Source organism: Chanodichthys erythropterus, chromosome 13, assembly GCF_024489055.1.
Source record: "Chanodichthys erythropterus isolate Z2021 chromosome 13, ASM2448905v1, whole genome shotgun sequence".
NCBI lineage: Eukaryota > Metazoa > Chordata > Actinopteri > Cypriniformes > Xenocyprididae > Chanodichthys > Chanodichthys erythropterus.
This window is the reverse complement of record NC_090233.1, coordinates 21,621,538-21,743,433: the sequence shown is the minus strand read 5'-3', so window position 1 is coordinate 21,743,433 and position 121,896 is coordinate 21,621,538. Positions and strand designations below refer to the sequence as shown.

The 121,896-nt window shown below is 38.0% G+C and overlaps 4 protein-coding genes across 5 annotated transcripts; 2 read left to right on the top strand and 2 right to left on the bottom strand.

The window, feature by feature from the left end:
• Positions 1-6,231: 6,231 nt before the first annotated feature.
• neff1 (neuronal intermediate filament family member 1) lies at positions 6,232-11,792 on the top strand. Its single transcript, XM_067408046.1, has 4 exons — positions 6,232-6,975; positions 9,184-9,501; positions 11,062-11,186; positions 11,270-11,792. The coding sequence occupies exons 1-4, from the start codon at positions 6,232-6,234 to the stop codon at positions 11,790-11,792; spliced, it is 1,710 nt and encodes a 569-aa protein (XP_067264147.1).
• Positions 11,793-23,108: 11,316 nt separating this feature from the next.
• Positions 23,109-25,598, bottom strand: h2az2a (H2A.Z variant histone 2a). Its single transcript, XM_067406936.1, has 5 exons — positions 25,463-25,598; positions 24,139-24,216; positions 23,847-23,960; positions 23,630-23,759; positions 23,109-23,541 (listed from the first exon to the last, which is right to left on the bottom strand). Exons 1-5 carry the CDS (start codon positions 25,463-25,465, stop codon positions 23,480-23,482), a joined length of 387 nt encoding a protein of 128 aa, XP_067263037.1. The 5' UTR covers positions 25,466-25,598; the 3' UTR covers positions 23,109-23,479.
• A 1,798-nt stretch (positions 25,599-27,396) lies between these two features.
• purba (purine-rich element binding protein Ba) lies at positions 27,397-30,080 on the top strand. Its single transcript, XM_067406120.1, has one exon. The coding sequence runs from the start codon at positions 27,412-27,414 to the stop codon at positions 28,363-28,365; it is 954 nt and encodes a 317-aa protein (XP_067262221.1). The 5' UTR covers positions 27,397-27,411; the 3' UTR covers positions 28,366-30,080.
• Positions 30,081-35,692: 5,612 nt separating this feature from the next.
• Positions 35,693-47,652, bottom strand: LOC137034770 (uncharacterized). 2 transcript variants are annotated; one of them, XM_067407945.1, is made up of 7 exons: positions 47,537-47,652; positions 42,259-42,409; positions 40,741-40,871; positions 40,415-40,619; positions 40,185-40,268; positions 37,771-37,896; positions 35,693-37,364 (listed from the first exon to the last, which is right to left on the bottom strand). In XM_067407945.1, exons 2-7 carry the CDS (start codon positions 42,389-42,391, stop codon positions 37,321-37,323), a joined length of 723 nt encoding a protein of 240 aa, XP_067264046.1. In that variant the 5' UTR covers positions 42,392-42,409; positions 47,537-47,652; the 3' UTR covers positions 35,693-37,320. The 2 variants fall into 2 exon arrangements, with proteins under 2 accessions (XP_067264046.1, XP_067264045.1); XM_067407944.1 differs by lacking the exon at positions 47,537-47,652 and adding an exon at positions 43,866-43,940.
• Between the last annotated feature and the right edge of the window lie 74,244 nt (positions 47,653-121,896).

The following is a 121,896-nucleotide window of genomic DNA, read 5'->3' as shown; positions in this document are numbered from 1 at the left end:
TTTACTTGAATATGTCTAGGCCTAAATTTTTTTTTTTATTCTTAATTTTGCTAAGGCATTTTTATTTTATATACTTAAGGTACGACATTTTTGCTCTGTATCCATATGCTGATTCTAATTTTCTGACTACTTTTTACAGCGGTGGTCTTATGTTATGTAGCTAAAAACCTTTTGATTTCATTGCAGATCAGCCTGCTTAAAGATTATGGAGACTGACCCAACTGGACACCATCCCTCCCTACATTAAGGCCACATCAGCATTAAACACAGGCTGTGTCTCAATCAGCTCCCTAGTTCAGTAGTTAGGGCACTGATCAGGAGAGCTCAGAGATGATTGAGATGCACACACAGACACTAAGTAATAGTTTCCAATAAATATGCAATAAATTAACGTTTAAGAATTTTAAGCAGCGACGATTGTCAACTTACAACATTTTTCACAGTCGATCAAAATAGGCAAGTATTGTTTGATGGCTGTGAATGTCCAATGTAGTGTGATTAACAAGGCTATTGAATACGGATGTCCGAATGTGCGAATATAAAACCAACTTTACCCAAGTCAGTCAGCTGACACTATGGTCCATCAGGCTGGAGAAAGTGATCATCTTCACACTGAGAAGATGCAGGAGGCTGGAGGAGATGGTGATCTGCATGAGGAGATGGTGATCTGCATGTGCAGAAGTAAACCGACTTGATATGTACAGGATGTCTGATGTTTGTTTTGGAGATGATGATGTTAATGTGCTATACGTGTCTGCCAAACCTGGGAACCTTTATGGCGTTATTACAAATTTTTTTTTTTTTTTTGGTGCCTCTGATTCCAGACGCAGCAAATACAAATTTCAAATGCTTCTGTGAACCTTAATGTCCCTCAGATTTGATCTGCCTGCACAACACTTCTCATGTTTCCCCTGAGACAGTATACAGAACATTCAATGAAACTTTCATATCTATATGCAAACCTGAAGCTTTCAGCTGTATGGGCAGACAGAGATGATTTGCACAGAAATATGTCTCCTTTGTTTAAATACAGAGTAGCAGAGAATATTGACCGTTTTGAGATTTTCACAGAGAAACCATCCAATCTGACAGCGCATGTTTGAATCTTTTGTAGAATTGTAGTGTAAAAATGTACTTATGCTTTATCCAGTCTTGCATGAACAATAAAGCATGTATAATTACATTTTTCATGGTGATTTGAAGATTTATTTTATGAGTTCACAGGTATATGCACTTATAGTATTAACAGGATAATTAATAATATACACAATCTGTAAACCAGATATTTAACTTGCACGTCATATCTTTGTTTTTATTATTATGAAGGCCTTTTGAAAAAAGAAAAAAAGACCCATAATATCACAGAGGTAGATGGAGGACAATAATTTACAAATTATTTTGGCTCTAAAAGGTATACTATATCAGAATGTACTATAATAAAATACGATTAAATTCTACATACATCTCTGATGATGCCTTGTTTATTGGAACAATGTTTATCGTGTTAAATACTGGTTTATGTACTTAATGCAATAAAGAAAAAAAATGCATGAGAAAGGGGTAGTATTAGTTCAAAATTCTTCCTGATGACAACACTAAACCATCCTTAATCAGGCACTTATGATATACAGTTAACACAACATCATCATCATTATCGTTTACTACTGTGTTATCGCAGTCCTTCCTTCAGAATGTAAATAAATCCTGCACCCAGCGATTAGTGAAATGTTGTGGGTTTCGAGATATTTATAGTTTTTAAATTGTTCACGTATATGCGTTTATACCATAAACAAGATAGTTTACAATATTTAAGTATGATGATTTAGGTAGCAATGCGGGGTTAGCAGCAGTCCAACTTACTGCAGTCAGTTCGTACTGATCTGTTATGAATGGATGACGATTTCTCCAAATAACGGTCCCTGGCATCTTTGGTGAGTTTATCGCGATATGACATTTTAACATTTTTCTTGTGCTTCTTCATTTTTGCGAGTTATTTGCTTGTTATCTCAACTCGCGTAATCTCTTTCATTATCACAGTCAGCAGGGATACCACAAATATGGCGCCGCGGTGACGTCACACACAACAAAATCACGTGTCTGACAAAGACCGATTGTCATCGTGTTATACCCGCCAATAGTGAGCAAGGTGGATAAGCCAGTCTGTGATTGGTTCCCGCAAAAGTGTAACAGAAGCTGTAGAACTAAATGTAGCCGGGCGAAATCAAATCGCCGGCAGATCAGGGGTGCGTTTCCCAAAATCATCGTTAGCCAACTAACAACGCAATTTACATAGTTGAACAATTTGGTGTTTCCCGAAACCATCGTTTAAGTGAACATTCGCAAACTGCATCACAAACTTGTGTGGTTGGAGCGCAAGCTCTCGAGCTGTGGTTAGAAGTGTAGTTTCCTGTTTTTATGACATGTTGACTTAATAAATCATTGTCTTGAGCAAAATAAGCAAGCTGACATTAAGTACAATGTATATCTTTTATTTCGAATATATACAAATGTCATTTATATACTTAAGTTTGTCAAGAGATTTAAGGTACCGGTTTTGGAGAGTGCGCATGTGTGTACGTGCTCTGGTACGTAAGAACAAGCATTTGATTTAATCTGGAAATAAAGCAAAATAACTGAGAAAAATGAGAATTACTCCTCTAAATCCATGTCTGTAATTTATAGCAAAAAATCTGGAATGAATTCGATCTCAAACGGATTAATTTAAAGAAGTTATAAGCCTCAGGGATGGCGCATTTTTGTAGGCAAAACCCGGAAGCGAGTTAGCATTTTAGGACTTCCGGTTCCAACGCCGTATGTCTATGGGTTTTTTGAATGGGTTTTTGCTAAATCGCCTGAAATAAGGTCTGTGGTTAACAAAGCCTCTAAATATTTTCACGTTTTCATCTATGACATAAAACACACCAGTTATAACCCTTGTGATTTTTTAAACTTTTACTGTGTCTTAAAAACGGCGGTTGCTAACAAATTGCTAAAACGGACTACTTCCTTTGGTGGGGACTTTAGACGTCATCATGAAAAACGGGACATTTGGACAGCATTTCTCATGAAAAAGTGGATAAGTATTCATAGACAGTGCAGATCATATTTAGCGAGCATGTTTTTAAATAGAGTTGTTTTTTAAATAAAGTTTGAGGAAGCTTGGTGGTGACGACGTTGATTCGCGACCATGGTGTGCTGTAGTGCGTTTATAGCATACTGTTAGCTTTTTATATCTGACGACTTTATTTAGGCTTCAAAATGGATAAATGTTGTGTTAACTTGTAAAGATTATCTTGATAGACAAAACGTGTTAAGTGTCATAACCCTTTGTTAAACACAGAGCTTATTTTCTGCGATTTTCCAAAAGTCTATGGGAAAAATGAATAGGCTTTCAGTCGAGGGAACCCGTGCGCCGCTAACTTCCGGGTTGGCCTACAAAAACACATCATCCCTGAGGTACTCCATTACTCCACCACCTGCGTGACGTCATTCACCAACCTGGTTGAACGACAGGTTTGCAACAGTACGGTTTCGGGAAACAGTCGTGACTAGCTAGTTGATTTTTTCAACGATGCATCGTACTATGGTAGTTCAGCAGCGAGTTACATCGTTGTTTGGGACACGCACCCCTGGCTGGGTTTACCTAGTCTAGTAAATTGAGTCAAAATTGAGAATCAACTTAAAATATAAAAATGGGTTAAAAACAACCCAAGTTGGGTTGAAAATGGACAAACCCAGCGGTTGGGTTAAATGTTTGCCCAATGTGCTGGGTAGTTTTATTTATTCCAACTTTTGTTTAAAAATTACTGTATGACTGGCTTAAAATGAACCCAAAATAGATTGGAAATTAAAAATCAGACATAATTATAGAGGCAACAAAACAACCCAAGTTGGGTTAAATATGGACAAACCCAGCAGGTTGGGTTAAAGGGCACCTATTATGCCCTCTTTCACAAGATGTAATATAAGTCTCTGGTCTGGTCAAGTTTCAGCTTAAAATACCCCACAAATTTTTTACTATATTACTATATTGCTGGCTAAAAGAAAAAATAAATCCAAAATTGGTTTAAAAAAAATGGCTGGGTGAAACAACCCAATCCTTGGGTTTTGTCCATATTTAACCCAGTATTTTTTAGAGTGCAATCGAGTAAATGTTTGCTGTTTAATTATTATTCATTAAACTTATTAATAAATTTTTATTTATTAAACACATTAATAAATGTTAATTTCCAACATATTGTAGGTTCATTTTCAGCAAACAATACAGTAATTTTTAAACACTATATGAAATCAATAAAACTACCCAGCAGGTTGGTTAAAACAACCCAATCACTGAGGTTATCCATTTTCAACCCAACTTGGGTTGTTTTTAACCAAGCATTTTTTAGAGTGCATATTTCACTAAAAATATTAAACTCATTGTGTCTTAGACTAAATAATTTAAGAGATTTTACATGATTTATTCAGGTAGATTACATCAAAGAAATCAAGCTCTAAAAACTACTAAAAAAATTATGGCAACAATATTACACATAATTTTAAGTAGATAGCACAGAATTTTTACAATCTATCTATTTATCTATCATCTGTCTGTCATTCTGTCTGTCTGTCTCTCAGTTTACATCTACATCTGTCTGTCTCTCAGATCTACATTTGAGTATTTTATTATTATTCATCAAACTGGTCCAGCCCTGAAACATCAAAGTAGTTTTAGTTCTGGTACCTCCATCTGGTTAAGTTAGTACATTCCACATTGGGCCAGTTTCTGTTTCACTGCAGTGGTCTAGAGCCTGTCATCCTTAAACAGAGAAAATGCTCCTTCTCAGGTCTTTTTCATCTCTCTATAATAGTAGAATGAAACATCAGCCTCAGAAACTGCTGACTGAAGACAGCGAGACCTGCGGCATGTCTCCAGGGGTTTGCTGGTGTGATCATGCTAAAGCTCGTCCTGAGGCGTGGCTCCTGCCTTTGGCCTCAACCCAAGTCTGTGTGGTGCGACAGTCCTGCACTCAAAACAGCCTCCCACACCGCTCCCCCACAGCCAATACTGATGACTCATCAGGAAAAAGTGTGATGGGATGCAGCTTCCTAAAAAATACTGACTTTAACAGCGCTCAGATGCATTTTGTCAACATGTCTTCTCTAACCCATTTTAGATGCACAATATGTTTGAGATGAATGCAAATTTCCAGCTGATTTTGAGTCCGCACAGGATTCTGCATCAAGGAGGGTCATCGGGGTAAGACCTCTTGTGTCTCATTCAGTATTCAGACACTGCAGAGGCACAGCCTGCCACCCGCATTACAACACACTGAGTTAGACACTCCCTTCTCACTGCAACATGCTTCAGTTCCATGCAGACATGCAGCACCTCTGCTTACACACATGATTCCATACGGTATACAGTAACAAGGATTTTATTTCTTGTTTTATTTATTTTGCTTTGCCATATTAAGAATTGGTGCTTAATTTCTGTTTCCAAAAATTATTCGTAATGGTCTCAAAAAGACTTTTTTTTTTCTTATAAATGCATGAATGATAAGGTAATATGCATGCAATACATTCACAAAATCAGTTTGACTGCTTAATGTTGGTTGCCACATTACTTTTGTACTGAATTTAATAAAGAATATTATAAAGATCCTTATTATGACAAATAGTAAAGTAACAATTTCAGCTACGCTGCAAAAGAAACTCTAGGCAATATTTATTTTCCTCTGAACCTTCTGGAAATCCAGAAATGAGTGCCTTTCAATTTGTGGAACTACAATATATATTTCAAGTGCTTTAAAACCTTCCTTTGAACCAATGACTGCCTTTAAAGTTATTGCAAGAACTTTCAGGCTCAGTTTTGACTTTTGAAAAGGTGCTCATAGTTTCTTCAAAGGTCATCCGAGGAACCCCAAATGTAGCTTTTAATTTTTACATCTATTGACCTTTATTTATCCTCAGTTCTCTGCATGATGACAATCTCCATCGCATGGAAAAGGATGAGTGGCCACAAATGCAAAGGCAGTGAATGAATGAGCTCTCTCCAGGGACTCTGTCTTTTTGCTCAGGGTTGCAGGTTTCCCCCTCCACCACCGCCCCTGCGTCAGATGATGCTCGCGCTCTGTGCCTATAAAAGATGCCGGTGTGACATCCAGACTGGCACTCTCTCTCTCTCTTTCTCTGTCTTCCCACATCCACTCACTTCACTCACTCGGTCTGTGTGATCTTGAGCATTCCAGTATGAGTTATTCCGGCGACATGTACTCGAGCAGCTCATACAGGAAGATTTTTGGTGATGCGCCACGGCGCGTCCCCGTGGGCAGCAGCCCGTCCCGGGTGACGGTGAGCTACCGCTCCGTACCCCAGCAGCAGCAGCACCACCGCACCTACGGCTCTCCATCCCCCATGATCACATCCTCAAGTTACCGGACCAAACTCGGATCAAGCCGCGGCTTCCAGCCGGACACCGTGGACCTGACGCAGACCACCGCCATCACCAACGAGCTGAAGATCATCCGCACCAACGAGAAGGAGCAGCTGCAGGGCCTGAACGACCGCTTCGTGACGTTCATCGAGAAGGTGCATAACCTCGAGCAGCACAACAAAGTTCTGGAGGCGGAGGTCGCGCTTCTGCGCCAGCGCCACAACGAGCCGTCGCGCCTGCACGATCTCTACGAGCAAGAGGTCCGCGAGCTGCGTGCTCGCGTCGAGGAGCTGACGCACGAGAAGAGCCAGATGCACCTGGACTGCGTGCAGATGAACGAGGCGTTGGAGCGCGTCAAGGAGAAGCTGGACGAGGAGACCCGGCTGCGGGAGGAGGCCGAGAACAGCCTCAAGGGATACCGCAAGGACGTGGATGATGCCACCCTGTCACGCCTGGAGCTGGAGAAGAAAGTTGAGTCCCTGCTGGATGAGATCGCGTTCCTCAGGAAAGTGCACGAGGAAGAACTGCAGGAGTTACAGGCGTCACTTCAGGCCACCCAGGTATGAAAAAGTTATGAATTATATATCTGTTGTCTGGTTTTAGAGGGGTATGGTCAGGCTGGGATACCAAACCTGGCTGGGAGATCATCTTTAAACAGCTAAGACCAGCTTGCCATGCTGGAGACCAGCCTGGGATGCTATTTTTTTTTTTTTTTTGGTGGCAAATGAGCAATGTTCTTAGATTTACATTACAATACATCGCATGCAATAGTTGCAAAGGCATATATCATATTTTTTTAATCCCAGTAAGATAAAAACTAATCAGTTAAGCCGAATATTACATATGCTTTAGATGTTATTGAAATCATTACACTAAAATATTTTGTGAAATGTGAAATTTACATAACTGCGCTAGTGCAAGATTTACAGTGTGAGACCTTATTTGATCAGATACAATTATGAAAAGCATACAAATTCTTTGTTCTCAGAAATGTTTTGATGTTCATTATTATCTCATGTCATGTCATAGTTTTGCAGGGTCAATGATGCAGAACTATTCATCAATGTCCAGGACAAATAAAAGTTGCGGTTAAGCCAAATATTTCATATTTTTTTGATTAGAAAATGTTTTGTCAAGAAAACAAACATGTCCCTCATGTGCAAATATTTAAATGAATTATATTTTACTTGCATATACAACCAATTTAAGCGAATTAACCTGACTACATAGCTTTACATCAAAGTCATTTTAAAGGTCTAATCATGTAGAAAAATACATTTGAGAAGATCAGATGAAGCAGATAAAGCCTAAAAATACTATGTAATGATTAATGCTTTGAAATTCTCTGTTTATTAATAACTCATAGTGTGGGCATGCGTATCATGACTGTGCAGTGTCATTGAGGGCGGTGTGCGTCTGGGAGAATTTACAGCACTGCAGCTCTCAGACACTCGCATCTGACGCTGCACTGCACCAGGACCTCAGTCAAAATGTGCATTTATAATGCCAGTCCCTTCTCTAATGCACCTTTACCATCTAGAAACAGAATATTTAATCAGACAAAGACAAGGACAATCCCTGGAGAGGGAGAAATGTATTAAAAGTTGAAAGAAGATTATTGATGATGGGATGTTTAAACTTCCTTACCTCCTGGTACTGAGGAGATGATGCAGTAGCGCAGGATTTTAGGTGTGGCTGCAGAGTGCAGCGGGACCCCTCCGGTGCAGCGTCCTTGAGAGGGACTGCATCACTTTAGACTAGCTCAGAGTATTTCTACACTATATTACATTTTCATTTCATGTTTCATTCAAAATGGTGTTGGATAAAAGTGATAAAATGAAAACCCTGAGTATACAATTAGTGTGAATGTAACTGATTATAGATGGATTGCTGTTCTCTGTGTGTTGATGATGTGGTGGATGAATTGCATCTTCATGAAATCGTTCAGCATAATCTTTCTTTGAGCATTAAAACCCCTGAGTCTGCACTCCATCCCGCAGCCTCAAGGGCCCAAAACTTCATTACCACAAATCACATTCAAAGACTGATTAAACATGCCATGGCCAACATTAGCACTGCATATATCAGATATATTGCATTTTCAATAACCTTACTACCTGATGGACAGTGGTTTGTTGATTACATTCACTGGAAAACTGCTTATTTATTAGTAAAGATAGCAACTTCTTATATATGTACAGAATGTCTCATATTTGTGGCAATACTCAAGTAGTATCTATATATAGTATCGATATACTCTCCTTTTAGCTCACATGTAAATGCATGCTTTGGGGTATTAATTATTTATTAGAAATCAATAATGAATCAGCAACTAAACTGCAGTTCCACCACAAATTAATTTTTACAGACTTATTTGTGGCTATAATTCATTATGCTCATTTATATTATCAAAAATTTTAAAAGCAGCAATATTGTGAAATGTTATCACAGTTTAAAATAAAATGTAATTTATTTCTGTGATGACAAAGCAGAATTTACAGCAGCCATTACTCCAGTCTTCAGTGTCACGTGATCCTTCAGAAATCATTCTATGCTAATTTGGTGCTCAAGAAAAAATTCTTAATATTATCACTGTTGAATACACTTGTGCTGCTTAATGTGGAAACCTGTCTTTTTTTCAGGATACTTTGATGAATGTAATGTTCAAATAACAGCATTTTTTTAAAAATAGAATGACTTGATATTAGATATATAGTTATATAATAAACTTATTAACAATTAGTTTGTCAACTGTTTTCCATGCTCAGGTGTCTGTTGAGATGGATGTCAGTAAGCCTGATCTTGCTGTGGCCCTGAAGGACATTCGTGCCCAGTACGAGTCTCTCTCTTCCCGTAACCAGCAGCAGGCAGAGGAATGGTACCGCTCCAAGTTCGTCTCCGTGACTGAGGCGGCGGCACGCAACAACGATGCTCTGAAGCAGACCAAGGATGAGCTGTCCGAGTACCGTCGACAGCTGCAGGCCCGCACCCTGGAGATCGAGTCCCTGAAAGCCCATAACGAGTCTTTAGAGAGACAGCTGGCTGAGATGGAGGACCGCAACAACAACGAGATCGGCGAGCTGCAGGTGAGTGCGTTTCAGTGAATGCTTTTTACATTCAAATTATGCATACAGTAGGGGCCACAAATCTGAGGGCACAAGTACAACTTTTCCTATTTGCATTTTTCTAATTTAATTAACAAAAAAGAAAAAGGGTAAATCACTTAAGATCCAAACAGAATCCAAAGAACAACTGTCTGTGCAATGGAAGGAGTCATATGATAAATGTCACAAATACGAAGTTCTATCATGAAACTCTAGATGGCACAGGCTGATAGGTCCTTAACTCAATCTGCTTTCAGTCATATCATTCTCCATAGGGCACAGCTGGTTCCTACTGTATCAGTAGCCAATGAGCTCGCTGCTCAACCTTCAAATGTTCTCTGAACTTTCTGAAACAAGTAGCAACATTTTTAAAAAAAGACGAACATCCAATCAAAATGTTTCAGAAGAAAAGTTCCATGAGTGACGTATAAATAACATTTTGAGAACATTATTAAAGGTGCCCTAGAACCAGTTTTTGCAAGATGTAATATAAGTTCATATATATAATTCAGCTCAAAATACCCCATAGATTTTTTTTAATTAATTTTTTTAACTGCCTATTTTGGGGCATCATTAACTATGTACCGATTCAGGCTGCTGCCCCTTTAAATCGCACACTCCCTGCCCCCGAGCTTGTGACTATAATACAGTGCATTTGCAGAGTTCACACAGCTAATATAACCCTCAAATGGATCTTTACAAGATGTCCGTCATGCATGCTGCATGCATGCGTCAGATTCCTGTGAGTATAGTATTTATTAGGATGTTTACATTTGATTCTGAATGAGTTTACGGTTTTGCTCCATGGCTAAAGCTAACATTACACACTGTTGGAGAGATTTATAAAGAATGAAGTTGTGTTTATGAATTATACAGACTGCAAGTGTTTAATAATGAAAATAGCGACGACTCTCTTGTCTCAGTGAATACAGTAAGAAATGATGGTAACTTTAACCACATTTAACAGTACATTAGCAACATGCTAACGAAACATTTAGAAAGACAATTTACAAATGTCACTAAAAATAACATGTGATCATGGATCATGTCAGTTATTATTGCTCCATCTGCCATTTTTCGCTATGGTCCTTGCTTGCTTACCTTGTCTGATGATTCAGCTGTGCACATCCAGACGTTAATACTGGCTTGTCTAATGCCTTGAACATGGGCTGGCATATGCAAATATTGTGGCCGTACATATTAATGAACCCGACTGTTACGTAACAGTCGGTGTTATGTTGAGATTCGCCTGTTCTTTGGAGGTCATTTAAACAAATCTGATTTACATAAGAGGAGGAAACAATGGTGTTTGAGACTCACTGTATGTCATTTCCATATACTGAACTCTTGTTATTCAACTATACCAAGGTAAATTAAATTTTTGATTCTAGCGCACCTTTAAAGAACAGATACCTTTAAATGAACATTGTATTAACTTGTTAACTTGTTTACCAAAGTTCTGAGATCGTTCCCTGGTAGCTGGGTAAGATTTCCTGTCAGAGAAGTTTTTGGAGACATAAATGTCTTATTTTGTGGTGACAGGACACAATTCAGCAACTGGAATCTGCTCTTCGGAGCACAAAAGGTGAGATGTCCCGCCACCTGCGCGAATACCAGGACCTGCTGAATGTCAAGATGGCACTGGACATTGAGATCGCAGCCTACAGGTCAGACTCAGAGCTAATTTCATTTGATGTCATTAGTTGATGCATTTATTAATCCTTATCCATATTATGGACGTTCCCAACAGGAAGCTGCTGGAAGGTGAGGAATGCCGTCTGAGCTCTGTGAGCGGAGCCATGATGCAGTCCACCTACTCTTATCCATCAAGCCGCACTTATGCCTTAAGCTCCTACAGGAGGGGTGTAGCCAAACCTGAGACAGAAGAAGAGGAAGAGCAGGAAGAGGAGGTGGAGGAGGAGGAGGAAGAGAAAGAGGAGGAGAAGGAAGAAGTAGAGGAGGAGGAGGGAGGAGAGGAAGGAGAGGAGGCCGAGGAAGGAGAAGAACAGGAAGAAGGAGGCGATGAGCAGGAGGAGGAAGAGGAGGAGGAAGAAAAGGAGGATAAGAAGGAAAAGGAGGATGAGAAGAAGGAAAAAGAAGAAAAGAAGAGTCCAAAGGAGCTGAAGGAGAGCGAGAAGGAGAAAGAGAAAGAAAAGGAGAAAGAGAAGGAGAAGAAGAGCGATAGCAAGGCAGATAGCAATAAGGCAGATAGCAAGAGTGAAAAGGGGGACAATAACAAAGGCGAAAAGGCCGCTGCGGTCAAGAGCAAGTAAAGCTGCATACCATCACCGCTTCCGCCACATCCGTCTGGACCCCTCCATGTCCTCTTTATCTCTCTGTCACTCTGCCACACACAACACCACCAAACAAACCTCATCTTCTCATCTTCACTTTCATTTCATTAGGTATGGCTGATTTCATCTCCTGATGTATCAGGATCTCTGCGGGAAAGCATCGAGTCAGTAATGAAAGCACTAAAACGGTTTTCTGTATAGCACTCAAGAGATTAAACACGGTCTATGCAGAAAGTGTATGGAGTAGTTCACCCAAAAATGACAATTTTCTAATCATTTACTTTCTTTCAATAGGAGATATTAGGCACAATGTATTAGTTTCTGTTTTTTATACAATGGAAGTGGATGCTGAGTAAACTTGCAGCCTCCAAAAGGACAAAAAATATTGACCACTGTTATTTTGCCAAGTAAGACATGTTCATGGATCAACATATTTTGTTGATCCTGGATCAACATTTCAGTCCTAAAATCTTAACCCTAACCTAACCCTAAAATAATAAGTATATCCCTAAAATCAGAGGAAAATGATAGGTGAATAACACTGATGTAGAAGCACCTAACCCTGGTTGTAAGCCTAAACTTGACAATAACTGTAAACCTGTCCCTCAAATCTGATTGATTGGTTGATTGGAATGTTGTTCCAGGATCAACAAAGATGTTGATCCAGGAACGTGGTACTTGGTGAAATCACATTCACAGCGATTCTGTATTCCAAGTCTTCAAAAGTCACATGATTTATGGAACAAAAATACTGAAATTCAAATTATTAGTCTCGATAGGTTACGTAATGACAAAGCGGAACAGTGCGCCATTTTGTTTTTATTTAACAGAAGTGCAAATGAGATTTGTGACCTCATATGGACCACTTTTAGGCACCATTCACACAGCATGTTTTTCCATTCCACTTCACTGATTTTTACATCATTTTTCGATGTAAACAAGCCTTAGATAGACGTGTTGGACCATTGCGCTCGCGCCTTGCATCCTATGCAGCGTTTCATGCATGAAGCAGTGCCCTAAATATGTTAAAAGAAGTTTAAATTTGACAAATTAGACCTTTTTTTTAATTTATTCCCACTACCCTTCATCTGGCTTTTTTACATACCTTATTGGCTGTATAAATCACCATCCACTTCTTTCGTATGGAAAAGAGAAACTGTTAGTCTACGCTACAACAACATTTAGTCGCCAGAGGAGTCCAGACTCGGTCCTGGAGAGTTTAGCTCCAACTTGCCTCAACACACCTGCCTGAAAGTTTCTAGTATGCGTAGTAAGACCTTGATTAGCTGGTTCAGGTGTTTAATTGGGGTTGGAGCTGATCTCTACATGGACAGTAAATGCTCCATACTCCAATCCAGTAGGTGGCGGAAAATGCACCTTATAGTTTGTTTGCCAACCGTCAATTAAACAACAGAAGAAGAAGAAGACGACAGTGGCCCTGCAGGAGCAGGATTGGACACCCCTGGTCTAAGCTATTCTTTATGTCACAATAAAGACAACAATACAGGGTCAGAACGACATTAGGAAGATTAAATGATGACAAATATTCATTTTCGTGTCAAGATAGCAATGTAAGTGAAGATCAGACAGCAAAGACCCCATTCATACCTGGTGTTCACGTGCCATTAGTAGTGCAGGACAGCACAAAAGAAGGTGATGCCATGCAAGGCAAAATGAACTGGTTCCAACCTCTCGGTGCTATTTGATTTAAAAAATAAGTGAGTTTGGACTTTGGAAGAGGTAATTATTCAGAGCAACAGCATATCCATTATATAGAGCGTCACTTGAGTCCTGAATGTATGTCATGAGCCAAGCACAGGGACAGGCCACATCTATTTTTCCAGCGATATTAGGGCATCTATACCCACATGAATGAAATTGTCCAAGCTCATTTCATTAAGTTCACTCACAGGGGAAAGAATGTTTCATTCACATTCTCATGCAAAGCATGCATCATTTTAGAACTTTAATATATGCATCTGTCCATTCGTTCACAGTTTCCTTAATTGCAATGGTCACAGCACGGCAAACGTGGTGGCATGGAGTTCAACGAGGTTGGTGAGATTAAAGATTAAACATTCATGGATTTCTTGGGGAGGGTTTCAACGTTTAGATTTTGGAGAGAAGAGTGCATCTGTAGTGTGGGAAAATCCTAATGCAATTTAGATTCTGACGCTTTAGAGACGATTGCTGCTAAATATCCCTCTATTCCTTCCTGTGTTCAAAATTGACCTCCTCTTGATTGATTCATTTGTGAAGGAGCAGATTTCACTGTTTCTGAAGTTAACCTTCCTCTCTCTTATTTGCTCTTTCTCCCAATTTCTCTTTCTAATCTGTGGCATGGCTTCCTTCTGAAACTAGACGAGGTTCCAGCCTTTTTCTTTAGTGTTTCTGCTGAGAACATGTCTGGGTCACCCCTGAAATCAAAAGAAAAAACTGTTTTGCATGATGAAAATGAAGACTACTTTGAGGACAATTAAGATTTGTTGCCTCCGCTCCCAATGCCCAGCTAATGGGGAATGTTCTCAGAACTTAAGCTAACGTTCATGGCTAACGCATAACCAAAAAAATGTAAAATGTTTTGAATGTTAAGAGAACTTTAAGAAATTACATTTTCATAACCTAATGGGAACGTTAGCAAAATGTTCTTAAAACATATTTGTTAGCTGGGTTCTCATTACCATAATGTATCTGGATGTTTTCTTTGTTTTATTTCTCATTACTTTTCTTATAATTCTGATCATTTTTACTGTATTATAGTAAAATTACTACTGTATTGCAGTAAAAATTCTGTAATACAATGATTTTAATTAATGGCCCCTTTTCAGGGTTGTCAGAAGCAGAATTCTTCATAGTTGGGTAACCTTCTATAGTGCTGAATGGTAGATGACAGCAAATATAATTTTTGTATTTCCATTTTCTCCAATAGCAAAAGAAAAAATCTGTGATAGAGTTTCCACGGCTTTCCAAAAGAGAGAGATTGGTCAGAAGAAGATGTCAGATTTGCTGTCACTCCCTCAAATGTTTTATTAGAAACATCGTAGCAGTGTTATTTAGTTGTTGTTGTTTTTTTTTTTGTAATTTAACACAATATATAGCCTTATAAATAAGTATTACATTTTTTAAAAGTGAAAATATAAAAAAATTCACCAGATTTGCGATTTAGTCAGTGAAAAGGGTCCATAAGCATAGGTCATTATCGGCAGCACAACAAATGCTACCATGATGCATAAATATTTTACCTTTTATATACAGATTTGTTTATATATATCACTTTATAGTAGTGGAAATTGGGAGGGATTTAATTTTCATGAAATCTTAATCATCCTTCATTTCCTTTGTGCAAAATATTTTCTTTGTCCTTCTTTTGGTTTTGGGGTTAAATACAACTCGGACATGTTCTTGACCCAATGGAAGACATAAAGCATTAGTCTTTGTACATTAATTTGTTTTGTTTGTGTATATTTGTTGTGTTTTTTCTTCCTGTGTGTGTGAGAGTGTGTAGAAGAGCTTTCAGGCTTCAGGAAGCAGTGTAAACACTCATGTTTTCTGCGACACTGCAGCTGGTCGTGACAGGTCCAGCTCTCTTCTCACTCTGCAGGTGACAGACTGGCCATAGAGAGGGCAGAGGGGTCACAGACAGTCACACCTACAGCCATAGAGAAGGGCTATTAACTGCCACATTATTACTCCAGAAAAACAGCCAATATAGACAGCTATGTGAAACCCTTCACAATGCAGGCCTGCTTGATTGAATGTTTAAGGGATGCACATTCTGTGACATTATGATCAATTTAGATTTATTTACAGCTGTGCGAAAGTATCGAGATTGTTTCTAAAATGCGATCTGATCTTCATCTGTCACAATAAATAATCTTATGAAGCCAACGACACTCAATACCTGGCTAAATCTTTATTTAACAAATGGTTGAAAATATCAACATCATGGATGGAAAAATGCCCAATGAATCCAGTATTTTGGCACATTGGAATCAAAAATCTTCTGGTTAATGTATCTTAAATGGGTGTTTCGGATCACATCACGCCATCTCAGTTGGTCTGACTTCACCATTATTTCTTCTTGCATAAACCTTTGTGCAAATAAAGAGTTAAATGTCTGCCCACAGAATATTGTTCTGGTAGTAGTGTTATCCAGGTAGTGTTTAGCAAACTTGGGTATTTGAATCAATGTGGACAAATCTCTTGATTTTGGGAAGGCAGTGCAAATCGGCACACACCTGACTGGAGATGCACCCTCATTATCCTTGATTTTAACTTTTTCCATCAATGGTCTTGATTTTTTAAAACAATTTCATCAATAAATATATGACAATTGAAAATGTTACCTGTTGTTTGTTAAATAAGACTTCAGTCTACACTCTAAGAAAAGTCTGTAAAAATACAGCCCAATACTATGTTTAAGGTAGGGTAGGCAATTTCAGAGAAGCTAGCAATAAGTTAGCTTTGAAAGCATGAGATCCCACCCTTTCTAAAGCCACGCCTCCTCCAAAACACGTGAACGCACACAGAAGAGTCTGCACAGCATCACGAGAGACGGCGTTAAATTACCTCATGTCTCAAAGCACATAACATTACAATAATAATCAATGTAAACAACGTAGCTCTTACTTGTACCACCTGACTGCTGCAGATTCATTTCGGCGTTGATAGTGTTGACATAGAAACACATAAATCCGAGTTTGAGGACGTGAACAGCTCCAGGTAGAACGTCAAGGGTTGGCTTATCGTGATTACGGTTATGACATGGCATGAACACAATGTTGTTTTTGTTCAGGAGGAACTGTAAAAGACGGCAGCTGTTTGTTTGCTGCGCTCGGTGTCCGCAACTCTGCACAGACTTACGGAGCACGCTGATGGCGTGTGATGTCTGCGCGAGCAGAGGTATGGAAATACATATGTTTACAGGCTGGTAGGACATCGTATCATTGCATTCGGACCGAATTATATATGTATGTTTTAATATTTAGACCACTTCTATTATTGATTGCTATCAGGATGTGAAGAGAGTTTCAACCAGAATAACAAAAAGTGTTTATGAAAAAAACTGCCTACCCTACCTTTGATATGAAGGACTTTCTTTTCAAATTTTGAATTACTCATAACATTGTATTGTTTTAGAGTTAGGAAATGTCCTCGCAGAAAATTAATGGTATACTTTTCTTAGAGTGTAAAGAAAGTGTGGTGACAGTGATGTTAAAGCGAGTTTCCTATTCAGCAACCCTTAGGACTTATTATAATCCAAAAGAGTAGAAGAGGATGGTAGAGCCAAGAGCAAGATTTCTAATAAATGTAGCAATTATTCATGAAATGAATAAATCAAGAGGAGTTTCAATCTGCATGGCTTGATTCACTTGGAGCTTGACAATATGAGGGGATGGGATAGATTTGCTTGATGTGTGTAAAAATGTACGTAAATGCCTTAATCATGAATCTAAACTGCTTAAAAGAGTCCTCACCTTTTCTGCATCTCGACACTGTTTTAGAGATGGTTCAGGAGTGCTGACACTTTAACTGTATGGCTGCTAACTGATACAGTATGTTCCCCTAAAGCCAAATAAAGCCATTTATCAACCAAACATACCATACGTGATCTCTTTGTCTCTGTTGTGTTATATCAAGCAAACACACTTACTCACCAGAGTCAAACAGTTGTTTTACTTAAAGACTTGATCTACTATAGTACATGAACATGGCTACATAGGTTTCCAAAATGATTGTTTCACAGCAATGCTATAGATAGAAGAACCATTTTGGGTTCTACCAAGAACCTTTCAGTGAACCGTTCTTTTTTTCTAAATGTGAACATTTTAATAATCAAAAGAACTTTTTCCCACTATAAAGAACATTTTGTGGAATGGAAAGGTTCCATTGATGTTAAAAGGTTCTTCATGGAATTATCAATGCTAATAAAGAACGTTTATTTTTAAAAATCATTCAGTACCATGGTTTATACTATTAATACATGCCATTTAGTGAAAACATAAACAGAGTTTCAAGGAGGGCAGTTAGCATGTCAAAAAAGGCTTTAGTCTGACCGAAATGCATAGTTTAATTACTGCATGTCCTCTGAGGGAGACTAGACAGAACGCATAAATTATGCATCTAGCAAATAACCATTGTGCTGATGGCACATGTCCTGTTCTTGGCTAGACGAATACAGAACAACTCCAAAATGTAATGCCCTCAGCTCTTTGGGAATCAATCGCAACTAAATCTGAGCCAGTGGGTGATTGTCATCCTTTGTTTTCTCCTATATGAGATATTCCTCTCATTTACAACTGAGAGAGCTTTGAATGAATGACCTTGAATCTTCAGTGTGCTGCTGCTGCTGTTGGGTGTCGTTTTTTTTGTATTGTGTACTTAACATATTGATATACAGTACACAAACAGCATACACTATTGTTCACAAATTTTTTTATTTATTTTTTTGCTTTACATTAATCAAAAGTGACAGTGAAGACTGTTATAATGTTAAAGATTTCTGTTTCAAATAAATGCTGTTCTTTTGAACTTTCTATTCATCAAAGAATCCTGAAAAATGTATCATGATTTTCATTAAAAAAATTTCATAAAAATCTTAAGCAGCACAATGATTTCAACATTAATAATGATAAGTAATGTTTCTTGAGCGCCAAATAGAATGATTTCTGAAGAATCATGTGACACTGAAGACTGGAGTAATGTTGCTGAAAAATTCAGCTTCGCATCACATTAATAAATTATATTTTATTAGATATTTTGTTATTTTGAATTGTAATATTATTACTTTTTTCTGTATTTTTGATCAAATAAATGCAGCCTTGGTGAGACTTCTTTCAAAAAAATCTTACTGACTTCAAAGATTTGGAATGGGAGAGTAAATAAGGGATATTATACAGATTATTTTGTGATAATGATAGATAGACTGCACATTATCTGTCTTACTATATGGCTATTTTCAAAAAAATAAATAAATGGAAATATTGATTTGTTTAAAATGCAATAAAAACTAAAACCAACTGTGGAAATTGTTTGCCTGGCATAACTCATAAATACAGTTCAGTGGTCGATACTAACATATCTTTACCACAGAATGATGATTTAACAATTTTGTAGACTCAAATGTAAAGTACTCTTAAGCATATCAGAGTCCTGAAATATTTAATCAGATAAATTATTAAAAGACAGCAGTTTCTTCTCAGCAATGATTAAGCGTCAGAAATAATCTCAAAAATATGAACAGAGAACATTAATGGTTATGATTACACTGTCAGCTGTAGAGCAGAATAATGATTAGAGATATTTATCCATGGCTATGATGTAATGCCAGCACAAAAAACATGAGACCTATGAGAGAATAATTTAAAAATACTATTATATAGGCCTACATTTTTTAAATTAATACATTTAGATATTTATATGATTTAATCAGCCACTTATTTGAAATACATCATGCATTAATACCATACAAAAATATCTCTGTCAGTGCAGCACGTCCTGATATTGCTGAGTTAGATGCGTTCCTGGGTCAACATATTTTGTTGATCCTGGAACAACATTCTAGTCTGAAAATTTTGTCTTAACCCTATTCCTACCCCTAAACCTAACCCTACCCATAAGTTATCCCAAAAATCAGAGGGAAAAGATAGATGGATAACACTGATGTAGAAGCACCAATTCATGATTTTAAGCCTATGGCGATGTTAAAGAGTGCAATGATTCTGGACATAATTAAATGTTTAGATTTAAAACAATAGTTTGACTAGGCTAGAGGCTACTAAAATCTCCAAAGAAGCAATAAAAGCCTGCAGTACTGAATTATATTTGTGGGAATGGCAACTTTTCCATTGATATTATTGTATCTTGTCTTCAGCCCCCTCCCTCCATTACTCTCTCTCTCTGTCTCTCTGCTATATATAGGCTTCTGCATTGCAGATGTCCCATAACTCAAAGCCTGCAGTTGTATGTGAGATCTTGTTTTAATTCCCAGGTTAAAGCTGTTCAATCTTACACACACACACATACACACACGGACAGTGAGGTGCAACATCTACAAACACACTGCATGGTCGGTACAATATGCCAAAGCAACAATAATCACTTTGCTGCAGTTGTCTAGGACATTTGAAAGGCTTTTGCATTTGGCATTAATGTTTTTTAGGTTTGTTAATCTACAAAGGCTTCTTTTAGACTATTTTGATACCTATAGGGTTAATGTGGACACATTAAATAGTGTTTGTGTAGCCACCAGTTCACTAGAACACAACATACTAGGCCCACTCAAGGCAAGGTCAAGCAGAAACCCAGACAGACACCATTTACACTAGAGGATTTACTGTTAAATGCGGCACTGCATTTCTGAGTTCAAATGCTTTAAACAGCTTAACTGACACAAGCGCATGATATGACAGACAGACACCGTCTATTCAAACTTACCTGCAGCACATATGAATACTTATTCCGACGATACGCCTGTGAACTGAACACGCGAGAGACTGTCATCAAACATGTTTGTTTATTTGTTTGTTTGTTTGTTTGGTTTTTGTTTTTTAATGAATGCTTATCAGTCGGAAACGGTAATAGGAATTAAACAGTTTTGTAATTTTGTATTGAATCACACGAATGTGAATATGTGGTCTTTACCGCCACCTAATGTCCACCCTTTGCAACGACATTTAATTACCCAGATGACTGAAAATTTGCCTGAAAACGAATTAAATGTTCAACATTTAGTAATTTGATTTAATTTAATGTTGGGCTCTTTGATTTCATGATCGGTGAAATCATATTACTATTATGAAACGCAGTTTAAACTCATACCTTTTAACCCTGACATGACTAGCCTAATCATCCTCGTATGAAGCAGATTTATAACAGCCGCGTTCATTCTGTACCTATTAATTAATGTACTCGGTGGCAAATCAGACAGCTTACAGGAACTATTACTGGATGGATGAATATTTAATAAATGAAATGAATAAAATTAACTCCTAAATAAGAATGAAATTTTATTTACCAGGGAATAAATAATATGCACTGCTGCGCATCTATTACTATAATCACCACCCAAAATTATAAATGCACATTAAACAACAGTTTACTTTAGTAGACTGATATTTAAAACAAACACACACACACACACACACACACACACATATATATATATATATATAATGCCCATACAATGCCCTTCTGAAAGAAAGTGTGCTCAATTGTAGGAAAGTTGCACTTTAACCATATTTCAGACAACAGAAATATGAAATTTCATAAAAAGATGTAGCTTAAGTCCTCAAGTGGGCCAAAAAGCACTCAAGTTCAACTAATTGCATTTAACATAAATTTTGAAAATAACTTGATTAGCTGTCCGAAAACATTAAATTCAATTCAGTACTGTGGCGGTAAAGACCACATTATTTCTGTAATAAGTTTACATTTTTTAAAGTGTACTTTTTTTTCTAAAGGGTGTATGTGTCATTCATATATATTATATATATATATATATATATATATATATATATATATATATATATATATATATATATATATATATACACACACACACATAAATGAGTACACCCCCTCTGAAACTTCTGAAAGTCAGCAATTACTCAATAACTTAGAAGACATGTTAGGGTTCTTTAGAGATATAATGTTCCAGCAAGTCTGCTTAATCAATTACCAAAGAAGCATGTCAAAATTATTCAGCAAAATAAGATTTTCTTATCAAGGTGATAAAATGTTGTGTAGCAAAAATGAGTAAACCCTCTTAAAAGTTACGAAATAAAATGAAATAAAAATGTTCTGGTGTTTGATCAATGGCAATGTTTGATCAACAGGTAAGTGTGTTGAACCAAAACATTTAAAGAGAAGTCATTTCTTGACAATTAAAAGTGTTATATAGCCCACTGAATCATTCTCAGACTTAATGCTAACAACAATGGAAGCACTTGGGAGAGAACCTTCTGTCAGGAGCACAAAAGAGGACAGTGCTACAAGAGGATTACCAAAGCATTGTTTTAAGTGTGAAAATACAACAAAAGTAACAGAGAAATTCAAAAACAATGGACCTGTGACAAGGCCCCTGAAATAATCAGGCCTTCATTTAGTGATGAGGGATTTTTTTTGCTAGACAAAGAGCAGGAGAAATACCAAGCGAGTGTCTCAGAGCCAGCAAAAGCTATGAAAAGAGTGACTGTTTATCTCACAGAGTAAGAAGCAGCCTGCAGAAATAACATGCATGGTTGTTGTTCTCACTGGAACTACCTATTGTAGCTAAATCACAATAAATAAATAAAGTCAGTTAGCCATTTCCAAAGCCCATATTTACAAAATATAGATTCTGGGAATCAATACTCCGGTCTCATGTGCCCAAATCAATCATTATGGATCTAACAGCATCCAAAATGTTATGGTGTTGCTATAGTACAGTGAGAAGAGCCTGGTTCCCACAGTACAGTTCAGTGGTAGTAAAGCTCTTATATAGGGATGTATGATTGCTGAAGGTGTGAGGGAGTTGTGCTTTATCAATGATGTCATGAATTCCCACAACACTGTGTAATTTATACACAAACTTGAAACAGAAGATGCTATTTTTTCCTCATTCCCTGCATTGTTGGGCATTTTTACAACATGACAATGAGGATATGCATTCTCCCAAGGTGAAAAACCTTCTGTGGACACGTGTTGCACTCAGTCTTAACACTCTTGAGCGCCTGTGTGGGATTCCTCTCCCCATTAAAGATCAAGGCATTTAAGGAGCTCATCATCCAGGAGTTAAACAGGACACATGTGACAATTTGTCGTGAACCTGTACACTCTGTGCCAAGAAGGGTTAGAGCAGTATATCCAACATTATGGAGGCCAAACTAAGTACTAGAATATTATACATTTGTTGAATTAAATCTAGGGTTTACTCATTTCCGCAATCCTTAATTTAAACAAAACTGGCTAATTTACTTATTTTATGGCTATTAGTGACATATTTCTGAGTTTTTAATACGTATATGTTTAATACATTTTAATTTTGCCATCTTTCTATGAATTGTATTAGTGATGATAAAGAATACATCTTTTGTATGTTCAGAAGGGGTGTACTCATTTATGCTGTGCACTGTGTAAATATATATAATTTATACACACACACACACACACACACACTTCTGTATCAACCCTGATTAAAACTCATTGGTATCACACTGCACATAACAATTGTGGCTTCCCTTTTGGCCCAAAAAAGTTGAGTAATGTTTAAAAGAATGTCAAAAGACCATGGCAGACAACGTAAAACAAGAACAAACATTTTGGTTTTGTATAAAATGTTTTTATCATTTCCATTTTTCAGTATAAAACAGCTCCATAGCTCTGGCCAATTCAACAAACAATTCCACAGTCACAGGAGGATAGATCAGACACTTCCTGTTTGTCTCTCTCTAAAATACCTGACATTTGGGTTGGGGTGGAGGGAGGGGGAGGCTTATTTGCCATTCTAGTTTTGGCGATATAACATTAACACAAAACTAACAAATCACTTGTGGTTAGCTAGTATAACATTAATATTAACTTAAAAAAAAAAAAGAGAATGGATGAATGGATGAACAAGCCGATCTGGTCACACATCCCAAATGCAAGTCCTTGAGTCCATGTCAGCATAGCGACCCCAACAGGAACTATGCAGTCTTCTGCTGGCCCTTCTTACCGATCAGAGACTTATGGATGTGTGGAATCACACCTGTGAGAAGACACCAAACACGCAAGTGCTTAACATCTGTCAAGACATCAGTATGTATGCAACATACACAAAATAAACTAAAACTTACCACCACCAGCAATGGTTGCCTTGATGAGGGAGTCCAACTCCTCGTCTCCACGAATGGCTAGCTGTAGATGGCGAGGAGTGATACGCTTCACCTTCAGATCTTTTGAAGCATTTCCTGCCAACTCCAAAACCTACAACAAGAATTAAACATGATTAATAGCTTGCCACACATCAGCACATATCTGATTTGTAACATGCAAGTTAACGCCGAGTCTTACTTCAGCTGTGAGATATTCAAGGATGGCTGCGCTGTACACGGCTGCTGTTGCTCCCACACGACCATGGCTTGTAGTGCGGGTCTTCAAGTGCCTGTGGATACGACCCACCGGGAACTACAAATTTCAGATATGCATTGATTACAAATTACTGACATTTTTTATTTGACTAAATATTGTGACCCAAAAAATTTCACATCTACATCAATTCATCTGAAGGAAATTTAACAAACGGATCATTTATTTCATGAACAGAAAACCAGCAGCAGAGCAAATAATAAAAACAGAAGCTTACCTGAAGTCCAGCCCTTTGTGAGCGAGACACTGCTTTCGCCTTGGCCTTGCCACTGTCTTTACCAGCCTTTCCTCCTGCCTAGAAAAGAATATACGGACTCAGATCCAATGCAGACTAACATATTCAAGCATTTCAGTGCACAAAACAAGAAATTAGCATAATAACAGTATGAAAAAAAATTATAGGGGTTCAAGTCAATCATACATCCTACAGCATATTAGCGGTGCAAAGAAATTTAAAGCATACTTAAAAAGTAAAATATATTATTTTTTACATTAAATTTTTTACAATGTAATATACATAAAAACCATTTTATACATGTCTCAATGAATACAAATAATACATGTAATAATTTTATGTAATGTTTTACATAATTTAATAATTAAATTACATATAATTTAAAATACATGTTATGTAAAATATTTGACACGGTTACACATATATATATATATATATATATATATATATATATATATATATATATGTATTTTTTTTTACATTAAAAATTATATACAATATTTATTTTATATAAAAATTATGTAACAAGTAAGCTAATGTGTCAAATATTTTACAAATCATCAAAATAAGTATTTTTAATGCATTACTCATTAAAATTAATAATTACCGGTGTACAACAATAAAAACTAAAACGGTTGAGAACATACTCCACTTCTCTTGGCAATTTGCACCGTTTCCCATCCAGAGGGTATGGGTAAAACTGTTCCTTCAAATGAATTAAAGGTTCCCTAAAAACTTGAAGCAATGCCATCTGCCACTTAACCGAATGCCAATGAATCAATTAACAGCCTGTTAAAGCAGGTAAATCTCCCGCTCATATGACTTACACACTAAACTGACAATATAGTTTGTCCGTGTTTCTGACAAACATGCACATGCAAAAAAGACGCATAGAGCAATTCTTAGGACTCTGGTCTCTGAACAACTACACAATAAATTAAGTTTATATAAACTGATCAGCACGAGCTCTCCACTGCCGTTTACGGATAGTGTTTAGCTTAGCTATACTGCTTGGAGAAATTCCACAACAGCTGCGATGTATATCAACAAAACCTTTCAAATATATACGATAGTTAGGTTTAAGACGCAAATCATTTACAATGGGACAACATACGTCGTGATTAATTACAAAAAGACTATTAGCACGCGCTACTCTCGCGGGCTAACAGCGCAAAATCCAACCAGCGTTAGCTCGGTGCTAGCCGCAGAATATTTAAAAAGACGACAAATGAGCAGTATTACACGCGGATGGACATTTCGAGTTACAGAAAATAATTATACAGAGCAAGATTGAAAAATTTCATACCATTTCAGCGAAGTATTACTTTGAATGGGATCCGAGGAGGTCTGGCTAAAATCTATTTCGCCTCTTGACTCGGAGGAACAATAAACCCCGTTCAGCAGAGAACGCTCGAGGCATACAGAGCGGTGCAATCAGCCAATCAGAATCTCTGTTGTTTGTTCGAATTTCGGGAAGGCCAATGAGATTGCAGCATGTATCTGCTTCTACCATCCCCCATTGATGAATGATGTTTGTACGGATAACATGTAGGCGGGACTTACAACTGCCTGAAATTTACTTATTTAGAAGTGGTAAATGATCATCTGACATTACAAAAACACATGATTTCATGTGAACAACAATGTTCAAGACTAAGAGTAAGATATATTATAAAACCACATAAAAACAAATAACACATTTTTATTTTTCTAATTATTCTCATATTTAATATCGATCATAATTATGTCACATGAGGCGAAATCATATATTAAAACATTTTCTGTTGATAATAATAAATTGTTTGGCTTTTTAAAATATCAATTTAGGCTACCGGTACTAAAATGTCAAAATGAAACTCTGACATTGATATGCAAAAAGAAAGGGAGCTCTAAAACTCTATTTTTGATTTAACATTTTTCCTTAATACAGCTTGCTGAACTTATGGATTAATATTTACACTTAATAGTCAGACGTTTTGATGTCAAGGACCCACTTTCCGAGGCAGAGGCACCCGATAATATATGAACGTGACTAGTAGCCTATATTTGTTTGCATAAAAGCATGTATACAAAAAGGCACAGGTGCTAGTAAGCATGAAATGATAAAAATAACATGCTGTATGGTAAATAAATGATTGTCTTCATACTGTAATATTAAAATAAAAATAAAATAACTGTAAAATATTTACTTTGCGTTCCCAGGTTAAAACAAATGTTTCTATAATGTATTTAAAGTGCTCTATTTTCGTTCACTAATTTTGATTTTGTACTTAATATACTAAAAATTGTTCTTTAGTTCTTCTTAAAGTAATCTTAAGATCACCTAAGTGTACTCAACTGTGCTATTTTGAGACAGCATGAAATATGAACTAAAATGTGCTTTTAATACTATCTCAGTATTTAAAAATTATATTTAGTTACCACTTGTAGTACACTATGGGTTCAAATGTACTATAATTTGCATCTAAATACATTTTTTAAATACAGAGATAGTATATTAAAAGCACATTTTAGGTCATATTTCATGCTTTCTCAAAATAGCACAGTTAAGTACACTTAGATGTTCTTTTATTAGCCTATTAAGTACAAAATTAGTGCACGAAAACAGAGCACTTTAAATGTACTTTTTTTCACCTGCGTTATGTTGGCAGTGTATCTTTTTTCAGGCTATACTATTAATGAAGGTAAACATTTCCAGTTCTTTTTTAATTCGTATCAATAGTCTCCGAATTAAACGTAATTAATCTTCTGCCTTTGCCTAATTATTTGTATAAATGACATACATCAACATTATAATAGTAAAAATGTATTTTAAACTATTTGTCAAAACTTTATTTAGAAGTTCTTATTTGTATATTTAAAGGGCTTGAAAATTGTGACTGGGGAATGATTCTGTATGTACCGTAAGTGTTATCAGCAATAAAGTGCTTGCTTTTTGCACGTTATCGACACCACTGTACACCAATCGCCCATGGTACTGTCAAAACAATAAGGCGGGACCTACACTTTGATAGACAGTCCAAGTCAGCCAAAGAAAATGGGGATGCGGTATTTACTCGCACAACGGACAGGTTGCGGTCCAATTAGAGAAGCGAATGTATGACAGACACGTCAAACGGCCAATCACAAGATGTTCTAAGACAGTGACGTTCCCAGAGCTATTGGCCATTCACACGACGTTCTCCTGCCTCTGAACAGGTCAGAAGGCGGGACCTGACGACATACGGGTGGGAAAAAATAACGCAGCTCTGGGTGATGGTGAAGATGGCGGATGGGGATAGTGGGAGTGAGCGCGGTGGAAGCAGCGGCGGCGGCGGTGGTGGTGGCGGTGGCGGAGGAGGGGGTGGAAGTAGCGGATTCCAGCCTTTCCAGAGGGATCAAGAGACACAGGAGCTGGCGTCCAAACGCCTTGACATCCAAAATAAGCGGTTCTATCTGGATGTGAAGCAGAACTCGAAGGGCAGGTTCATCAAGATCGCCGAGGTCGGCGCTGGTGGCTCCAAAAGTCGCTTGACACTTTCCATGTCAGTCGCGGCGGAGTTTCGGGACTACCTGGGGGATTTCATTGAGCACTACGCCCAGCTCGGACCCAGCACCCCGGAGCAGATCGCCCAGTCCTCTAGCGGTGAGGACGGCGGGCCTAGACGGGCCCTGAAGAGCGAGTTCCTAGTGAGGGAAAACCGCAAATACTACCTCGATTTGAAGGAGAACCAGCGGGGGAGGTTCCTCCGTATCCGTCAGACCGTCAACCGCGGGCCTGGAGGGTTTGGCGTCGGAGGAGGTGTGCCCGGGGGTGGCATGCAATCCGGGCAAACCATTGCCCTTCCTGCTCAGGGTCTCATCGAGTTCCGCGACGCTCTGGCCAAGCTGATCGACGACTACGGCGGGGATGACGATGAGCTGGTTGGCGGCGGCGGCTGCGCCGGAGGTTACGGGGAGCTTCCCGAGGGCACGTCAATCACGGTGGACTCCAAGCGGTTCTTCTTTGACGTGGGTTCCAACAAGTACGGGGTGTTTCTGCGGGTGAGCGAGGTGAAGCCCAGTTACAGAAACTCTATCACGATACCCTTCAAAGCGTGGAGCAAGTTCGGCGGGGCTTTCTGCCGCTACGCCGAGGAGATGAAGGAGATCCAGGAGCGACACCGAGATAAAGTGTACGAGCGGAGAGGAGGAGAGGAGTCGGAGGGCGACGACATAGATGACGACTGACCCGGACGGGTGTTCCGTTGCTGGGGAAACCTGACAGAGTGAGAACCGCGCGCTGGAGTGGAAAGAATTACCGTGCATGAAACGAAGAACATTAATGCTCTATGGCGAATAAAGATGTTTGACTGAGAAACACTGTCATGTATATGTAAGAGAATCCTGTTTAAAGCAGTATAGACGATGTTTGGCTAGATAAATGGATATTTCTGCTGGCTGCTCTATAGGTCTTGTCATTTTGAAAGTTCTCCCTTTTACAAAAGACACCCCCTCACACAGAGACTGAGTTAACAAAAGAGTCAAGCGGGGCGTTTAGTGTTAGTGTATTCAGATATGATTAAAAAAATCTCTACTATAAGTGTTTTCGGTGTTGTACCATATGATGGAGAGCAAACCAGCATCATCTGAATGACGTGGTGTGTGAATCTCATAGTTAGCTCATTCAGGAAGTGTTCTCTGCAAATGTGTGTGTGTGTGTGTATATATAAATATATATATATATATATATATATAAGACTCAGATCAAACAGTGTGAAATCTGGAGACCGTTAAAGAGTTCAACTTGTGGGCACACAGTACAGTTCAAGCAACAATGTATAAACAGTTAAAATGGTGCTATTAAAGTAAAACCATGCTCCGCCATCCCGCTCTGACTATCGAGGTTCATGCGGGCTGGCGAGTTTTATTTTGTTTTCCTCCTGTTTCTTGTCAGGGTAGAGCAAATCACTCTGATTGTATGTACTAAATTGGGAAGTGGTGCATTAGTGCCACTAAATTTATCATTGATACTGGGTTTGATTTGGCTCTTTAAAAGGGAATGATACTGTAAGCCTGGTAGGCTTTACATCAGGTCATGACAAATTAGAAGTTTTTGAATTGAATTTGTGGAGAGCTTTGGTGACAAAACTGGAAAGGAAATCAAATGTAGAACAACACCCATCTGGGTTTAAATAGATATATTTTTAAAAAAACAGTATACAGAAATATATATATACAGAAATATATTTATATATAGACGTATAGAATCAATTATAAATGCTTCCTGAACAGGCTATTTAAACAAATAAAACTCGGATGCAATTATATATAGGGGGATATTTCTTACTGCTTTTCCATACATTTCCTATAGTCCTTATATGGTTGGAAGAGCATTCAAGATGATAAAATTGTACACAAACTAGACTTGACGATGTTCTCCGCTTAGATTTTATTCCTTTTTTCAACAACCCAAATGACAAAACAACACTCTTCTTCTTCTGTTTTTTTTTTCTTTTTTTTCTTAAACAGTCTCTTTCTCTGAATATTAAGTTTTTAGGTGTTACATTTCTGAGTCTTACTGCAACTTGTCAGCTTCTCTTCTCCTAGATGTCAAAATGTGTGTGCCTGTTTGCGACTTCCCTCTGTTATCATCCTTTTTTTTTCTTCTTACTGCTGTGTTTGGGTGTTAAACATTTTTAATTTGATGACAGAAAAAGGAGTGATGTCCCTTTGCTGACTGTTTCGATTTTCAGGCCTTCTTTAACAACATGAATTAGCCATACACACCATCTGGGAGCCATAGTCATTTTTAAGTAATATTTTTTACTAATGTCAATATCCATATAAGTTTTGACCTCATTCTTGTCTGTACTGTGTTATGTGATAAAGGCAGCTGTTCAGTCAAGTGTGTACTGCTGTAATTCTCCACAAACTTCCTTTGAACAATAAAAATTATCTTTGCTGAGAACATGAATGTTTTTCTCTGATTTAATGTTTCATTCTTTCACAATCCTTGAAAGCTGAATTTTGCTGAAAGAAAGTGTTTTTTTTTCCGGAGCACAAACATAATGTTTGTTTTTAAAGCTGTCCCAGTTTACTTCAACTATAAATAATCATCTAGGCATCTGCAAACTCCCCAAACAATCATCTTTATACTTTCGAAAAAGTAAGTCTTTGGTAATGTTTAGTCTGTAGTATTGTTTACATTCACGCATTTTAGCTGAACTACAGTAGTCTTGCTGTTTCACATTATAATTTCTCGTGATGAATGCATTGATGAGAAGGTGCCCTAGAAAGCCAAAATGAACCACATCTGAATTCATGAATACCGAGGTCTGGTTTTAATAGGACTGCCCTTTCACAGAGCCTCTTATCTGTGTGAAACAGAATCTTGCAAACTCTCCGTTTGTTCCACTTCACAGATTCAGTTCGGCCTCAAGGACATTGCAAGCAATTTCTGCAGAGAGGGTTTTGCTTCGGATGGTGCAGCTGATGACAACACTGAAACAGCCTGCACTGTTTAACTGTTTCCTGCACTGTTTATCCTATGGAAATGAATGTTACTTTAAATTATGTGCTTGTTGAGGAGAGCTGTGCTATGGTGACAATAAAATGGGCAACTTTTTGACTTAAAGCATAGACCAAGGATGTTCAAACTCGGTCCTGGAGGGCCGCTGTCCTGCAGAGTTTAGCTCCAACCAGCTCCAAAACACCTGCAGAAAGTTTCTAGCATGCCTAATTAGTCATTGATTAGCTGGTTCAGGTGTGTTTAATTGGGGTTGGAGCTAAACTCTGCAGGACAGTGGCCATCCAGGACTAAGTTTGGACACCCGACAGTCCACCCAAAAATGAAGATTCTGTCATCATTTACTCACCCTCATGTCATTCTAAATATGTATGATTTTTTTTCTTCTGCTGATGTTTTGAAGAATGTTGGTAACCTATTGACTTCCATTGTATTTTTTGTCTACATGACGGAAGTCAACAGAAACTGTTTGGTTACCAACATATATATTAAGTTCAACATTATACAGGTTTGGAACAACATGAGGGTAAGTAAATGTTTGAAGCAATGTCCAAGCAACCACTCAGTTACCCTAGCAGGGTGAAGGAACTCCGGTCCTGAGAGCCACAGTCCTGCAGAGTTTTGCTCCAACCTTGATAAAACTCACCTGCCTGTATTTTTCCCTTCAGACCTTGATTAGCTTGTTCAGGTGTTTGATTAGGGTTGGAGCTATGCTCTACAGGACTGTGGCTCTCCAGGACCAACGTTCGCCACCCCTGTCCTAGCAACTGTATGAAAATGTGCTAAAAAAAAATCCATTCCGAACACTTTAGCAATAATATATCAGTTGGTGAGTTTTGAGTATAAGCATTAATTATGGAAGATGCATATATTTAGTTTTCTTTTTGCTCTAAATTTGTGTTCTTGACACTTTGAGAAGAGTTCAGATCATGCATGTCGAGATTTTCAGAACAGTTAGTGCCATGAAGAAAACCAGAGAGCACATTTCAGAGATGCTGCCTCTGTGGATTTCAGTGCCCGTGGGAATGGATTGATTCTGGAAAGCAAGTCGAATGTTGCAACAGGCTATGCAAGATTAGAAATATTACACATTAGCATTTTTTTATATGAAATGTGGTCATTTTGGCTTCAAAGAAGAATGCATTCTTGTCTGTGCCTGATAAGGAGTTTCAGATATTCAAGAAAGAAGTTGTATTTTAACAATATACATTTCAAATGGTAAATAGCCCTGTCATGTGCTCAAGGCTGGTTTCTCAGAATTGCACAGAATATTAAAAAAGTGATCAAGAATTTCATAACTTGTATATAAATATATATATATTATCAATGCTTCTTAGTTGACAGGCAATATATTTAACATCTCAGCTCCTAAAGGGCTACAGTCCTGCAAAGTCCTGCTCAAAAACACCTGCCATGTAGCTTTAAGTAATCCTGAAGGCCTTCTGGTTCATGTGCATGTGTTTAGTTCAAGTTGGAGCTAAACTCTGTGAAATCGAGTTTGACACTTTTCAGATTTTTCTTCAAATACCCCGTTAATCTCACATGCAATTGTTAAATAAAGCTGTAATAAATAAAGACCAAATACACAGTGTAGAGTTTAAAGGTGAAGTTAAACTCTTGAATTAGAACAAAAAACATACTCCTTGACTTTCTATGGAATGCAGTAGAATGTGACTGAATATATACTTTCTGATGCCATTCATCATAATTTTTTTACAGTAAAACCCTGTAAAAATGCAACGGTAAAAACCTGTTAATTGGTTAACAGTAGTTTACTTTCTCTATACAGTGAGAAAAGCTGTAATAAACCTAATGAGAATTTCCAAAAATTTACAGTTTTTGGAAGTGAAAATTACAGTGAGAAACTGTACACTGACATATGCATGATTCTCTGTGTGGCACCTCACAACTGATAGTTTTCATTTAAACGATTATGTTTATTCTTAGTTCAATCATGACAACTCTCTGAATAGTTTTAGCTTGTAATTGAATATGGCTCCAGTACCTGTGGCCGTAGTGGCCAAGCCTGGGGTCCGGGCCAAGACCATGGAGGCCACACCGCCATGGTGCCCTGAACTTCCGGCTCCGCCCTGGTCACCTGAGTTGCCGGCTCCGTCCTGGAGGTTTCATACCTGCCTGCACCGTCATCGTCACCCTCCTGTCTAAACTCCAGGGGTGCTTCTCAATATCCCTCCTCGTCTCCTCGCTCCTCCGTCCTCCATCCTATGACCCGGAAAACAATCGAGCTCAGCCATCTTGAAGGACATCTCAATTCTCTAATCGCACCGCGAGGAGGCGAGGAACGAGGAGTGAGGAGGCTTTCCTGAGGAGTTATGAGCGAGGATACACAGGTGCATCCTTTGCGGAAGTCTTTCTCATCGAGTAATCTGACGCACGCATAAATTCTCCTCCCCCTTCTTATCTGTCACAATAATTTAAATGTATGCTTTACTTTTACAGATTAAATAAACTTTATATCTCATATATTTCAACTAGGCATCTTGCTTTATTAACATTTATTATATTTTTTTAAATAACCAAACTTTAACAACATGTGGGTAGATCCCTCGAGCAGCTGATGACACTTTGAAATGACGCTAAAGGGAGCGAGGATTTATCATTTCACTTGATTCAATTCCTCCGTCCTCTCGTCTTTTCCTTGCGTCCTTCCCTCGCATCCTGGAGGGGTGGAGCTAAGACGCGAGGAAAGGAAGCAAGGAAAGGAAACGAGGATGCACAAATAAGAATTGAGAAGCACCCCAGGACAACCGGCCTCCCTCCCTGCTCACTCCATCAACGGCGCAAGGAACGCGCCTAGCGGGAGGGAGGAGTACTGTCACAGTCACCATCTGTCTCACCTTCCCCGAACTCCATTTCCCAGCATTCCTCCTTCTGCTCACCTGCTCACACTCAGCAATCACCCGCACCTGATCATCATCACCTCATCGCCACAGCAGCATAAATGCACACTTCACCCTAGCACATTGTCTGGTCTCGTTAGTATATGGACTCACTTAGGCTATCTGTCAATACTTTCCTTGTTCAGCGTATGCTATTGTCTCCAGAGTCTCCCTGATCCTCCATGTCCCCAGCGTCTCCCTGATTTATCTGTGTCTCCAGTGTCTTCATTCCCCGGACTCCTTCCACACTCCACCATCGCCATCGTATGTGCTCAGCTGCTCACATCTACTATCTCTTCCAACCACCTGCAAAGACAAAAAACTGTCAGTAATCTCTGTCATTATTACATTCCTGCTTTGACTGTCATACTCACGTACCTGTTTGCCATACCGGCCTCGATCAGTAAACTCTCATATTCATTTCTACATCATTGTGAGTCTGTGTTCTGTAACACTTCTAGTCAGGTGGTTCTTCATATTCCTAAAGCTATTAAAATTAAAGGGTGATAAGGCCACCTCTTTGGCTGCTCCACACTTATGGAACCCTCTTCCAATGCACATTAAATCTTCCCCATCTGTGGATGCCTTTAAGTCTAGTTTGAAGTCGTATCTTTTTTTAAAAAAAAATTTTCTTATGGCTTTTAGAACTGATTAGAGTGAACAGGATTTAATTTTGTTTGTGTGACTCTATGTAATTGCTTTTGTTGTATTATGCTGGAAAGCACTTTGGTCAATGGCAGTTGTTTTAAATGTTCCATAGAAATAAAATTAGTATTGTATCTTATATTGGTAAATGAATGTTTATTGCATTAATTTATCAGTTAATGAAATATGTTGTTTAGTGTTAAATTCAATACATAAAACCTAAAATGTTGCTACCTAACCACAGCTGCCTTTTTTATTATTATTATTGTATATTGTTCTTTTTTTTTTTTTTTTTTAACAGTGTGCACAGTTGTTTGCATGTATGAGATCCTCCAGCATGTCCCCATTTTCAAGAGGGCAAATCACTTATAAGCTTTTTGAAAAAAAAAGAAGAAAAAAAAAAGGTTACCACCATTGCAGCAACTCCTGCATCTTACGACCAAATCTGTAAACTGATACAGTGTCTGCGTGGGCATCTAATGTTGAACAGCTATCCCTACTCAATCCCATAACGTCCTGCTGCATCAATACTGAGATAAACCTAGTGATCCTCATCTGACGTGATTTCATAACTCACAGACACACACACACACACACACACGTGCTAAGCTTCACTGATGACAGTTCAAGGGTATGCAGTGGCACGCCTGGCAGAGTGTCCGTGATTTAGGAGATTATTTCACATCCTCTGCCATCCTGAGATGGATGAAGATAAGATGCAAACAGCTGTCAGCCAGACTGTCGTTCATTCAGATTGTGCTGAGAGCTTCATGAACAGTCACTTTCAATCCACTAATCCTGACAGATATCCATTCACCTTGCAGAGCTTATATGCCAGGCAGAGCAGACATGGTTACTAGTTGTACATCTTTGTTTCACCACTGAATATTACCAAAATATGTGCTCATTTAAAAATTAGATGTGTTTTGTGTTGTGAATTATTGGCTCAATTAATACAATAAATAATGTTAATACATTTTAATGTTTGATTTTACATTTTATATTAAGCAGACGCATTTACCACAGCTTACAAATAATATACATAGAAAAACATACTTATGTAAATACACACATATATATATATATATATTTATACAAGTGCATATATACCTAATGTGCACCTCTGTAACTAAGTCTTCTCTTACTTTGTTTTAAATTCTTATTTCTGTCTATTCTTGTGTTAAATATGTATGCCAGAACCAGTATTATTTTCAATTTGAATGTATTTTATATATTTTCAATTAAAGTTTTAGTAATTTTGTGTGTTTTTGTCATTTTTATTAGTAATCAACATGGAACATTTCTTTAACTGTAAGTCCTTGTAATGTTTACAAGTTATGTAGGATAAAAGTGTCTGTCAAAATGACTACACTACACTAAAGTCGGAATAATGAGCAGCGATTGAGATTTGGAGGAAAGTAATATGTAGAAACTGAAGAGTGTGATGAGGAGGAGCTTAAAAAGGAGGGCTTCAGAGAGATGTGACTCATGACAGAGAAGCTCTTCTGTGTACTGCAGGGTTTCCAGTGCTATATTTAGCTTTCGTGTTGCCATGTATGTTCTGATATATATGCGGAAACAAGCTAAAATTGTCCCTAAATTTGCTAAAATACAGCCATATCATTTGTCCAGTTTTTTGAGATTTGTGTAAGGGCAGATGACAGGCTTTTTCACTTTCTCATTGTCATTCATACAAGACAAAGACACTTATGTGCTTTATATAATGCTTTATATAAATATTATGCTTATTTGGTAGTAAAACAGCACATTAATAGATTGCAATATCAGATGAACACCATAATGCTTATACTATCCAGGATGATATGCTTAATTTTAAACTATGCATTTTTGCATTACAATTGCATATATTATTTAGTAAATGCATAATACAGAATTTAGCTGTGCTTATATTTCACTTAGAAACATTTGAACAAGATCATCAGTCAGTCCATTTGTAATTGTTTTTCTTTTATTTTTTTTTTTGCCTTATGGGAGTTCATCAATATAAAAATCTATCTTGAGAATACTGAAAATGTGAATTTAAAAGTAAATATACAAAATATAATAATAAATACATCAGCAGATATAAAATTCATATTTGGCAAAAGGGTCAACAAGAAGGGTAAGCTTGCATAGCAAGCTGATTATATGTTATTTCACATTTATTAGGCTTTCATATGGTTAATAAATACAAGAATATACATGTGCAGATCACTACTAGAAAAACTAAACATATCAGATGTAACATAGGCTATATACCAACTAGTACAAAGCACATTAGTGATAAAAGTCATCCTCAAATGCTGATCTTACACACGCTCATCTTCTATGCCTCATAGTTGAGCAGAATTGAACAAATGACATTACACAACATGTCATCTGGGTCTGCAGTTCAACCACTTCATCACAAGTGGTCGCTCTTTTTTTACTGACTCTCCTCTTTCCGTCCCAAATTACATACCATATAGATTACACGCTGTTACTACTATATGCACTATCATGTACTTTGCAATCTAATGTGTGACTGTTATAAGATTATTTTATCATCCAGCAGTCCCTCCCTTACCACTACATAAGGAAAGCTGCACCTAATAAGTGCATGAAGTAAATATGGGTAATGACTCTTCTATGCTATTTTATAGTATGAATAGTTTGTAATTCTAACAAGAAATGTAGTTCTTGATAGTAATTTAATTCTGAGCAGTTGTATCTTTTCTGGATTAATCCCTATTGGATCCAGTCTTGTACCTTATCTTCATGTTACCCTTACGCAATAATATGATGAGTAGTGTGCTCAGAAGTCGAAGGTCTGAATAGGAAAATATTTTAGGAAATTAAGTAATTGATTACCAGTAAGAAATGCATTTGATTTAAGCAATACAGGAAATGATATTAAAGGGTTATGTTCCTATATGTATTGCCATGTAATTATGATCGAGTGTAACTAAAAATACTTAATGTGTCAAACTATATAGAGCCTGTTGCATTTTTATACTAACAATGCAACTGAGTTTACACCTATATACTGCATGTCAGGAATATTTCTAGGTCACAACAAAAAGGCAAGCATGCAAAGAAATGGACAAAATGCCCCTGCATCAAAGAACGACAAAGGAATCACTCCATTTGCTCTCAGACACAGCACTTCATTGACATCTTATTCTTTCTTGGTTTTCCTGAAAAACAGTGAGAGAGATTCCCTTTAATTCATTTTTTTAAATTCTGGATCATATTTGATACGCAAATTTCAAAGGCCTCTAAATTGTCAACATTATCAAAGCTTTGCTGAAAAACAATCTTCTACATGCCTTCTGTCCTTTGATTGATAGTTTATACTTTTTTGGAAGGTAAAAGGCCTTTTAGTAGCCTATAATTCACCTTCAGTTCATAGTACATGTGTTTTTGCTATGAAAACTGCTATTTTTTTTTACTGATTCTACTGATTTTTATAAAATATACTTTATATCATATTTCAAGGTGAACACTTGCTGGACTGAACAAACATTGGTAATCACAAAAGGAAAAAGTTGGCTACATTAATGTGAAAATAAAAGTGAAGCCATACACATAAAAGATAGGTACCTTTTGAGGCAGTACGTTGATTTATTAGTGTCGAATATCTGGTTCGAGTCTTGGCTGACCTAGGAGACCAGTTGCATTGAATTCTCGCGTACTTGAATTCGCTTGGAATCCCAGATGCCTGTAAATCTAGCACAGATTAGAAAATCAATTTATGGATGATTACCTTGCTATGCAGATTTTACAACATATTGTGCTAAACATGTTAGAATGCAGAACGTCACTATGCAGCAACTTCCATTTTTCTTAGTGATATTTAGTGCCAGTTTATCAGGAAGTGACATTCGACTCATTCGATGGAAACAGTGCTTTATTCACAAATGTTTTATGCGATATCCCAAATTTGCGCAAAAAGTTAAATTCGCAACTTTGAATGGAAACACTTCAGGATTTTCAAAGTCGTCATCTGGTTGGTTGAATTCTACAGGATGTCCGGGAGACGTGTGTGTCGCGTTCTTTAACGGTCCACCAGGACATAAATGCCATGATGCCAAACCCCCTTGTGGAAGAAGAATGCCGACGTATTTACAACTGTGACAACGAGATGCACGCCAGTCTGTTATTGTAGGGACATCGACTTTACATTTCCACGCCCCTAAACATGACTCAGAACAAAACGAACTGTGACTGGTTGCGTTTCGTGTCAGTCAAACGTCCTCTTGGGTGGTCCAATTGGCCAATGAAAGCTGCGATTCCAGACCTTCTGGCGTCAGTCTTGAAGGACTGGCTACGCAAGATTATTGAGAGCATTCAAAACTATTCAGATTACATTATTTAGTGGAAATATCATTCCCTCCCTGTAAAATAAATGAGGCATGAACATAATTATGAGAATTTGTCAGTATCTTTCTAAATGCGCGATCTTTTGGGTTAAAAGCCTTAGGGGAAATGGAAAACTTTTTATGCGTTTTGGCCGTTCATTTACACGACAACGACATGCGTTTCGGTGGCCTGAAAACGCAAACTTTTGAAAACGTGTTTCAAATTGCAAGTTTTTGAAACGATACCGTTGTCATCTTCATGTAAACTGCAAAAACATGAAACTGTGAAAACGGTGACGGCATGCATGTGCATTACGTGTTTAGTCTATCCACCTTATTTGTCAAGGCAGAATTAAGGTATTTCTGTGAATTTGCGAAAAAATGTTTCCGTTCTTAGTACATCATTGTTGTGTAAACGTACCCTTAATGAAGCTGTTTAATGTAGCCATGTGATCACAAATAAATTGGAGCAGATGCGATTCAATAGGCCCTATGTGTGCCCTTCTGTGTGAAATAATGATAAATGTATCCAAACGTAGGTTCGGGAGGAGCCTAAACATTCAGTCCTGTCTATTGCTCTTAATCTCCCTCTATGCAGTACTGTTATAGGGGGGTTTAACTCGGAGCTCGAGCCGAGCCTCAGGTTTGTGCCTCCTTCGAGGACAGCAAGCCAAGTTTGTTTTACCATTAACCATTCAGACTGAATGGGCAGGCGAACTTGTGAAATACAAGTTTAAGCTGTTTGATTATAGCCCACGCTCGCACTGACCCGACAGCGAAAATGCGGCAAATAATTTCTGACTGGCATAACTGAACAAATCAAACAAAAGATAAAGGCGGGGCCCCTACTGGACCCATGGGCTACGGCCCAGTCAAGCACAATGGAAGTCAGGCAATGCACATGAGTGTACGCACACAACTTTAAAAGCATATCTGGATCAGAGGTGTAAAATATTTGAGTAAATGTGATTAGTTACTAAATGTACTGAGTATCAAAAATATTAGCAACTTTTACTCTACTTGACTACATTTTTGAATAAATCTATGTACTCTTTAATCCAATACATTTGTAATGAGTAATGCAATTGCGTAATGAATTGCAGGTGTTTCATATATGAGATGAGGACATGGCTGCAGCCGGTGATGAAGCCAAATCAAGCGCGTCCAGTGAAAGTAGGATTAGAATACTTGATTTTACTTAATAATATTTTATTTATCTGTTATATAAAAGAGATCCTTTTAAAGGATATTGGTTTACTTATTCCTTTTTTTGGGCACTGAGACTTGAGTTCTTGTAGATGCTGTTGTCTCGACCCTGATTTATTGCAATTTTGAGGTGATATATTGATTTTAGAAAATAAACATGTGATTGCTCTTTCACAAATCAACTGTTTCTTGTTTTTTGCTGGCATTTATTTTGGGTATTGAGGACTATCTTTCAGCCTACATTCAGTACAAATAAAATACTTGAGTAGGCCTACTGTTTTTACTAATGTCATATATTGGAATTGGTGACATGTAATAGAGTTATTTTTGCTGCTCTTCACACCTCTGATCTGGATATCTGAAACTATATACAGTGATAAAGGGAAAAGAGTCCCCTTTTATATCACTGCTGTGTATAAAAGTGAAGCCATACACATATAAGATAGGTACCTTTTGAGGTGGTACGTAGATTTTGTGATTTAGGAGTCTCGTCTGACCCAGAAGAGTTTTGAGTTCTCTTGTAAATGGTTTTTGCTGCAGATTAGAAAATCAATGGATGGATGATTATCTCGCTATGCAGATTTTACAATGTATTGTGCTAAACATGCTAAAATGCAGAACACCACTGCAGTTTAACATATACTATTATATATAGAAATTACAATCATTTGACAAAATACCTTTTTCGATTTTAAAACTTGGCTCCTCGACTGAATTAATGGTCAATTTTTCTTTTCCTCTTCCTTTTTCAACACACAGGAACATGTTGGGTTCAGCCACTGATTTCAAGCTCCGCCAGTCATTAGTTCCACTCTCTACCCATTGAAATAAGTATTTTTCTACCATGAACTTATTAATTGAACTGGGTTCTGGGTTCTTGACCACCTGTGCATGTGAGAGCCAGCAAATTATAAAATCAGAAACTAGAAAACAAAATCACAAGAAATATTTGACACCATGTCTAACAATATTCTAAAAAGAACTCTGAGAGTGTCTGAGACCTTACCTCAAATTTGACCTTTGTACCATCAGCAACAGGAAAAATTTGATTTTTATCTTTATCCTCAAAACAAAACGCCATGTATTTAATTTCTGCATCATCTTTTCTTTCTTTACATGAAATATCATACACCGTGACTGAAAAAGAAAAGACAAATCATATTTCTAGCATTATATTAAGTATTAAGTCACTATGGAAACATTTTCATTAATTGGCTATAGTAATTTTCACTGAAAACATCAACAAAAAGTATGCTTCACATAATTATTTCAAAGTTCAATTGTGAAAAAAATTAACACTACACTAAAAAATAATCTACACTACTACTAAGTTGATATGCATTGTTTCAAATTCTGTTTTTTTTTTTTGTTCTTTCTTTTTTTTTTTACTGTTTTCTGTTGTTGTTTTTTTTGTCACATTTAGGTACTTGTTTTTATTTCTCATCTAAATATATGTTTGTTTATTGTCACTGATCTTCAGTTCAGATAACCAACTCTTTTATTAATGTCACAGAGATATGAATGCACATGAACTGTTGATTTGTTAACTATTATATGAAGAGGTGTAAAGAGTACCTGAAAACCATACTTGAGTAAAAGTACTGATACCTTACATTGAAAATGACTCCACTACAAGTTACAATTCCAATACAACTTGAGTAAAAGTCTTAAAGTATCTGATTTGAACAGTACTTAAAAGTATTTTACTCATGCTGAATATAGGCTCAGAGATGCACAAGTCCTGAGACATGACAGTGACAATTAGAAACAACTGATTTGTAAGATGAGAAATCAAGTTTATTTTCTAAAATCAAAATTAAACTGAACACCTCAATATTGCAATAAATCAAGGTCGACACAACAACCTTTTAAACATCTACAAAAGTCTCAGTTAAGCTCAAGTGCACAGAAAGGCCATAAGTAAACCAATATCTGTCAGAACGGTCTTGTCGATAAAGCGGATAAATAAAACGATGTTAAGTAAAATTAAATAGTCAAAGTCTACTGTATGTGCTGGTTTGAGCCTCATCACCAGCTGCTGTCATTTCCTCATCTAATAAATCAAACACCTGCGATCAAGTACTCAAGTACACCTCTGATTATATGTTAATAACTTATTAAGGTTATTATTGACCTAAACATTTTTTTAGTTTTACATTTTACATTCAAAAATCAAAATATTACAGTAAAAAAATCCTGAAGTAACTGTGATCACTGTGATAAGATCAAAATTAATCACAGTAATGTCCTGCTCCATTCACATCACAGTCAGTATAACTGATAAACTTTGAATTAGGAATACAGTGTAATTAGTCAACTATCAGGGAACGGTCTCAGAACCTTGGCTAATGTTCTGGCAAGGTTCTTTCAAAGTACCTTAAAAGTTTGTTTTCAATTTAGTGGGAATGCTAGAAAAACATTTAGAACTTAGTTTTTGTTAGCAAGATATATACACTGCTTTTCCGAAAACCGGATAAGCAAAGAATTATATGAAACTCTGAGCGGGAACAGCACAGGTTCAAACCTTTAGGGCTGTCTCCCTGATGATTTTCCAAGACCAGCTGATAGGATGAAGAGGGCTTGCGCTTTGGCTCAACGCGCACACACTTTCCACTTTTCTCTGTCAGTACCGCTGTTCTGATCTCCTCGATTATCATTTTGGAAAGCGTCTTTCACTAATAAAGAAACATTCATAGACAAACAGGTAATATAGACTGCAACATCTGAAGTTACAAAATGTAATAAAGACATTAGTTATGTAGGCTAACTACATTCACTACGCACAACAAAAATTAAACTAGAAATATATTATTATTAGATTTAATAGCCTATATTTTTATATAGCCTATATTTCGTCATAGTACAAATTATTATTTAGCAGAAACAAAATATTTTTTTAAAAAAAAAGCAAAAACTTTTGACAAATAATTTCTCCTCCCTTCTCATATTTTCCCCTTCACCATGTCCCTTTAGTAGCTCCGTAGTAGCCTACTACATAACATACTGAAAAGTATTAACATAAACAAATTTGACTTATGGTCACCTGAAGAATAGATCAAAATCAACAAAAAAGTGCACAAAAACTATTGTTTTCTGAATTACAGAACAGTTTCAAAAATGAACATGCCTGAAGGCAACAAAATAAAGGCTACATAATGTAATTTAGATGCTAGCCAGCAAACTAGCTCGTTAATCTAATTAGCATATTTAATTTCCATTTTGTGCATACAGTGGAAAATGGCATTTTTAAACTTAGAATTATAGTGCTAGTCAAGGTCTTTTTCAAAAGGCATTTAGTGCACTTTTTGGTGAATTAAAAGCAAGCAGTAATGTAACAGAAATTAAAACATTACATGTAAAATAAATGAAAATGTAAAATAAATTGTAAAATAAATTACAAATGTAATTTATTATAAATTACATTTATTTTGAAGAAAATAAAGTCAAATGAAATAAGCAATTAACTCAAGCCAAAACGTTCCACAGTGTCTATTAAGATGTTCTAAAAAAAAAAAAAAAAGGCTATATCAAAATACTGCATTAACATCAAGGGCAACTTGTGATTCTTAAAAAAAAAAAAAAAAAGCAATGCAGAGGGTATTACTTATTTTTCTTCTTTGCGTCGCTTCCTGCCTTGTGCCCCTGATAATTTTCTTTTTTCAAAGATACTTTCAGAGCACATAAAAGGCAAAACTATTTTAACAGCGTGTGCCATACATAATTACAGCGTTATGATGATGTATTATAATTAGAAAGTGTTTAAATTAGTCCAACATGACATGTTATCGAATCTTATGATTTTTCGTTGATGTCAATTTTATTATATTCTAACATTATTTTAACGATGGTCACAAGAGGGCGCTCTCTTTCGAGAAAAAAACTCGTGCTTAGCGCCCTAGAGGCAACTGTTTATTTAGCCTATGCCATGGAGCGGCCCTGTAGCCTACATAGGTCGCATGATCAACACATCAGAGAGCGTCAGAAGATAATAATGACTGAAGGGTGTTTGACTAGGATTTAACATAGCCTGTATAAAACAAATCTATTTATGACAACCTTCTTGTATCTATTTGGCAGAACTCTTTAGGAAAGAGATTTGCTAATGATAAATAATGCATGCATATAGCCTACCTCAGCTGGTTTTCGAATAATTTCTCGTCCTCGCGGTTCTGGTCCAAACGAGCGTCTGCAGATAACCGTGGTGTTGTGAGGATTTATAAGGAAGAACGGCTTTTAAAATTCAGCATGCCCACGTTTGTCAGATCACGCCCCCCTCAACTGGAATCATTACTGCAGGCTATTCTCCGAACGGTTTTGCGTATTTCCAACGCCTTCTAAATCACTACAATAAAGACGACAGAATAAGGGGACTTTGCCTATACCTCCCACGGTATTAGAAAATCTATTTATCAAGCTACAACTTGCCTCGATTGCAGCACCAGTTATGAAATGTACAAAGTATAACGCATGCAGCCCAATTAAATTTATCTATTTCATTGAGGTGACTTAAGTGTTCAGATACTTCAGACTGATTTCCAACCTTGGTTGCATGAAAAAGTATGTTATTTAGTGTAGTTTGTACAGTGCAGGTAATTTGTAACAATAAATAGGAGAGGAGACACAATTATACAGTTTGCATTGTGTAACTTGCATTGCAATTTGTTTATTGCAACTTTAACACGCAAAGAGGACGTTTTTCTTCCTAAAGAGACGATGCTCACATTTAATACTTTACATAATCATAAAAAAGCAGCCTAATCATAATGCCTCGAAATAGCAAAAGTACAAAATAATAATAATATTAATAATAATAGCCTCCAATAAATAAATAAATCTCTTGATGGGACGGAGGATATATATATATATATATATATATATATATATATATATATATATATATATATATATATATATATATATATATATATATATATATATATATATATATATATATCACTTTAGTTTTGGGTCTAATTCTCACTATTAATTAACTATTGACTTTTGCCTCAATAAACTTCTATACTGTTCAGGTATAGGGTAAGATGTAGAATATGGTCACGCATAATAAGGCATTATGTGCTTTATGAGTACTAATAAACAGCTAATATAGTAATATACACGCAACTAGTTATTAACTAAAGCGTTACATTAAATAAAAATGTTTGTGTGTGTTGCACGCGTGGCAGATGAGCACTCCTTATGTGTGTTCTTTTATGGGAAAATGCGTATGCAATTTATTTTATTGGGATCATATTCTGGTCCCATTTACTTGCTGGTATGTAATATGCATCATCATATCTTTTATTTAAAAAAAAAAAAAAAAAAACAGTGTAGTTTGCAGCCAGAAACGGCGACAAACGATCATGACTGCTAGCACAAACTCTGGCAGCTGATACATAAAAATGTATAATAATAATAATAATAATAATAATAATAATAATAATAATAATAATAGCCTACAATTGTGGGAACTTTGCATCATAATTTTAAAATACCACCGCACGCCACTGAGAACATCTCTAACAGCGACAAACTCAGAGAAAGACCGTGTCAGCTGCCAGCCTGCCACCAACTCAGGCAGCTGCCAGAAGAAATCCGGCTGCCGATGCCACCGGAAGTGGCGCTGCGACCTGCCGCGAGCTGGGGCACCAGCCAATAGGGGGGCACCAAGTGATAAAGATAATAACTAGACTTTAAAAAAAAAAAAAAAAAAAGGAAAAATCGTGTTTTGTAGGCTATATATTATTTAGTAAGATACGGATACAAAATTAACAGTTATGATACAATATATAAAGAGAGATAATAATAATATTAATAACCTCCAATAAATCTCTTGGTGGGACGGAGGCAACAGAGTGCGGCGCGGGACAAGATTTGATGGGCGCGGGCGGTGAGACACTAACGTTACTAGTGTGCGGGTTGCGGGACTCCCGCAAAATATAAATATTTGAACTTAAAATATCTAAAAACGAATACATTTTTATTCATAATATTGCAAAAAAAAAAAAAAAAAAAAAAAAAAAAAACTGTATAGCCTACGTCTTATATTTCACAGCAAAGCTAGCGCTGCAGCGCCAAACACAAACACACCAGGCTCGTTTGAGAATCGACTTCTCGCAAAGCGATCGGTGCATGACATCAAAGGTCCGCGAGAACGATCCAAAAGTACAAGGAGTCGTATAGCCTACAAACGCTCCCGCGGACCCGCCGAATCGGTTCGCGCTGCTCCGATGCATCTCGAACAACAATCGTGGATGTTTCACCACTGTTAATGCTCACGGCTTTGCGAACCTCCATCGGCATACAAACACTAGCCGTAATTTGTATAGACGGAGATTACGATCGAGCTGCTATTAGCTCGATTAGCTGCTATTTCAAAAATGGCGGTCACAAGTTTCTTGTTGGTCACGGTATCCCCGCCCCCAGCCCCTGACGCAAAAGGTTCTTACTTCTAGCCCAGCAACGTTTTGGGCTACTTACGAACCACTTTTTCTGGTTCGGAGCTGGTGCTTTGTGTGTCGAAAGACAAAGAACTGATTTGAAACTAGGCTCTGGCTCCGAACCAGCACTCAAACTGCCTTGGTGTAAACGGGGTAATAGGGGTGGCCTGGCAGGGGCCAGCAACCAGTCTGGGGTGGCACAGAAATCTTCATTATTTTAAGAAAAAAAAAAAATGAACTGGACTGTGCCTACAACACAACTGAATACAGTTAATTTGTTCTTAATTGTAATTGAGATAGTTAATTAGATCATGGAAGGCTGGGTGAATTTGACCATTTACTTGTTCAGTCAGCTTGCTCTGGTTCTCAAACCCCCTAATAGCTTGTGCTCCACTGTTGCATCTTAATGGATGAGTGATGCAGATAACTGTAGTTCAAAGATTATTTAACCTTCATTGAATTTATGTAATCAATTAACTTCAATTCTGAGTTTGACTGTTTCAAAAACTAACCGAAAAAGTAAACACTAAATGTTTAACTTTCTATATTGTCAAAATAAATCATTGCAACAGTAGGAAACAGGGAAAAATGTGTTCTCTTTTGAATTCCCAGTACAAATGCACAGTTCTCACATTTATTTATTGTATTAAAAAATACACTCTAAAAATGCTGGGTTAAATATGGACAAAACTAGAGATTGGGTCGTTTTCACCCAGACATTTTTTTTCAACCAAATTTGGAATTATTTTTTTAGCCAGCAATATAGTAAAAGGCATGTTTTTGCTCACCCCCAAATAGGGGCAAATTTGTGGGGTATTTTAAGCTGAAACTTGACCAGACCAGAGACTTATATTACATGTGAAAGAGGGCATAGGTGCCCTTTAACCCAACCTGCTGGGTTTGTTCCCTGATTTAACCCGGCTTGGGTTGTTTTTTTTTTTTAGAGTGTAGGGCAGGCTATCGGCTTGTGCCTTATATTGTGATCTCACATAGCAGAATATTTTAGTCCAGAGACATGTGACGAATATAGCCTATAGGCTATATATATATCAAATAGGGCTACATACATGCACAGTTTTAACACAGTTTTAATCGCCTTTTTGGTTATTTCATGACTTAATTGACGACAGAACTACGACGTTGCATGCTCGTTCTTTTGCGCTTTATTTATAGTGAGTAATATACAGCAGGCCGTATTTGCGCGTGATTGAAAAGTGCGCGGTCTTGCAACCCACCAGTTGAGAAACATTGACGTATAGTTCGCCATTCACTGTTGTTCTGCTGAAGCTCATTCGGCACCTGTACCATTTCTGCGCAATGGAGACGCAACACAATCAGGTGTTTATGTTAGAACACTCTCACCTCTCAAAGTGCCGGAGTTTTTATACAGACAGTGCTGCATAAAAGAGCGGGACTGAATCCTGCGGGCTCGGGACTGAAAAATCCGTCCCATCCGAGGTCTCAACATCGCGGTGCCCCCGCGTTCCCATTTCTCCTCCCCTAGAACGCGATTTAGCCCATGCCCTCGCGGAGGTCTGTGCATGCCACTGCATTGAGGACACCAGGTTTATTCTTGCCTATTTATTGGGAAAAGGCATATAGTGTCCCATCATGCACCGACAACCAAACATTCACAGTGCTAGTCTGGTGGTTGACGATTCTGTAATTTCGGTCAAATGCAGGCAGATTTCATGTAGTCGGGGCGATACGCACGCATACGCCGTATACATACTTTTTGCCCAGGGCTGTTTGCGTATTACGACTTCTAAGAATCAATATTTGCTATACCCACTTGTTTTTTGTTATTGTCCTGTTAGCTTCCCCTTTAACTGTGTGTCCAATGCTGTTGTGTAAACTCGCGATTCTTTGTTGTAATTGGTGCATGAGCACTTCTGTCATTCTACCTTTTCCCGCATCATCGGCTAAAAAAAAACAAGCTGAGGCCGCGGGTTCACACCGCAAGCGTCAGCAGCGCGTGAACTGCAGCTGCAGAGACGCGCGAGTGTTCACACTGGAAGCGTTTGTACAGCGTCACAGCTGCGGCTCGAAGCTGCATATAAAGTGGGCATTTCTTTACAAAGACAGCTATAAATTTGTTTTTTTATAAGTTGGTCATTTATAAACTTGATAGTCTTGAAAGTTTGTTAACATGCAAGGTGTACAAAACTCACATATAAACGTAAAATGAATAAAAATAAATAAATAAAAGCCTCATGTCATCCATTGCTGCACAAATGAGGTAAGCTTTGTGTTTTACATCATCTGCCGCATGAACATGTTTACAACACAGCAAACTCAGCGAAAAAAGCCAGCAAACTGGTTTGATTTGGGTGTGCTAGAGCCTATATTGCTGTCTGTGTAATAGGCCTAACTAAAATAATGTGAATTGCCCTAATGTGGGACATTTTTTGCATATCAGACTTATGTGACATATTGCAATTTGTAGCCAAAACATTAAATTCATACACAATACCATGTTAAAAAACCCAGGATGTCTCCTAATCAAATCAAAAGAGAAAATGGAGATAACACATTCATAAAATAAATTATAGACATATTAGTGCTCTTAGTGCAAGTCGTCTAAAACAATCTGGTGTTTCCTAATGTGGGACAGTTGTATCCCTAATGTGGGACACTGAAAATTCTATGATAAAAGGCCAAAATCTATGATGATGATAATAAGAATAATGATAATAATGATGATAATAATAATAATCATAATAATAAAAGGTCTATGAAAAGGCCAAAGTCTACGATAAAAGGCCAAAATCATTTGATTCATGCAGAATAGTAAAAATCTTCTTAAGTTAGTAATTATCTTGGTTATGGATGGATTGATTGATAATTGAACATCATCAGAAAAATAATACAATATGATAGTTTTGATGCATTTATTGTAAAGACATTAGGCAAATATTTTCAGGCTATGTTATGTTAGGCTATATATAGAAAATAATTAAATGCACAGTCAGAATTCTTTACTGTTCTCTTCAACATATAGCCTAGGCTTATTTGAAAGCAAAAACATAAAATCTTGCAACCTGCAAAAAATAAATTAAAAAAAATCTTGAACAAACTTTAGGCTACATTTAACACTGAGTCAAAATTCATAAAAATGCTGCGAACTGCATATATGTTTATTTGGCCAAATGTTTTCTATTTCACTAAACAACAAACACACACAATCATTCTATTATTGCACAACAACACTGAAACACTGTAAATAACCATTTTTGTCCCACAAACCATGCCCCACCACACATTTTTGACTGACTAAAGTACTGTCCCACATTAGGCAATCATACTGTCCCACTATTTGAAACCACATTTCCTAAAGTGGGACACTAGGAAATTTGATAAAAATATAAAATATATAGTTTACCCATACAATGTTATAGTATTTTTTGATGGACATACATTTCATAAGGAAATTAGGGGCCAAAAGATATCATGTTTTTTTTTTTTTTTTTGTTTAAAATTAATTTATACTCCTTAATGTCAGGTTTGTCAAAACTCTATGTCATTGACCTTTGGGTGGCTTTCACACAAGGTCCTTCCTTTTTGATGATTGCTACAGTATCATATATGACTGGACATTTGAGAGGCTTTGTGATTTTGATCACATGGCACCACAGCTTCAGATAACCATAGTTTCACTAACATTCATGTATTTATGCGGGACCTACAAATACTAAACCTTAGATGTCCCACATTAGGCAGTGTCCCACTCTAGGGCAATTCACCCTATATCCTATTTTCTGGCTAGTTTAGTTTAGTTTTTTATAATACCATACTTTAACCCAAACTGAATAATTAAAAACAAGTTTAAATGAGTAAATCTTCTATGAATATTTTTTTTAATATTCATTTTCTTTCCTGACATACTTCAGTTCTTGTTAAAACACACGAGATATGCTTATTCTGTGCATTTAACCTATTCTAGGTTTTTTGAATGGATTTTTGATAAATCGCCTGAAATAAGGTCTGTGGTTAACAAAGTCTCTAAATACTTTCACGTTTTGATCTATGACATAAAACACACCAGTTATAACCCGCGTGTGATTTTTAAAACTTTTACTGTGTCTTAAAATCGGCGGTTGCTAACAAATTGCTAAAAGGGACTACTTCCTTTGGCGGGGACTTTAGACGTCATCATGACAAACGGGACATTTGGACAGCATTTCTCTTGAAAAAGTGGATAAGTATTCATACACAGCGCAGATCATAATCAGTGAGCATGTTTTTAAATAGAGTTGTTTTCTAAATAAAGTTTGAGGACGCTTGGTGGTGACGACGTTGATCCGTGACCATGATGTAGTCCGTTTATAGTCTACTGTTAGCCTTTTATATCTGACGACTTTATTTAGGCTTCAAAATATATAAATGTTGTGTTAACTTGTAAAGATTATCTTGATAGACAAAATGTGTAAGTGTCATAACCCTTTGTTAAACACAGAGCTTATTTTCTGCGATTTTCCAAAAGTCTATGGGAAAAATGCATAGGCTTTCAGTCGAGGGAACCTGTGCGCCGCTAACTTCCGGGTTGGCCTACAAAAACGCGTCATTCCTGGGGCACTCTATAGTTATTCAGCGCACAAGGTTTATGCGCATGATCAAAGTCTTCTTCGCTGCTTTAAGTGCATTTCTGTGACAGATTTACAGCGCCACATAATGGATTGGCATATGTACTACATCATTTTGAGCCATTTCACTGGTTTCGTCCATTCGTGCTGTTTTGTGGTGTTAGCGCGTCTGACTAGGGTCGACACGTGATGACAACATCGTTTCAGAAAATATACGGATTACCCCTTCCACACGATAATGCAAAGACGACGTTTTCAAATTAATAGCGGTTTCACCGTTCGAAAACGCCGGATCCGTGTGGACGAAACGCCTGTCCGATAAAAAATTTGTGTGGTTTCACAGAAACGCGCCTCCGTGTGGACGGGGCCTAAATTTTCATTCAGCCTTACTACTGTTTTTGTTTGTTTGTGAAACTCATGACCACATTTTTATAATGTTAATAAATTCAATGTTGAATAATTGGCTTCTTTTTAACACCATTTTGAATAAAATGAAACTTTTAATTTCAGATATATCACTTTTCACAGTGAATATAATTCCAAAGCAGCATGTTTAAATAATATTCAAACTGTAAAGCATGATGTCAAAATGTCAACCAATTTTAGAATGCACTGTATTTATTTGGTTTTAATGAAACATGTTAGTGAACAGCAACATAAAACATTTACTGTCGTGTTTTGCGTTTACGTTTTTTGGCGGGCGGGGGGGGGCTTTGGGTAATAGTACACCACTTATTTTTTTAGAACTACATCACTGGGCTGAATCCCATATGGCACACTTATGCACTTTAGGCGTCAGAAGGGTGCTCACGAGCGTCCCCTTTATGGCCGAAATCTGCACTCGATACAAACTTTTGCTGAGCCCGCACTGGTGTGAGCTCCGCTGCATACTTCTTCCCGACAGTCAAAGCGGCGTTATGTCACCAAAGTGCAGAGGAAGATCGTGAGTGTTTAGGGTGCCATTTAGGATTCAGCCAATCAGTACTGTGATTGACATGACCAATAAAATCTTAAGAATTGGCTGCAGGGCGGCATGGGCGTGGCTTCTGATGTCACACTTGGATGAGGGCCGGTGTTCTGAAATATTCGGTGTCTGACCCTGCGTTCCATTCGAAAGGGCTCATCCCTATGCTCTAATCTCTTCAAAGGGTTTACCCTCCGGAGTGATAACTTCAAAGGGATGAAGGGTGTAGGGGTCAAAAAAACTTTTTTTGGAACGCACTTCTGCGTCATCTTAACGAGACAATCAAAGAGGAGTAAATTGTGCCAGCTGCGCCCTTTGATTAACGTTAGTTTATATATTTATTTATTTATTTTTGGTTTATCGCACCATATTTTATATTGTGTCTATGTATTTGAAACATTTGAATGGACTGATAAAGGGAGCTGTAAAGTATTTTTAAGTACAATGCCATTTGACCATAATAATGTACCAAATCTAACTTGTATAAATATTACTGTAGTATAGAAAAATATTATACATACATTTATAGGTAAAATCAAACTTTTTTTTTTCTTTCTTTTTTTTTCTTATTATTGCATGAATAACAATTACAGAACATGAACACAGAAAATACAGGAAAAAAAAAAAAAAAAAAAAAAAAACAGGGTTAAAGATACACAAATGCAAAATACAAACATTGAGTTGAAATAAAACTAGATAGACCAAACAAACAATAAAAGGTTTTGACATTTCACAAAATTTTAAAAGTGTTCAACAAATACATGGTTTTAATAGCTTTTTTGTTTGTACTGTCCTTAATGGAAACCATATAATTTTCTAATTCTTTCAATACCACAGAAAAAAAAGGTTTCTGATTAGTTCACAAAAATAATCAAAAGATTAATAATATATGCTTCCCTTTCCATACATTTTTCATATTGTAAAAAAACAAATATTACATGTTCGTATAACAAAAGAAAATTACATTCCAATTTGTTATTTATAAATTTAGAAACTTCCCACCACAAATTTTTGGGTTTATTGACAGTGCCAGAAAATATGAGGTACAGTTTCTGGTTGCAAAAAACAAAATGAACAATTTACATCTATGTCTTTGTTAAATTTGGATAGAAAATGTTTAGCAGGGTAAAATTTATGCAGTATCTTAAATGAAATTTCCTTGACCTTATTTGTAATAATATATTTATTAGGTAACAACCAAACCTTATTCCAATTAATAGTTTCAATAAACCTTGACCAATAGGAAATGACATGTGGTTTACTGACTAGTTCTTTTAGAAAAAGGGAACGTATAGCCTTATTATTTTTGCTTGTCGAAAAACAAACTTTACCACAAATTGTATCAGCTAGCTGCAATAGAGACACACATTTAGAGTATGAAATACCTCTACATAAAGAGACAACACTCAAAGAGATAGCACCAATTACAGAGGCAAATTCTTTAGGGGAAACAGGGAGGTTGAAGTATGAAAGAAACTCATCATAAGTCATTAAATACCCCTGATAATTCAACAACTGACCAACCACAAGAATGCCCTCATCAAACCAAGTTGTGTTTGTACAAAATATTACAATTATTCCAGATGTAATAATGATGTGGAGAAACATTATGCTTGTAAATTAATTTCCAAGCCAAAAGTGCTTGCCTGTGAAAAGCTGACAGTTTAACTGGAAGTTTCTCGTTTCTGTAATCACACATAAGCAAAAATGAAAGGCCACCAAGTTTGTCAAAAACTGATTTAGAAATCATGTTCCACACAGAATCAGTGTTTTTTAAATTTTAAAAGTGTTATTTAAGGTAGAAAAATCTAAATAATCAAGCCCTCCATCTTTATAAGAATTAACAATTACAGATTTTCTAATATAGTGTATACGGTTTTTCCACAAAAAATTCAGCATAATTCGATCAATTATCTTATTAATTTTATTATCTGAGTGTATTGAGGAAGCTATATAAGTAAGCCTAGAAATACCTTCCGCTTTAGCCAGCAGAACACGACCTTTGAGAGACAAGTCCCTCTGCAACCTATTAAATCTATTCTTTACTTTTTTAATCACCGGGTCGAAATTTTGTGAAATTCTCTCTTGCTCATTTTTAGTAATAACCATTCCTAAATAAGTAGGAGAATCCTTTACAGGGATATTACATATATTTCTGTAATGGCAACTTTTTCAAGCAAATAGTTCACATTTTTGTAAATTAAGGCAAAGACCTGAGGTACTGGAAAAAACTTCAATAATCTTGACAGCTGACTGAATTTGATCAACATTTTTCAGGAAAAGAGCTGTGTCATCAGCCAACTGACTTATCAGGACACTTCTCTCTTCAAATTGACTTCTTTTTAAATTGGATGATTTAATAAAGTGACAAAACATCTGAGCAACAATGAGCAAGAGGTAAACAGAAACTGGGCAGCCTTGCCTAACTCCTCTTTCCAAATCAAATCTTTGAGTAGTGCCATTATTTAGTTTCACAAAACTATTTCCTCCTGCATAAAGAATTATGGCATTACAGAAATAAGCCCCAAATCCAAAGTTTTCTAAACAGTAGAAAATAAAAGGATGTTCAACAGAATCAAAGGCTTTGAAAAAGTATAAAGCTATCATCATTTATAAGGTCAGAATAATCAATAAGATCAAAAATAAGTCTAATATTGTTACATATATGACAGTTTCTCATAAACCCAGATTGATTTTCATCAATAATAGAATCTAATACTAATTTGAATATTTGGGCAAATACCTGCGCAAATATTTTATAGTCATTATTTAACAGACTAATGGGTCTCCAATTATCAATAAGCAACAAATCTTTCTTGGGCTTAGGAATCAAACAAATTATACTTTGCGTCATAGTTGTAGGAAGCTGTGAGTACTGTAAGCTTTCAGAGTATACTTCAAAAAGAAACGGGGCAAGAATCTCAGAAAACTGCTTATAGAACTCTGTAGTAATTCCATCATTACCGGGTGTTTTATTACATTTTAAATGTTCAATAGCTTGCTTAATTTCCGTAATAGTTATTGGAAAATCACATAACTTTTGGTCCTCCTCAGTAATTGTTTTAACATTCTTAAGCTGTTTACAAAAAGAAGTCATATCATGCTCACTGAATTTAGAAGTATATAATTTAGAGTAATAATCATAGTAAAACCTAGAAATTGTGTCAACATTATCTGTAATAGATCCATTAATATTCATTTTAGAAACAGAATTTAGTTTAGCTCTCGACTTTTCAAGATTAAAAAAAAGCAGACATCTGCTCTCCATGCTCTAACCATTTTTGCCTTGAACGTATAAAAGCACCTTGTGCTCGCATTTTGTATATATTATCAAGCTCATTTTGCAGCTCTGTTAGACGCAATCTCTGTCCTTCTACCAGGTCCCCCACAGAAATGTTAGAAATAGCTAAGATTTCACTAACAACTTTCTCTTCCATAAGACGTTGTGATTTAACTAATGTGCTACTAAACTTCCTCAAATATTTTCCAATTTCAAATTTTAATAATTCCCAATTATGACAAAACAACCCTTCCTTTTTAGCTTTAATCCAATAATAATTAATGAATTTTCCCAATTCCTGTCTAGCACTTAATTTAAGCAAAGAACTATTCATTTTCCAGTATGAATTATACTTGTTACAATTTGTGTTTGGTGAAATATTAATTGTAATTAATATGGCCTTATGGTCAGTTAATGGTGTTGGCAAAACATTAACCAAAATATTGTTCCCATCAAAATGGTTAGAGACAAGCCAAAAATAAATCCTAGAATATCTACTGCCATCCTTGTTACTCCAAGTATACACAATATCATCTACATTTTTCTCTCTCCATATATCAATCAGATGAAATCTGTCCATAAACAGTTTCAAATTAGTATTTAAATTTGAAGGTCGTCTTGGAGGCCACCTATCTATTGACTCATTGAAATCACCCCCTATAATTAAATAAGAATCAGGAAATTTGGATAACCAATGTGTAAGTCTTTCCTCCAACAAACATAATAACTGATCATTATCAGATTTACAATTATATCCATAGATATTTACAATAAAAATTACACTAAAACATTTTATAATTAAGCATATAAAGTGGCCATTTTCATCACTGTCCGCATGCAAAACCTCACCTCTATAGTTATTCTTCAGGCAAGAAACCCCTGCTGAGTGTTCGGTTCCATGAGACAGCCAAATATCACTACCCCATTGTGATCTCCAAAAATTAACATCAGAAGCAATAGAGTGAGATTCTTGAAAAAATACAAAGTCATTATTAAACCTTTTAGTAAACAAAAACAAAGCCTTACGCTTAACGTTTTCTCTTAAACCCCTGGCATTCAAAGATATAATGGAAAATGACATAAACAACAAAGTTAACTCTGAAACAACAAAACCTCTTATAACAGTCAGTATATTAAAATAAAGTTGGCAAAAAGGTCAACCACATAATGTAGCACCATAAAGACTTGTATTTTGTGCAAATAAGCATCTCTTTAATAAAAAATAAAAAATAAAAAAATCTCTCGCTTCATCCGTTGAAACAGTAACTGTCCAAAAAGTGCAGATATGCATACAAGATCACGCAAACACGCGTCTTATGTCTTCAACTCTTCAACAGAAGTCAAAATGTCTTCAACAGCATTAGTTCCCAACTCAGTCAACCGTGAGGATAATTTCACCTTGCCCTTGTACAAAGGCTCTGCCTCCAACAAAGTAAGCAGTTCCCTTTCGATATTTCACTCGTACTGCGTATGGGGGAAAAGTCTCCCTTTTTCCCCGCTACTGAAGCCTTTTCAATAACGCAGTGTAACTGCACCGTCATTGGTTCACTCATAGACAAGTTGTTGAACCAATGGCGGCACGGCTCAGCTGCACGGCCTATGAGAAGAGAGCGCGCGAACATTCCCACCAAAAGGGGCGGGGTAATGTGCTATATAAGCGAGCGTTTCGCCATAGGCCATCAGTCCTTTCTCCTTCAGCGACGACTGAAACTTCTCTTCGCTGATCCTCGCAGAAGCCTGCTCGCCGAGATAGAAGCTCGCCGCCTTTGAAGAAGCTCTGCCGCCATCGAAGAGGCCCCGCAGCGGACCCAGCTGACTCGCCGGTTCCTCGCAGCGCCCGCGCCCTCGCCGACTGCCGCCTCCCGCAAACCGGCCGCTTCCCAGCGTGTCTCCTGCCGCCATCCGGCCAGTGGTTTTCACCGCTACGAGCTCGGCCCTCGCCGTTAAAGAGCCTCCCAATCGCCGTTTTCATGGCGCTACAGGCATTTTTCAATGCCTCACCACTGTGCTACGTGCAGAGCCCCCCTGCACAAAGATGACGGACACGGGGAGTGCGTTGGATGTCTGGGCGTTGCCCACGCAGATGACGCGCTTGCCGGCGGCTCATGCCCACACTGTGAGTGCATGAGTTTATCGTCTCTGCGCTCGCGGGCCGCCTTCTTCTCCAAGAGCGACCCCCCTGTTCATGCCCTCTCGTCTCCCGCGCCTGCCAGGAAAAGACCGCGGGGCAGAACAGTTCAGCGCATGGAGACGGGCGAGCACACGTCGGCCCAACGCCCGCGTGCCTCGCCCTCTCCCCACAGAGAGCAGACCCCCGTCTCATTCTCCCGCCCAGACCAGCGTCCCTCGGTAGATGCGAGCGACCTCTTCTCCTTCGGTGGATCGGATGAGGAGCCGCTCTTCGACTCCTTATCCATGGCAGCCTCTGAACATGAAGCGTGGGCTGGTGAGCCGGACGACCCTGCCCCCCTGCCTTCATTGGAGCCCATTGACCACGGCACTGGCATGGACGCCGAGTTATTCCGCGGGCTTGGAGATCAGCACTCCGCCCCGTTCTTCACAAAGTCCACGAGGAGCTGACAAAGTCGTGGTCCCCTTACTCTGCCCGCCTACACACGACCCACCGCTTGGCCCTCACCGCCGTGGACGGCGCAGAGGGAAAAGGGTACGAACAACTGCCGCCCCTGGACGAAGCAGTGGCCGCTCATCTCTGCCCTCCCGCGGCCGTGGGATGGAAAGCCAAGAGAGCCCTCCCGTCCAAACTCTGCAGGACCACCTCCGCCCTAGCAGGAAGAGCCTACACCAAGCGGGCCAGGCCGCCTCAGCACTTCACTCTATGGCCATCTTTCAGGTTTTTCAAGCCAAACTCCTCCGCTCTCTGGACGAGGCCGGTATTGATGCGCCTGCCTTTAAGGACCTCCGCAGCGCTACTGACTTAACCCTGCGGGCCACGAAGGCCACGGCCCAGGCCATTGGCAGGTCAATGGCCAGCCTTGTTGTGCTGGAGCGCCAACTGTGGCTGAATCTGACGGAGATCAAGGAGCAGGACAACACGGCCTTCTTGGATGCCCCCGTGTCCCCGTCAGGACTCTTTGGACCCGCGGTGGAGGGTTTCACAGAATGCTTTACTGCGGCACAGAAGTCCTCTCAGGCTATGAGACACTTTTTGCCAAAACGTTCTAGCTCCGCGTCTGCCTCTAGCCGCCCCCGGCCTGCGCCGGCTCAGCAGACCAAGCCCGCCCCTTCTGCTGCCCAAGAAGCAACGCCAGCACTCGCGCTCTTCTAAGCGCTCCTCCTTCCCCAGGCGCCAGGGACCCCGGCCCAGGATTGTGCTGGACCCTGTGACTCTTAAGTCATCCTAGTCTTAGAAGGAAGAGGATTGGGGCAGGTCCCGCCGCGGCCGGACCCCCCCAAAAACGCTCCCGTGCAAACTCCCCTCCACCTCGTTTATATCTGGGCGCGGGAGAAACACAACCTGCTGTAATAGGGCCCACATGTGCTGCGCCCTCCCCAACCGCTGTTTTCACGGCGACCCATTTTTAAAATATTTCACAAAAGAGCAAATTTCCTCTTCCACCCAATACGGTGCTCGACCCCCTTCTAAGCGGGCCGTCATCCGATATTATTCTCCCTCTCGCCACCCGGGCCGAGGCCATCCCCGGCGTGTCAGAGTGGATTCTGAAGGTCATAAGCCAGGGCTACTCGCTCCAATTTGCCAGAAGACCTTCACGGTTTGGCGGGGTCATTCAGACTTCGGTACAAGTGGACGGCGCACATGTCCTCTGATCCGAGGTTTTAACCCTGTTGAGAAAGGGGGCTATAGAAATAGTTCCCTTCCCAGAGAGCGAGTCGGGCTTCTACAGCTGCTACTTCTTGGTGCCGAAGAAAGACGGCGGTTTCAGACCCATTCTGGACCTCAGGTTACTGAACCTTTCCCTCATGAAGCGAAAGTTCAAAGTCCTGACGCTGAAGCAGATCCTCGCGCAGAGGACTGGTTTTGTTCACTGGATCTGAAGGATGCTCACCCAGCCAAGAGCTCGCTGCTTCCCACTCAACGTATCCCGTTCCTGGGCGCAGTTTTTGACTCTGTCCGTATGATGGCAGTAGTCTCACCAGAGCACGCTCTGGCCATTCAGCAGCTTGCGGCCTCCGTCAGGAACAAAGCCTAGGGCTCATGGCTTCCGCCTCTCCAGTTCTTCAGCTTGGCCTACTTCGCATGCGGCCTCTGCAGTACTACGCTTGGCGCCACGGTCGCCTGCGCCTCAAGGTCAATCAGGCCTGTCAGGCAGTACCCTTTCAGGCGGTATCACGAAGAATGGTACTTTCGACAGACGCATCCAACTCGGGTTGGGGCGCTCTGTGCGAGGGCAGTCCGGCCTTCGGCTCGTGGACACACGAGGAAAGCCACCTACATATCAACTGCCTTGAAATGCTGGCAGTGGCACGAGCCCTCCATGCCTTTCGGGCTCATCTGATGGATCGCCACGTCTTAGTCCAGTCGGACAGTATGACAGTGGTCTCCTATATAAATCGCCAGGGAGGTCTTTCGTCCAGCCGCTTATGCGCTCTGGTGAAAAGCCTTCTGGAATGGGCATTCCCAATGGTTCGGTCGCTCAGAGCGACTCATCTACCCGGAAAGAATAATCTGGGAGCAGATATGCTGTCTCTGAACAACGTTCCCTCAAATGGGTGGATACTCCACCCCCAGACGGTTCTCACTATTTAGGAGCTCTTCGGGAGAGCGGAGGTGGACCTCTTCGCCTCAGAAGACAACTCTCATTGCCCAACCTATTATTCGAAGGAGGACGATGCGTTGGCCCACACGTGGCCCAATACCCTTCTTTATGCCTTTCCTCCGATCGCCCTGATCCCTCAGGTTATCAGGCGAATCAAAGAGGACGAGCACAGAGTTCTGCTAGTGGCCCCACTCTGGAGGAGCCAGATTTGGACCTCGGAGCTGTTTCGGCTTTCCACAAAAGCCCCATGGCCAATCCCCCTGAGACAGGACCTCCTCTCTCAGGCGAACAGAACAATCTGGCACCCGCAGCCGGAGCTTTGGGCTCTACATCTGTGGATTCTCGACGGGAATCATCTGGATACCATTTCACAGGCGAGAGCCCCATCTACAAGACGCCTCTACGCCCAGAAGAGGTCGGTCTTTGTTATCTGTTGTTCCGATGTTCCACACGCAACATCGACCCGGAAGGATGTGATGTTTCTTCCATCCTGACTTTCCTCCAGGAGCGTTTAGAGTTGGGACGAGCCATTGCAGCGTTTCACTTGCCGATTGCTGGACAATCAGTAGGGCGGAACGATTTGGTCATTAAGTTCCAGAGGGGCTCTAGGCAATTGCATTGTAGCAAATTAGCGCAAAATAAATATGAATAATTAATCATAACTAGTTATAATTAATTATTAATATTTTAATCAGTCAATAAAATTAACTTAATGTAATAAAATTAATATTACAATCAATTAACCTGTTGTTCAATGAACACACAGTGTTAATTGTTTATTAACTAAGAAATGTTCATTTCCAGGTTATGGGAAATAACAATCTTATTCTACTAAAAGCCTGTAGTCAGGACCGACATGAATAGGGACTCCCGTACATGAGCGCAAAACACGGACAACCTTACGTGTGACATGAACAAGACTTTATTAACTAGACTAAACACTTAAACTACTCTAACATTCACACACATACATGCATACAGTTTACCAAGAGAGAGAGAGAAAGCAGAGTACAGGAAGCAAGAAGTTACAGCATTGTTGGACATTCAGCAGATCAACAGCCTTGAGCAAACCATCAGTTTAGTTTTAACAGGCCCTTCTTTAAAAGGGGTAAGGATACTCAATGTATCCGATAATGAGACTAAGTTTGATACTTGCATGTCTCTCCAAGTTGAATTAAAACTGTCCTGATGCAATTTGTGGAGGCTCCTGTTGAATCTTTGCTGATATTTTCTTGACGAAAGAGAACCGGCTGGATTCAGAGGATCTTTGGTGAATGGAAGGTCTAGGCCGAGGCCTGGCACAAGCTTGGGGTTCCTTAGAAGCTTCTAGCTTCTTAAAGCATCATCTTGACGTCAGCATTCATCAGTAAAAAAAAGGAAGAAGAGGAGGAAGAGCAGGAAGCGAGAGGTTTTATCTTGTGATCCATGAATATAAGGGGTGGAGACATCACACCCTCTTAAGGTGTCTGAGCCAATAAGGAGTTGCCTCCTCGGAGGGAAGTTTTACGAGTCTTTGTTCTGTAGCAAGATATTAGCATAAGACACTGGATTGGATGTTTGAGAGAAGAACCCTCTAGATTCTTATAATACTAATGTGTCACAGAGTTAGTAACATGTAACATAAATTACCAAATAGGAAATGAAAGTTGGAGTCCGTAGATACCAAGCATGCTGCCAGTGTGATCTCAGTTAACTATACATTTGCAACTATGGAACATTAATACCAAAATAGTTCAAAAGAGAGAATTAATACATAGAATAAAGCCTATAAAAGGAAAGTCATGAGATGGGAAACTTGGATACATGTTTATACATTTCCCAAGTGGTTATATAGAGAATACGTAGGATTAAGAGAGTTTATTTGTCCTTCTCAGGAAGGATGAGTCACTAGTCTCTACAGCATTCTTATGGATCATAAAAGTACCATATAACTGTAACAGGACACCTAGTTGTGCCTGTGTGCTAGCTACACTTGGGATGTTGGTTGCAGTTTTAGGGGGATGAGTTCAGAGAACTTTGATAGTGAGAGTGAGTTTATGGGTAATTCATTGAATACCATGAATAATTGTGTGGCTGATTGGTCCAGACGCTACATCCCCCCCTTTCGATCGTTGTTGTTCTTTCTATGGACAACAGCGAACGACGTTGAAGGTGTAGAGAGATCAGACACACCACTGGCACACAAGACTGGAAGGCTGTGATGGGCTCTGGTTGTATGTGTCTCTTGGAGTGGTGGTCGTTCCATTGCGGTTGATGTAGACAGTAGACAAGCTCAGGTCTCTGAGCTGGTGTTGTGTGAGTGGTCAGAAGCTTCTACTTCTGAGTACTCCTCAGGTAAGAACTGTTCAAGGAGCTATCTTACTAGCGTTAGAAGCTCCTGCAGGTCCGATGCAGGCGTGTCCAGTCGTCCTTGTGCTGCCTGCTGTTGGAGATCCTGCTGTGTCTGCAGGAAGAGGATGCTCCCATCCCTGGCTTCTCCCTGTGGTAGGTCTGGTACCTGGGTCTGTCTGAATTAATCCTTCTCCTTCTGCAGCTGCAGAGGATTTCAGGAAAATAGCTGATAAGGTGTCAAGCAGAAGGCTTTGGCCTCCCCCTCTGTACCTCTGTGCTTGGCTGGGGGAGGTTCTTCTGCTGACTCCATGCGGTGAAGTGAGACGTTTCTCCTGCAGTGGTTCTGTTTGCTGCTGGTAAGAGAGTCTCAGTTCTCTTTTCTTCTGTGTCTCTATTCTGTCAGGTCCTTGTGTCTGTCCCGAGCCTCCATCTCTAGCTGGTCTATGTGGCTTTTAGCATGCATCAGCTCCTTGTGAGTCTCTGTGATCTGGAGTTTGAGGTTGTCCACCTCCTGTTTCAAAACAGCGAGGATGTGGGCCAAGAAAAAGTTGACTTCAGTCAGATCATTGTGATCACACCTCTGGTTTGAGTCATCTGCCTTTACTTCTCTTCCATCTTTGTCCAGTTGCTTTTGGCTCTGGTGCCATAATTGCTCAGCAGCACTGGTTAGGAGGGTGTTCCTCACGACACATAGCCAGTCCTTTTGGTCTGCCATCTGGGCAGTTAGGCTGAGCATCTGCAACATTTAGGCACGCTTGTGGTGAGAGTAAGGGCAAGAGACTACTGCAAGATCAAACAGAATTTAGGGCTAAAGGCACAGTGAGCAGCCAGGTGTATAAAATACAGCTAGCTTTAATAAATGACTTAAGATGGTTCTTGTGGTCAGATTATTTCTTAGTATTTCTTACTGATGGCTCACAACAGGCTTGACCTCCGAACAAATGGAAAAGAGAAAGAGAGAGGAAGAGGAGAGCTTTCCTATTAGATTGTGCTTATTAGTGGTGCTCAAAATTATGCCATAGCAATCATTCGGATTCCTTTGTAACTGGCTCATAAAATTGAAGCAACTGTTGTAAATAAACAAAATCAAGAAGGAGAGTATGTCTAGTTGCTTGTGGTTATATTGGGAAATTAAACCACACAAGACTAAACAGGAAAATGTAAATAAATCACATAGATGAAAGAAATACTAGTAAAAACAAATAGCTGACTGCTATTATAATTAAAATCAATAAAATATTTAAAGAAGTGATTAAAACAGCAGAATGACCTGGTATTGGGAATAGTCAATAGCACTAGTGATTAACAATTAGATTAGCTTTGGAAATCACTCTATAGTTGGTCACAGCTGCAGCGTGTTCAGGACCACACCATGTGTGTGTCCCTCCCAGAAGTTTAGTCAACGTGTTATTGAAATATCTCAATAAATCCTAGAATTCTTCTTTAGTTAAACAGTTTACATGCAATTAAATTTAGATTTAATCACCCTAGTAACTGCAGATTTAGCTGAACAGTGTTCAGGGAGAAATGCACCTAAGTGCAGATGAAATTAGCTGAGAAGAATTAAAGGTAAGGAAAGAAAGAAATCAGAAAACCAGGAATGTGGTTAAGGGAAATTGGTTTAGATCAGTTCACACTGCATACACACAAGCTATAGTTAAAGGCTTCACGTAAATGATGCTAACCACTAACTGTAGAAGCTATTAGTTAGCTTAGCCTGAGGTGCAGGGCTGCTAGGTGAGGTTAGCTTAGCCACCTAGCCTGGTTTGTTTACAATATGGCATCACAGGGTGATGAGTTAGCACTTCCTGTGACAAGTCGTTGTCATGGGAACCAATGCACATTTGGGCAATTCAAACAGTTTATTGAGACTGTCTGCTCATTTCAAACAAGTTACGTATAGAGTTAAAATGTGACGCTTATACTTTCAGATTTTCAAAAACTTGATATTACATTCAGTAAAATGCAAATATGTTTTGGCATTTGCAAATTTTACTCATGTAAACTCTTCTCTCTACTTTAAACAACGTCTTGTACTTGTTAAAAGGGTAATTACACAGTTTGCTGTAAGTCAAAGCTTGTTTAAGCATATATAGTTAAGTCCGTCTTGTGCATGAATACTGATATTCCTTTCAGCGAGTGAAACACAGTTTTGGTCAAAAGGTAGCTATGCTTGTAGGTGCAGGCAAAGTTTAGATGAATGACATCAATCTTAACTATAACAGGGGAGCATTACCCAAATCTACATTTATATAACACTGTACTGAGATTCATTCATCAGAAACAGGTTAAGCAATACTGCAATTGGTATTTCTCCAACCAAAGCAGAATAATCAATTCTGGTACAGTTTACATGCCGCTGAGCTGAGATTCCTTCGTCAACACAGGCTTACGCTCTAATACTGAGATTAGGATTTCTTCGCTAAAATCAGATTAACTTTACACTGATACCATTTGAACATATGCTAAAATGTGTCAAGAGTAGACTCTTTCAGTTACAGTAGAGATGTCAATTCAAGCCATCACTTTATCAGCATCTAACAAGCCAGCAATTAGTGACCAAAATGCGCATCGTCTGACATATTCTGACTGGAATTATCAAATGCACACTTTTAAATTGACAGTGGTTTAAGCTCATAACCTTTGTTTATTTATGCCTGCATTCTCCACCATTTGTAGCAAATTAGCGCAAAATAAATATGAATAATTAATCATAACTAGTTATAATTAATTATTAATATTTTAATCAGTCAATAAAATTAACTTAATGTAATAAAATTAATATTACAATCAATTAACCTGTTGTTCAATGAACACACAGTGTTAATTGTTTATTAACTAAGAAATGTTCATTTCCAGGTTATGGGAAATAACAATCTTATTCTACTAAAAGCCTGTAGTCAGGACCGACATGAATAGGGACTCCCGTACATGAGCGCAAAACACGGACAACCTTACGTGTGACATGAACAAGACTTTATTAACTAGACTAAACACTTAAACTACTCTAACATTCACACACATACATGCATACAGTTTACCAAGAGAGAGAGAGAAAGCAGAGTACAGGAAGCAAGAAGTTACAGCATTGTTGGACATTCAGCAGATCAACAGCCTTGAGCAAACCATCAGTTTAGTTTTAACAGGCCCTTCTTTAAAAGGGGTAAGGATACTCAATGTATCCGATAATGAGACTAAGTTTGATACTTGCATGTCTCTCCAAGTTGAATTAAAACTGTCCTGATGCAATTTGTGGAGGCTCCTGTTGAATCTTTGCTGATATTTTCTTGACGAAAGAGAACCGGCTGGATTCAGAGGATCTTTGGTGAATGGAAGGTCTAGGCCGAGGCCTGGCACAAGCTTGGGGTTCCTTAGAAGCTTCTAGCTTCTTAAAGCATCATCTTGACGTCAGCATTCATCAGTAAAAAAAAGGAAGAAGAGGAGGAAGAGCAGGAAGCGAGAGGTTTTATCTTGTGATCCATGAATATAAGGGGTGGAGACATCACACCCTCTTAAGGTGTCTGAGCCAATAAGGAGTTGCCTCCTCGGAGGGAAGTTTTACGAGTCTTTGTTCTGTAGCAAGATATTAGCATAAGACACTGGATTGGATGTTTGAGAGAAGAACCCTCTAGATTCTTATAATACTAATGTGTCACAGAGTTAGTAACATGTAACATAAATTACCAAATAGGAAATGAAAGTTGGAGTCCGTAGATACCAAGCATGCTGCCAGTGTGATCTCAGTTAACTATACATTTGCAACTATGGAACATTAATACCAAAATAGTTCAAAAGAGAGAATTAATACATAGAATAAAGCCTATAAAAGGAAAGTCATGAGATGGGAAACTTGGATACATGTTTATACATTTCCCAAGTGGTTATATAGAGAATACGTAGGATTAAGAGAGTTTATTTGTCCTTCTCAGGAAGGATGAGTCACTAGTCTCTACAGCATTCTTATGGATCATAAAAGTACCATATAACTGTAACAGGACACCTAGTTGTGCCTGTGTGCTAGCTACACTTGGGATGTTGGTTGCAGTTTTAGGGGGATGAGTTCAGAGAACTTTGATAGTGAGAGTGAGTTTATGGGTAATTCATTGAATACCATGAATAATTGTGTGGCTGATTGGTCCAGACGCTACAGCATCCTCCTCGTCCCCTCACCTTTCCCCCCTGGGACCTCTCCGTGGTCCTCAGAGCTCTTAAAGGTCCTCCTTTTGAGCCACTGCGTCTAGCGGGCCTCAGACCCTAAAGCGAGTTGGCGATCTTCAGGAACTCTCGGTGAGCCCTGCATACCTTGATTTCGGTCCAAACGACTCCATGGTCGTTTTGAAACCAAAAATTGGCTACGTTCCCAAAGTGCTCTCAACGCCGTTCAGAGCACAAGTGATTTCACTCTCTGCGCTTCCCCGTTCATCGGACGAGCCAGAGCTGGAAACTCTATGCCCCCTAAGGGCTTTACGCGTCTACATTGAGCGATCACAGCCTTTCCAGCAGTCTGATCAGCTATTCGTTTGTTTCGGCGGTCGCACCAAAGGGTCCCCGGTCTCGAAACAACATCTATCACGATGGATCGTTGACGCTATAGCTCTTTCATACTCCTCTGTGGGCGCTACTTGCCCCATCGGAGTTAGGGCCCATTCCACTAGAGGCATGGCTTCGTCGTGGGCCTGGTCCAGTGGAGTCTCAATCAAAGACATTTGTGAAGCGGCCGGCTGGTCTTCGCCGTCCACCTTTGTCAGATTCTACCAGTTGGACGTTCCGACCTTACATGCTCGGGTCCTTTCAGTGTAAATTTGCGGCCCTCTAGGTGTTCCGCTTTTTGCACAAACCCAGGAGCTCTCTCCTTTGTAGTGTAACAGGGTAATGGCGGCTTCGGCCTTCACTTGTCCTTGGTCCCCCCCGAATGGCGTCCGGTCAAGTTCTGTCGTTCCCCAGCCGTGGCACGACGCAGTTGAATTCGTTCCCCCATACGCAGTACGAGTGAAATATCGAAAGGGAACGTACTCGGTTACTAACGTAACCTCGGTTCCCTGATATATGGAACGAGTACTGCGTTACTTGCCGTGCCACGAGGCTGCGGCTTAGGTCATCGCTTCAGTCGATATGGCCTGATGGCCTATGGCGAAACGCTCGCTTATATAGCACATTACCCCGCCCCTTTTGGCGGGAATGTTCGTGCGCTCTCTTCTCATAGGCCGCGCAGCTGAGCCGCGCTGCCATTGGTTCAACAACTTGTCTATGAGTGAACCAATGACGGTGCAGTTACACTGCGTTATTGAAAAGGCTTCAGTAGCGGGAAAAAGGGAGACTTTTCCCCCATACGCAGTACGAGTGAAATATCTCAGGGAACCGAGGTTACGTTAGTAACAGAGTACGTTTTCCCAGCCGCTCGAGCTTTTTGAACTTCCGGCCACAACTTAATCCTTCTCTCGCAATCTCCTTTGGAAAAGTCCTCTCTGAACTGAAAACCCTTGTCCCGCAAATACGAGGAGTTTTTGGTAGCCTTCCAAACTTGCAAAAAACAAAATGAACAATTTACATCTATGTCTTTGTTAAATTTGGATAGAAAATGTTTAGCAGGGTAAAATTTATGCAGTATTGTTGGGGATAAACAGTTTAGGACCCTTGAAACCAGATATGTTGAATAAAGACCCGGAGTCAAAGTTTAAAAAAATAATAAATTGAAGAAAAATTTAATGAAGAATAGTTTGCAGTTTCATCAGCAGAAGCCAGCTTCAAGTATCACAAAGAGTTTGTAGGCCGCTCTGCGTACATTCATATTTCCACAACAATTATACTCTAACAGAGTCCACTAACTACGTCATTACTTCAGGTTGGATGATTCTGATTGGCTAAGGAAAATAGACAAGGTTAGAAATTTTCCACACGTGGACAGATAGTAAGAAGCATATCTCCCTTCGTCACGGTGATGACGAGGGGGACCCTAGATTTAGGTACCGGATGTCCTTTTGGGGTCATGATGTGGCGTCTGCTGGTCTCGAGCAGAATGCCAGTTGTCCAGTACAAAGGGACCTGCACAAAACACTTAGCGCACATACACAGATACACATGATTCACAGCTTCTTCAAGGCTGAAGTTGATCTGAGCTCTGCTCTGAGCAGGAAACTTTCCCCAAAACATACTGATAACATGTTCTTTTCTCTCAGTGAGATGTACAGAGGAAAATAGATCCTTTAACATACATTGAAGAAGTCATTCAAATAATTTAACAGAAATATAAATGTTGATTTATAACTTAAAAGATATATATTGAAGCGGCAGTGAATTCCAGAATCCACCCCTTCAGTCCCCCCTTAAAAGGCCAATATGAAGTCTTAAACATCACATCTGGTCTTAACAATTTAGGCCGCTTCAAAATTTAACATTGCTCACCCATGCTCCCCTGGCATGTTACAATTATAAAATAGACAATAGGTTTTCCCTTGAAGGGCTTAACTAGTACAGAATATTCTACAGAGCACATAGTGCATTGACCTTCAGTCCTTACACATAGTCATCTGTACATCACTCTTTGTGATTTGGTTTATCATCAAATTCCATGACTACAAAACAAATACATATTTATTCTCTGGAAGCCAGGCTAAATGAGCAAGCACTGTTACTGCATTCCTGGCATGGGCCAGACCCTCAGTCACTACTCAGATACTAAATACAGACATTGCCTGTAATTATAAACACCAGGAAATATACACTGGTTTTTAGAAAAAATATATAATTTCCAATTCATTATATATTACAAGGTGATGGATCGTAAATCCACTTCTTTCACTATACCCTTATAGATCATTTTTAAGATTAAAAACAAAATTGTGGTCTAATTCAAAATAAACAACAACAAATAAATAAATAACTAAGACCCATCATAATCCAAGTATTTTAAGTTTCTTAAATCATTGTTCAGTTTACAGTCTATAGACATAGCATGTACCACCTTAATTGTAGAACATCTTTTAAATCTCTTTTTTAAACACCTTAATAGAAATAAAAGAAAACAAATTTACATGACCATAACCATTTCAATTATCCTTTCCAATAAAACATACAATTGTCACTTTTACTTAATAATCCCTTTGTTAAGATTTCTTTTCACAACAGATCCATTATAGCCCACAAAAAAAATAAACATTTCATTAAAAACTTTTCATCAAAATGACATAATCATCAAAACATATAAATTTAGTTAGAGTAACCATTTCTTTGTCTTGACTTATATCTTTATCATGACATTCACTGTTAGTAATACTCAATATCTAATTATTACTAATCTGAAACTCAATTTTCACAACATTTCACAGTAATGAGACTGTCAAAAGTACAGCATTCAAAACAATTTAATAATAATTAAGACTTCCTTTAAAGTCAGTTTTAAACTCAAGTTTCTTGTCAATTATGACTGCATACGCTGACCAAAATCTTAATGACCAAAATCTTAACCCTGTTCTTTGGCAGGGATCTTTTTCATCTCATTAATCTTGCCACTGCACCAAAATTGTCAAACAAAAACACAAACGGACAGATTTTCTTCCATAACACGTATAATATACAAATTATATTATACAAATGTTGTACTATAAGACAGTATCAATTTCTTTAAAGCTGTTTTTGAAACAGTTTAACTTTCCTTTTTTTTTCTTTTTTTCATCACAATAATTCCAACTGCTTATAATTTTTTCACTCTATCCCATCAAATTGTTAGTCTGCAGATCTAAAAATATATTATCGCTACTGTCTCGGTCCCACTTATCTCTATTGTTTTGCATAAACCAAATTATTGTTTTTCTCAAATCCCTAGGTTGCACAAACAGCCTTATAGCTTCTTTCACCTTCAACCCCTATTACATAAATTATATTTCTCTAGGCATCCCATGTCATGCATCCATTTAATGGATGAAAAATAAAACTTTTATCAGTTATATTCCCTCCTCCTTTGTTTGCCCACCGGCCTTCCATAAATTTGAGGGGTTTCTCTGGATAATTTACTAGTGACTTAGCCAATGTGTCACTTTGTCTCTGCCGTCAAATCTTATAACATTTACGTTTATCATTCTGTTTAAACAAAGAAGACAGTGTTTAAATTTAGACCCTCAGTTGAATTTAGACAAGGGTTTTTAACCCATGAATGGCAATCTTTAATTCCATAATTCCAATTTATATAAATGTTCTTAAAAATACTAATCCAGAGAATAATTAAAATCAGCATCATACATGACAAAAGTCATAATTATCATTAGCAGACAGAGCTGGATATCCAATCCACTTAAAGCTCGTCCCATGTTCTGTATCGTCTTTTCATAAGATTCAATCCGAAATATCGGCTTGTCAAAATATGTCATTTCACTTAACCCATCTGTAATGATAAAACACTCATTACAGAGGTTAATGACATATACACACTGAGGACAGATTATTTCCCCAAACTAACACATACAAAACATAACGTTCATTCTACCACACACACACACTCACACTAGACACATGAATATGGACCTGCTCATTGTCACTGTTTGCTTTTGGATTTAAATCTAAAAAACACAATTTCCCATTTTCCTGTATAGGTTTTACTCTTATGCAGTCTCAATTTATGTCTCTTCACTATAATTTGTTTTCAGAAAAGTCAGCTGGGTTGTTTTGGTTCTAATCTCATTGCTTTGTTTAAGCTTTAGCAGGCTGATAACAGACAGACAGAGTATCCTTTCCTCCGCCCCAACAGTCTCTCTCTTACTGCACTAATAATCTTTTCGACAGAATCAGTCTGTAACTTAGACAGAATTTAAAATTAAATTATTATATGGAAACCTTGGTCATTCACAAAGGTTAAAAATTTACTTTTTTTTTTTTTTTTTTTTTTTTTTAACTTCCAAATAAAAGCCATTATCACCATCTAAAAGGTTATGCTAGTAGCCATTTTTGAGGTTATCTTTAGTTTAAATGCTGAATGCACTTATCTGTCTCTTGACTCTTCAAAATCAGTCTTTATCTTTAACCACCACCATGTCTACGAATTATTCTCTGCCATGTCCAATGACCTGCAGGAGTAAAAACTATAATACAGACACATTAGTTCAAAATCAACACAGTCTCGTGGATTTAGGGATTCACAGTACTGTTGAATCTAAAACTTCTATACAGTTCTTGCCAACAGGGCAACCAACATCATGTTAATTTTACTCTGGTCTCCCCAGAAATTACGGACAATCACCTCATGGTCTCAGTCGGCTCTTGAAAGCTCCTTCCCATCAGCTCTTTATCAATAATCTTCTCCTCAGGGTCTTGTCCCCTGACATAGTTGCATCAAGTTGTGGGCTTGTCACAATGAAAAACAAGCCATCTCAGGAACGCGGTTTCTGGTGAGTGGTATAGAGGAACATTTTTGGGGCGGACTGCTGTACCTCTGACAGCTCCCCCCTTAATAATGCTGCTGGCCTCACAGACATCCGCTCAACTCTCATACCCATCTCACATAAACACCTCCCATCAGGGTAAGTGCCCAGTGGCGGCGGCAACCCCCTGCCTTAGGTTGTCCTCTGTCTGGCCAAAAAGGATCTTACCCGTCTTTGAGAAATCACCTCGTGCACACTGGTTACCGCTCTTTCCCATTCCAGATCTTTGACAGTTTTCTTCACCAGAATCAGGTGTTTTCTGGAGCTTAGGGAAGTTGCATTCAAGAGCCACCAGAGCCATTGGACTGCCTAATAGTGTTAAAACATGGAGACAGGTTAATGACAGCACTATTTAATCACTAAAATCATTAGACTGTGCATTCTCTCAGCAGCAACATATTAGTGCTGAGATTATACTCAGTGAATTTAATTCTCACTGTCCATTCAGTGTAGTCACATCTGTCACATCTGTAACCGGAGCCATCGGCCCTGCACATGGTGGTGACAAAGATCAGACAAAAAAGTTACTGGTCATACATGAAATTCATCAAAATGGTCACTTCTATCATTCAAGGTCGGTAATACCATTTTAGAGACCTCTTTATACTCATTGAGTTTTCCTTTGACAAATTTAACAACAAATTTAACAACTTAACCTCTTAACCTCTTTATGGCAATCATTTCTTTTCACATCTCTGTGTCCATGATTTTCAACTGAGACACTGTGCTTCACTATAAATAGCTTGTTATCACTTATGACACAAGCTCAGATAGCAGCTTTTAGCTGACTTTGAGTGAGAGAGAGACTGAGGATTTCAGGACTGGTACACTGTCTTTTTATAACTTTTAACATCAAACTTTATCTACTGTCTTTTGACTCTGGCCTAGCTTAAGACTTTGCCAGAAATGACATTCATTTCCAAATAAACAACTGTTTATATTTGTCTTTTACTCACACATCATGGAGATTAGAGGTTACAAATTTCCAGTCAGGTTGAGTCTTTGTTACAACTGGCAGTCTCATTTTTGCCATTTAAACCTTCTGTCACTTTGACCATCAAAAATCAAACATTTAGAACTTAGCGTCATTTAGTTATTCACATTCACAGTAGTGATGTGCTCATCACAAGAAAACATACTTGAGACTGTTCAAATATTTTTCCATAAATTGAAACTTTCAGAACATCCAATCATCCCTATTTTCATCCTCTACTTACTTTTTATATATTTCTGTAAATCACATTTAGAAAATCAGATTTGTTTTCAGTAATTTTACATTAACCTGTTTTTGTCTATTTAATATAAAACTTATTATTATAGATTTCCCTTCAAAAGAAATTCCTTTTGACCTTATTGTTATCTCTTGTTCTTTCTCAGTTTCACAAGCTCTCAGACAGAGTGGAAGTCTCTTTTTTGTTTCTTTCTTTCTTTTGTTTACAAAATTTGTGGCTATGGCCAAGTTTCCCACACTTGTGGCATTTTAACGGATGTTTACGGCATGAACGAGCCAAATGCCCTTTCCTACCACACTGGTAACATTCTATGTTATTTTGTAGATTTGTTTTAGCTTCAACCACAGCAGCAGATACTTCACCTATATTTTGATCCTTATTAGCTTGTAAACGGCTCCAGCATACAGCACACCATTGAACCAGGCATTCCCAGTTTGGAATGTGAACAGAGCCACTGATAAGCAGTTCTCTATATACTTTGGACAATCCGCCTGTGGCAGATTCAATCACAATAGCCGAATCATAATCTTCATCATTATCATTGGCAGCACAGTAATTTTCATAAGCTGCTCGGAAACGCTCAACATATTCTAAAGGGCTTTCACCAGGTTTTTGTTTGACTTGCGTTACACTTGTCCAGGGAAAGGATGCACGACCCAAAATTTATTTTACTTGTCTTTTATAGTCACTGTAAGCCATGCAATATTGTCCCCAAGTTACTGGGGCCCTAGGGCCAAATTCAATTCCCTGAACTTTACTTAATTTACTCGAGGGAACCAGACTTTCTACCAGAACCTGTACATCAGCTATGCCCAAATTTTGTTGCCTAGCAACTGCTTCTATTTTATCCCACAAGACTTTGTTTGGGTGAAACAATTTAAAAGGTTCCAATCCTGCAAGCAAACTGTTTTTCTCAGAGGCTGAGAGTCTAGTCCACTCTCCAAGCTCAAAAGCGGCTCCCACCTCTGTGTTTCTCTCAACATTGTCAGAACGTCTGACTGGAGCAGCTGAGACAGTCCCCCTGGAAGTGACCATTTTCAGTTCCATGGGGGTCAGACGGAGATTTCTGACTTCAGGACCTGTGTTAGGTTTTGCTTGCATGGTAGGAAGCTCTGGGGTTTCTGCATAAGTGTGAAGGGTATTTGCAGCAGCAACATTCAATAAACTGCACATCTCACTGTAAGGGCGATCAGTCTGGTTCTCAGTCTGTGGGGTGGTGCCTGAAGTGGCAGCTGCCTGAACAGTCTGAGAAGAGAGCTCGGAAGCGGAGAGAGCAGAAACACTCTGCAATAATTTACAGCTCATGGCTCTATCTGCTTTTTCACAAACTACTTCAAGTCCTTTACTCCAACTACTCAGATCAAACCCTACATCAATTCCTGTGATTTCACATATTTTATCACGTTGGGCAGTCAGACTGTACCATCCCTCAGTTACGTCTGGGATTTTCTTTTCAGGAGTTAAAGGTACACCACCCATTTTACAAATCCAAGAATAAGCACAAACAGCAAGAAATTTAAATCTTTCAGGCTCTTTCTTGGTCTGTAGCCAGTCAAGTTGTTGAACAACATTCCAATCAGAATCAAAGCCCTGACTAACCATTTTCTTGATTAGCTCTGCATATTTCTTTGAATTGAGAGCCTCAAAGCAAAGCTGCTTACAGCGTTTACTCCCTTCTGTGTCATCTGTATCAGGACTGATCAAGTTACTCCATTTGTCAGCCATATCTTAGTAAAAGTTAATACTCACCTGAACAGATGGAGGCGGCGATCTTTAAACAACACAGCTTTGGCTTCTGCTTGATGAAACTGCAAAGTATACTCCAAAATCACAGTTACATATACTGGTCCAATCCAATTAGTGTCACAATTTTATTGTTGTCGGGATCGTTCCTGATGCATCCGTGACCAACCAACCCTATCCCTATCTTTATTTTGTCGTATTTAACTAAAAGCTTATATTCCTGACTACCTGAATCACTAAGCTCGGGGCGCCCCTGTCTGGAATTGGAGTCAGAGAGCTTTGGTTCGTGAGACACACTAGTAGTAACTTCTTTACAACCCCTTAATGGAGTGTAGTATCCCCACACTGTCTGCCTCTTATGGCTTCCAGTGTCTTTATCAACCCTTTAATAGAGTACAGTATCCCAGCTTACTAGTGTCTTTCCTACCCCTCAATGGGGTGGGGTATCCACCACACTGTCTGCCTCTGATGGCTTTCAGTGCTTTCCAACTCCTTAATGGAGTGTAGTTATCACCAACCGTCTGCCTCTGATGGCTTTCGGTAATACACCAGCCTGTATTCAAGGACCTGGTGTCCTGCACTCACGTCTGAGTGCGTAAACCCACCGTCTCACTTCCCAATCCTCTCAACTCTTTCAACCAGACAGCCCTAACCGATAAATAAATAAATCTTCCTACCTTGTTTGTTGGTTAGTCAGGGATGTCACCAAAGAATGAATGCTCGCAATTCCTCCACCATAAACTAATAAATTGAAGAAAAATTTAATGAAGAATAGTTTGCAGTTTCATCAGCAGAAGCCAGCTTCAAGTCAAGTCAAGTCAAATTTATTTATATAGCGCTTTTACAATTGGTAATTGTTTCAAAGCAGCTTTACATATTAGAAGCACAGAAAAAAAGGGAAGTGGTTAAAACTGTACAAACAAGCGTGGTAATATGTAACATATACAAGATGGTGCTACATTAAGCCAATGTCGGCTGACTTCCAGGGGTGGAAAAAACCCCCTAGGAGAAAAACCCAGCGTGCTAGCACTGGGAAAAAAGTCCTAGGAGGGAAAAAACCCCTTGGAAGATATATATATGTAAATGTATATGGAGATCAAAATCTGAATTGTACATTTTTATTTTAGAGATTAAAAATCTATTATATATAAATATACGTAAGCGGATACGGGGATCCTGGGCTACGTTGTAGTCAGGTCCAGACGCAGGTTCTCCATCTGACCTGGATACGGCCTGGATCCAGCACCCGGCAAACCTCAGGATAAGCAGAGAGACAGATATTAGCGTAGATGCCATTCTTGTTCTGATGTACAGGTATATCTAGTGTTATAGGAAATGTTCTCGGTTCCGGCCGACCTAATTATTGCAGCGTAACAATCCTTTAACGGATTTGAAAAATGTTAATGTATTGATAATGTGTTATGTGTATGCAAGAGCAAAGAGATGTGTTTTTAGTCTAGATTTAAACTGACAGAGTGTGTCTGCTTCCCGAACAATGCTAGGAAGATTGTTCCAGAGTTTAGGTGCTAAATAGGAAAATGATCTGCCGCCTTCAGTTGATTTTGATATTCTGGGTATTATCAACTGGCCTAAATTCTGAGATCGCAATAAACGTGAAGGACTATAATGCATTAAGAGCTCACTTAGGTACTGGGGAGCTAAACCATTTAGAGCTTTATAAGTAAGTAGCAAGTCTCACAAAGAGTTTGTAGGCCGCTCTGCGTACATTCATATTTCCACAACAATTATACTCTAACAGAGTCCACTAACTGCGTCATTACTTCAGGTTGGATGATTCTGATTGGCTAAGGAAAATAGACAAGGTTAGAAATTTTCCACACGTGGACAGATAGTAAGAAGCATATCTCCCTTCGTCACGGTGATGACGAGGGGGACCCTAGATTTAGGTACCGGATGTCCTTTTGGGGTCATGATGTGGCGTCTGCTGGTCTCGAGCAGAATGCCAGTTGTCCAGTACAAAGGGACCTGCACAAAACACTTAGCGCACATACACAGATACACATGATTCACAGCTTCTTCAAGGCTGAAGTTGATCTGAGCTCTGCTCTGAGCAGGAAACTTTCCCCAAAACATACTGATAACATGTTCTTTTCTCTCAGTGAGATGTACAGAGGAAAATAGATCCTTTAACATACATTGAAGAAGTCATTCAAATAATTTAACAGAAATATAAATGTTGATTTATAACTTAAAAGATATATATTGAAGCGGCAGTGGATTCCAGAATCCACCCCTTCAGTATCTTAAATGAAATTTCCTTGACCTTATTTGTAATAATATATTTATTAGGTAACAACCAAACCTTATTCCAATTAATAGTTTCAATAAACCTTGACCAATAGGAAATGACATGTGGTTTACTGACTAGTTCTTTTAGAAAAAGGGAACGTATAGCCTTATTATTTTTGCCTGTCGAAAAACAAACTTTACCACAAATTGTATCAGCTAGCTGCAATAGAGACACACATTTAGAGTATGAAATACCTCTACATAAAGAGACAACACTCAAAGAGATAGCACCAATTACAGAGGCAAATTCTTTAGGGGAAACAGGGAGGTTGAAGTATGAAAGAAACTCATCATAAGTCATTAAATACCCCTGATAATTCAACAACTGACCAACCACAAGAATGCCCTCATCAAACCAAGTTGTGTTTGTACAAAATATTACAATTATTCCAGATGTAATAATGATGTGGAGAAACATTATGCTTGTAAATTAATTTCCAAGCCAAAAGTGCTTGCCTGTGAAAAGCTGACAGTTTAACTGGAAGTTTCTCGTTTCTGTAATCACACATAAGCAAAAATGAAAGGCCACCAAGTTTGTCAAAAACTGATTTAGAAATCATGTTCCACACAGAATCAGTGTTTTTTAAATTTTAAAAGTGTTATTTAAGGTAGAAAAATCTAAATAATCAAGCCCTCCATCTTTATAAGAATTAACAATTACAGATTTTCTAATATAGTGTATACGGTTTTTCCACAAAAAATTCAGCATAATTCGATCAATTATCTTATTAATTTTATTATCTGAGTGTATTGAGGAAGCTATATAAGTAAGCCTAGAAATACCTTCCGCTTTAGCCAGCAGAACACGACCTTTGAGAGACAAGTCCCTCTGCAACCTATTAAATCTATTCTTTACTTTTTTAATCACCGGGTCGAAATTTTGTGAAATTCTCTCTTGCTCATTTTTAGTAATAACCATTCCTAAATAAGTTGGAGAATCCTTTACAGGGATATTACATATATTTCTGTAATGGCAACTTTTTCAAGCAAATAGTTCACATTTTTGACATTTTGTCATCTTGACAGCTGACTGAATTTGATCAACATTTTTCAGGAAAAGAGCTGTGTCATCAGCCAACTGACTTATCAGGACACTTCTCTCTTCAAATTGACTTCTTTTTAAATTGGATGATTTAATAAAGTGACAAAACATCTGAGCAACAATGAGCAAGAGGTAAACAGAAACTGGGCAGCCTTGCCTAACTCCTCTTTCCAAATCAAATCTTTGAGTAGTGCCATTATTTAGTTTCACAAAACTATTTCCTCCTGCATAAAGAATTATGGCATTACAGAAATAAGCCCCAAATCCAAAGTTTTCTAAACAGTAGAAAATAAAAGGATGTTCAACAGAATCAAAGGCTTTGAAAAGTATAAAGCTATCATCATTTATAAGGTCAGAATAATCAATAAGATCAAAAATAAGTCTAATATTGTTACATATATGACAGTTTCTCATAAACCCAGATTGATTTTCATCAATAATAGAATCTAATACTAATTTGAATATTTGGGCAAATACCTGAGCAAATATTTTATAGTCATTATTTAACAGACTAATGGGTCTCCAATTATCAATAAGCAACAAATCTTTCTTGGGCTTAGGAATCAAACAAATTATACTTTGCGTCATAGTTGTAGGAAGCTGTGAGTACTGTAAGCTTTCAGAGTATACTTCAAAAAGAAACGGGGCAAGAATCTCAGAAAACTGCTTATAGAACTCTGTAGTAATTCCATCATTACCGGGTGATTTATTACATTTTAAATGTTCAATAGCTTGCTTAATTTCCGTAATAGTTGGAAAATCACATAACTTTTGGTCCTCCTCTGTAATTGTTTTAACATTCTTAAGCTGATTACAAAAAGAAGTCATATCCTGCTCACTGAATTTAGAAGTATATCATTTAGAGTAATAATCATAGCAAAACCTAGAAATTGTGTCAACATTATCTGTAATAGATCCATTAATATTCGTTTTAGAAACAGAATTTAGTTTAGCTCTCGACTTTTCTAGATTAAAAAAATAAGCAGACATCTGTTCTCCATGCTCTAACCATTTTTGCCTTGACCGTATAAAAGCACCTTGTGCTCGCATTTTGTACATATTATCAAGCTCATTTTGCAGCTCTGTTAGACGCAATCTCTGTCCTTCTACCAGGTCCACCACGGAAATGTTAGAAATAGCTAAAATTTCACTAACAACTTTCTCTTCCATAAGACATTGTGATTTAACTAATGTGCTACTAAACTTAGTCAAATATTTTCCAATTTCAAATTTTAATAATTCCCAATTATGACAAAACAACCCTTCCTTTTTAATCCAATAATAATGAGTTTTCCCAATTCCCATCTAACTGCACTTAATTTACGCAAAGAATTATTAATTTTCCAGTATGAATTATACTTGTTACAATTTGTGTTTGGTGAAATATTAATTGTAATTACTATGGCCTTATGGTCAGTTAATGGTGTTGGCAAAACATTAACCAAAATATTGTTCCCATCAAAATGGTTAGAGACAAGCCAAAAATAAATCCTAGAACATCAACTGCCATCCTTGTTACTCCAAGTATACACAATATCATCTACATTTTTCTCTCTCCATATATCAATCAGATGAAATCTGTCCATAAACAGTTTCAAATTAGTATTTAAATTTGAAGGTCGTCTTGGAGGCCACCTATCTATTGACTCATTGAAATCACCCCCTATAATTAAATAAGAATCAGGAAATTTGGATAACCAATTTGTAAGTGTCAGGGATCTGTGAGGGAGGACTCAAACGCAGGATGAGTTTTACAGGTTTATTGACAGACTTGGAATATAGAGGGTGAGGAGGGGAACACAGCCCTAACGGTAGGAAGGGGGTGAAACACAAAGACGAGCACGCTGAGCCACTGAGAACAGCCCAGGTAGTAAGCAGGCCAGTGAACATTGGCAGGTGCACAGTATGAGGCCCAAAGGAGTAGCGGGAGCCGGACAGGATCAACCAGCATAAGTAGCTTAAACCATCAGATACGATCAGGCACTGAACCAGTCTGGCTGCTTGGCGGAGAGATATAGCAGCCACAGGGATCCTCAGTGTGTGTTTGACAGGATAGGGGGAGACCAGAGACACTACCAGGGCTAGACAAGACAGGTGGTTAGATGGTCTGAAACAAGAAAGACAACGATGACAAAATGGATAAGAGAATCTTCTACACAAAACGCTATGAGCTCAGGTGAACAAAAGACTAGATTACAGGCACGAAGTTTAACGAACTGGCAAAGACATGAGGGAAAGAGTGCACAATATAAAGGAGGCAAAGAACACGAGGAACAGGTGACAACACTTAAACTAACGAGGACTCTACAAGTAAGGGAGCAGGGAACAGGTGAGAACACTAATAACAAACAAGGACTGGACAATGACTAGACCAAAGGGCGTGGTAACAAACAAGGAGGAGGGAACAGAGGAGCGCATGGCAGACACAAACACAGACAAAGCCATGTGCTCAAACACAACATAAACAAAGACAAAACAGACAAGGCTGTCAGGGCAGAACCCTGACAGTAAGTCTTTCCTCCAACAAACATAATAACTGATCATTATCAGATTTACAATTATATCCATAGATATTAACTACAATAAAAATTACACTAAAACATTTTATAATTAAGCATATAAAGTGGCCATTTTCATATAGTTATTCTTCAGGCAAGAAACCCCTGCTGAGTGTTCGGTTCCATGAGACAGCCAAATATCACTACCCCATTGTGATCTCCAAAAATTAACATCAGTAGCAATAGAGTGAGATTCTTGAAAAAATACAAAGTAATTATTAAACCTTTTAGTAAACAAAAACAAAGCCTTAACGTTTTCTCCTAAACCCCTGGCATTCAAAGATATAATGGAAAATGACATAAACAACAAAGTTAACTCTGAAACAACAAAACAACTTGTAACCTCTTATAACAGTCAGTATATTAAAATAAAGTTGGCAAAAAGGTCAACCACATAATGTAGCACCATAAAGACTTGTATTTTGTGCAAATAAGCATCTCTTCAATAAAAAAAAATAAAAAATCTCTCGCTTCATCTGTTGAAACAGTAACTGTCCAAAAGTGCAGATGTGCATACAAGATCACGCAAACACGCGTCTTATGTCTTCAACTCTTCAACAGAAGTCAAAATGTCTTCAACAGCATTAGTTCCCAACTCAGTCAACCGTGAGGATAATTTCACCTTGCCCTTGTACAAAGGCTCTGCCTACAACAAAGTAAGCAGTTTTCCCAGCTGCTCGAGCTTTTTGAAATTCCGGCCACAACTTCATCCTTCTCTCGCAATCTCCTTTGGAAAAGTCCTCTCTGAACTGAAAACCCTTGTCCCGCAAATACGAGGAGTTTTTGGTAGCCTTCCAAACTGCATCTCTGTAGGAGCGCGTGGAAAACTGTAGTATGGTTGCTCTAGGCCTACAGCTGCTCTGTTGCGCACTCCCGAGGCGGTGAACAACATCAATGGCATCTGGAAGCTTATCACTTTCGCTGGGAAGAACAGCTTGACAAATCTTGATGACTTCTAGACGAATATTTTCATCAGCTGCCTCTGGAATGCCTATGATCTTCAGATTGCGTCGTCTCATGTAGGTTTCTAGATCATCCATTCTTCTCTCCATTTTGTTTACCGGCTTTTCAATTTGATCCACGCGCCGCTCTAAGCACACCACCTTTGCTGTTACAGTCTTTAAATCAGATGACACAGCATCCACTTTTTCTCTCAGGTCGGAGATCTTTCGCTCTATCGCGTCAGTTAATCAGTTGCGTTATATTCGCCAGTTGAGAGGAAATATCAACACTCGTATTATCACTGGCCTTTTTTTTTAGCAGCTGGTGGCTTGTTTGGAGTAGCAGGCAGAGCTGGGAACTCCTCTTCTGCCAGGCTAAATGAATCCTCTTCGCTCATGCTGACAACAAAATCATGCCCGTTGCTAACCACTGAGGATGTGCTTGTGCTAGCAGCACTTGCATTACCTTTTTCTTTTTCAGACCACGTTGAGAGCCCTCTTTTACAAACCATGGTGAGGCAAAAAGAATTTGTCAAAGACGCAACAGGCTGTTACAACTCAATAAAGAACCAGAAGATCTAATTACTGCTTATAAGCAACATTTATAGGACAACTTGGTGCAAGCACTCAAAATTGCGACCGTTCAGGCTGCCATCTTGGTCACGCCCCCAGGTAAAATCAAACTCCGAGCCTCCTGTACCCATACTGTGACATCAAACAACTTCCCTGTGCAAAGGATTATGGGGGCCCCAAGTGTCCATCAGTTGTACGTTTCGAAATCCTTAATTCCGAACAGCCCTTTGAAATGTCCAGTTTTGAGCACTTCGGTTTGGACCGACCCTTCAGTATGGCGGCCATGATTGTTTTCACTCCGAAGTGCCCTTCGGAGGGCGAGATATATCCCGTTTGGAATGCACCGTGAGAATTTCGGTGACACTGGGCGAAGCTTACATGAATATTCACGAGTTTCCTGTTTTGTGTTAAAGCGATTCTGAAATGTTAGTTCACGCTCTTCGGCTTACATTAAAGGTAATTAGCCTATGTTTCAGCATTAAACAAAGTCAAGGTTATATTCTAACTGTTATTGATGCACAATCTTTTATATATATATACAGTATATTGTGTTATGTCGTGTCATGTGTGAACACAGCCAATGATTCGCCTGAGGTGTTCTTAGGATTCTCTAAACGAGCCAATAGCATTTTAAGAAGCCTATTTTTGTTGTTTCTGTTTTACCTTGAGTCTTTAAAGCATATAGTTTTAAAAGTTTTCCGAAATGTATGGGAGCATAATAATATTAATTGTAAACTCCTGTGGTGAAGGCAGCAGTAAACTTTCCTAGTTTGCAGAAGTACCTCTAATCTAGGTAGACTTGAATTTGTTATATGTAATATGTATCCAAAATTGCACACATGCATGAAAACATGTTAATGTACTTTAAATATAGTTTAATGATTATCCAAATAGGCCATGATGAATTATGCATGTGATAACTAATGTCTATAGCTAAAATAACCTTGATTCGTTCCCAAAGATGATGATTTTTGCCAATAAATATCCCTGTACACCACACAAAGCAGACACTTTACTTTGTTTTGAACATGACAGTGTATTAAAAATTGTAATAATACAGGTTTGTTGTAATGTCATTTTATTATATATTTTAGATTGAATGTGTCAGTAGCAAAGACTGGTATCACTGGGATTGCATGAGCAGACCAAACTTTCATTTGTCTGGGATCACAAGACCCTGTGTAAAGTGTGTTAATGTGTGTTTAAATACAAGTGTTTTTTCTAATTATATGTCATATATGTCATGACTTCTCCTTATTTGTGAATAAAATTTTAACACAGAATCAGTTGCTCTTTTTTATTCAAAATGAAACTACTCTCATTATTTACTTTCATCTTTGATATTACAGTAATGCAAATTACTACATGCAAAATACAATACTTACTACAATACTTCATATAATACGTATTTTAGCCGCTAAATAAACATAATTAAAATTTAAAAATGTTAATTGTTATGGAAAGCTTGTAGAACTAAAACATTTCATTCTGAATTTACTGCAAGTTTGCTCATTTCACAACTTAGTTTCATATCACCACTGTGTTAAATTGAATCCTGATTCTCAGTGCATCATGTTTTTTCACATTAAAATGTTTTGTCAATGAAATGCATCATTTTTTGGGAAAAAAAGATTGAGAATGTTTCCTAATATGAAAAAAAAAAAAAAACCTTCACTTTAGGATTTAATAAAATCTCTGAATTTTTTTTAAAAACTGAGCAAGCAATTAAGAAATGACAGAACAATCACAGCATTGTGTATATATGTCTGATTATCCATATAACAATAATATTCCTCATACTTTTGCCAATTATGTCTTCTCCATATAAATTTTTTTTAAACAAAACCTGCATCAGTAACTTTTAATTTTGTAGCTGATCAATTTAACCACTTGTAATTCAATTGTAACATTTTAATTGTGACCTGATCCAGCAACATGAGTCACAGTGACCCAAATTTCAAAATTCAGATTTTGGTATCAATGGAAAGATGTGACAATAAGCTTTAAAATGATATCATTTTAGTCAAAAGTCATACCTTGAATGGTTTTAAAGATATACCCATTTGAATTATGGTTGTCTGCCCTCTTTTTCAAATTGAAAACCTGAGAAAATCGCTTTTAAAGTTTTTTGCCCGTTTTTTTGTTGATATCTTTCAAAATCCATTGCATTAAAAGGGATAAAATTTATTTTACAGCTTAATTTGACTAAAGACATTTTTATACATATAAATGCTAACCCAGGCTGAAGCTCAAATTATTTGAAAGTATTTATTTGAATTAACACTTTAAGACCTGAAGGCTTTTTTTAGAGTTTTTTTTTTCTTTTTCTTCCTGAGTGACACACACAAAAGTAAAGACTCATAACTCCAAAACTGTAGCAAGGAGAGTCAAAAGGTAGGTATCATTTGATAGAAAACATTTAAAATGTTAAGAAAATATAAATTACATTACATTTGGACATTTTCTTGCTGAGAAACAGCTGATAAAAGACAAAAATATATATACTTTTTTAAAAATAATTTTTCTTTTTTTTTTTTATTTGACATGGAATATCTTAGGAACACAATAAGATGATATGATGCTCTCCTACAATATAGTCCAAAAGTTTGGAACCACTAAGATTTTTAATGTTTTTAAAAGAAGTTTCATCTTCTCACCAAGGCTACATTTATTTAATTAAAAATACAGTAAAAACAGTAATATTGTGAAATATTATTACAATTTAAAATAACTGTTTTCTATTTGTATATATTTCACAAAGTAATTTATTCCTGTGATGCAAAGCTAAATTTTCAGCATCATTACTCCAGTCTTCAGTGTCACATGATCCTTCAGAAATCATTCTAATATGCTGATCTGCTGCTCAAGAAACATTTAATGTGTACAATTGTACAAAATATTTGTGTACAATATTAATCATTTTAATATTTTTTCAGGATTATTTGATGAATAGAAAGTTCAAACGGCTATATGGATTCAATTTTTATTGGCTTTTAAAGAGAGACACGCAAATGGGAGTTTTATTTTATAAGGCGCGCTAGTCTGACAGGAGGATGGCTGGACCGATCGCGTGCATGTCAGTCGAAACGGGGCTTCCCATTGTTAAAAAGCGTTTAGGTCAGTGTGTTTACATTTCTAAGCTTTTTGATTGGTTCTATACAACGTGTAACACCATATTTGGGCTGCGTTCCAGTTCGGTTTTTAAATGCCCTTCCCTCGCTAACTTCCCTCGGTCTCGTTGACTCGGATGTACGTCATTGCTTACGTTGCACGAGTGCCCACTTCTGGCGGAGCCTTTGCAATGGGCTGAACTGGAACGTCCTAAGCCCTTGATCACTTGGAATCCGCAATGAATCTGATTTATTATTTATTTTTTCCCCTTACAAATTTGTTTAATACAGTATATATGTGTGTTTAAAAGGTACAATGTGATATTTTTTTCCCGATAGAAGCCTATTCAAAACAAAGGCGTAGTTTGATGACGCCAAGTTTTAGAGCGGAAACTTGGGACATGTGGTCTCCATCTCAACGGACGGTGCAAAAGAATAGGGATTGGAGTCTGGAAGAACTCATGTTCGTGGATGCGATTATTAACGTTACTGTAGTATGAAGCAGAGCAGGACCGAGTGTTGCGGGAGCTGAACGAGGAGCTGGAGCGATTGATCAACACACGCCTCACGAGCAGCAGGACTTTTATTATGACACAGTCGCCGGCGCCGCTTCCGCTTTTCCGGTCATGAGTTTACGGGAGCTGTCCTTGTCGACAGAACCAGCGGCAGATGGTAAACAGTAATTATGTTCCATACATAAGTAACACAATCCACCATAAAACGTGCAAGAAGTAAATAAGGAACTGCTTGAAGCAAGCTAGTGGTTTGCTGGACGCTAGACACTACTTCCGCATTTGTCCACGACACTGTTGTCATGTGGTTTCTACGTCAGTAAAGGCGGTAACAAAGGTAACTGACGTCATTGACAGGCGACTGCACTGCCCCGTGTCACTGTTTAGAATGGGAATTTTCTCATGATTTACAAGTAGTTGAAAACATTAGAGATATTGTTTGTAATCAGCTGGACAAAATATATAACACTAGCTTAGTTGTTTTTGGATATTTTACTGCAAAATTTTTACATATTGTACCTTTAAATGTTTTAAAAAATAATTAATATATCATAGAATTGTTTGTGGTAGGGTAAATTAAATGCGATATGCCGTGACGTCATAATCGTGTTGCATTGATGTTATGGAGCTGCCTGAAGTGTACATGTGAAGTCGATTTTAACCGAGGGAGCGAGGGTCTGTCCGTGTAAACTTCCTCGTCCAATTCACGAAGTGGAACGCACTTCAAAATGGCGGCAGGGATTCCCCCGAGGGGAAGTGTGTAGGGAAATTCGCGAGTGCGTGTCTAAAACTGGAGTGGAACGCAGCCTGGTAGAGCAGAGATAATAGGCTTGTTTGAGATGCGCCTGGCCTCGCCTTAAAGGTGCGTTCACGCGGCCTCGTAATTCCTGTAGTTACGAGATTCTAGCTTGTAAAAAGCATTCACGTCCTCGTAGAGCTCGTAATTACAGCTTGTAAGCTGGGAGTTTTCTGAAAGCTCCCAAATGTACCACGTGGCCGCGCTGTACCACCTGACCGCTGTAGATTCATTTAGGCTTCGATAGTGCTGCCATGGAAATGCATAATTCCCAGTTCAAGGACCAAAAGGACGTGAACAGCTCCGAATATAACGTCACGTGATGTCATTTCAAGATTCCGGTAAATACAAGGTAATGTGAACGCAGCATAAGTTCAGCCCATAGACTGTAAAAAAATATGGACGTAGCGTCCGTGACGTCACCCATAGAGTTCTGAACAGCAGTTTTGAAGCGAAAATGAGGCCGCGGCCATCTTAGCAGCGCGTCACCGCACGTCACTCCTGGATAACTGAAAATGGGCAAAGAGGCGGGGAGGTGGTTTGAGCTGATGTGATTGGTTGCTGAAACCACGCCCGCCTAGCTCGATGTGACCACGTTAGCAAGCAAAGGAGCTATCTATCTAGATACTATCTAAATTATTAATAAAGATAAGTTTTAACATCAGAAAGTTTACTGTCAATTTACGGTGTTTTTTTAAGATATAGATGCTCCAACACAGTAATTTGTGTTGGGTGTGCAAATAACATCATGGAACATCAAATGGGACTTCATACCTTTAAAGAGATTTTTAGAGACTTTAGAGAGATCGTGAGATGAATCCAATCTTTCAGCCAATGCCACGATCCAACAACGTGTGTTCTGTGTCTCTTCCCCATGCATGCACACAGACACACATCAGTCTCGAATACTATGCAGCAAGCCATATTTTATAATTGTATAAAATAATCGAGAAAAAAAGCACAAAAACGGCTGAGATGCCAAATTCAGCGGCAGCTGAGGTAACATGACGGCTCACAGACAGCAGCGCAATCTACCTGTCACTCAAGTGACCACGCCCTTAATTATGCAGAACTTTAAGGCTTAATATAATTTAAACGGATAAGTCATAAAAAAATTCACCCCCCTCAGAGTTATCATGAAGGGCAAAAATAGCAGTATAGACCAAAACCACAATTTGAACCAACTTGTAAACATGTTTTTTTCTGCTATAAACTTGGCCAATTTAACATGGGACTCTATGAGATTCTGCTCTCTTTTGGAGCCTGTCCCTAGCGGCCAGTCGATGAATCGCAGTTTAAGTTACTTCCGTATTGGCTTCTCGAGAGAAAGGGGGAAGTTGCCGCTTGGTTCAACCGAGAGTAGGCGGCTGCAGTGAGGGGAGGAGTGAAAAAAGTGCAGGCAAGACGGACAATTCTCCGTTCTCGGAGTGCATCAGACACCTGCGAGATCAAAGGCGGATATCGCGGGATTCACACTCGTGCGCTGTGTTGCTGATAAACTGGATGTAATTTACGTTCTGTTGCTTTTAAATTAAAATAAACATAATGAAGAAGCCACCCAAAGTACTTGATATTTATTTCCATGGATGTGTGTATCAATCATTTTTATTTTAATTACAGACATGTTTTTATATATTTTTATAAATATGATAACAATCACATAACCCACAGAGAGATCACACTCTCAGAGACTTTTGGAATATTCACACATAATTTATACGCATAAAATCGTGGTATTAGTGTTTCAAAATCAAACATTTTAAAAGAGATCAATACATCACGGTTGTTTAAACCAATAAGCTTTATCCTGTGTCGTCATCAAGTCGTTTCCCATCGTGCTTTTAGTCAGCGCAGTCGGTGGAGAGGAGCTGCGCTCGACTGCAGAATCCGACACGTACGCCTCGCCCTCGCGAGAGGTTTTTGACACACGTCAGCATGACATCAGAGCAAGGCGGACCACCCTCGGACACATTTCTAACCGGCATGCATCTCGCGGTGATCACCGGTGATCGGTTCTGCGCAGAATTTGCTCATCTCAAACAAGCCTAATGACGTTTCAGGGGATACCGGGAAATGCTCATAAGTGACGAGAAGAGTTGAAAAGTTCATTTCCAGCAAATTTAGTAAAACCATGTCAAATTTAATATCCATTTAAATACCTTTACTCAATTATCTGGACTACGAAACTTTGGGAGATTATTTTTGAAAGTCTGTTCTTTGAAATTAGCTTTAAAAAAAAAAATCTATTTTTTCATTGTTTTTCCACATTATTGGCCCATATCTTAAAATAGAACGTTGCGACTTCCGACTCATTTCACCAGATCGGGTCACAATTGTTGTGGAAAGCTTGTAGAATTAAGCTAAAACCTTGTGAAAGTGCTGCAGGGAAGCTAAAATCACTGTCATGTTTCTATTCATATAGAGCATTGTGTGTTTTGCAGAAAAAGATAAAGAAGGTTTACATGCATGAATTCATGCATGTCTAAAACATAAACATAAACCTAACTCTCAATAAATGTGTTTTAAAAATATTGGTCAGCTAAACAAATGTATTTGAACACACACCTGGATAACTTTGTGATTCACTACAAATTGTTTACATTAATGCACTTATGCACCGATTGCCAACAAAACAGACATTCAATGCAGTTTTACTTACCGCCTGCGGTTCCGACTCATGACCGGGATCTTTTATTGCGGCTCCATCTTTCATTTTCAAATAATGTGTAATTCAGTGTCAAACTGGGCATTTTTTATAAAACCTTAAGTGCCGATCTTGAGGGCTCGAGCAGCCACGGAAAAACACAAGATATTCTCCATTTTATTAACCAAAAAAAAAATGGATTGCAACTTTCAGACACAACTTTATCCTTATTTTGATAGCTAATTTGAGGCCATTTCTATGGTTATGTCAATGCGAGAAGTGGCCATACAAGGAAGTCTGCCCTTTATGACGTCATACATGGCCATACTAAAAAAAAAACAAAAAAATGTATACGAACCCTGAAGCAGTGTATTTGGCACAGAAATACTGTCATACGCCCAACTCATTTTGTGAAAATTTGGCAATGTTTTGCAAGAGAATCCAACTCTCTCTCTCTCTCTCTCACACACACACACAGTTCAGAGAAGTACACAATAGTATTTCAGTGAATTTCAAAGTCTTGATTTTGATTAAAAAATATTATAACAATTAACCAAAACATGGTTGTTACTTGAAAATGTTTTTTTTCCCTTTTACTAGTCTTTGTCTTTATACAGTTCATTCAACTTTATAACACACAATAGTGAGTTTATATCTCGCAGTTCTGACTTTATTACTCTCTATTGTGAGTTTATATTTCGCAATTCTGACTTTACAACTTACAATTGCAAGTTTATATTTCACAATTCTGAGAAAAAAAAGTCAGAATTATGAGATAAAGATATTATGAGGTAATAACAAAATCTCCCGTAATGAGAACAGTCTAATCTGAGGCAGGATGTGCATCATTTTACAATGGGTTATATAGTTTATTGTAGATACAAGGGTTCTTTGTTTTACCATTGATCCAAATTACCACGGCTAACTTGGATCAAGTCAAGTCAAGTCAAATTTATTTATATAGCGCTTTTACAATTGGTAATTGTTTCAAAGCAGCTTTACATATTAGAAGCACAGAAAAAAAAAGGGAAGTGGTTAAAACTGTACAAACAAGCGTGGTAATATGTAACATATACAAGATGGTGCTACATTAAGCCAATGTCGGCTGACTTCCAGGGGTGGAAAAAAACCCCTAGGAGAAAAACCCAGTGTGCTAGCACTGGGAAAAAAGTCCTAGGAGGGAAAAAACCCCTTGGAAGATATATATATGTAAATGTATATGGAGATCAAAATCTGAATTGTACATTTTTATTATAGAGATTAAAAATCGATTATATATAAATATATGTAAGCGGATACGGGGATTAAAAATCTGAATTATAGATGCAGCCAGAATTGGATCTTTAGGCCCATTGTCTCCTGGGCTACGTTGTAGTCAGGTCCAGACGCAGGTTCTCCATCTGATCTGGATACGGCCTGGATCCAGCACCCGGCAAACCTCAGGATAAGCAGAGAGACAGATATTAGCGTAGATGCCATTCTTGTTCTGATGTACAGGTATATCTAGTGTTATAGGAAATGTTCTCGGTTCCGGCCGACCTAATTATTGCAGCGTAACAATCCTTTAACGGATTTGAAAAATGTTAATGTATTGATAGTGTGTTATGTGTATGCAAGAGCAAAGAGATGTGTTTTTAGTCTAGATTTAAACTGACAGAGTGTGTCTGCTTCCCGAACAATGCTAGGAAGATTGTTCCAGAGTTTAGGTGCTAAATAGGAAAAGGATCTGCCACCTTCAGTTGATTTTGATATTCTGGGTATTATCAACTGGCCTAAATTCTGAGATCGCAATAAACGTGAAGGACTATAATGCATTAAGAGCTCACTTAGGTACTGGGGAGCTAAACCATTTAGAGCTTTATAAGTAAGTAGCAAGATTTTAAAATCTATACAATGTTTAATAGGGAGCCAATGTAATGTTGACAGAACTGGGCTAATATGGTCATACTTTCTGGTTCTAGTAAGAACTCTAGCTGCCGCATTTTGGACCAACTGTAGTTTGTTTAAAAGCCGAGCAGAACAACCACCCAGTAGAGCGTTACAATAATCTAGTCTTGAGGTCATGAATGCATGAACCAACTGTTCCGCATTTGTCATTGAGAGCATATGTCGTAATTTAGATATATTTTTTAAATGGAAGAAGGAGGTTTTACAGATACTAGAAACATGACTTTCAAATGAAAGATTGGTATCAAAGAGCACACCCAGGTTCCTAACTGAGGACGAAGGTTTAATGGAGCACCCGTCAAGTGTTAGAGAGTATTCAAGGTTTTTTCGTGAGGAAGTTTTTGGTCCAAAGATTAGGATATCAGTTTTTTCTGAATTTAATAATAAGAAATTTCTTGTCATCCAGTTTTTAATGTCAGCTATGCATTCTGTTAGTTTTGTGAATTTGTAGGTTTCGTCAGGGCGCGAGGAAATATAGAGCTGAGTATCGTCAGCGTAGCAGTGAAAACTAACACCATGCTTCCTAATTATCTCTCCTAAGGGCAGATTGTACAGAGTGAAAAGCAACGGTCCTAATACTGAGCCTTGTGGTACCCCATATTTAACCTGTGATCGATACGACATCTCTTCATTAACTACCACAGACTGATAACGGTCAGATAAGTATGATTTGAACCATGCCAAAGCAATTCCACTAATGCCAATATAGTTTTCAAGTCTTTTTAAAAGAATGTTATGATCGATAGTGTCAAAAGCAGCACTGAAATCTAATAACACTAATAGAGAAATACAGCCACGATCGGATGATAGGAGTAGATCGTTTGTAACTCTAACGAGAGCAGTCTCAGTACTATGGTATGGTCTAAATCCTGACTGGAAATCCTCACAGATTCCATTTCTTTCTAAAAAGGAGCACAGTTGTGTTGAAACTGCCTTTTCTAGTATCTTTGACAGAAAAGGTAGATTCGAGATTGGCCTGTAATTTACTATATCTCTCGGATCTAGTTGAGGTTTTCTAATAAGAGGTTTGATAATAGCCTGCTTAAAGGTTTTTGGCACGTGTCCTAGTGTTAAAGATGAATTAATTATATCAAGAAGTGGACCTACGACCTCTGGAAGCATTTCTTACAGTAGTTTAGTCGGCATTGGGTCTAACATACATGTCGTTGATTTTGATGATTTGATAAATTTAGATAATTCTTCCTCTCCTATAGCGGCGAATGATTCTAGTTTTACCTCAGGGACACTACAGTGCACTGTCTGAAGCGAAACTGTAGACGGTTGCATGTTTATAATTTTCTCTCTAATATTATCAATCTTGCAAGTAAAGAAGTTCATAAAGTCATTACTGCTGTGCTCTATGGAAACATCAGCAGTTGAATCTCTGTTTCTAGTTAATTTAGCCACTGTGTCAAATAAATACCTAGGATTATGTTTGTTTTCTATTAAGAGATTTGAAAAATAAGTAGATCTAGCATTTCTTATGGCTGTTCTGTACTCAATCATTTTTTCTTTCCACGAAAGGCGAAAAACTTCTAGTTTTGTTTTCTTCCAACTACGTTCAGCTTTTCTAACAGCTCGTTTTAGAGCCTGAGTGTGCTCATCATACCACGGCGTTGGATTAGTTTCCTTAATCTTCTTTAGACGTAAAGGAGCGACTGCATCTAATGTGCTGGAAAAGAGAGAGCCAATAGTTTCTGTTGCAGCATCGAGTTCTTCTAAGTTGTCAGGTATACTAAGGCGATGAAACTGCTCGGGGAGATTATTTATAAAGCAATCTTTAGTGGCAGACGTGATTGTTCTACAATATTTATGGCTGGGTGGTGGTTTTGTAGCCTTGGCTAATTGTATTATACACGAGACTAAATAATGATCTGATATATCATCGCTCTGCTGTAGAATTTCAACAGCATCAATATCTATTCCATGCAACAGTATTAGATCTAGGGTATGATTACGACAATGAGTGGGTCCTGACACGTGTTGTCTAAATCCAATAGAGTTTAAAATATCTGCAAATGCCAATCCAAATGCGTCTTTATTATTATCTACATGGATATTAAAATCACCAACAACAAGGACTTTATCCGCAGCCAGTACTAACTCTGATAGAAACTCAGCAAATTCTTTGATAAAGTCAGTATGGTGCCCTGGTGGCCTGTATACAGTAGCCAGCACAAATGTCAACTTACATAATGTTACATAAAGCACCATCACTTCAAAGGAATTATATTTGAAATTCTTTTGAATGATTCTGAATATATTACTATAAATTACAGCAACACCTCCCCCTTTGCCTTTCTGTCGAGGATTGTGTCGATAATCATAACCTTGAGGACTAGATTCATTTAAAGTAATGTAATCGTCTGGTTTTAGCCAGGTTTCTGTCAAACACAGCAAGTCTAGTTTATTGTCTGTGATAATTTCATTTACAATAAGTGCTTTTGAAGAAATAGATTTAATATTCAGTAACCCAAGCTTTATCATTTGTTTATCTGATTTATCTGTGATTTTCATTTTTTGAACATCAATTAAATTTTTACCCTTAAAAGGTTTCGGAAGTTTTTTGTATTTACTAGTTCGAGGTACAGACACAGTCTCTATGTGATAATATCTAGGTGAAAGTGTTTCTATGTGCTGTGAATTATCTGAGTTCTGTGACGTGAGGCGGCTAGCAGACGGTCGGTTTAGCCAGTTTGTCTGCGTCCTGATCTGGGCCCTGGTTTGTCATGTTTCAGCTCTAAGACTATTTGCCAAATCATGTGTACCTTGATAACATATAGACCAGGTGTTCCCAACCACATTCCTGGAGGCCCTCCAACACTGCATGTTTTCCATGTCTCCTTAATCAAACACACCTGATTCAGATCATCAGCTCATTAGTAGAGACACCAAGACCTGAAATGGGTGCGTCAGACAAAGGAGCAATAAAAAAATATGCAGTGTTCAAATATGCAAAATCACTGTTTGCAATAGCTAGAAATGAATGAGAAGTGAATCATACCTGTCGCGCAATTGTCCATGATTTCTCTTTTCATTTTTTACGGTGTAAGTGCAAACACAGAAGAGCAAACATGTTGAAGAATAGCCAATAGGCTATGGATTCATTATATGCTAGGTCCCACTTTATATCAGGTGTCCTTAACTACTATGTACTTACATTTATATTAATTATTTAATACAATATTCTGTATATGTTCTTACATTGTAGCCTACTTATATTAAAAAAAAAACCCTGCGTGTAATTTCTTCTGTAATTAATTTCTGTAATTACATTTATTACACTGTTGACCCATCCCTTATACCTTAACCCACCCTTAAACATATACCACCAAACCCGTATCCCACCTCAAGAGCAGCAGAAGTGTTTTGCAATACAATATCAGGGTTCGTACAGTCATGAAAATCCTGGAAAAGTCATGGAATTTTAAAATGGCAATTTCCAGGACTGGAAAAGCTTTGGAAGATTAATAAGTTTTGGAAAAGTCATGGAAATTTGTTTCACAAAATAGTTTAGTTGATAATATTGGTTAAACAAATTGCAATACTTTTTTACGTTCATGACGTTATGCTCTCTGTGTGGGGTTACGGCAACTCAGTTGCAGCAGAGCAAAACTGATGCAATGCCGGGAAAATGTCAATTTAATCACGTTTGGCTTCAATCTGAAAAGTATAATGCGTGGCTTGAGAAAGACCAGGACCCGGGACGTGCAAAATGTAGACTGAAACCCTAACTGCAGAGATACTGTGGGTGCTGAAATTGGTAAGTCTTGTGAAGACACAAAGCAAGCTTTTTCAGGTTATGTTATCCGACTGCCAGATAGCTAGGCCTACCAGGGGCCAGATGCATAAATATAGCCATTATGTTAAGACTGTGTCTTAAGAACTAGTATGACCAATTAACAGTTAGGTAGGAGTAATCAGTCTTACTTTTCGGTATTAAATTAGACTAATCTAAGTTTTTATGTAACTGATTTAAAAAAGTTATGAACAGTCTTGATGACTCACTTGTAAAGACTTAAGCCGAGTTCAGACTGCACGATTTTCAAAGTAGTCGGGTCACTGTTCTTTTCACACTGCATGACTATCTTGGCCAGCATTCAGTCGCTGCTGCGTTCATACTGCACGATGGATCGGCGACAGAAGGTTTCACACTGCATGACTTTACAATAGGAAGAATCGCCGACAACTCTGTCTGGCACACAAACTACGTTTCACAACCAAACACACGCGAGACCTGATAAGGAAACAACGCACGCAAGACCAGAGTTCTCACGTGAGACTGGCCCTGCGTCTCAATCAGCTCCCTAGCTCCCCAGGTAGTGAATCAGTACATAATGAAAGTGAATGTGGCTGATACCCTGATCAGTGCCCTGACTACTGAACTAGGGAGCTGATTGAGACACACGGTGGGATTATTATTAAAAATAGTAGCCCGCATGAAGCTTGAAATACGAATTGCCTGTGCGCTGATTTGCAGCGAAAACAATACAAAGAAAAGAAGAATATGGAGGAAATGTTTGGGGAGAAGCAAAGAACAAGAATTGTGTGTTCTGCAATGACAGTTGGAGCTAAATACATAACTTTTCAATGTGCTGCTGTTGCGGATGGTCAAGCAAATGTTTGTGCTTTGTTTCTGTTTGATAGAATTGTAATGTTTATGTGAATGAAGCCATGCTTGCTGATGTTGTGGTCTATAACTCCTCCCCGAACTCCCCACTGCTCTGTATCTTGCTCTCTCATTGGCTGTCAGTCATCGCCGATGTAGTTTTCAGTCAGAACACTTTTCACACTGCAGGATTTTGAATCGCCGACAGGTCCAGATATTTAGCATGCCAAATATCTCACGGGTGTCGGCGACTCGTCGGCGATTCTCTCAGATCGTGTCTTTGCTCATTCACACTGCGTGATTGTCACTCGCGTGAACGAGCACCGATTTGCCTGTGATTTCGGGCATTTGTCGGCGATTTCTCAAAACCTGTCGGCGAGCCAAAATCGGGGCTAAAATCGTGCAGTCTGAACTCGGCTTTAGCAGTTTATGCAACCGGCCCCATTTACATGCAGTGAACGCAAATGCTTTGTAGCTACTTGTGGACTGCGTGTACTTTTGGACTGGTTCCTTATTTTAAGAAACTGATGGATCCGAAATGGTCAATATTCATATTCATGCACTTTTATTAATATTCATTTTTAATCATTTATGGATTATGATTTATCACTTTTACTTTTGCTTTCATATATTTATGTACTAATACTTTATATATTAATTCCTATCATATTTTCAAGGATTTACTTGTTATTGTACCCTTATGGTTATTTTATATTTAAGAGTATGCTTGTTATGTTCAATCGTTCTTCAAGTGTTCCAGTGTGACGGGTCACGCTGACACGTTTGTGGTTAGACATTGGACGCCTGCAGAATTAACCATTTGAATTTGAAATCTGATCAAAATATGTCTGTTATTTTTCCTGATGACATTTAAAAGGGTAAAATTTGCAAAATTCCCAAAGGGGGTCAAAACAACTTTTATATCTATTTTTGACACTGGACCAGTCTGTGACTAATTCAGCTTTTTCCCTCCTTTGCTCTCCTTGGCTTCTACTTCTTGTCTCTTATCTGCAAATGTCTTAATTATTGCTCTTTTTGATCTTCATCTATTAGATACAATACTCTTAATTTTACAATACTCTAAATTTTATTATTAACTATTGACTGCTTCTTTATGGATGTTATTTTACCTTTTGGTTTTATTAAGTATTTTCATTATCGATTAAAGTTTGCGTGTGAGGCTAAATTTAATTGTAATGAATAAATAATTTTTCATCAACTTTATCTACTGCCTGGATCTTATTTTGTCAAGTTTTTGCATCAGAAACTTACTTTGAACAGTTTATCGAAGCAAAGAGTCTATGTCATGTTATTTGATGAAAGCTTAAATCACTATTTACACTGCGATCCAAATTATTATGCAAGAGACAAATCAGAAAGATTGCTGTACAATAACATTCAGATTTTATTTTTTCTAAGAAAATGTTTGTTTGTTTATTTATCCATGTCTTTTTAGATAACTGGTATTAATCTCAGACAAAATAATTTGCCAGATCTATGGAAACCCTACTTAGAGGTTGTTCCACATTATTAAGCAAGTCACAGTTCTCATGCAATATGGGGAGGAAGAAAGATCTTTCTGAAGATGAAAAGCATGAAATGGTGCAATATTGTGCAAAAGGCATGAAAACAACTAATATTGTGTGAAACTGAATGGAGATTATTGAATTATCATAAGATTTGTGAGTGATTTAGAGCACAGCAGAACTAGGTCAGATAAAGGCTTATTGAGGAAAGTTCCTGTCAAAAAAATTTATTGTATTAAAAGGACAGCTATAAAAAAAGCCAGTGTTGAGCAGTAAACAGGTATTTGAAGCTCCTGGCGCCTCTGGAGTCTTAAGAAGCTCTCCATTCAGGTTGGCAATTGTGTGTAAAGATGCATTTCAGCCATCACTAACCAAACCTCACAAAGAGAAACATTTACAGTGGGTTTAGAAATACATGAAGACTCATTTTTAAATAGTTTTATTCACTGACTAATGCCGTACTACAATGGATGGTCTAAATGGATGGATTTCTGGATGGTTGGTGAATGGCCACCACGTTCCAACAAGACTGTGACGTCAGCAAGGAGCTGGCGGGTGATGATTTGGGCTGGAATATTGGGAAGTGAGATGGAGGGTATTAAAATGACTTTTGCAAGATATGTGGAGTTCATAACTGGCCATTTTCAGCTATAGTATAAAAAGGAGGATACTGCATAGTACAATACACTATGGACTATCCCATGCTGCAAAAAAACACCATAGCAATAAAACTGTTTGAAAATGTATTTCTAAACCCACTGTTAATGTTTCTCTTTGTGAGGTTTGGTTAGTGGTGTCTAAAATGCATCTTTACGCACAACTGCCAGCCTGCATGGAGAGGCTCTCAAGACTCCAGAGACACCAACAGCTTCACCTTTACTGACGTAGAAACCACATGACAACAGTGTCATGGACAAATGCGGAAGTAGTGTCTAGCGTCCAGCAAACCACTAGCTTGCTTCAAGCAGTTCCTTATTTACTTCTTGCACGTTTTATGGTGGATTGTGTTACTTATTTATGGAACATAATTACTGTTTACCATCTGCCGCTGGTTCTGTCGACAAGGACAGCTCCCGTAAACTCATGACCGGAAAAGCGGAAGCGGCGCCGGCGACTGTGTCATAATAAAAGTCCCGCTGCTCGTGAGGCGTGTGTTGATCAATCGCTCCAGCTCCTCGTTCAGCTCCCGCAACACTCGGTCCTGCTCTGCTTCATACTCATAGACTGTAAAAAAAGATGGACGACGCGACGTCGCTTCCTTCCATTGTAATGAACTGAAGCCAAAATGGCCGACCGAATGGGCGCTGACATGTTACGCAATACGTCAAAAAAAAAAGTTTGGAGCCTGGGCATGCGCAGAAGGAACCGTCAGTGGAGCCGGAGGCGGAGTCGCGATATCAAACTTCCGCCCAGACGACTGCGTCATCATTCATGTATTTTAAATAGACAAAAATTATATACAATTTAAAATTCTACCTATAAAATAATAGGCTATTCTATTTCTAGAGCAATAATACTTTTAAAACAGCAAATTCAGTAGATAAAATCAATATAATATGCCACTAGAAACAACTCTAAATCGTCAGAAACGCTCCTGCCATTTTAAATCAAGTTCAACTAATGTTACAGGAGATCGATTGCTGTAATTAGAGTAAGCTATCATTAGTTTTGTCCTGCTAATTATTATTTTATACCCATAAAAATAATAAGTAACTGCCAGATAACGATCACCTGCTTTTTCCCGACATTGTTAACATTAGGTGTGTTATCTTAACTAATGACATTTATTAATTAGCTTATAACACCCATATTTAATGTTACAGAAAAAGGTTCAGTGATCCGTCAGATCCTGTAGGTCGGTTAGTACAGTTTACTGCTGAACAACTCATTTTGTTGGTGTTAAATAACAAAGAAATCGAAAATTAACAGTTAGTTAATACATCTTCAATCTCCCCTCGAAGCTCCGACAGTCCTCAGACAAGCTGAGCTGTCAATCAAGTTCGAATCATGACGACACGCCCCGTTTTTATAGCATCAAATTGCTAGCTAAAATCTAAATCATCACAAAACCGAACAATTGAATATATATCTGTGCGATAACAACTACCTTAAATGACCAAAACCATCTTTCAGAAAGTTTTATTTGAAGCAGAATTTATTTTTAAGTTTTCACTGAAGTCTCATTCGACTGCATTGAGAGGGCGGGGTTTATGACCTGTACTGCATCCAGCGTCCAGGGGGCGATCAAAGAGCCCGTGGCTTCACTTTTCAGAACGTATGAGACACACCCGTTCATACTACAGTAAAGTTAATAATCGCATCCACGAACATGAGTTCTTCCAGACTCCAATCCCTATTCTTTTGCACCGTCCGTTGAGATGGAGACCACATGTCCCAAGTTTCTGCTCTAAAACTTGGCGTCATCAAACTACGCCTTTGTTTTGAATAGGCTTTAGCGACCTCTAGTGGAAAAAAATATCACAAATTGTACCTTTTAAAGGGTGACCGATAGTAAAATATAAAATAAAAGTGACAATATATAGATAGAAGGTTTCTGACTGACAGGCTAAAACATACTCCAGAATGGCTGTAAATCATCTATGATTTTATAGTCTTGACAGATTTGAAGGAAGTTGAGCATTCCTGGAGCTCAAACAGTAGAGCATGGCGATAACTAATTTTCCCACAATGTAATTTTAAATTCATCTTTTCATTCAAACTTTACTTAGAGTCGGCATGAAACAGTAATTGTGATAGTCTTTTCTCTCTTACTGACAGTGAATTATTCTATCAAATTTGATTTCATGGAAAGGAGTCATGAATTGAGATCACTTTTTTTTTTTTTATCACTTTTCCTTGAGCTTTTGATATATAAGAGGTCATCAGTAAGAATATCCTGAACTGAAAACTGCCTTGTTAGCAATAAAAGCTAACACCAGGCAAAGATTAAGACGGATCCTGTGACTATCATAGGTAGGTGAAACGCCGCCTCTGCAGAAGAAATCAATGTCTACTTCATCATTGCAACGTTACCCCTGCCCACTGGCATGTTAGTAAGACAAAAATTACATTACCTTTCAAAGGATCCTAATGCTAGGAATATGTTTTTTTTTTTTTTTTCAACAATGTGAATGTCTGAGTTGAGCTTTATTTATTAGTATTCGGTATTTCACTGTGGATTCTTTGGTAAATCAATCGCATTTCAGCACACTTGGCTATTTCAAATAGAAAGATGCTAGCCAATCACAGCAGTGGGCGTTTACACTGTCTAACAGCAGACACGCCCCTTAAAACAGAGCGTTCAAATAAGTGGGCTAAAATCAGGGTAGCAAAAATTGCTTTTATTTCAAAATTATGAAAAGATTTTATAAAAAATAAAAAAAAAGCATACTAACATTATAAGTGCACCACAGGAAACATTATAAAACAATGCAGTTTATGATCCCTTTAATCATGCTGACACTGTCAGTGGAAATTTGATAGTTTTTTCTCATTGATAAGCTCAAGCGTGTAAATCTGTCCTCGTCTAAAGAATATTTGATGCCTGTGGACAGGAATACATGCATCTAGAATTACAGCTCTGTAATTCTTTAAACTATTGTCATATAGGCAGGTTTCAAATGCATTGATGCAATTGTCAGAAACAGAAATGTGCTCTTCTGACAGTAAAATAGTTCAGTTTAACTGATTTCTTAAATACTTTTTTGTGTAAAATTTTAACACAAACCACGTGTGTTTGTTAATGTTAGGTGTTTATTATTTGAATTGGCATCTAATTGTCTATGTAATTGGCATGATGCATTTTACCTGACAAATAAATGTTATTCTTGATTTATTCTGCATTATTCATAAATCATTATTTAGATTATCGCGAGTTTGGTATTACCGCAAATCAGTGTCCAGGATATGTCATAGCCTACGGGAAGGCTCAGTGAATGGATCATGGGGAACATCATTTGAGACCTTTTAGATTTCAACCTAGCATATCTATGTTCTGTCTCAGACAGAGATTGTAAAAATAAAAGCCACAGGACGCCATCATTCTGCATTTGGGTAAGGACTCCTATTTCAAAAGAGAATGCATTTCTACGGCATTACCGATATTCTGCATCCCCAGCTGGACAGAGGGGGTTTACTCATGTTTTACACATTCTCTGTCTGTTTCATTGCATATCCTCTTTGTTGTCAAAGTTTACTTTGTTTTACGTTTACTTTTACGTTTACAAAAGTTTTACTTTTGTTTACTGTCAAATGCTGCCTGTTTTCTTTTTACTGCTCCTGAAACTGCATCCACTTCACTTTTCTCCTCAGTCTGGGAAGAACTATCTGCTTAATAGCTTGCTGCTTTTACCGTCTCGTTCGGTTTCACTTGGCTCACTTCACTTGGCATGTCTCCTATGACAATGAGGTCAAGTATTAATTTGCCTTTCAAAAGTCTAAAATTACAGTGTTCTGCTAGCTTATGGATGGAAATCATAAAGCTATCAGCTGACTCACCTGGTTCTTGCTTACGCTTATTAGTTCTTTCGAAGATGACGCTATACTTACCCACAAAGTGGCTATTGAAACAGTTCTCCACTGCCGTGTTGAGCATTTCTTCTGCATTTAAAGTTGAAGCATTCAAAATTTCCTCTGCTTCATCACCCATAAAGTAAATTAGAGTATTGACCTGGAATTCGTAATTTTAACTTAAAGGGATAGTTCACCCCAAAATGAAAATTATCCCATGATTTACTCACCCTCAAGCCATCCTAGGTGTATATGACAATCTTCTTTCAGGCGAAAACAATCCGAGATATATTTAAAATATCCTTAGAGGTTTAATCACAAGCTCTTTTTAATACTTTTCATTGTTTGTTTTTTTGTTTGTTTTTTTCTTCATTTTAATACTTTTCATTATTTGCAAAACCCACAGACAGACAAGAAAACAAGATTTTTTTCTTGAACAAGAAAAAGAAAAAGCAGGGCACGACTTGACTTGTCCATGAGGAAATGGTTGGAATTTTGTCATTTGATAATTCATGAGAGTGACAGGTAGCTGGAAGGGATAGAAGGGGAGAAGTTTGTTTTTCAGTAAAGATTACAAGGGCACATGAATGTGTTTATGGACAAATTATTTATAATATACACTGCAAAATTCCATTAAAAAATTAGAACTATCAGTTGAAAGCACTTAAATATTGACTGAATATGGATTTAAAAACATTCGAATGTGATAGCTTTTTCTACCTGACAAGCTCAAGCATGCAGTTGTTCCTCACCAAAAGAATATTTGATGCTTGTGGTCAGGAATACACGCAACAGTAGAATTACAGCTTTGTAATTCTTTAAACTATTGTCATAGGCAGTTTTTTCAACTGCATTGATGCAATTGTCAGAAACAGAAATGTGCTTTTCTGAGAGTAAAATAGGTTAGTTTAACTGAATTCTTTTTTTTTTTTTTTTTTTATGTATTTTAACACAAAGTGTTAGTTTAGCAAACAGCACAAATCTCAAACATTCTATTCATAACCCAAATTTCTCCCAACTCACCCAAGGTCAACAAAAACAGCAATCAAAGTAATATTCAACTAACAAAATGTAAGGTGGGTGGGGTTTTTTTGTTGTTGTTGTTGTTGTTGTTTTGTGAACATCAGTGGAAAATACTGTTTACATTACTTCTTTTTAATCAGGAAAAAATTCTGGATTTTTAAAGTGAAGTATAGACACAAAATGAAGAAAGACTGTTGTGCAATATACAACAGGGATTTGCCTTTAGTTTTTCTCCCCTGTGATAAACAGATCTTTATCAGTTAAGGTGTATCTTTATTATATCATTCCAGATGACATATACACACAATGGGGACAGAATATTTCCCCAAACAAAGTGCAGTCACCATCACATCACACACACTCATACTAGACACATGAATATGAACCACTCATTTTCAAGGTTTGCTTATGGTGTTAAATCTAAAAAAAAAAAAAAAAAAAAAAAAAAAAAAAATTTAAACTTCACATTTTTCCTGTAGATTTTACTCTTATCCATTCTCAAAGCACGTCTGTTCATTGTCATTTTTTAGATAAGTCAGCTGGGTTGTTTTAGTTCTTATCTCATTGCTTTGTCTGTCTGTTATCAGCCTGCTAAAGCTTAAAACATTCCTCCACCCAGTCTTTTCAACAGACTCACGAGACTGTAACTTAGACAGATTGTAATATTAAATTCATTACTAAATAGAAAACCCTAAATGGAGTTGGTCATGTGAATGTAACTGTAAGTCACAAGTATAGACAAACAAGGACACATACTCTTCCCCTAACCCTAAATTAATAGGGAAATGATAGGTGAATAGTGAATAGCACAGAAGCACCTAACTCTGGTTGTAAACATATGTGAAAATACCACTTGACCAAAATACAGGGCTCGACATTAAGCCTTGTTTTGTGCTTGTACACAAAATTGTCAAGTAAATTGACTGGCTTGTCTGGAAAAAAATGATTTGTGTGTGTGTGTGTGTGTGTGTGTGTTGTAAATGTAATTTATTCTGAATCAAGCAATATTCTTATTTAAATCTGAGTAGTTGTGATATTTACCCTGAGAGCATTTTAGCTATGAGATGCGCTGGTATTGCTTTGTTTGGAACTATTTTCGCTACTACAATAGAACAAAAAACAGGCAATATTGCACCTAAAACATAAGTGATTAAAATGAACTAGTTTATTAAACTGTTGTATGAAAATAGTGTCACACTTTCAACTGAGGTGATATTCAGGAAATCAGCACTTTTGTTCGTGTGATGCTTAACTTTATAATATGTCGTAAATAGGCTATAAAACCCCACATGTTGAATTTTTTATAGACCCTTTTACTGTTTGCACACAATGATGACGTAGCAACGTATGCGCGCGCATTTTGGCAACGGAAGTGGTGTTGTTCCCCATAGGTTCTAACGTGTTAGCAACTCCGAAAGTGATATATATATCTACAGCTTCGCGAGCGGATTAAGCAACACAGACAGATAAAGTTATTTTAAAAAGTTGACTTTATCAAATGGTATCCGGCTATCAGATCCGTGTAGTCGAGTGGATAGAAGACGTTAGCAGATGGCCAAATACAGTGGCCAGATATATATACATAAACCAGGGCTCTCAAGTTTTAAAGACAGGCAAGAATGACAAATATCCAACAACATGACATGATTTTTAAAGTGACCAATAACATCGATGATGTAATACACTATAATTTATTTAGTGCTAATAAAATTATTAAGCCTATTTGGAGAGAGAGATGTTTAATGTGACAAAATGTCAGTCATCGTGTGATAACGAAAATATAACTAGGTCTAGACTACTGATCAGGTGTTTTCAGTGAACAGGCTGTAAAACTGTTGACTAAGTTCAAACACTCATGAAAAACTGATGCTGATTATCTGGGAAACGTTCTCTAACAGCAGTCAAGTTGTCATTGTTTGTGTCAAACAAGCTGTGAATTTGTTGTAACATTAAAATAGGAGATCATGACTTATTCTGTGCTCAAAGTGATGCTCAGAGCTGTTTTCCTCTGTGGCTGAACGAGGATGATGGCGAACAATTCCAGGATATGCTTTTTTTTTTTTCATTGGCTGTTGCGTTAAATCTTACCCAGATACAATAGTGCTATTTTCTGATTGGCTACTGTGTAGCCTCTTTCTTTTTTTGATTGGCTGATAAGTGGCAGGCTACTCCAGGCGAGACGCGCTTGATTCCTGCTCGGCGCAGCGGCATATTAAATATATGACAAAGTTTTTCTGCGTGAGAAATACAATGTGTGGCGGGAGTGCGTGACAAAAGACCGAAATGAGTGACTGTCACGCTCAGTGTGTTACACTTGAGAGTCCTGAAAAACGTTCAGAGTTGCTAACACGTAAAAACCATAGACTGTAAAAAAAAATATATGGACGTAGCGTCTGTGACGTCACCCGTAGAGTTCTGAACAGCAGTTTTGAACAGTGCCCAAGGAAGTCGACCGGAAGTTGAAGTCGGCCGGGTGCCGCCATCTTGTAGCAGAACTTCACTTGCGTTAGCATCCCATTGACTCCCATTCATTTTGGCGTCACTTTGACAGTGAATAACTTTACATCTGAGGCGTTTAAAGACTCCATTTGTCCATTATTTATTTCCAAAGATACACGACAATGTATAAAGGGCTCCATTACCTTCTATGTTAAATTATGGCCCCGTAGAAACAGTTGTTGTAAAAATAGGCTAACTATTGCGTCATAACCACTCGACTCTCTGTCGCACAGTAGCGAAATTACCGTACAGACAGGAGGAGAAGCTCGCAGGCAATCGGGGAGATTATCTTAATATGGCGTACTGTCGTTACATTTTAAAATACTATACAAAATAATTAATCAGAAGACTTACTCCTGCTCACTCACGCCAAAGAACTCCCCGCTCAAGCTCGCCGTCTCTGCAAGATTAACGATGGCAGTTTGCACGCACAGCTACTAGAAGATTTACATCTGTCAGACAGGTTGCGGACGTCATCAAGCTTAGTGTGAGTCTGCGCGTCAGAAGCGGAAATGCTAAAAATCGCTAAAAATGGGCTTCACTTGACTCATTTGAGTTCCAATGGGGTCGCTGTGTCCATTTCTTTTACTGTCTATGGTTTTGAAGCGAAAATGAGGCCGCGGCCATCTTAGCTGCACGTCACTCCCGGATAACTGAAAATGGGCAAAGAGGCGGGGAGGTGGTTTGAGCTGATGTGATTGGTTGCTGAAACCACGCCCGCTTAGCTCGACGTGACCACGTTAGCAAGCAAAGGAGCTATCTATCTAGATACTATCTAAATTATTAATAAAGATATGTTTTAACATCAGAAAGTTCTAAAGGTTTACTGTCAATTTACGGTGTTTTTTTAAGATATAGATGCTCCAACACCAGTAATTTGTGTTGGGTGTGCAAATAACATGGAAAATCCAATGGGATTTTCATACCTTCATACCTTTATAGAGATCGTGAGATGAATCCAATTTGTGGCACTTGGGTAAAATATAAATGTCCATTGCAAAAAAAAAAAAAAAAAAACATTTCACATTTCTTCTGAATGATCTGCTCTCTGTCATCGTTCTTCAAGAAAGGATGCAATCTGAGCAGCGATCGTATCTAACAAACAAATGAGCCTGTGTCCAAAGTATATTTTTTTTCAAAATACTGCAGCAGTTTTAGTTATAATATCCAAGCAGTGCTGTCAGAGTTGTATATCCTCCTGGTATTGTCATTGTAGTAAATCTCGCAATCAAAACTTTCAGCCAATGCCACGATCCAACAACGTGTGTTCTGTGTCTCTTCCCCATGCATGCACACAGACACACATCAGTCTCGAATATTATGCAGCAAGCCATTTTTTATAATTGTATAAAATAATCGAGAAAAAAAGCACAAAAACGGCTGAGATGCCAAATTCAGCGGCAGCTGAGGTAACATGACGGCTCACAGACAGCAGCGCAATCTACCTGTCACTCAAGTGACCACGCCCTTAATTATGCAGAACTTTAAGGCTTAATATAATTTAAACGGATAAGTCATAAAAAAATTCACCCCCCTCAGAGTTGTCATGAAGGGCAAAAATAGCAGTATAGACCAAAACCACAATTTGAACCAACTTGTAAACATGTTTTTTTCTGCTATAAACTTGGCCAATTTAACATGGGACTCTATGAGATTCTGCTCTCTTTTGGAGCCTGTCCCTAGCGGCCAGTCAATGAATCGCAGTTTAAGTTACTTCCGTATTGGCTTCACGAGAGAAAGGGGGAGGTTGTCGCTTGGTTAAAACCAATAGGCAACAACACCACTTCCGTTGCCAAAATGCGCACGCAACTATTTGATCACATGGGCTGTAAAAGGGTCTATTGCAACATGATAACCGAGTTTCTTTGAGGTGTCGTTTGTTTTTAATTTTCTTCAAGAGGTTGCGCGCGATCCTCAACAGCACAAATATGGCCCTTTCATAGGCTATCACCACCGGTACATTATCCACTATCAATCGCCAAATGTCATCAAATCAGAGAATCAGTCTCGCGTTTTGGTTGCTATTGGTATTTTAATCAAGCTACTTATCTGGTCAGGAGGCAAGTAAAATTCTCTTTCAACTAAAAAAAAATAAAAAATCCACTTTTCCCGGACAAGCGTATGTCGAGTCCTGTAAACCTATGTGCAACACGATCACATGAGAATGCGTATCAATAGTACGAGTTTGTAATCTCGTAGAATATATACGGCAAAATGAGTTTTGGCGTGCTTATGGTACGCGTTTTTTTCGCGTGCATATGATACGCACTTTATGGCGTGTGATACGCTCTTGGGTAGGATGGGGGTGGGGGGGTGGGGTTGTTTCGTACGTATAATACGCCATAAAGTGCGTATCATATGCACTTGAAAAACTGCGTACCATAAGCACGCCAAAACTCATTTTGGAGATATATTGTACGAGATTACAAACTCGTACTATTGATACGCATTTTCGTGTGCACCGGCCCAATTATTTTTATTTATTTTATGTTTATATGTGAGTGTTGTACACCTTACATGTTAACAAACTTTCAAGACTATCAAGTTTAACTATGACCAATTATAAAAACAAATTTATAGCTGTCTTTGTAAAGAAATGCTCACTTTATATGCAGCTTCGAGCCGCTGCTGTGATGCTGTACAAACGCTTCCAGTGTGAACACTCGCGCGTCTCTGCAGCTGCAGTTCACGCTCACGCGCTGCTAACGCGCTGCTTCCGCTCTGCTGCCGCTTGCGGTGTGAACCCGGTGCAAGCCGAGAATCAAGAACAAGATCTGCTGTAGTATGTCCTCCATTGTTGTTTACTATATCGTTTTCTTCTTCGCGCGAGAATGACGTCGATCACTATTTTCCGGCTACACCACGCTTATCAAGTAAGGGTACTGTTTTCGGTGGAAACGCAAGCCTGATCAAGGTGTACCGCTCCGAACTGTACCAAACCGAACCGTACCGCTCAGTGGAAACGAGGCATAATAATTCACCCATCACTGGGGGTTCTGGTTGCAGAATGTCCCCCATGACTGCTTTGCACTTTCCCTTAAATAACCAGATCAGAACAAAGGGATTGTAAATATTACTAACACCAACACCTGTTTTGGGGGGAGAGGGTTATCAGATATCTTGAAAAGATAAGATAACACTCAAAAAGGAGAACAGAATTCTCATCTCTCTGAAGTTTTGAATCTTTTTTCATAACTCAAGTGACTGCTGTGAAACTGAGACCATTTTACCAATCGCACTGAGACATTTAAAATGATACCAAAAATGAAAGTGAGATACACAAGATATACATAGAAAATGCATTCTTGGAGAACTTTTAGTGACTTGAATTAAAGGGAAAGGAAGGGAGTAGGAGTGGGAGGGGGCGTCTGTGACACACAGTTCCTTAAAGGGTCATGAAACCCCACTGTTTTAGCCTAGTCGTTCACACCTCTGAGCTGGAAAAACTATGTAAAATGGGTGTGTAAACACAGACCTACAACACACTCATTATACAGAATGATGAATATTAATATATATATTAATATACAGTGGCATGAAAAAGTATGTGAACCCCTTTCAGAATCTGTGAAAATGAGAATTATTTTAATAAAATAAGAGGGATAATAAAAAAATGCATGTTATTTTTTGTTTAGTACTGTCCTGAGTAGGATATTTTACATAAAATATGTTTGCATTTAGTTCACAAGACAAAACAATAGCTGAATTTATTAAAATAACCCCATTCATAAGTATATGAACCCATTGATTCTCAATACTGTGTGTGGATACCTGATGATCCATGACTGTTTTTATGTTTTGTGATGGTTGTTCATGAGTCTCTTGTTTGTTCTGAGCAGTTAAACTGAGCTCTGTTCTTCAGAAAAATTCTCCAGGTCCTGCAGATTCTTTAGTTTTCAAGCATTTTTGCATATTTGAACCCTTTCCAGCAGTTACTGTATGATTTTGAGATCCATCTTTTCACAATGAGGACAACTGAGGGACTCAAACACAACTATTAAAAAAGGTTCAAACATTCACTGATGCTCCAGAAGAAAACACGATGCATTAAGAGCCGAGGGGTGAAAACTTTTTAATTCAAATATCAAGGTAAATTGTACTTAATTTTTCTGCCAGGAAACATGCAAGTATCTTCTGTTGGTTCCGAAGGGCAGTACTAAATGAAAAACAATGATATTTAAACAAAATAAGAAAAATTGTGACCTCTTCGTCCAGTTCAAAAGTTTTCACACCTCGACTCTTAATGCATCGTGTTTCCTTCTGGAGCATCAGTGAATGTTTGAACTTTTTTTAATAGTTGTGTTTGAGTCCCTCTGTTGTCCTCAGTGTGAAAACATAGATCTCAAAATCCTACAGTCACTGCTGGAAAGGGTTCAAATAAGCAAAAATGCTTGAAAACTGAAGAATCTGCAGGAGCTGGAAAATTTTTCTGAAGAACAGAGCTCAGTTTAACTGCTCAGGACAAACAAGAGACTCATGAACAACCATCACAAAACATAAAAACAGTCGTGGATCATCAGGTAACCACACACAGTATTGAGAATAAATGGTTCACATACTTATGAATGGGGTTATTTTAATAAATTCAGCTATTGTTTTGTCTTGTGAACTAAATGCCAACATCTTTTATGTGGAACGTCTCATTACACTTTGCGGAAATATCTGATTTAAAATCTCTAGTTTTTACAACCATCATCTGTGCATACTCAGTACTGCGGGTCTGATTGGGAATTGTGTAACTGATTTACAGAAATGCCTGCATTTCAGTTCTAATCGATCAGATAAATTTGTCATTAGTCATATGTTGGAGGGGCCCTCCTAGTTTGCAACAATGCTAAGGACTGGACATAATAAACATTTTGCATTGCTGAAAAGGTCTCATTTAGATTTTGAATGTAGAATCTGAATGATCAGAAATTCAATTAATTGATGTGACTATAACCATGCACATGTCCTATGCACTTCCAGTCTTGTCAACTTCCTGTATGCAAACACTGTAACCTCAAAATTGTTTGACACAATTGAAATTGTTCTATATATGTAGTGAATGAAAGCGAATGATTTGCAAGATGTGAAGTTTTAGCCTGGATAGTCCTATGAAGTTGTGAGGTTGTAGGGTGTGTGTGTTCTGTATGTTTGTGTAGGAGATGGGTGGTGTATATCCTACCATAATATGTGTTGCATAATTTGGTTCTTGTTCTACGCTGGGAGGCCATGTATCTATCAGTGCTATGAGGTGTGAATGACATCTTGAAGCTTCTACACACCCATCTTCTACATGTCAAGTTGTGTGTCCTGGCTCAATACAGGTGGGACCAGACACCCTTGTGGAATATGGCCCTGAAAATGACAGCTGTGAGTCTGAAAGGGAGACAGACAGAGAGAAAAACAGTTGAATCTTGAATCTTTAAACAAATTGCATTAAGATAGATGGTGCTATTTTAGTTTTTCTTGAATGTTCTTAGCCAGAGAGTTGTTGCAGATGGCTTTAACCTGTTAAGATTTTATGCCATTAAGAACATTTGTTTTAGTTTACAAATTTAGTTTACAATCATTATTATGATCATGTTTCTGCAAAGAAAAAGGCCAGATAAACTGAGTGTTAATGGTCAGATTTGACTGCTGATGTTTAAGCATTGTCAGAGAATCTTGCACCTTAAGATGCTTTTGAAGCTGTGTTTACACAGTCTGCTGTGTTGTGAACATTATGACACCCAGGTCTGCTGGGAAAATCTCTCACTAACCAGATCTGTGGTCAGAGCACCAGATCACCGTTCGAACGCTTGACCATTTGGATTTCTGTGGTCTGTAAAGACTGCAGAGTTTCTGCCAGATTTTAACATTGCACACAACTTTCATTACATGTCCAGTAAACTAATTTATCTGATCAGATATGAAGTAGTGCTGCCAGAGGGGAGTTTGCTAACACTTTGTTTGTGGTTTTGTTGCTAGAGAAAATCAAAACTTGTGCCTCTCCTGCTAACAAAAATATGATATAAAAATGTTTTGCTAACATTCCCATTAAGTTATGAAAACGTTATTTCTGAATGTTTTTTAAACATTGAAAACGTTATTTTTTTCATAACTTTTATATACAACTTGCATTCATTTTTTTGTTCCTTATGCATGTCTTGTGACTTCATGCAAAGACTATAGAATAACACAAGACGTGTCACTCGTGTCCGCTTGTTAAGTCATGACGTAAGGAACGCCGTTTCCGGGTCCTAGCCTCGACTCGTTTCACTTGAGAATGCCATCAACCTTGAGATAGAGCGTTAGGACCCGGAAGCGCTGCCGCGTGACGTCAGATTTAACAACCGTATAGAGTGCCCCAGGGATGACGCGTTTTATGCAGACTGCTTTTGAGGTTGTACATAAAAATGGTTCCACTGAAAAAGACTGGGAAATACATCAACCTTCAGACGACAACTTCCCTGAATGTAGTCAGCAGCGGTGAAATGTTGACTACAGACTAACGTGCTGGCTCTTCGAATTACAAACGTCGGCCCTTCATCTCTTCTGATTGCACATACCCACTTTTTTCTAAGAAGTGCATTTGATGGGAAGTCGTGAAAACTTAAATAAGGTTGTTTTTGTTTTGAATTGCTACACTGAGGCACACAACAGAACGACCTGCTACTGGACTCTGCCACAGTTTTTTACCGGAAATAAAGTTACACTACAGTGGCCATTACCGGAAACAACTAACGCGGAAGTGTGAAATTGGCCTATTGTTTTGAATGGGAGAAAAGGTGCGTTCACGCGGCCTCGTAATTCCTGTAGTTACAAGATTCTAGCTTGTAAAAAGCGTTCACGTCCTAGTAGAGCTCGTAATTACAGCTTGTAAGCTGGGAGTTTTCTGAAAGCTCCCAGATATACCACGTGGCCGCGCTGTACCACCTGACAGCTGTAGATTAATTTAGGCGTTGACAGTGCTGCCATGGAAATGCATAATTCCCAGTTCAAGGACCAAAAGGACGTGAACAGCTCCGAATATAACGTCACGTGTTGTCATTTCAAGATTCCAGTAAATACGAGGTGACGTGAACGCAGCTAAAGTGTAACGCGCAATATGGCGGAATAAGTCTCGCCTTCTAAATAAGAGCCAATCGCCGACTGGTAAAGTCATTGCGTCGCTTCAGCAGCCGTTAGAATCACCGGTTTCTATAGAAACAGTCAGACTCGCACCACCAAAGAGACGCTCATTTAGGTCTGCGCATGCGCATTAGCTTGATCCAGCCTGAAGAGTAGTTTTTTTCTGTCATGATTCGAGCGTTTAGAAACTAAATTTATGAGCCGGTTATTGTTAGATTTCATTGGTGATTTCAAATATGAAATTTAATCGTAAGGTTGGCATACAGTTTTGGAGAATTTGATGTTTCCCCATTCAAAGAGATTGCATGATGCCCAGGATGCCCGAGAGGTGTTTCAAAGATGGCCGCCGAGTGAAATGACTTGTCTCAAGGGACTTTGCTTCATGTTCTCTGCAGCTCTATTTAATGATTAAATAAGTAGTAACATTTAAAAAATGTTAGATGAACTTCCAACTTACATTTCAAAAACATTTATCAAATATTAATAACATCATAAAGATGTTACAACAATGTTGTTCTCTCAATGTTATGAGAATGTTCTTTAAGTAAAAATAACATTGTATGGATGTTCCATGAACGTTGTTCTCACAACGTTTTCTCTATGTTAGGGCCTACAGGAACTTTCATTAAGTACAGATTACATTGTAAGGACGTTTCATGAATGTTGTACTCAGAACGTATTAACATTATGAAAACATTCAGCAAATAATCATAACATTAAAAGAATCTTCTGAGAATGTTATCCTAAGAATGTTTTCTCACAATGGGTCTCATTCATGAAACACGAGCAGAACGCATTTTTGTGTAAATCGTGCGTAAAGTGGTTCTGGCGTAAATTTTCGGATTCATTAAAATGTTCGTATTTTCCAAATGTTAGTTGGTACGAAAGAAATCTACACCTGCTCCCAGCCACGCGTAAATAGTGCGTTTAACATCCGGACGTTTTGCTCATTAATAAGGCTGCATTTTAATTCACCTTAATAAGGTACATATTTACACAGCATTTTGAAAAAATATTATATATAGTAATTACATACGTTTTTTCTTTTTACTTTTATTGTGAGAGCCAGTAATAGCATCTGCAAACGGAGCACTTTAATCAAATAATTAATTGATTTCAATAGGGCTGGGCAAACTAATGGCCCCAAATGTCCAAAATCCTTCGTTTGGTGTCATAATATGATGCCCATATATAGTTGTCAGTCGGATTTAATGGGCGGGGTTTATGGTAATTGAGAATGAGCGTGCATGCGCGTCCCATTTACGACTGATTGGGATTCATTAACACACACACATTTCACTATCACTTCTGACGTTTACGAAGTATTTGTGAATCAGGAGAAGAGTTTTCGGGAAGGTCTCTTTACGCACAAATCACTCACATATTTACTCGTATATTTACGAATGTTTCATGAATGAGACCCATTATGAGAACATCAATCAAGTTAAATTAACATCATGAGAACGTTCCAACAATGTTGTTCTAAGAATGTTTCCTCTCAATATTTTGAGAATTTTAACTATGAAAACATTATTATATATATTATTTTAGGAAAGTTTTTTCTAACATTTACATAACTTTTACATAACGTCAGTGAAAGTTATGAAAACGTTCCCTGTTAGCTGGGTCCCTTTGTCAGTGGGTTTCAGATCAGCTGAATCAAATTGAAATCATGATTTGATCTTGAATGGATTAAGCCTATTCAAGATATGACATTCAGGTTGATTGTTTTAGTTGGTACATACTGGGCATTGTAATTTTTATGATTCAATATTCTTGAACAGATAGAAGATAAAGAAGTTCTTTCCCATTAGTTTGATTTCTTTTTCTTTCCATTTTTCTTTCTTAACAATTTAATTAATGCAATTGTGAAGCACATTGTAGCCTTATGGCAATTCTATGCTCCTGTACATGGTTTAACTGCAGCAATACGGAAGATAGCAGAGTGTTCCACTTAGGAGACAAACAAATTCACCATAGACACACATACAACTTGAAATTGCTATACAATTTCAGTACTACAGTTATTCCAACTTACACAAGACACATGCTCTAGAATGCATAGCATCTACATCCTTAAAACACATGACTGCATGACTGTAAGTGTTGATTGACACACTTTAAAGAATAAACTTAACTAGTCTAGGTGCACATGTAGCAGCTCAAACAACAAGAATGTGTGTTCTATAAGAACAATGTGTCTAGCACAATTACAAATTTGAACCCTTCTGTTGACCCCTTACAATTCTTCCAGCACTAATTGTGATCCCAACTCCTGTCTACATTCTGGGTCCATCTTACTACAGGTACATCCTGATTCCTTCTACTCTTCTCCAAAATTCTTTTTTCTTCCAGACCAATGCTTGAATCATCATGGGATTAAAGGCCATCCCTGGCATTATTATATAATATTATATTATGATGTAATCATAATATAAATTATATTATATTAAAATAGTGTACATTAAAAATAATTTTATTTGCTGGTCTCTGCTGAGTAATTTGTCCAGAATGACTTGTTCTCATCTCACTGATCTCAAAGCATTTGGCCCTGCAGCTACAGCTGTGCTGGCATGTGCATTGTGTTCACAGCAACAAGACAAACTGGAAACCAGTTGCAGACTTTGATGCTGTGAATACTGGATCAAATCATTGCTCAATTTAAAGATTCTTGTGACTACAATATAGAATTGGACACAATTTTCTTATTTTTAGGCTGAGATGTTATTAATTGCATTCCTTTGAAAATCTATTTGGATATGAAAAGAACGGTTGGATAAACAGTTCTGATAGAGAGCACAAAGATTGTTTTGGTCTGTTAATTTTTTCAGTCTCTTTTGAGACACTGGAAAACACAAGAGTGCGGTGATTGCAAAGTCTCAATCTAGGTAAAAGATATTCATAAGACTGAGCCTAAACAGTGCTATTTACACCATATTTTCTAACATCAGTCATGAAACTTTTTAGCACTTCTTGAATGATTTTTAAAGTGATTTGATGTAGTAATTCATCTTATTCTTTGGTTAAAAAGAATTCTTCCATTCTTTTTCCATTCTTTGAATGGGTGAAACCCTCAGGCTTGATTAATGATATAATTATCATTATGTACATCAGTTGCATTTCCTGCCAACTCCAAAAACTACAACAAGAATTAAACGTGATTAATAGCTTGCCACACATCAGCACATATTTGATTTGCAACATGCAAGTCAATGCCCGTGTCTCACTTCAGCTGTGAGATATTCAAGGATGGCTGCGCTGTACGGCTGCTGTTGTATAGTGTATTTTCCTACTTACAGTTTCTGGGAGTTCTGCATGGCAGCAGTTCTCTAGGACTGAGAGAGAATTTTACCCAGATCACTTTTTTAGAAATTGTCAAATTTCACTGCACTGTTTTGTCCAACTTCACATTTCACACAGAAAGGATTCCAGTGGGAGATAACGCAGCCCTGACGTTTCAACTAAACTATCCCCTGCGAAGGCCTCCTTCCTTCCCTGTGTATAGATAAAACTTTATCAAATTTATTCCAGTTCCCATAGATCCACGGGCAAAACTAATTTTTCTGTTCTATGCGGACCAGACAAGTAATTTGGCAGTATCAAAAAAAAATACAAATACCAATACTTTTTAAAAAAATACCAAGCTTCTGCGCACACACACTCAAACCTATAGACTAAACACGTAAATGAACAGCAAGAATGCATTAAAGGTATTCGGTTTTCAGTAGGAAAGGTGTCATTTAAGCAGTCCCTAAAGTAATAATTAACAATTTTTACAACTGAAGTGATTTAATGAAAACCAACTTAGCTCGATAATATATATTTTTTTCTTAGTGCTACTGTAAATCGAAATTGAAGCTGCTTTGAAACAATATGTATTGTGAAAAGCACTATAATTTGATTTTGTCCATACAACAGAAGTGAATGGGGTCCAAAATAACACAGGACAAAAAATAAGACAGACATTTGAGCCATTTTCCAAAATATTTTCTTTTGTGATCTACAGAATAAATTCACATATAGATGTACATGTGTGCGGCAGGGGGTAGTTAATGACAGATTTAGTTTTTGGTTGAAATATACCATAGAATTCTGCTACCATCATTTGATTGACTGACCAATGTTAATGGCTTCTTACTAATTAAGCCCTAGTCCTAGTCTCAGTGTGTTTGGATGTAAAAAGCCACCTCACCTCTCCCGTGTGGAATTGTTGAGTTGTTGCTGACAATGTAAGGCCACATCCACACAAAGCCAGAGCTTTCCCTATCCAATCTTTTTTTCCCTCATTCTAAAAAAAAAAATAAAAATAAAAAAATAATCTGTAAACAGCATTGTCTCAAGAAATATCTGCATACACATGAAACCACTAAAACCGACTCGAAACGATGTAGTATACATTCCAGACCAGTATTTGTTGTAATTCTGCAACAGAGAGAATAAAAAACAGAGAATAAGAATTGGAGCATGTGCATAAACATGGGGTTGAAGCTTGTTTGATTTCAAGTATGATGTGTTTGATATGTTGCATACATTGAATTCTAGTTATGTTTAGTTTTTCTTTAATACTAAATATTTATTGGATTTAATAAAGTTGATTTCAGATGTGTGATAAGTCATGCTATTGTGTTTGTATTACATTGTTTCTATTTGTTTATGGTTTTACAATAACAAGCGCTTGTCATCATTGGGAAATATCTACTCCTACATGTTGAAATAAATTGAGAAAAAGGGGTTACTGAATGAGATCTATTGGACCCATACCCCTCTGGTAGAAACAGCCAAATCGGCCTAAAATTCCTTTTACAATCAGATTACTGGACCTCAATAACAACTGAGACATTCTACTTCTAATTACCATAAATTGTATCAACTGACCTTTAAAGGCAGTGTAGGTAAAAAATTTTTTAACAACTTTCTTCCAAATTTGTTTAAACTTTCTATATATTTCAATGCATAATTAAAATGTAAGTACTCTGATAAAAAGAGTATAAAAATCGATTGACTCTAGACCGTTTAATCTGTATTAAACACAGCTCATTATTTCCATTCGGGACGAAACATAGGATTGGCTTAGGCGGCTGTCACTCTCTCGCAACCATGGCAACCACCCTTTTGCCACACATGACCTGCCCACTTGCGCGCGCACGTTTGATTTGGGGAATTCAAGAGGAATAACGTACCAAACAATGGCAGAGAAACATCAAGCAGAATTCTCTGTACCGGCCTATGCAGTTACTGAAGGCAAACCGGGCAAAAAAAGGAAGACGGTAACAATACAAGAAAAGGCAAGGAACAAAAACATTTTGGATAAACAAAGAAATAAAACAAGAGTTAATATCGGCGTGGCTTTCCAGCGATGGCGAGAACTGAGGGAACTCAAGGGGCTGAAAAGTGACTCGTTGATGGCCTTATTTCTGCTGGACAGGTAAATCTTTCTTTTTGTATTTTAATCGTACATATTTTTTTGTTTATTTTTTCATGAAGCATGTGTCATTAGCACACGTAGCTGCGTAATATAGCTAACATAACATTACTTAGCGAGCCGTAGTAGAGACGATAAATAATCTATAGCCTAGCTCAAGATGATGGCTATAGTGTTGAATTGTGCATAATTTTGCTTTAGATAACTAAACACATGTTTAACAGATAGTAGGCCTAACGTTACTCCGCATCTAGGAACTTTTCTTAGAACTATATTTACCCTCTGTCTAACTCTTTTACCATGTTCACTTGTAAGTTTACCTGCACGTTTTTTCGCCTTTGTTTTGTTTTTATATTCTCTACCTATGTTTACTGATGTCTTTATCTTGTATCTGTGTGTGTTGTACACACTTTGTTGTATGTGTGTGTTATTATTTTGTGTCTGCAATGCAGTTGTGAGTTGATATTTGTGTGTTTGTTACTCTGTTTATCTGTAATCAAGACATTTTATAAATGTGATGTAATTGTTGTGTTGATTTGTATAATTTGTTTTATTAGTTATGAGAAAGACATATCAACGTCCACACCATTGAAAAGTGGATTTACAATGCCACCACCACCTGTATCCACTATTGTCTCGGAGTCGCTTTCTGACCGGTGAGACTTGTATGTTGTGTCGTTCAGTGAACAAGTGACAGTTTTTATAACTATCAACATGTTTATCTGTTTTTATTGTCATTTTTCACAGTGTAAATGATGGTAATGGAAAAACGTGTATCATGCAACCTGTTTTTAGCTTTGCCTTCTACATAACTAGCTCGTTAGCGATTCAAAAAAATATATATTTTAAACTTTACCAATATCAATATGCTAGCTTGATTAGTGAGTACTAAAATACATCTTGTTTGTTTATCTTCATAATTATAAAGTTATTTTTATTACATGTGATTCTGACATGATGTCATGCACTGTGCTCCTTCCTCTCCGCTCGTCTCAGGTAAATAATGCGTCTTCCAGCTCAGTGGTCGGAGTCGCGCGTTCATGTGTTTTGGGGGCGTGGCTTTGGAAGGAGCCCAGAAGGGAGGGGGTGGAGTGAATAGAAATAATGAGCTGTCTTTAAAACAGTCGTGAGAGGTCTACAGACACTCGATTTTTATACTTTCTTTTTCAGAGTACTTACATTTTAATTATGTATTGATATATAAATAAAGTTTAAACACATTTTAAAAAAAAAATTTTCATACAGTTCTTACCTACCCTACCTTTAACTGAACCAAAATTCACTTTTAGGTGTTTGAACACAGATGAGCAAAGTATGTGTAAACAATCTATTACGGTAAAATCCACCCACTCATTTTTTTATAATCTCCTTAAATCCTAAACAATTTATTCCTCCACAAGCATGTGTATACGCAGCTCTGCAACAGCTGGCTGATCAGATCACAGCCACAGAGCAACAACAAAGGACTGTTATAAGCATTCCCGGACTTAAAGCAAATCTCTCCTGTGAACTGCCAAAATACAGGTTATCCCACCAGAGTGTCTGGTCACATTCAGTTATGAATTACATTAACCATATTGTTGGGGAGTTTTGTGTCCCTAAGCTGCAGCCTCAAAACAAGTGCCACACCCCTCTATACACTCAACAAAAATGCTGTTCACTTTATTTAAACAATTTATTTTGATTCAACACCATTGTATCAGGTTTCTGGTTTAAATATGATTGATTTATGTTAAATTGACTTGAAACGATTACTCTTTGACTTAATTTGATGTTTTCATTTCGGAATAACATGTTTAAAACAAGTAACCAAACAAGCCAACCAGGAGTGCGTTTCCCAAAGCGAACTATGGTCGCAAGTTCCTTCGTTACCAATAGAGTTCAATGGGACTTACGACCATGGTTCACCAACGATGCTTTCGGGAAACGCACTTCAGAGTTCATCAAACAGGACTTTTACTTCCAATCCAGCAAATTAGGACTCCCTCAGGCTTTATTAGCTGCACCTGTGCCCACACCCTTCCCTTTCTGTTGCATGTGGCTGTATTGTGCAGAGGAATGATTCTTCTTTCTTTTTCCTGCGTGTGCATAATTGACTATGTAAGTGCTTTTGTTTGATATTTAGAGATTATTTGGTTTAAGTTTGGCTTAAGTGTATTTATTTCAGGCTTGTTGTTTTTCCTCGTGTATTGTTTGTATTACTTGATTACTTGTGAATTCAGTGGAAGATTTGTACTTGCTTTGTAACGGATTTACCATTGGTAAAACTAAAACTCTGTATTTCTGTTCATTTTGTAGAAACCACGCTTGCATGCAGACGCATGCACATATACACACAATACCTTTTTGGATAAGACTGGACCTGTTATTAACGACAGCCCCACTGGCTTCAAGCTAGCTACCTGTGCATTCCTCCCTAATTCTTTTTCACATATCATATTAACCAAATAGCATGTTTTCAATTCAAAATGGCAAAATTTCATAAAAATGTTGAGCATAGTTGCATCACTGGATATTGCTGTCAGCCGCTGAATAATTTCAATCATAAAACAGTCATGAAATATTAAGGCCCGGTTTCACAAAACAGGGCTTAGCCTAAGCCAGGTTTAGGCCTTAGTTCAATTAGGGCATTTAAAAAGCTTTTATAAATGTTCACTAGAAAAAAACATTACTGCTGTGCATCTCGAGACAAAACGATGGTACTGACATATTTTCATATATTCAGAACAAGTTGCTTTTAGTTAACACAGCTTAAACGTATTAGTCTAGGACTAGCTTGAGCCTTGTCTGTGAAACCGGGGGTAAGTGTTTAGCCACATACTCTTTCACTGCTAAAATGATAGTGTTGCATTGGAATTCGCACTCGTCATCTTTGATTTGATTGGCCAGCTCACTCATTCTGACAGTAATGAGCACTGTTAGACTGCTGAAGCAGACCTTTTTTTTTTTTTTTTTTTTTTTATTTAACTTTATCTTTTTTTTTGTCCTGACAAACAGAGCTGTGTATAGTGGAGTACGGCAGAGCAGCATCAAATGTTATCAATGGTATTGCAAAATCAAAATCTTGCACAATTTTGCGACTTTCTCAGGCTACAAATTGAATATGACTAAAAGTGAAAGCATGCCTGTTAACACACTTGCTAGGCAAATGCCCAACTGTGTTCCCCTTTTGCTTGGCAAGATCTGGGTATATGAAAATAAATTTACTCCTTTGATTATTAAACTCAAATCTGATCTTCAAAAATGAAGGATCCTTCATCTTAACCCCAGTTGGCAGGGTGAACTGTGTAAAAATGACAGTTCTTCCTAGATTCTTATATCTATTTCAGTGCCTTCCCCCTTTTTTTTTCCCCAAAGCCTTTTTCAATAGATTAGACAAATCTATTTTACATGGGATGGGAAAACTCCTAGGATTCGGAAAAGAGTTTCTCCAGAAAAATAGGAGTGATTGTGGGTTAGCTCTTACTATTTTAATATTATTATTGGGTGGCTCAATAGTAGTAGTCTTTTGGATGCACTAATGATTGGTGTGAAACAGAATCTAAATCCTGCACAGCAGCCTCTTTGCAAGCCCTAGCAACATTACCTATTAGAGTAGAACAATGAATCCGGTTGTTCATTCTTCTCTTAAAACATGGACTCCGTTACGCCTACACTTGCATGTAAGACAAGCACTTCTGTCTCAGAGCCAAATATGCAATAATCAAGAATTCGTCCCTGCCAAACTAGACTCTGCATTTAAACAATGCAAGATAAGGGCATTGCTCAGTTTAGTGATCTTTACATTGATGGTGTTTGCTAGTTTTAATGATCTATGTTCCAAATTCAATCTTAATCAAGCTGACCTTTTTCGTTATCTTCAGATACGTCATTTTGTGAATGATCAAAGCCCATCATTTCCATACATTCCTTCCAAGAGTGGAGGGAATGTATGGAAGGAATGTATTCTAGGTGCTCCAGGTGATAAATCAAGTCTCACTCAAAGACAACTAAACATTCTTGCCTTTGCATCCTTATTGGCTCGCAGAGGGGCTTTATTACATTTGGAAATCTGCAAACCCACCTAAAGCATCACAATAACAATGTTATACCTACACTTGGAAAAGATAAAATATTCAATTAGAGGTTTTCATAAATTCTCTTATCTGGCAACCCTTATTATATTTCTCAGCCATAAATGTACTTCTCAGGGTGTGACGATATTTAAATTGATACTGTAACCTTTTCTTTTCACACACCTCTCTATATAGTGGTTTCGTGGTGTTTGATGCTTGGTACCTTTACATATGTAAATATGCACGGTTTATGTTTCTTATTGTTGCACCAT

Coding starts and splice junctions, on each gene's coding strand:
- neff1 (XM_067408046.1), top strand. CDS start 6,232: ATGAGTTATTCCGGCGACATGTACTCGAGCAGCTCATACAGGAAGATT. Junction 6,976..9,183: donor CGTCACTTCAGGCCACCCAG/GTATGAAAAAGT, acceptor TTCCATGCTCAG/GTGTCTGTTGAGATGGATGT. Junction 11,187..11,269: donor ATTGAGATCGCAGCCTACAG/GTCAGACTCAGA, acceptor CGTTCCCAACAG/GAAGCTGCTGGAAGGTGAGG.
- purba (XM_067406120.1), top strand. CDS start 27,412: ATGGTGAAGATGGCGGATGGGGATAGTGGGAGTGAGCGCGGTGGAAGC.
- h2az2a (XM_067406936.1), bottom strand. Junction 23,961..24,138: donor CACAAAGGGCTGGACTTCAG/GTAAGCTTCTGT, acceptor TGAAATTTGTAG/TTCCCGGTGGGTCGTATCCA. Junction 23,542..23,629: donor GGCAACCATTGCTGGTGGTG/GTAAGTTTTAGT, acceptor GTCTTCTCACAG/GTGTGATTCCACACATCCAT.
- LOC137034770 (XM_067407945.1), bottom strand. CDS start 42,391: ATGATAATCGAGGAGATCAGAACAGCGGTACTGACAGAGAAAAGTGGA. Junction 37,897..40,184: donor TCTACGTACCACCTCAAAAG/GTACCTATCTTA, acceptor AATCTGTGCTAG/ATTTACAGGCATCTGGGATT. Junction 37,365..37,770: donor TCAACGTACTGCCTCAAAAG/GTACCTATCTTT, acceptor ACTGTTTTTCAG/GAAAACCAAGAAAGAATAAG.